The sequence below is a fragment of the Ambystoma mexicanum genome, chromosome 12, assembly GCF_040938575.1.
Source record: "Ambystoma mexicanum isolate Mex_15411 chromosome 12, UKY_AmexF1_1, whole genome shotgun sequence".
Classification (NCBI taxonomy): domain Eukaryota; kingdom Metazoa; phylum Chordata; class Amphibia; order Caudata; family Ambystomatidae; genus Ambystoma; species Ambystoma mexicanum.
In genome coordinates, this window is record NC_090936.1 from 37,277,515 (window position 1) to 37,421,693 (window position 144,179).

Sequence of the window (144,179 nt, forward strand, 5' to 3'; positions counted from 1 at the left end):
TGGACGGATTTTCACCAAATTTTCAAAAGCACACTTTCGGGACCAAGCCGCTCCTGCCGCAAATTTGGTGAAAATCCGTCCAGCGGTTTGGGTTGTAGGCGTGCACAACTTTTTCCCCCATTCAGTCTATGGGAAAAAAATAAATTTTGGGACCCCCCTATAACTTTTCCCGCCCTGGACCAAACCTCACCAAACTTTGCAAAAATCAGAGTGCGCCATATACTTTTTTTTGCAAAGTTTGGTGTGGATTCGTCCATGGGGAGCAAAGTTATAAGCCACCCAAAAAGTGCTCTTCCTTTGGGATTAGCAACTTAACCATAACTACACAGCCACTACCGTGGCTGTGTAATATATATATATATATATATATATATATATATTACATGGCCACAGTAGTGGCCATGTAGTTATGGTTAAGTTGCTGTTTCCATAGGAAGAGCACTTTTTGGGCGGCTTATAACTTTGCTCTCCCTGGACGAATCCTCACCAAACTTTGCAAAAAAAGTATTTGGTTCACTCAGAATTTTTTTTGCAAAGTTTGGTGAGGATTCGTCCAGCGGGGGCAAAGTTATAGGGGGGGTCCCAAAACTTTTTTTTTCCCATAGACATAATGGGAAAAAACATTGCTCACGCCTACAGCCCAAACTGCTGGACAGATTTACACCAAATTTGCGGCAGGAGCGGCGGCTTGGTCCCGAAAGCGTGCTTTGCTTCATTTGGTGTAAATCCATCCAGTAGTTTTAAAAAAAATGACAAAAATATAAGTGAAAAAAATTAGTGATATCTGTGTTCGCTTCGCGGACACACTTCCCTGTTCGCTCCGCGGACAGGACGTTGATTGGGCAAGCAGCTTGCATGATGTCCGCGGACATCTGACGTGCTCTCTCATTGGATGCGGTGAAAGCGTGCAGTGCGTCTGGCTTCAGAGACGCCCGCCATCTTTGTTCCCCGCATGAGAGGCTTTGTATCCCGCCTGCACAGTAAGTCCCCCACCCCCGCTCATGCCCGTGTCTGTCTCCTGTTCCTCCCACCCACCCGCTCATGCCCCGTGTGTCCTTCTTGTCACCCCCACTCATGCTCCGTGTCTTCCCTTTTCCTCCAGCCCCCCGCTCACGCCATCGGCACACGGTGGCCAGCGGAGGGCCGAGGAGCGGGATCTGCCACCTGCACACGAACGCCGTGTGTCTTTCTCCCTCCCGCCCACCCCCCGCTCATGTCCGTGTGTCTTTCTCCCTCCCTCCCGCCCACCCCCCTGCTCAAGCCCAGCTCATGCCCCGCTCGTCTCTCCCAATCATGCCCCGTGTGTCTCTCCCACCCCCGTGTGTCTCTCCCACCCCCCGCTCATGTCCGTGTGTCTCTCTCCTCCCGCCCACCCCCCGCTCATGTCCGTGTGTCTCTCCCCACCCACCCCCCGCTCATGCCCCATGTGTGTGTCTCTCCCACCCACCCCCCGCTCATGCCCCATGTGTCTCTCCCAAACCCCGCTCATGCCCCGTGTGTCTCGCCCACCCCCCGCTCATGCCCCGTGTGTCTCTCCCACCCACCCACCGCTCATGCCCCGTGTGTGTGTGTCTAACCCACCCGCCCACCCCCCGCTCATGCCCCGTGTGTCTCTCCCTCCCGCCGCCCACCCCCCGCTCATGCCCCGTGTGTCTACCACTCCTGCCCCATGTGTCTACCCCTCCCGTCGCCCACCCCCCGTTCATGCCATGTGTCTACCCCTCCCGTCGCCCACCCCCCGCTCATGCCCTGTGTGTCTCTCCAACCCGCCGCCCACCCCCCGCTCATGCCCCGTTTGTCCCTCCCTCCCACTGCCCACCCCCCCGCACATGCCCTGTGTGCCTCTCTCTCCCGCCGCCCACCCCCCGCTCATGCCCCATGTGTCTCTCCCTCCCGCCACCCACCCCGCGCTCATGCCCCGTGTTTCTACCCCTCCCACCGCCCACCCCCTGCTCATGCCCCGTGTGTCTCTCCCTCCCGCCGCCCACCCCCCGCTCATGCCCCGTGTCTCCCTTCTTTCCCCCCCACTCCCCGCTCATGCCCCGTGTCTGCACTGTTGGAATAGGGCAGACACGGGGCATGGGCGGGGGTGGGGTCCCCACCTTGCCCTACCTCCGCTCATGCCCCGTGTCTCTCTTGTTCACCCCCACCCCTGCTCATGCTCCGTGTCTGTCTCCCTCCTTTTCCACCCGCTCATGGCCCGTGTCTCCCCTGTTCACCCCCACCCCCCGCTCATGACCCGTGTCTCCCTTCTTCCCCGCTCATGCCCCGTGTCTCCCTTCTTTCCATCCCCTGCTCATGCCCCGTGTCTCCCTCGTGTTACCCCCCACTCATGCCCCAGGTCTATCTCCTGGTCTTCCCGAACCCCTGCCGATGCCCTGTTGTGTTCTCTTTATACACCCTGTCTTCCCTTTCCCTGGTGTCCATCTTGGTAAAAGATATTCCTTCCTACACCGGGACGCCTGCCTGCGGTGTCCTGGTTTGGGAAGAAAAATCTTTTTTTAGCACCCCTGGTTCCCACTTTGAGAACCTAGGATGCTAGTGGTCTTCCTCCATTGAAAAGGACGTTATGGTTAAGTTGCGCTACTAAAAACCTATGAAATTCAGTAAAAAAAAAATGTGTTAAAGGGACGTTATGGTTCAAAGTAAAACCGAAAAACCCCTGAAATTCGGCTGTTATGGTAAGATGAGCAATCATAACTCGCGCCACCGTGCACTGCTAACACTAACACCCAGGACATCAAAGATGACATCACAAATGTCATTGATGACATCACTGATGACATCACATGTGCATTTACTTTTCATGAAAACTCTGTACAAGGGATTCTTATAATGCTGACCAAAAACTGTCAAGGATCATTGGGATAAATATCATGAGCTAATTAGTGTATTAAGCATTTAGGAGACCCTCTTTTTATTTAAAGAAGGGAAGGCGGCGGACGTATATGAAGACATAAGACTGGCCATTCAGAACCTGCAGAGAGGCTGAAGTCCGCATTGTGCGAAATTGATGAACTTTTACAGTGTTCTTTGGAAAGACATCACAGTAATTGGGTCGAGCAAAACCTTAGGATCAAGGCCATTGCTCTTTCCAAGTATTTCTTTTGGGCATTTTGACGAGCACCGTTAGCTTTAGTTTGATAGGTTGGGCTAGACATGTGTTTTTCTTATTATTAACGTAAACACCATTGAACATGTCACATCTTAGTCTGACTCCTTCATCTGGTTCCCCACAATACCTGAAAGGGGACATTGTTAGTCTCTGTGTTCTATCCGTACAGAGCACAACAGTTCACATGTATGTGTGCATGCATAATATTATGGTTAGTAGTACTCTGTTGTATTAACCAAGGCCTCTAATTTGTTTTGTGCAAGGGAGTGACTATTGTATGTGAATCCTAATTTATTAATACCTTTATCTACATATTAATGTGCAGTTACCAGTGTACACAGTTCTCCAGTGCCAGATCAAAGATTTGAGTCTATAGAATATAGCTTCAATTAAATTACACATTGTACAAATTACAAATTAGATCCAGTTCTGTAGACATGATTCAATGCGTATTGTTATGATTCTCTTCACAGTGTTTCCTGGACTATGTGCACAATGTTGTGTAAAGAAGGATATCGGAGAGCAAACCCTCACCAGACAGGAAGGTTCATAACTTGTCAGAGCAATTTGCCTTATGTATCAAAGACCTATCGTCTGCCAAAGGATATATCTCCCTTCCTCTGGTCTTCCCGTAACTTGTGCCTAAAGGATCTGTTCTCCCCTTGGGCTTTTCGTGATCTGTGTCAAAGGATCTCTTCCCTGGATTTATCGTGATCTGTGTCAAAGGGTCTCTTCCCTGGACTTATCGTGACTTGTGCCAAAGGATCTCTTCCCTGGACTTATCGTGACTTGGGCCAAAGGATCTCTTCCCTGGACTTCTCGTGCCTTTGTGTGGTTCCCCTTTCTGAGCTCTGTAATGTCTCTTAACTAGGCCTGGCTCACTATCCTGCCAGGCCTCTCAGAGTCTCTTTGGGGTGCTGCATTCTGAACTGGTCTCACTGTCCGGTCCCACTTGGACGAGGAGGATGGCTCTGCACTTCCTCCCACCCAGATCCTCTGGGGTCTCCCTGAGCCTTTTCAGTCCCCCTTGTGAGAAACCTTAGGGTGTCTCACTTACTAATCCCCGGAGATATGTCGTCCAGGTGGCCAGGACAGGACACGGCCATCGCTATTGGATTCAGTTCCTGGGGGGTGAACCAGTGGGGGAGGATCATCTGGGTGAGGGGTCCTTGGGGAGTGGAGGGGGGACACTGAAGGTTGAGATGTGGTATTCCCTTCCCTGTAACACTTTTTCCCCATCCTACCCTGTAGGATATTTAGAAGCTCTACCCCCCCTTTCCCCACACAAACACTGTAACAGACAACGGACTAACACCAGAACCGTTTGCCTGACATGTACCAACACACGGGTCAGGCAGAGTCAGGCAATTGACAAAAACCATGCACACCTGGCAGCCCTTTAACTTCCCCACAGAGATAAAAGGCAGAGCACTAAAACGCACGAGGAGACAGCTACACCAAACCGGCAGTAGAAAAGGAGAAGAAAAGCTGTGCAACCTGGTAGGATGACGAAGGGAGAGTTGCCCTTGCCCTTTTCATCTCAGACATGCGAAGCCTCCGAAAGGGAAATTAAAAGACCGGGAGCTACAGCTGGCGTGCAAAGCAGCAGACGTCAATGGTACATGGGGGCCTCTTAATTTGATAACACAGGCGGAGAGGCAAGCTGGCTAACATGGTACTATCCTTGACTCCAGAGAACAAAGAAGCTAACGGGTTCAGCAAAGTCGGTGAGTCGGAGGACACTGATAGTAAACCGAACTTTGTTGAGCCCAAGGTTGCAAATGGCAACATTATGAACACAAGGAATCCAAAAGACAAAGGAACTTGTGTATTTGTTTGAGCTCTATAGAAAACCCAGTTGTGGTCCAGGTGCAGAGGGGTCCGGTGCCACGTGGGCGCTCATTTGAAAGACTATGACCAGGACCTGTTTATAAACTACAAGAACAAGAAGCCCTAGGAAGGGGTGGCGTGAGGCGTCAGAGTGGTCATATAAGGGTTAAGTCATATCCGTTATACATTTCAAAGTCTCTGGCCCATGGCCAGAGGAAAGCTAGGGGAAGGAAAACCAGCTTTCTGAGAAGGTTGTGAACTGTGAAAAGTGTGAACTGAACAGAGGGATGCCGTGAGAAAGCTAGGAGAAGTAAAACCACGCTTTCTGATGAAAATGAGCAATGTATGAACTGTGTTAAAAAAGGCTGTAGTGAACCAGACAGAGTGAGGCCCAAACTGCGAAAAGGATCTGAGCCCGATGGAGGGAGATCCTAAGAGAAAAGGCAAAGAGGATCCGAGCCTGGCGGAATGAGATCCTAGGGGGGAGAGGGTATCGTGCAAGGTGCAAGATCACTGTGAGAACTTTTGTTTATTTGATTATTTTGTATCAAGAGTCATACACCCGTGAACATTGTGTCTGTCAATGGTTGTCCGCAGTGGGGAATTGTTTAAAAGGACATTTAACTCTTACAGGTAACATTTGAAAGGCTGTTGTGAACCCGACGGAGGGAGGCCCATGTTTCAAGAAGAATCCATGCACGGTGGAGTGAGATCCAAGGAGCGAAGAGCAATCGCCCAAGTTATGAGAAGTACCAAAGTAACTTTGTGCTCATCTGTTTTGTTTCTTTGAGTCAGCCAGCCTTCTAAGGCAAGAGACTTTTGCAAGAAGGAGACTTAGCCTCTGAAGGATTTTGAAATCACGAAAATGAACTGTGAACCTCGTGCTGATGAGGCCACGGAGTGTGCTGTACTTTAGAGTCCCTCCTTTTACCATGCTTCAAACTGTCATGAGCACTGGCCCATGAGTACAGACACCATGCCATCAAGTGATGGGGGAAATGGGATCTGGGACTGAAGTACACAGGGGACCCGGCTGGACTCAGTCCCGGCGCCTTTGGCGCCAGCCTCATGTAAAGAGTTAGCAGGAACACTTTATTTTGGTACAGGAGTGCTTCAATCTCAAGAACCTGTCCACATGCTTTTATTCGGAGGCACTTTCCATGAGCATGCCATTGTATGTGGTTCTCCAGGCCCAGGCTGCAAGTGCAGATCCCAGGAGCGTCAGGGTGTGGCAAGCAGAACAGAACTCGTGGTCGTGGCCTCAGGAGAACAGCTATATAGGCTGTTCCATCTCCAACGCCAGCGCTTCGCGTTACTTTGCATCTTCATGCAACGTAACGCTCACCGTTGCTTGGACCCGTTTACTCACCTTCTGGAAACCAGCGTTCACCATCTCATTGCATCTGCATACTCAACTTCTGGAAGCCAGCATTCGCTGTCTCATCGCATCTGCATACTCACCTTCTGGGAACCAGCGCTCACCATCTCATCGCATCAGCATACTCACCTTCAGGAAAACCAGCAACCTTTATTCCGGCGCCGCGCTCATCATCCAATGCTGCGCCCATCATACACGGAGTCGGGCCCTGTAAAGAAGCAGAAAGACAAGGTTAGACAGTTAAAACTCTGCAGCCTGTGTGTCGCGCCACACTGGAACTGCGCGCGCATCCTCAAAAACAACTCACCTGTTGCCGGGCCATCGTGGGCCCGCTCTCTGCTTGCTCCGGCTCCCATCTTCAGCTCCGCAACTGCAGCCGGGCCACTACATCATCTACACGGGGAGAGGGAAAAAGAAAGACATTAAAGAAAGAGCGGACAACAATACCGAACGAAACAAACACACCAAAAGCAGGCTGAAAGCAAAGCAGACTATACAAACAAAGACACTCACCTGGGGAGAAGTAGATTAGTCACAGCTGGACTAGACCACCACACACAGGGACCAGTGAAGGAACTCGGTCCCAGTCAGACAAGCACCCCTGCCAGAAGTAGCAGGACAGAGAGCTCATCAATCAAGATAAGCAGGTGAGCCTTCTTGGGCAGCCCAACCTACGGGAATCACACCCTGGATGGAAGGGGTCTGAAACGGGGCCGGATTACAGATTGGCATATTTATGCCTCCTTTATTTTTACATAGGAGCAGTCTTGAGAAGCACCATCACAGTAACTGTACAAGCGCAGAGGGAGAAGCCAGATAAGGGCGAACTAATCCCTGGGAGGGCTGCAACCATGCCCCAACGCCTCCGCAGAGACCAGGTGAGTGTAACACAAATGTGGGGAAGGGAGACCCAGTCTTAACATCTGACTTTCACTTTGTGAACACTTCTTTCTTTTCTGGTGAACGTTATCCCGCACTCTTTTTTTAAGTTAGTGGTCAGGATTGGCAATCTTTTTTTTTTAGTATGGGCCCTTTTTATTTGACAAGATGCCACTAGGACTGCTTTATAATTTTTTGATGGTCGTAGCTTGCTCCCATCTCAGATTGAGGTTTAGATTAGGGGTTTATCTCACCTATTATAAAGTTCAATATACAGCTTTGGTCAGTGATCACTTGTGTCTGTCTTTACTGTTGCCACCATGAGTTCCTTGTACCTTTGCACTTGGTCCGCGATGTTTCCAGTCCTCGACAACAATGGTACGTTTCTCCTGCTTCACCTGTGCTCTCACAGTCTACCTCCGGTTTTCGGCCTCTCCACCACACTGATTTCTCACTGCATGGCAGGTTTCAACTGGACCACTCCAGTTTCTTGGTTTCTGCCACCGGACGCCGGGTTTCCCAAGAACCAGGTGGGTCATGGCTCTTCTCTGCCTTCTGGTTCCCTGTTTCTTGCTCTAGGCATTCGGATCTGCTGCGCGTCCTCTTCACGTTGCTCAGCTCCCCAGTGTGAAGCTGCTCTGGGGCGGGATGACTTCGAGGAGAGCCATTCATCAGTGTTCATGTCAGAGAGTCTTTGTAGCTTCCAATAGCTAGTATGGTTGTATCGGTTCCACTTAGCGCTGTTCATGACCCTGCCCTTCCTCGGGACAGTGCTCTTCTAGTCATCCATACTCACTCGTCCCTCGCTCTTGCTCGTTGTCAGAGATACAGAGTTACTATGTATAAGGAAATTAGTAGAAGAAAGAGGAGGCCAAGAGGATGGCGGTGTCTGAGCCTCATTTGTATGGTTGGTTGAAATATGTCTGGCAGTATGATGCTGTGCATAAGTCACGCTCGCGTGACGGTCCACACTTCTAACAGAGGGGTGGCCCCACCCATGGGATCCTCCTACTAAGTACCACCTCCAAGGGGAATACTGGGTAGCGTGGCCTCTCCTTCCTGGCCCCATGGGAAGGATCCATCTCCCAGGGAGAAGTGACAACATTCAGGGATTTGTCACATACCCTTCCCCTAATGTCGCTGGCTTCCTCATCTTCTAAGGGAAGTCGGGACAGGAAATTGATATTTCCTTGATCCTCGAAGAAGTCAGTTGCAGTCTTTATTATGGGTTATAAGTGATATTTCTCTTTAATTTATTGACTGTCGTGGTGTTGGCATACTGTATTTGCAGATTTCCTAGGACTATATTTTGTGTGTGTTTGCACCCATCGGGCCGTTACCCTCTTAGCACAACATTGTTGTGCTAAATTGCAAAAAATCTTTGACCAATGTTCAGTGGTTATCATTGGTTGTACTGGTAGCAGTGGCTCGATTTGGACCAATAACAATTTCTCCAAAAACCAGGCCTCCTCTCTAGCTCTGGCCATAAAAAGCGCAAACGCACCCGCATCGCACGGATACGCAACACAATATAAGACGCTACTTGAAAATCAGTCCATGACAATTGGCTTCATGAAAATGAATCCTTGAATTCTAGATCCCAGTGTATTTCTCAACAATGCGCTATTTAATTATCCCTTCCACCCGTGCTTGCGGGACACCGCCGTGCGCGACTTGCCACTTCCGCACAGTACGCGCATTCATACGCCATTTCAATGAGTTGGTTGGAGTTCACCGGGAGTGTGTTGGCCAAGTAAAAGAAGCGATTTATTTATGTTAATCGAGTGCCATTAATAAAAGATCTTGCTGCAAGGGCCAAACCGAAGAAGAAGACCTTGAACAGCGCTTCGTGGCAATGAACACACTGCAGCAGTCAATTAACAATACGCGGAAAACGACAATATGCATAGAAACCTATTAAAACCAACATTTGCACAATTGTGTACTATGAAATATGTAAATCTATTCGGCCTTCAGTTCCATAAGAAAGAAAATGAAGCGATTCTGCTTTTTAATTAATCATATTCGAGGGATCTATAAACTATTAAACATTTTCAAAATCTACATCTGCCTCACAGCTAACAATATTGCAAACAATGTTGTCTCCTTCCCTTAATTGCTTTTTTTTTATTGCAGATTAAATGAAAAAGGAACATCTATTTGCAACTTGAGAAGCAGATGAAGAAGTCAAAGGCTTGAAAAGGGAATGTACAGTCCACAAAGGCACAAAAGCAGTTCACATGGGAAGTGGGTTTCCCAGCTCAGCTGCAGGACTGCTGGGCCAAGTCTATTAAGATGCTGTGCCCCATTGCAGGTGTGGTGCTGAATGGAAAAATAATAGCTACAGGTATGGGTTAATGAAGGCATAGGGTACATATTTACCCCATGTGCTACATTTGGTGTACCCATCAACCTGTAATTGAGTTGTATTTTAAAAATAGGAGGTTTTTAAAATACCATACCTGTTACAAGGCCATAATCTTAAATATTACTAGGTTTATATTCAAGAGCAAGTGATCTGAAAAACACACCATTTATTTAGATTCAAGTTCTATTTCATTCTAAAATAATTGTTATTTTGCTCCTGCTCACTTGACTCCCTGTATTACATCACTTGATTTTTTTAATGCAAAGGTACCTTTTATTGAATAAGAGGCAATATTAAGCCTTTCCGCTCATGTGTGCAGCTTGCTGGATATTGGCCTCCTGATTCAGTTAATGCCCTTGGAATTTGACTATTGGTTTACGTAAAGGGGTGCGTCAAGTAGAATCTATAGGGTTTCCGCACAACAACAATTCCTAAACTTAATGCCAGGGTCACTCCTTAAACCCATTAAGGGAGACTTGGGGTAGATGGTGTTGCACCATCACACGTGACCCTAAGAATGTAAAGGGCAGCACAGGGCTACAGTACACTAGTCCCGTTAATTACTCCAGTTCACTATCACGCTTGGGATCGGGGTTCGAAGGTCAGGAACAAAAGACTGACTTAGTAGAATCCAGCCCTTGAAGGCCACTGCCGCAAGGTTAACTTTTGTTTCCAGCGATCGCTCTTGATCGTTTTGGGGTACCCGCCCCCAGCGGTCGTGCTTTCCCATCCCCCCACACCTCCACTTACCCGCTGCAATCTCGATGCAAGGGTGTTCATGGTTAGCAGGTTGCGAAAATTAAAGCCGATCATACTGCACTCGTGCTCCGGTATGTATATGCAACACACCACAACTACCACACCCTCTCAACCCCCTCCGACCTCATAGGTGGTCATAAAGGAAAACCTCTTCTACAATTCTTCATAGTTCTGTCTGCCTCTGAGACAAGTTTTCCTGTGTGCAATGCCAAGAAGGCTCACTCAAGTGTTTGCACTTGTGTAGTCATGTGTTCGGTCGAGACTACTTACGTGTGAATGTGCCACAAAGAGCAGTGGGAAGCCATCTTGGGAGGTCTTCAAGTCGATGCAGTTAGAAATATTCTTCGGTCCCCTGACAAGTGTGGGGAAGGGTCACCCAAGTGTTTGTAGTTGCGTAGTCATGTGTTGGATCTAGACTACTTAAATGTGAATGAGCTACAAAGAGCAGTGGGAAGCCATCTTGGGAGGTCTTCAAGTCGATGCAGTTAGAAATATTCTTCGGTCCCCTGACAAGTGTGGGGAAGGGTCACCCAAGTGTTTGTAGTCGCGTAGTCATGTGTTGGATCTAGACTACTTAAATGTGAATGAGCTACAAAGAGCAGTGGGAAGCCATCTTGGGAGGTCTTCAAGTCGATGCAGTTAGAAATATTCTTCGGTCCCCTGACAAGTGTGGGGAAGGGTCACCCAAGTGTTTGTAGTTGCGTAGTCATGTGTTGGATCTAGACTACTTAAATGTGAATGAGCTACAAAGAGCAGTGGGAAGCCATCTTGGGAGGTCTTCAAGTCGATTCAGTTAGAAATATTCTTCGTCCCCTGACAAGTGTGGGGAAGAGTCACCCAAGTGTTTGTAGTTGCGTAGTCATGTGTTGGATCTAGACTACTTAAATGTGAATGAGCCACAAAGAGCAGTGGGAAGCCATCTGGGAGGTCTTCAAGTCGATTCAGTTAGAAATATTCTTCGGTCCCCTGACAAGTGTGGGGAAGGGTCACCCAGGTGTTTGTAGTTGCGTAGTCATGTGTTGGATCTAGACTACTTAAATGTGAATGAGCCACAAAGAGCAGTGGGAAGCCATCTTGGGAGGTCTTCAAGTCGATGCAGTTAGAAATATTCTTCGGTCCCCTGACAAGTGTGGGGAAGGGTCACCCAGGTGTTTGTAGTTGCGTAGTCATGTGTTGGATCTAGACTACTTAAATGTGAATGAGCTACAAAGAGCAGTGGGAAGCCATCTTGGGAGGTCTTCAAGTCGATTCAGTTAGAAATATTCTTTGGTCCCCTGACAAGTGTGGGGAAGGGTCACCCAGGTGTTTGTAGTTGCGTAGTCATGTGTTGGATCTAGACTACTTAAATGTGAATGAGCTACAAAGAGCAGTGGGAAGCCATCTTGGGAGGTCTTCAAGTCGATGCAGTTAGAAATATTCTTCGGTCCCCTGACAAGTGTGGGGAAGGGTCACCCAGGTGTTTGTAGTTGCGTAGTCATGTGTTGGATCTAGACTACTTAAATGTGAATGAGCTACAAAGAGCAGTGGGAAGCCATCTTGGGAGGTCTTCAAGTCGATTCAGTTAGAAATATTCTTCGTCCCCTGACAAGTGTGGGGAAGAGTCACCCAAGTGTTTGTAGTTGCGTAGTCATGTGTTGGATCTAGACTACTTAAATGTGAATGAGCTACAAAGAGCAGTGGGAAGCCATCTTGGGAGGTCTTCAAGTCGATGCAGTTAGAAATATTCTTCGGTCCCCTGACAAGTGTGGGGAAGGGTCACCCAAGTGTTTGTAGTTGCGTAGTCATGTGTTGGATCTAGACTACTTAAATGTGAATGAGCTACAAAGAGCAGTGGGAAGCCATCTTGGGAGGTCTTCAAGTCGATGCAGTTAGAAATATTCTTCGGTCCCCTGACAAGTGTGGGGAAGAGTCACCCAAGTGTTTGTAGTTGCGTAGTCATGTGTTGGATCTAGACTACTTAAATGTGAATGAGCTACAAAGAGCAGTGGGAAGCCATCTGGGAGGTCTTCAAGTCGATTCAGTTAGAAATATTCTTCGGTCCCCTGACAAGTGTGGGGAAGGGTCACCCAGGTGTTTGTAGTTGCGTAGTCATGTGTTGGATCTAGACTACTTAAATGTGAATGAGCTACAAAGAGCAGTGGGAAGCCATCTTGGGAGGTCTTTAAGTCGATTCAGTTTGAAATATTGTTCGGTCCCCTAAAAAGTGCGGGGGTCAAGGGGAGCGTAGCAGGATCATCATTCTCAGACTCTGGTAGTAGGAGGTTCTCAGGGGGCCACAGAGAGCCTGCAGTTGGGTTAATAATCAGTTTATTGACTTGATCAACATGTGGATTGAGTGAGTGCATGCACGTGCCGGGGGCAGGGTTGCTTTAGTGCCTCTGTCAAATATCGAGCAAGTTTCGAGTCAGTGGGTGCATGGGGGTGCGATATGATGGGGTGTCTCTTCCAACTGGCACAACTCTTATCGAATACGGGGTAACCATTGGGACTGGCCCCTTGTGAACAACATCTACGGTCAACCCCACAGGTTGCTAATTCTCCATGTAAACTGCAAACAGCGTGTCATCTATTTGTTGCGACTACTGCCCACCAAGAAGGGCTCTTTCTGGCAGCACGCATGCTGCATAGCATTGCGATCCTAAAGGTTAGTACACCTATCACCTAAAAAGGGTCTCCCACCTTAATGATCTGATCAGACATTCAAAGCACTGGTCACTTCACTCATCTACAACCGGCCAAACACAGCTCACATTTCACCACTGTATGTGGACAGTGGGGCTATAGATGTTAACTTTACCACACGTACACACCGGGGGATATAGGCAACCTCAATGACCAGTATTTCAGCAGATGCAATATTCTGGGTACTGCTGCACTCTCTCTTTCTATCATTTTAGATCCCCCTCTTTATGCCCCTTTCTGAATCCAAATCTGGAATTCAGCCTTTGTGCTTAGCTGTGAATCCCCCTGACATTCCCCCAAGTCCTCTCTTTGTATCTCCATTCAGGTTCTGGAATCTGGGTTCCGGGTTCATCTGTAAATCTTCATGACCTTTCCTCCCAGCCCTCTCTCTATCTCACCTTAACCACCCATCTTCAGGTTTAGTAATACTCAATGCAATCTTAACTGTAAATTAATTTGCTAAACCCTCTCTACTCCCTTAAGCCCTCTCCTAGGTATCCCTTCCCAATCAAAACCTTGAATGCAGCCTTGAGGTTTAAATGTGAAGACCGCTGATCTTCCCTCAAGCCCTTATCAAGATCTACAACGTGTCCTTCCACCATAACTGTGTGGTGACTTTGACAATCCCCCCCAAGTCCTCTCTCTAGCTCTCATACAAGATCTGCAATGCGGACTTCACCAATACCTGTGTGGTGACTTATACAATCCCGCTAGTCCTCTATCTAGCTCTCATATAAGATCTGCAATGCTGTGACAATCCCGCTAGTCCTCTCTCTAGCTCCCATACAAGATCTGCAATGGGGACTTCGGCAATACCTGCGTGGTGACTGACAATCCCGCTAGTCCTCTCTCTAGCTCTCATACAAGATCTGCACTGCGGCCTTCGACCATACCTGTGTAGTGACTTTTAAAATCCTGCTAGTCCTCTCTCTAGCTCTCATACAAGAACTGCAATGTGGACTTCGGCAATACCTGCGTGGTGATTTATACAATTCCCCTAGTCCTCTATCTAGCTCTCATATAAGATCTGCAATGCTGTGACAATCCCGCTAGTCCTCTCTCTAGCTCTCATACAAGATCTGCACTGCGGCCTTCGACCATACCTGTGTAGTGACTTTTAAAATCCTGCTAGTCCTCTCTCTAGCTCTCATACAAGAACTGCAATGCGGACTTCGGCAATACCTGCGTGGTGACTGACAATCCCGCTAGTCCTCTCTCTAGCTCTCATACAAGATCTGCACTGCGGCCTTCGACCATACCCGTGTAGTGACTTTTAAAATCCTGCTAGTCCTCTCTCTAGCTCTCATACAAGAACTGCAATGTGGACTTCGGCAATACCTGCGTGGTGACTTATACAATTCCCCTAGTCCTCTATCTAGCTCTCATATAAGATCTGCAATGCTGTGACAATCCCGCTAGTCCTCTCTCTAGCTCTCATACAAGATCTGCAATGCTGTGACAATCCCGCTAGTCCTCTCTCTAGCTCCCATACAAGATCTGCAATGGGGACTTCGGCAATACCTGCGTGGTGACTGACAATCCCGCTAGTCCTCTCTCTAGCTCTCATACAAGATCTGCACTGCGGCCTTCGACCATACCTGTGTAGTGACTTTTAAAATCCTGCTAGTCCTCTCTCTAGCTCTCATACAAGAACTGCAATGTGGACTTCGGCAATACCTGCGTGGTGACTTATACAATTCCCCTAGTCCTCTATCTAGCTCTCATATAAGATCTGCAATGCTGTGACAATCCCGCTAGTCCTCTCTCTAGCTCTCATACAAGATCTGCACTGCGGCCTTCGACCATACCTGTGTAGTGACTTTTAAAATCCTGCTAGTCCTCTCTCTAGCTCTCATACAAGAACTGCAATGCGGACTTCGGCAATACCTGCGTGGTGACTTATACAATTCCGCTAGTCCTCTATCTAGCTCTCATATAAGATCTGCAATGCTGTGACAATCCCGCCAGTCCTCTCTTTAGCTCTCATATAAGATCTGCAATGCTGTGACAATCCCGCTAGTCCTCTCTCTAGCTCTCATACATCCCACCCTTATTCTGTTACTGGAATTTAACCAATAGGCTAAGCTACGAATGATCATGACATGGCCCCCCTGCAGTCCTCTCTGGAACCCCCTCAAATCCAGGCCTTTAGTTTCTGGATTGTAGCCTTCAGGCTTTGCCGTGAACACTCATAAATCTGCACCTTCAGCCTCTCTCTAGCTCCACTGTATCCTTCTTCTCATCAGGTTCTGGGAGAGGCAGAGCTTTGCAACGATTCCAAAAATAAATACATGGACATCTCTGCAAACATCAGTAAGAACCCGCTGGACATTTTGAGTTTGGGATTGGGGCTTTAGCACATTAGACTAGGCGCACAATATGTAAGGTGAAAAGTGCAATATAGTATAACACTGGCTCCTTCCACTGAAACAAGATGGCCTCCAAGGTGTATCGAAGGTGTGCTTTATGACAGGAAGAAACATCCATTCATACAAGGAGGCAGAAAGTCTACCCCCTTCTCTGGCAAACCCCCATTCTTTGACATTCCCTCCTAAAAGATGGAAGAGAAATCCAGGATGATCAGAGTAGGCAGGCACATTACAAACACGTAGGTGCAGGAAAAATGCCGGTAATACCAGCTCCAGCTTTTTTACAGGACCGCCACATTCCAAGTTTGCCAAAAGGGGCTTTAATTCTTCCGGCAAGCCCTACCGGCAAATAAATGCTTCAATCAACAGCACTGGTACTACTGGTGCCAGTGGCTGCGGCAAAACCATTCCATGGAATCCTCTCAGAGTCCATGGAATGGGAGTTCACGGCTGTTGCCGGCACCCATAATACCCCAGAAATACCGGGCAATCGGGTGCTAGTAATGGCAAGGTGGGTTTGCCGCTAACCTGTAATGAGGCCCACAGTGTTCAGATCGACCCCTTATGGTTTGTGTGTGTTTAGGTAAAGCTCACTGCAGGTGACAGGGAAGATAGCTCAGCAAGATAAGTATTCACCTCTGACTGGTCTGAATCCCAGCCGTGACAACCCAGCCCTTCGCGCACAATTAAATTGGGCAACAAGAAAACACATTATTACAGCGCTTAGAAGCAGGAGGAATCTGGCGCGAAGTGCTCCTAACAGTGGGCATAATTGTGTCAGCTTTCTTGCGGTACACTTACCATTCAGTGAATTATTTTCCTGATGTCATGTTCCTGCGTGGTTGGAACGAAGGGGCACCCATCTGTAGATGGGGTGAAAGTCTTTCACATGAGACTGCTTCTGCAAAACGTTGCACTGTTGGTTTTGTTTGTGGTTACCTGGTAAAATTGGGTGCGTTACATTTTCTGTGTGTGATTTTTTTTAAATGGTTGCCTAGTATACAACGTGATTTCATACATTGACCTTGACGTCTATTATATATATATTTTATCTGCTGTGATAGCAGACGAGAGAACACAAAAGGGGTCATTTGGTGTAATTTACGCTTGTTTCAGGGTCTGCAACCTTTGGCTCTCCAGTCTTTTGGGAGTACAACTCCCATCAGCACTTCCCAGCATAGTCTATGGTGAGGGATCATGGGAGCCGTAGTCAAAATTAACATCTGTAGAGCTGGAGATTCTAGACACTAGCTATACGGAATGCTCATACACTAAATGGTGCTTCTCTAGGTGATTGGTGTGGGTGCCTGGTGTTGTTCAGTTTCTGCGAGTGTCTCATTTGTATCTGCTGCACGGCCAACGTCACACAAACCTCTTAATCCAGGCATGACCTTCTTATCCAGTAAGCAATGCTTAGAGCCCCACAAGTTGGACACTACGGCTATCACTTGCTCGCCCATCAAGTCTCACCCCGCAACACGCATGACTACCTCCACAGTCTGCACCGGCCTACCCATTAGGTCCAACCACATTCCCTGCTACCCCAACCCAACTGGCACATCCTGCCTGACCAAGGGGACCTACCGCAAGCACTACTATCAGTATTTGCTGGTCTAAGGAACCAACAATTATTTTCATGACACTGGCCAGGCTCCTTAACCGCTACTTTCACCACCGGTTCCACGAGGCCTCACTCTACTACCGCGTTGCGTTCACCAGACCCATATGTCACCAGTCACCTGCCCATACTGCAGCAACCACTGCCAAAGAAAGGCCTCTTGCAGCGTTGTGTGGGGCCACCCCACGACCCCCAGCTAGTTAAGCTCTGGGCTAGAACTGTTCACCTGATGCCTCCAACCTCGGAGCTCACTCTCCCCTCATTAGGGGACACTAGGCATGCAAGCCTCAGCTCCCGCACCAGTTGCCCCGACATTCCACCCATTAGGGAAGCGCAAAAGGCCTTTAGCCCTACTGCCCCATGGCCCCCAATAAAGCAGGTGGAAACACTTAACTGTGCACTAATGAATGCTGGCTCACTTGGAGCACATGCGATCGACGTCCATGACACTATACTGGACCACAATCATGACGTCATCATCAGCATTACGGAATCTGGGCTCCACAGGGCCTCAGGCCCATTGCTTTCTCTTGCCATCCCTCCCAACTATACCATCTTTAGGGCAGACTGCCCTGGCGCCATAGGAGGAGGTGTTACCCTCTTTACAAAATCCCCCTCCTGGTTAACCCTCTCCTGAAACCAACCACGAAACATATTCTTTTTGGTGACTTCAATCTTGGCTTTAATTAGAGTCACCCCAAAGCTATAGCATTTACACAAGCACTAGGAGACATGAACTTTACCCAACTAATCTCCCCTACTCACACCAAAGGGCACATCGTGGCCTGGATCCTCTCTGCCAATGCCACTATCGACACCGCCTCCATCAGCCCAGTACCATAGTCAGACCGGTTTCCATTGAGGGTTTGTTCCATCAAATCATTTCCATTGAAAGATGTTTCATCGAATTCCCATACATAAAATGCAAAATGCAAAGTGTTTATGCATCAAAACCCTTTCATCGAACAGGGTTTCTAAAACACTTGAAAGTCTATGAAACACGAATAACGTTTTAATGTTACAGGGTGCTGTCCAGTGCTGAAATCTATAAAGTATTTCAGCACTGGCCAGCTTCCTCTAACTTGTGGTGTTTATTGTTTATTGGGCGGTCCACCCCAACCACCAGGGGTCTCCCCCCAGCCCCCACCCCCATTCCTCAACCCATTGAATTACCAAGAAAATTAAACCTTTCCTCAAGCCATTGAATTACCAATCCATACATCTATTACAAAGATATGTTTGAGTTGGCAATCCATCGAAATTCATTCAATTAATATGCTTTTTGATGGAAAAGCATTTCATTGAATCTATTTCTATGGATAATGATTCAATAGAAATTAATTTGATGGAAAGGCTGCATAGCAGTAAGACCACTCCCTCAGAGTTCAATCTCTCACTTACTAAACCCCTCAAAGCTCCCTCGTCCATTCTGTGCACAATAATGGTCCGTAACACCTGCAAAATAACAAGGCACTCCAGCCCACGCTCCTATTATTGCTCCAAACTCGGTCTGTGCCTTACAATACGAATCCACAGGATTTAGCCAACCACTACCTCGACTCCCTCCTCCACACCATGGATCAGCACACGCATCAACACCCAAACTCCCAAACCAAACATCTGGTTTACTGAGGACCTTATCACCTTATGAAGAAACAAAAGAGCGCGCAAACACCGCGAGCAACTGTGATTCTCTCTCCATTGCCACTAACTCTTAAAAGAAAACAGTTGTTATGCTCAAAGCTAACTCCTATAATGACAGAATCTCGAATGTAGCCTCCAACTCAAAAGAACTCGAAACACCCACCCTGACAAGTACACTTATCCGTTTCGGAAAAACTTGGTGCGCCACTATACAAGGTGCTATCATCAAATAAATTGAGATATTAAGGGATAAAAATCAGAATTTTAAAAAAAAGGTATTCTCGCTGCCAAAGCCCCCATACTTGAGGACCCTAGGCCCTCTCCAGTATGCCTGCCACCTCCCTTCCTGCCATTAATGTTCACCGAAGTAACATAAGAGAAGGTTCTGGAAACCAGTCTATTGCTGAAACCTTCCAATTGCAAGGGCATGACACCTGTCCCGCACATATAGTCAAGCTGCCCCAACCGTGACACCGATTATTACTGACTTTGCGAACGCATCTTTCTTGTCCAACAAAGTCCCTATCAGCATAGATACTGCCTGCGTCACACCACTCCTAAAAAAAAAAAACACTTTGGACCCCACTATTCCTACTAACTACCGCCTCATCACAATGGTCCTCTTTCTCGAAATACTGGATTGTCTAGCCTACATGCAAGTCCAACTGTTTCTTGAACAGAACCACCTTCTTTGAACAAGACAATCTGGCTTCTGCCTGAAACATAGTAGCGAAACAGTCCTCGACCTGAAAATCCAAATGGATAAAATCCAGGACTCAGGCAGCCTAACCATCCTCTTCCTTCTAGATTGCTCTGAGAGGCTACTATGTGGATTCAATCTTTCCTCAGCAAGTGTACTATTCAAGTGTTAATTGAGGATGCAGCTGCTGACCCCATCTTGGCCCCATTAGGGGTACCACAAGGCTACGTTCTCTCCCCCACGCTTTACAAAACATACATCAAACCCCTATTCGACATCTGAGACCCCCTGGGGATCATGTACACCTACTTTTCAGAGGACACTGAAATACTCATCCCTATCTCAGGCGACCACTCCCGTGACACTGCCACCATAAAAAAGATGTACAGGCCCATGCAAAACTGGAAGGCCTCCCATAACCTCTGCCCAAATGATGATAAAACTGAGCTCTTCACAGTTGGCTCTCCCTACCGACTCAAAAATGTTGACACTGCCTTTGCTACCTTCTGCATCGATGGTGCCATTATCACAGTCCTAAAGCATGTAATTACTCTGGGTGTCCATCGGGAAGCAGAGCTGATCATGACCATGCACGTCAATACTTTGGCTTCATCCACCGCCTACACATCCAGGCTCATCTCCCTGAGCAGACAATTCCTCGCTCCAAACAACTCCCTCATGCTCGCAAGAGGATTTATCTCCAAATTAGACTACTGCAACGTCATGGGCACCTCAGCAGAAAACTTAGCTAGACCCCCCCCAACTCCTGCAGAAGACAGACTTGGGTTCTGCCTTAGGCCTATGATGCTCTGATCATATTTCAGCAGCCAGATGAGAGGCCCGTTGGCTGCCTATCAAAGCTCGCATTGACTTTAAAACTCTGACTATTTCCCACCGGTGCATCTAAAATGAGGCTACCCTCTACCTAAACAACAGCACTGCCCAGATTTGCCTTGTGCACTCATTAAGATCCAGTACCGGCATCTCACTATGCACCCTGGGCTTCAAAAAATGAGAGCCAGAGGTGTACATTTTTGTGTTACTGCACTAGTTCTCTGCCGCCCTCCATCAGGAATTAGCATTCTTACGCTACCTGCAAAAAGCTTGAAAAACTTGGCTGTTTGATAAATATGACTAAAGCCTGTTTCAAATTTACCTGCCGACTCTCACTCTGTACCAAACGCTGTGATACCCCAGGGTCTGGGTGTTACACAAATGTCATAAGGAAGCTAGAGAGCTAGGATTTTAGAGGCTACCAAGAAAGGCAAGACCTGTTCCAAATGGGTGAGAGTGGAGCTTGGATAATATCTGGAAGTGATGAGGGCTCATCCACAGGGAGATGTGCCAGACCTGCATTTCCAAGTGGCAGAAAGAGATCAGAGGAGGCCAGCTGACTGGGATTTCCCTGGGAACACTTGTGGGTCTGTGTCTTAAAGATTTATTTCAAAGTGAGTATGAAACTCCCCAAATGTAATTGGCCATAGGCCCTATAGAACCATTTCTGTGATATGTACCAGGAGAGGGTGGAATGGAAGATACTTGCCACTAGCGGTAGCTCATTGGTAACAGAATGCTTCAGTGCTTTCTCACTAGATTTAAAGCCAAGTGAAATCTGGCTTATTTTAAAATACATAGCATGTCTCTTTGCACCACACACAGTGGTTGATAGGCTATAACTAACATAATGGGAATAGAATATTGCAGCGTGTTAGCAAAATAAATCCTGCTTTCACTGTACTGCTGTGCCGCGCCGAACAAAATGGCCAGCTGACCTCAGTGCTCCGTAACAAACTCCTTATCAGAATATCCTGTGGATAGACCACGTTGCTGCAGATGCCGAAGACCTGAGAGGGTGTCTGAACCTCCCCTGAAACATTCTGCACAGGTTTGGAGGAAATCCGCCCACCCGCTTCTGAGAGATGCCGTCGCGGAGAGAGGGCATCACGCCCAGCGGCTGGGTGACTTCATGCCAAAACTGGCCTGGGTGCGGAGGCGATGCATTGGGAGGAGTGACACCCGCCACGGAACGGGGACCCCCGGTTGACACTGAGGAGCGCTCCTTGTGGAACGTGACCCAGAGGAGAGCTGCCCCTCTTCTGTGCAGCGCATCTGGACGACCCGCCAACCTTGGGCACAGACATCCGCACATCCGCAGCCTGCACACCCATCCCGACGCCGGGCAGAAGCTGGTGCACAGGACTACTCAACCCGGAATCCAAGCCCAGGTTGTCCCGCTCCCTGTGTCGGAAAAGACCCCGACACACCAGCTGAAGCAACGTGCAACAACCAGCGAGGTACGTGTGCGACAGCAGCAACATTGGGCTGCTCGAGGTAAGACCCACTTCCCTCACTGCTTCAGAGCCGCACTAAATACCCCTACTACAATCTGGGACCTATTGTGCAGACCAGGCCCCCTGCAGATTCACAGTTTACCCGGCCACTCCGCAGACATGGCCTGAGGCGCCAAAAATAAAGATAAAAAGAGGGGCCCCATGGACGCGTTTGCCAACTCCTCCAGCCAGGAACAGGACACAGAATCCGCAGTATCCTCCAGAACCCCCATTCCTGATCCCCCCACACAAGATATGGCCCCATATATGGCAGCTATGGAGAGAGGATTTGCGGCAATCGGCACCTAATTGGACGATATAGGGGAAAACATCCCCTCCATCCGAGCGGATATAAAGAAAGTGAATTCCAGGGTTACAGAGGGAAAAAACAGGTTTTCTACGCTGGAAGACAACTACCATGCAAGGCAAAATCATGGAAAAAAATCAAAAAGACATCAAGGCACTATAGAACAAATGTGAGGACTAAGAATCCAGCTCGAGACGTAAAAACATTAGGGTGGTCGGAGTGGCGGAGCGCAAGTCTAACATCCCAATGGAACACTTTCTTGAGGACATGCTCCATTCCCTATTTCCGGATGCACAGTTCTCCAAACAATTACAGATCGAGAGAGCACACAGAGCACTTACCTACCCCCCAAATCTGGGGCACCACAACAAACAATTATATCAAGGCTACTTAACTACCGAGATTGAGACCTGGTGCACCAGCTGGCACGTGAACAAGGACCCCTCTTCTTTGAATCTAACCGAATTAACATATACCCAGGTTTCTCAACAGAGGTACAGGCTGCCCAACAATCCTTTGACCCAGTGAATAGAACATTTAGAGACCAAAATATAATATACGCTATGATGTTCCCTGCCAGGCTCCGCATCCAACACGCATGCAAGACACAATTCTTTGACTCACCGCTGTGACATATATCGAGAGCCACATCCTAGAGATACCCACCGGGACCTGATCTCCGCACACTCATCTACTGAACCCGACATGTAACCAATGCTCCCACCTCGTGCTGCGAACAATGCAGCAGCGCGCCGTTCCAAATGTACACCAAAATACAGTCCCGGAGAGGAGGCTGGGCCACACTGCCCTCTTTCCCCCTGACTTCTATCGCAAAGTTGCAAATGGTTTTTTGGGATACACCGCCCGTTTGGGGGGATGGTGAGGGTGGGGGGGGCTAGAAACAGGCCGGTTGCCTGGTCAGAACGGGAAGTTACGGAAGTTACACAAAGCCGCAGCGCCGAAATGTTTGTATAGTTAATGACTGTTGGTACAATAACAAGAAAAACCTGGCATTGTTGCAAAGGGAAGAAGACCTTCATAATAAAACAGCAATAATGAACATACCACAGATGTTTAACGCATGGCATCTCAACGAGTAACCAAAATCACTAGACTTCTATCCTGGAACATGAGGGCACTCCTGAACCCAATCAAGACCAGGAAATTAGTAGCATACGCCAATAGACATAGAATAGACATTCACCTACTACAAGAGACCCACACAACGGAATAAATGTCTAACTCACTTGGTCAAGCATGTGGCCCGCAGGTATTTACAACAAATTACTCATCACAATCATGAGGAGTCCTGACTCCGATTCACTGCAGATTAGGTCTCTGAGTACATAATAATAAAATAGACGCAAATGACAGATTTGTAATAATTTGGAGCACACTACAAGGCCAAGAACTAATAATCATAAATACTTACGGCCCCAACATCGACACACTGGAATTCTATCAGCAGATTGTAAATCTAATATCCCCTGCAGAAGAAACAATAGTGATATGGGCGGGGAGACTTCAATACCTTGACCCCGCACTCTATAGGACATCCACGGCTCAGCAGGCAAACTTTAAAGCAGCACTCACCATAAAACAGGCCATGCCTCACTGCCGCTGGCGGATGCCTGGAGGGAAATGCATCGTAACACCAGAGACTACACATTCCATTCATACATCCATCCATGGGTTGGGTTCTAGGATCGACTACTGGCTCTGCTCCATGAGCTGCACCACAGACCTGAAGGAATGCACTATACTACCCAGAACACTCTCGGACCACTCTCTAGTGGTTCTTGAAATCCAGATTGGCACACCCAACCCTGAACACCACTTATGAAGAATGCCCCCTGATCTCCTACGAGACTCATTACACGAACCACTCCGATTGAGGTGCAGGACTTCTTCAACTGCAACCAAGCCTCAGTGGAATCATACCACACAATCTGGGAAGCCTTCAAAGTGTGGCTTAGAGGACACCTGATTTCCAAGGTTTACGGCACACAGAAAGACATACGCTCCCAACTGGTCCTAACCGAAACCCACATCAAAGAGACTGATGGCATACACTAAAGCACCTAAACCCGCAACATTATCCATGCTGAAAGATGCTCTAGCTAAGTTCAAGTCATTGGCAGAACAAGAGGTGTGGTATACGTCTCAACCAATTAGGGCCAGGAAATACGGCGAAGTCAATAAATCCGGCAAGATGTTGTCAAACCTTATCAAGACCGAGCAGGGACATAGACAAATCACCAGCATTATGGGTGACCAAGGCTCGACCTGTGTGGACCACCTGGACGTGAATGAAGTGTTCAGAGACTTCTATAGCATTCTATATTACACAAATAAGGACCAAATACCAACAGAAGAACTACACAAGTATTTGGACTCCTTCTCACTCCCAAGCTCACCCGAGAAGAAAGCAGAAATATAGATCTACCCCTCACCCTAGAAGATATACAACAACCAATCAAAGATCTCAAGGCACCCGTGGACCTCTATAAAATTTACATAGACAAACTCGCCCCACGGTTGTTAGAGGTATGGGATGAAGCCCTGGAAACCAGAACACTCCCACCGACAATGAGAGAAGCCATCATCATGATGCTGCTAAAACCACACAAACCCGCACACTCCCCATCCTCATACAGACCGCTGTCCCTTATCTACGTGGACACCAACAATTTTGCTAAGGCCATAACCAACAAACTGAACCCATACATGACCAAACAGGTTTTATACCAGGCCGTTCTGCCGCCCTGAACCTCAGACACTTATTCGCCATCACATCCCAACTGCAGAAAGCGTTTGACTCCATCTCGTGGAAATTCATTTATGTAATCCTGGGGAAGATGGGATTCGGGCCAGGATTTCTCCGATTTATAAAACTGCTATACCACAATCCTACTCCCAGAGTATGGACCAACAAAACCCTATCAGCCGTCTTTGAACTACACAGAGGCACTAGACAAGGCTGCCCACTCTCTCCATTAATATTCGCACTGACGATAGAGGGAATGGCAGCATATCTACGACACAACCATGCCTGGAAGGGGATCGGTATAATGGGATGCCCACAATTCATCTCCCTCTACGCAGACGATACGATGTTATACATCAGGAACCCAGACATTCACCTAACACCGGTTTTACGAGACATAGTTGAATTTACCAAGTACTCCGGATACAAAATCAACCGAAACAAGTGCGAAATAATCCCTCTGAGCGAGTCCACAAACCAGACCACAGTTATGAAAGACTTACTGTGGTCCCCCACCTCAGCAAGATTGCCACCAGGCAGAAGGACACTGTTTGCCAATAACTATGCCTCGTACCTGGCACAGCTGGAATGCAAACTCATTCTTGGATCAAGCAGCAATTGTCCCTGTATGGTTGTATATCCCTATTGAAAACGTTAGTAGTACCGAAACTACTCTACCTATTTAATGGCACCCCAATCTGGCCGGGCAGGAAATTCTTCGACACACTTCAAAAGCTTGCCACGTGTTTCGTCTGGAGAGGACAGACACATTATGCAAGAACTACGATATGGGAGGACTAGCAGCCCCGGACCTCCAGCTATACTACTACTCAGCACAAGCACACTTTGCAAAATACTGGGCAAACACCACAGAACAATATGCGCACCTGCACACAGAAAAATGTGCAGCATCTCAGCTGAACCTCAAGAGCATGATATTCACCAAGGTACTCAGAGAAAAGTCGCTGGCCGACCCTATGGAATCAACAACGAGAGCGTGGTCACAGATCCTCAAGAGAGTGAGATGCGAAATACCATACTGGCCGGACCTACCCCTATCGCAATACCCAGGTCTGGAACCCACAATGGACCGCACTATACAAACATTATGGGACCCCGAAAAACAAGTCGGAGACCTCTTCCCAGAAGGTTGTTTTCTCACGGCGGGGGAGACCCAAAAAACAACAGGGAAAAGTCTAACCACAACCCTACATTATCAACGGCTGAAGGCTTCCTGCAAGAAAAAATGCCCATCCTTCCCCAGTGCACCACCAACCCAGAAATTCCTATCAGAGATCCTGACAGAAGACAGCTTCGTAGGCAGCGTGCCCACTTTATACAGGATTTCTCAATCTAATACAGCATCCAAGAATGACAAGAAAACTAAGTGGGAAAGACATTTGAACATTCAAATAGATGAACAACATTGGACAAACTACTGCAAATATACAAAAACGATATCCCTATGCGCAAACTTCAGACTCATCCAATTCAAAATCTTGAACCAACTGCATATCACACCCAAGCAAATCTCCAAGTTTGACCCCCCAAACCACAGCCATGCCCCAAATGTTGCACACTTAATGCAACAGCCATCCATATGTATTGGGAATGCCCACCAATTAAGCAATTCTGGAATGAAGTGGCAGACACAATGGACGCCATACTAAACACAAACATTCCGGTCACACCATTGAAATACCTATTGGGAGATATTGGAAAGGCATCCGTCAAAACCCGCAGACTATTCGCAGTGGGTGGAGCTGTAGCTAAACAGAACATACTTAGAAAATGGAAATCAAAGGACCCCCCCACTCACCAAAGCTGACTACGAGACTTAAACAACACACAAGAATGTGAAGAGACATACGTTCGAGGGATTCAATCCAGCTAGAGACCCAAAGACATATGGGCCCCGTCAGGAAATACTTACTGTCGGAGGAAGAAGCGACAAGGACTGGGAGATCCGCAACACACTCTGAACAACCCATTATGTTGTCTCTCCTCCCCCCACTCTTTCCCCCACACCCTATATCTAGTATAATGTGTCTTCATCTATATCTTGTCATGTATGTATGCTGTATTTCCTTATTTGAAACACGTCCTTCCCGCACTGCGAAAATGCCAGTATTAAATAAAGTTTACAAAAAAAAATCTGAATGAGAGGACAATAAAGTAAGAGCAAATAGGATTTTGCCTTTCTCCCTTTCTCTGTGCTGTGTGTGCTGTGTAAAATAGGGAGGATTTCCCATCGTCGAGAGAGTAGCGTTTTTTAAAGGATAGTTAAACAAACTGAATTCTGCAGTTTTTAACAGATATAGTCAAGACCTTCGGCTGCGACTCAGTGGCCATGATTCACAGCCTGACAGGGAATTTATAAATTAAGACCTGTGAAAGCCGTAGATATTTGAAAAGACAGATTGTGATGAGAGGGAGTTTAGCATTTCCACTAATATACTAATATAGCAAAGATGCACTTCCCAATGAACAGTAAAATCTGAGCAATGATCTTGTGTTAAAGTGGGAGGATACCAAAATAAATACACCTAAATCATCCAAATTGATGGGGGATTGCCTCTGTCCTTTCAAGAAGTTAGAATCTGGGGCTGAAACAGAGAGTCAATAAATCATCTTTCTGAGGGCTGGGATGATTGCTCAGGCCAGACAATGGCGAGGAACCCAGGGTATCACATGTAAGGAAACAACACAAAGATGCAATTTTCAAGGGTGTTTATTGAACTTCAAAGGGTTGGATGAACGCCTATTTTACCCTAAATCTGAGGATGGGAGCAAGCTACTACCATCAAAGTAATAATAACGCAGGGCTAGTGGAGTCTCTGTCAAAATCAAAAGGGCCTATACTAGTAAACCTATTGCCAATCTTTACTTCTAAATACAAATGGTTTGAGATAACAATGTGGGCAAAAGAAAAGTGTTCAAGGAAGAATGTGTCAGGATGGTTGATAAGTATGCTTCACTTCCCCACGTTTTCAGCACGGGGCAAGACGCATGAGCGAGCTTCGCCACACTCTGGCTTCTTGGCCAGGAGGTGACAGTTCAAAATATAGGCATCAGGGCCTTCTGACAAAGTCTCTCTCCCAATGACAGTCTCATGTTGCAGAGGACCTGATGCAGCAAACAAAACACAAAAGTTCCTTTCCTTTGTCAGGATTTTCACCTCACAAATTCACAACTGGTCTCCCTCGTTCAGGCTCAGAACACAGGTCCCCCTCGTTCGGGCTCAGACCCCTTTCCACAATGTTCACAATTGATCTCCCTCGTTCGGGCTAGGATCACGGATCCTCCTTGTTCAGGCTCAGATCCCCGGCTTAGGATTTCCTGGGCTTTGCTTCAAATGTCCCACTTCCTGTAGGCTTCTCTTGCCTTTCATTTCTCAGCACAAAGGCAGTTCAGGTACCTCCCCAACCTTCTTGGTTATCGGTTATGAAGTTCATACGAGTGTTTCAACAAGTTCCAATTGGGTCCTTCAGCTTTCCCTCACCTGATTTCAGACCCTCCTACTCCTGGCTATGTTTTGTTTTCACTCTGTTTCACTTAGCAGTTTCCCTCAGGCTTCCCTCAGTCAGGTTTGCGCCTGTCTTGGTTTCAACAGTTAACTTTAGACACCTTCCATAACATCTCCCCTCTTTCTGGGAGTCTCCCTTCACATTTATCAGAGACTTTCGATAAGGCTACTTTATCCTCGCTGGACCACTCTGTTACTTCACAACACTTTATACACTGGATTCTTTCTCTTTCCCCGTCACTGTTTTCCTAGAACTACAGTCGGGAGGGAACCGGGCAGCCTCCAGGCACCAGTGGCAGGAGAACACACACAGTTCATTGTGGGGGGGGAGGTTGGAAGCCTTCACACTCCTACTCCACCTCTTCTGCTTAGCAGACCTTGCCGGGAGCTCCTGCTCTGCTTCACAAACAACCCTCCACCAATCAGTCCTGGGATGAAAAAGATCTGGGGTTCTGCTCTCTGCTCTGTGGTTCCCCACCGTGTCTCGCCTTCTTCTCCTGGCTCGCAGACTGTCAACACTTAGGGATTCCCTGCTGGCCTCAGCCATGCAGCCTCCCTGTACCAGTCCTGGTCTGGTCCACTGCTTTCTCCGAGTGCTTGCCTTCAGGTAGGGATGCTCTCCCAGACTCAGCCTTGCAGCCTCCCTCCTGGTGTCCCAAGAGCAACTGACCCTTCTTGCTCAGCAGGCTTCCTTTATACACCTGGGACATGTTAACAGGCTGCAGGTGTTGGGTCAGGGTTGTGTCTGCCTGACCCTGCCTGACTCCATTAGTGGGACAGCTTACTGTCAGGGTGTGATAGTCTGTTTTCTGTTTCCTTGGTAATCCTCATACTCTTAGTCCCTCTCTTCCTCGTCTTAGTCCTTGGGTATTTGATTAGGGGAATGGGATTATTGGAGTTGTAGTGAACTACAATAGAGGAATAAAGAGGGTGTAGGCTTTTGTCAGAAGAGGAGGTATGAATGTAAGGTCACTGAAAAAAGTCTGCACTGGTGTTTAGAGATTTATTTTGGTCTTCTTTAAAGTAAGGGAAAAGGTTGCGGTAGGACAGGACTTTGATGACAATATCCTGCATACATAGAGGGGATGTCGAGTAGGGGTGTGCTGAAAGGAAAGCGATACTGCGTTTCGCCCGAGGGCATTTTCCCCACAGTCCCCAAGGACCCGCTGCCCAGGCGATCCTCCCTCACTTGTCCGCCCCCAAGGGTTGGGATCCAAGTGCAATGGCCCGTCCCTGGCCACCAGAACAAAGGTTCCCGGGGAATTTCTACCGAGAACACCCTCGGGTTTCTCACACAATGCAGAGCAACACAGATTTGAATCCTGGTCCCGTGCTTCGAGACTGGTCTCCAATGTTAAGCGCGCTACAAAAGATTAATTAATTCATATTTCTGTGTGATTGCACAGTTCACTATAGCCAACCTGAATGTGTGTGATATATAAGTGAGAATAATGGACAAGAATTGTTTTTGGAAACTAGTGACTTCCCGAGCATAAAGTAAGGCGACCAACTTTGATTGTCTTTTATTTAAATAAATGTGCCTCTTAGTTCTAAAAACAGGCCGTTCGTCGTCCCTGAATTTTGGGGGGCAAGACTGAATATTACGGGGTTGATAAATGAGTGATGTCCACTTAGTGATGAATAGTTAGAATAGGCCCAACATATCCCAACAGCCCCAGACGGCCTGGGTCAATGCATGGTGAGGGCTCATGGTCATTGAACCCCAAAACATCTGGAGGGCCACTGGCTGCCGGCCCCTGCCGTAGCTGATGGAGTCTGCTGCTTGCATTTATTTATTTATTATTTATTCTTTAAATGTATAAAGCGCACTAGCAGCCCAGAGGCATCCAGGCTCCCAATGAAAGTGGCGGAACCTGCATGCCGCGCAAGCTGGAAAGATAGCTCAGCGAGTTCAGCCCTCGTTCCCGAGATCGGTGTGCTACCTAGAGATTCATGAGGGCAATTCAGACTTCAGCCTTCTGCGGCTGGCAAGGACAGGCCTAATGTTGATCTCTGTCCCGGGGGACCTTTTTGCGGCTGTGTTTGTGGTTGTGCCTGCAGCAGTGCTGTGCAGTGCAGATTCTGGCCTCCCTCTAGTAGTTAGGGAAACTTGCACTGTGCATGCAAAACGCAGTTTAAGTTAACACGATTTGTGAATGCTTTCATTTGCTCCAGAGACACTTTTCACCAGACGCCCTAGCAAGCTTCACTGCACCCTAGGGTCCTATGCGCGACCCCGTGCATAGGTGAGCCGCACCCTATGGCATACAGTGGCCAGGCATTCAATGCCAAACCCAGACTGTGACCCTGCTCAGATAATGAGCATGTTGTATGTTTGAACATGTATGCTGCTGTTGGAGAGGCTTCAGGCGTCATGGCAACCTGCAGAGTGTTTACGTTGTGTTGTCATAGCATGCATGGACTTTAGATGTCACAATGCCAACACAAACAGATCTACAGAGTGCAACATTCTGAAAGAGTGTTTCCTTTACTCCGGCACTTGTGGAGTTTTGCTGTTATGCATTCCAGCGCCATGTGGCAGCGACACGTCACTTATTGAAACCAGGTGATTATGCTAACCACATTGCATAAATGCATGCAATCATGAAAGGCCCCCTGTCCCCCGAACCCTGCCAGTTAAGTGAACTCGTTGCAGATTGTTGATGTAGGCAATAAGCGAGCGACGTGCGGGCTCTTATGTAATGCGGGCCATGGGATGTCCATTTTATCAGAAGCATCTGTTATTGGCAATGGAACATCTCAAATGGGACTTTGTTCTGATGGAGGGAAGAGGGTTGGCCCTGAATGCAAATGAAGGGAGGGGAAAAACAATGAAGACATGAATATAAACCATGGGTCCAGATTACAGGAGGGTACCACTGGTATTCGTGGACCTCTGCATGCTGCCAACCCTTCCTAGCACCCAGCAGGCATGACCTTGTGCCCATAACTTGCCTTGTCTTGGCAGATCCCAGACAGACCATCTGAAGTGATCAGGCTCCTGCACCTACATAACCTCTTAAACAGGCACATTTGGTTGCCAGGCCTTGTGGGCTTTCTTCAGTGCCACCAGGGGCACCCAGCTCTACCGAGAAGAAACAACATCAGGGGTGTGAGGTGGAGATGAGCACAAGGGACCAGAAAAACACAAGAATCCGTACGCCCCAGAACCCCTTCAAGATTTTCAAAGAAACCCAATTCTTTCTGAGGACACCAGACAGAGGACAGGGGGCGATTCACCCTTGGACCACCTTCCATACGTTTTCGGCACCAAATACATATCCAAAGAAGGCGAGTTCTCCTTTTGCGAATTGGCACTTCTCGGCATGCAGTGTCAAACCTGAGACCTTCAGTCGTTGCAATATGGCTCAGAGCCAAGCATTGTGTTCTTGTGGGGTCTTCCCATAGACTAGGATGTCATCGCTGACATTGGGTGTTCCTGTTCAGTCACGTAGCACTCTCCAGATTTCCACCTGGAATACTTCGCCTGTGGTTCTGTTGTGGGTCAGATCTGACCGGAGGGTTGCTACCACACTCAGAGGCTTCTTGCAGCCATATGAGAACACTTGCACTATTTTGTTCTGGAGTTGGGGTAATGGTTTCAGTTCCTTGATTCTAGTCAGCGGCATTACATTTACTGTCGCTCCGATGTCTATCGCCACCTTTCTGGGGATTCCATTGATTTGAGTTCTCTTGCCTGGTTTCATGGCTGAGATCCTGTAAACTGGCTCAGTCCGTTTCTCTGGCCTGCTTCCTGGTCTTTCGAGGGGGGATGACTTCTTCTGATGCTTCGTCCTCGTCACGGTCACTGAATTGTCGCTGATCCACCGCTACGGCCCTCACTTTCCCTTTGTCTCGCTTTGTAGATGTGTTGGTGCCTGCCCACCCCGTTTTCTTCTGAGGGGGTGGGTTCAGGCAGGCCGCTGCTAAACGGTTTAGTCGTTAGCATTTTCGGCAGGAGGCTCTGAGCACTGGACAGGGCTCCCCTCCCGTGCCTTGGGCCCCCACAACATTTACAGGACTCTTGCCGTCTGTTCGGTTGGCGTGGCCGGGAGTTAGCAGTTCTTCTCCACTCAGGCCTGTATTTCATGGCTGCCATGTTTTCTTCTTCCTTGAAATTGCCGATTGGCAGACTACTGGTGGCTACTTCCATGGCTGTGACTTGCTCATCGGTCCGTTCTCTTTGTCGACCCATTGCCAGGATCCAGTCTAGTGGTAGGTTCTTTTCTGATAGCTGTCTCTCCGCAGCTTCTCCGGGGATATCCCATGGATGATTTGCTGACGCGCTGCAAAGTGCTCATCTGGGAACTCACACGCCAGGGCCATCTCTCTGATGCGGGCGTGAAAATCATCGATTTTCTCCCCAGGTCTTTGCCGGGCCATGCTCAACTGAAAACGCTCGTAGTCCGGCTTCAGTTCTGGTTTGAATCCCCTTCATAGTCAACTGCTTATCATCTGCTAGGTAGGGTGTTGAATGGTCTTAGTGCCAACGTGCCCAGATTTAGCATCAGTAGCGTCCGCCGCTTTTCCGCATCAGTAATCTTCTTGGCTTTGACATGGAGTTCAAACTGCTGGAGCCACAGTTCCCATTGCAACGCACCACCCGTTTCATATGGGTCAAATGGCCTCATGAAGGTGCTGTGGGATGCATCTGCTCCTCGAATGGGCCCTTCTTGTTCTGCGGCCTCTCCTCTTGTGTTCTTGGGGGTACTCCCTCTGGCTGGGCTTGCCTGTGTGCTGTTCATCTTTCCAGCGCCTCTTCACCCCATTTGTCTTACTTTTCTTGGGTGTATTGCGATTGTTCTTCATCTTTCCCCAGGCTCTTACCGGCTTGTGGGTGGAGCAACCTTCAACCGCCTGTCTGCGAAACTCCGAACAGCGGGTATTGCTCGCACAGCACGCCTCATTACACCGCGGCTTGTGCACCAGTTAAAGAGCTTAACTGAGCTACAACTCGTCAGCGTATTGTGCGCATGCCACTCGGAACACCGAAGCGAGCGCAGGTCACGCTCCCCAATGCCAGGATGTTTTCAAGCCCCTGATGTTATGCGAGCTGTGAGGCACAGCGGCCTGTATTACGGGGACAGCACTGCAGCGTGGGGATTGTACCCCACTCGTCGCCAATGTGATGTTCTATCACCAAGGCAAACCTGCAGAGGTGGGGATCAATGGCCTGCCACTCGCTTCTCACAGAGCACACGGACACTCGTGTCTGGTGTTACACTTGCACTGCCCCGTTTCCGGCACGCATGCGTCCTCCCCTTCCTCACATCACGTGGGCCAGGCTCCACCTCCCATCACGTATTGTCCGGAAGGGTACACCAATACATCTAGAAAGGAAATATTGTGCAACTTGTCCTCAGGCCAGGTGTTTGCTGCCAATAAGCAGCCTACAGGGGTGCCTAAGTGAAGTACCATTTGGGTGCAAGACACGAACATACAATCTGACACTGCCCGGCAAAGGAGTGTTAACGTTAAAGGCATTTATATAGCGCACCTTCACCAACTGAGTTGGTCTCCAGGCGCTCTGTGAAAGGGCGTTTCATCGACAGCGGCATCGCAGCTGTTCCCTGGGGAAGGGGCTGCCACATGAGAGAGACGAGATGAGGCAAAGGCGGCGGCGGCGGCGGGGCTGTGGACATATCAGAAGTCATGAAACCCACCTTACTTTTTAGGGTATCGAAGGGGAGGTGGGGAGCATACAGATCTCTTTCCGTGCGTGGCATTCTGGGACCTGTAGTTTTCCAATATTTGAAACGGTAACGAATACAAGTCTCAGAATCCAAAGGCTAAAACATAGGTCTGTGTAGCCTTCTCACGCACGCCCTGCCAGTTGACAGCCCAGTTAATTTAAGCCACCCCACACATACATACATACATGCATGGATTCTAATGCATTTAGCCTGTTCATATATCCGGGAGGAAAATACGAAGTCGGATTCGAACCACTGGCCGAGAATGAGCTGCTCCAAGATGCTGTGTCTGAGGGTTAAGCACAGTTCACTGCACCCTGAACATTTAAGAATGTTCTTTGCCTGGAATGTGCTTTTCCCCGCTGACTGCTATCACGAGAACACGTTCCTACGCGAATACTGAGGAATACATCCCATAACGTTGATGTCTGGAGTCCGCGAACCTTACGCCTTTGAGGGTTTCCTTGCAAAGTTCGCCTGAGTGCTATTCCCCATGGCGCAATGTGCTTTAAGGCGCGTTATCCACGGCCACCGAGCAAAACAAACCGCCCGCTTTACGCGTTCTGGCTTTACAACAATAGAAAGCGGGCCTCTGAACTCAATAATGGACCGCGTGGAAAAAAAAACACAGCTCTGCTGTGTCGTGTTTCCGGAGGCTGCCGCGTGCAATTATTAATGATGACAAAAAAAAGCACGTGGAAGTTGGCGGGGACCCTGGACTGTTTTATTCATGATAAACAAACCGTTTGCTTGGAAAGGCGCCATCTGCCTGGGTGCGCCGTGTTTAGGAATGCAGCCGCCGCATGTGCGTAATTAATCCCGCAGACAATTAGGCATTGTTCCACTCGCAGCTGAGCGCAATTAACATTAAGGAGTGTACACATGTTGGCAATAACACAGATTAGCGGGTACAGAGCTTGTTAAGAAACTTAACCCGGGGCTGTTGGAGCAGGCCTCCCTTAATGGCGCTTTAAATGTTGATGAAGCAATAATCGATTTTGTTTTTATAAATAGGGAATGCGGGGGGCAGAGGGGGGGGATCTGGCTAATTAGCTCCCTCCGTGCACCGGTGTGTGCAGTGAACCCCCTTTGAGTCACGTGCATGTCCCCCACTCGGTGCCTTGGTGGCACTAGAGTGCCTGGCTTGTTTCTACTATGATTTGTAATTTATAACGCGCTTAATACCCAGAGGTGTCTAAGCGCGCACCCGGGGATCGAACCTGTGTTATCCTGTGCCTTCTTGTTTGGAAGGTGATCACGTTGCCCCTGAGCTATCCCCCTGAGTACTTCGTATAGTTGTGTGGTTGCATAATTATTTTGACTTTGCAGACTGTGAAAATAGTCAATTGAGCCTGAAAGGGAGCAACATTGCATGGAATGGAATGCTAGGATGAGTTACCGGTAATCTTCATTACTCCTAGTCCTCACGTTCCTCATCCCAATACTAAGCAGTCCAATGTTTCACCTCCCACAGGAACCCCTTTTCTCTGTTCATGCTGTTCGGCCCTGCCTCACGCCCCTGGGCATAACGGACCTCCTCAACCGGCAACAACAGTTACTCCCAACTGCCTGGAAGGCCCATTCGACGGCACGGGAGGTGAGGCAGGAAAAGTTGCACTGGGATGAGGAGGAATAGGACTAGGAGTAATGGATTTTACCTGTAAGTAATCAGAGCATTACCTCCACGTCCCTCTTCCTCGTCCCGGTACTAAGCAGTGAGGTACACTAACTCCAGAGAGAATGGACCTAGAACAAAACAAGACCACACAAAAAAGTGGCTGCAGGAAATGTTTTTATTATAATTAAGCTTTCGGCTCTAAATTTAGCATACATACCAACGTAACATTCTATTTGAGAGATGCTAGTACGGTCCTGGTTTTGACTTTGCATTTTGGGACTTGTAGTCCTGAAGTTTGCCCGGTATAAACCCAGGAATATGAGTCCCAGAATGCTAAATCAAAACCGGGACTGGCCTATCGTCTTCAGAATGGAATGGGAAATGTTGGCATGTATGAATACATAGTTTGAAACAAAAGAACACATGCAAGCCTTGTTTGGCTTGTAACAAAAGGACACACAAAATGAAAATGAGTACAAAACTGTTGTTACATCACAGTTTGGTAGGTGAGGGTTAGTAGCATGTATTGTGGATTTCAAATACTACAATCAGATTGTGAAGATTGTGAAGATTATCCATGTGTCACAGTTCCTTAGAATTGTAGTATTTGAAATCCACAATACATGCTACTAACCCTCACCTACCAAACTGTGATGTAACAACCGTTTTGTACTCATTTTCATTTTGTGTGTCCTTTGTTACAAGCCAAATGAGGCTTGCATGTGTTCTTTTGTTTCAAACTATGTATTCTTCACTATGAATTCTATATTCTATATGTATGTCTGAATAAACAAACATTTCTCCCACTTTTTGTGACTTTTGATAGCTAGCATTTACAATCTAGTTTCCTGCCTTTTGAAAACCTACCGCAGCCTCAACGGTGTAATAGGGGTAGCTGATGACTCTCTCTTCTCCCTGTAATTAACGCCTTTTTGAGTCGAGCCCCTCTTTAACAAAAAAGAAGGCACCTAGCCCCCACTTTTTCTATATATGAATAAGGCACACTGCTTTGAATGATAAGTGCCAGCTACTATTGTTTTAATTTTCTAGCTTTGTAACATGCCAAAAATTCAACAAGCTGCTTCAAAGTGCCATGGATCAGGACGGGGGGGGGGAGTGAGAGAAGGGGACAAAGGGGGGAGAGGGATAGGGGGAGAAGGAGTACGTGTTGTAGTTAAAGGAAGGACGTATGTTAAACATTCACAATGCAAACTCTGCTCCACTTGGCAACCAAGTTAGGCTCTCCCTAGCCTGATCAGGTATCCTGCGGATTGGTTTGGGTTAGTAATAGCAAGACCAGACAAATTAGCCTCCATGCTACAAAGGGTCAGCTTGAGCACATCTCCAGTCCATCATAAAAACACCCATCACTTCTACTACTGCAAGATTAGCAGCACACAACACTTCTACTATTGCAAGATTAGCATCACTCATCACTTCTACTATTGCAAGATTAGCAGCACTCATCACTTCTACTACTGCAAGATTAGCATCACTCATCACTTCTACTACTGCAAAATCAGCAGCACTCATCACTTCTACTACTGCAATATCGGCAGCAATCATTTCTACTACTGCAAGATCAACAGCACTCACTTCTACTACTGCAAGATCAGCAGCAATCATCATTTCTACTACTGCAAGATCAGCAGCACTCATCACTTCTACTAGTGCAAGATTAGCAGGAATCATCATTTCTACTACTGCAAGATCAGCAGCACTCATCACTTCTACTACTGCAAGATTAGCAGCACTCATCACTTCTACTACTGCAATATTAGCAGCAATCATCATTTCTACTACTGCAAGATCAGCAGCACTCATCACTTCTACTACTGCAAGATCAGCAGCAATCATTCTACTACTGCAAGATCAGCAGCACTCATCACTTCTACTAGTGCAAGATTAGCAGGAATCATCATTTCTACTACTGCAAGATCAGCAGCACTCATCACGTCTACTACTGCAATATTAGCAGCACTCATCACTTCTACTACTTCAAGATTATCAGCACTCATCACTTCTACTACTTCAAGATTAGCAGCACTCATCGCTTCTACTACTGCAATATCAGCAGCAATCATTTCTACTACTGCAAGATCAGCAGCACTCATCACTTCTACTACTGCAAGATCAGCAGCAATCATCATTCTACTACTGCAAGATCAGCAGCACTCATCACTTCTACTAGTGCAAGATTAGCAGGAATCATCATTTCTACTACTGCAAGATCAGCAGCACTCATCATGTCTACTACTGCAATATTAGCAGCACACATCACTTCTACTACTTCAAGATTATCAGCACTCATCACTTCTACTACTTCAAGATTAGCAGCACTCATCACTTCTACTATTGCAAGATCAGCAGCACTCACCACTTCTACTATTGCAAGATTAGCACCACTCATCACTTCTACTACTGCAAGATTAGCAGCACTCATCACTTCTACTACTTCAAGATTATCAGCACTCATCACTTCTACTACTTCAAGATTAGCAGCACTCATCACTTCTACTACTGCAAGATCAGCAGCACTCACCACTTCTACTATTGCAAGATTAGCACCACTCATCACTTCTACTACTGCAAGATTAGCAGCACTCATCACTTCTACTACTGCAAGATTAGCAACACATCACTTCTACTACTGCAAGATTAGCAGCACTCATCAGCAGGACTCATCACTTCTACTACTTCAAGATTAGTAGCACTCATCACTTCTACTACTGCAAAATCAGCAGCACTCATCACTTCTATTGCAAGATTAGCATCACTCATCACTTCTACTACTGCAGGATTAGCAGCACTTATCATTTCTACTACTGCAAGATTAGCAGCACTCATCACTTCTACTACTGCAAGATTAGCAGCACTCATCACTTGACTACTGCAAGATTAGCAGCACTCATCACTTCCACTACTGCAAGATCAGCAGCACTCATCACTTCTACTAGTGCAAGATTAGCAGCACTCACTTCTACTACTGCAAGATCAGCAGCAATCATCATTTCTACTACTGCAAGATCAGCAGCACTCATCACTTCTACTAGTGCAAGATTAGCAGGAATCATCATTTCTACTACTGCAAGATCAGCAGCACTCATCACTTCTGCTACTGCAAGATTAGCAGCACTCATCACTTCTACTACTGCAATATTAGCAGCAATCATCATTTCTACTACTGCAAGATCAGCAGCACTCATCACTTCTACTACTGCAAGATCAGCAGCAATCATCATTCTACTACTGCAAGATCAGCAGCACTCATCACTTCTACTAGTGCAAGATTAGCAGGAATCATCATTTCTACTACTGCAAGATCAGCAGCACTCATCACGTCTACTACTGCAATATTAGCAGCACTCATCACTTCTACTACTTCAAGATTATCAGCACTCATCACTTCTACTACTTCAAGATTATCAGCACTCATCACTTCTACTACTGCAAGATTAGCAGCACTCATCACTTCTACTACTGCAATATTAGCAGCAATCATTCTACTACTCCAAGATCAGCAGCACTCATCACTTCTACTACTTCAAGATTATCAGCACTCATCACTTCTACTACTTCAAGATTAGCAGCACTCATCACTTCTACTATTGCAAGATCAGCAGCACTCACCACTTCTACTATTGCAAGATTAGCACCACTCATCACTTCTACTACTGCAAGATTAGCAGCACTCATCACTTCTACTACTTCAAGATTATCAGCACTCATCACTCCTACTATTGCAAGATCAGCAGCACTCACCACTTCTACTACTGCAATATTAGCAGCAATCATCATTTCTACTACTGCAAGATCAGCAGCACTCATCACTTCTACTACTGCAAGATCAGCAGCAATCATCATTCTACTACTGCAAGATCAGCAGCACTCATCACTTCTACTAGTCCAAGATTAGCAGGAATCATCATTTCTACTACTGCAAGATCAGCAGCACTCATCACGTCTACTACTGCAATATTAGCAGCACTCATCACTTCTACTACTTCAAGATTATCAGCACTCATCACTTCTACTACTTCAAGATTATCAGCACTCATCACTTCTACTACTGCAAGATTAGCAGCACTCATCACTTCTACTACTGCAATATTAGCAGCAATCATCATTTCTACTACTGCAAGATCAGCAGCACTCATCACTTCTACTACTGCAAGATCAGCAGCAATCATCATTCTACTACTGCAAGATCAGCAGCACTCATCACTTCTACTAGTGCAAGATTAGCAGGAATCATCATTTCTACTACTGCAAGATCAGCAGCACTCATCACGTCTACTACTGCAATATTAGCAGCACTCATCACTTCTACTACTTCAAGATTATCAGCACTCATCACTTCTACTACTTCAAGATTATCAGCACTCATCACTTCTACTACTGCAAGATTAGCAGCACTCATCACTTCTACTACTGCAATATTAGCAGCAATCATTCTACTACTCCAAGATCAGCAGCACTCATCACTTCTACTACTTCAAGATTATCAGCACTCATCACTTCTACTACTTCAAGATTAGCAGCACTCATCACTTCTACTATTGCAAGATCAGCAGCACTCACCACTTCTACTATTGCAAGATTAGCACCACTCATCACTTCTACTACTGCAAGATTAGCAGCACTCATCACTTCTACTACTTCAAGATTATCAGCACTCATCACTCCTACTATTGCAAGATCAGCAGCACTCACCACTTCTACTACTGCAATATTAGCAGCAATCATCATTTCTACTACTGCAAGATCAGCAGCACTCATCACTTCTACTACTGCAAGATCAGCAGCAATCATCATTCTACTACTGCAAGATCAGCAGCACTCATCACTTCTACTAGTCCAAGATTAGCAGGAATCATCATTTCTACTACTGCAAGATCAGCAGCACTCATCACGTCTACTACTGCAATATTAGCAGCACTCATCACTTCTACTACTTCAAGATTATCAGCACTCATCACTTCTACTACTTCAAGATTATCAGCACTCATCACTTCTACTACTGCAAGATTAGCAGCACTCATCACTTCTACTACTGCAATATTAGCAGCAATCATTTCTACTACTCCAAGATCAGCAGCACTCATCACGTCTACTACTGCAATATTAGCAGCACTCATCACTTCTACTACTTCAAGATTATTAGCACTCATCACTTCTACTACTTCAAGATTAGCAGCACTCATCACTTCTACTATTGCAAGATCAGCAGCACTCACCACTTCTACTATTGCAAGATTAGCACCACTCATCATTTCTACTACTGCAAGATTAGCAGCACTCATCACTTCTACTACTGCAAGAATAGCAACACATCACTTCTACTACTGCAAGATTAGCAGCACTCATCACTTCTACTACTGCAAAATCAGCAGCACTCATCACTTCTATTGCAAGATTAGCAGCACTCATCACTTCTACTACTGCAGGATTAGCAGCACTCATCATTTCTACTACTGCAAGATTAGCAGCACTCATCACTTCTACTACTGCAAGATTGGCAGCACTCATCACTTCTACTACTGCAAGATTAGCAGCACTCATCAATCCTATTACTTCAGGATTAGCAGCACTCATTTCTACTACTGCAAAATTAGCAGCACTCACCACTTCTACTACTTCAAGATTAGCAGCACTCATCACTTCTACTACTGCAAGATTAGCAACACTCATCAATTCTACTACTGCAAGATTATCAGCACTCATCACTTCCACTACTTCAAGATTAGCATCACTCATTTCTACTACTGCAAGATCAGCAGCAGTCAACACTTCTACTACTGCAAGATTAGCATCACTCATTACTTCTAATACTGCAAGATCAGCAGCACTCATCGCTTCTACTATTGCAAGATTAGCATCACTCATCACTTCTACTACTGCAAGATTAGCAGCACTCATTACTTCTACTATTGCAAGATTAGCATCACTCATAACTTCTACTACTGCAAGATTAGCAACACTCATCACTTCTACTACTTCAAGATTAGCAGCACTCATTTCTACTACTGCAAAATTAGCAGCACTCATCACTTCTACTACTTCAAGATTAGCAGCACTCATCACTTCTACTACTGCAAGATTATCAGCACTCATCACTTCCACTACTTCAAGATTAGCATCACTCATTTCTACTACTGCAAGATCAGCAACAGTCAACACTTCTACTACTGCAAGATTAGCATCACTCATCACTTCTACTACTGCAAGATCAGCAGCACTCATCACTTCTACTATTGCAAGATTAGCATCACTCATCACTTCTACTACTGCAAGATCAGCAGCACTCATCACTTCTACTATTGCAAGATTAGCATCACTCATCACTTCTACTACTGCAAGATTAGCAACACTCATCACTTCTACTACTTCAAGATTAGCAGCACTCATCACTTCTACTACTTCAAGATTAGCAATCTGAAGCTATATTCATGAAAGCTTCTTCCCTAGTTCTGTCACCATAAACTGTGCATTCCTAATTATTCACTCTCCCTTTCACCTACTGGTTTCTATCAACATGCATCAAAAAGCACACAGAAGCTACTCCTTCCCCATCCCTGCACATCTTTCCCCAAAACTTCCTTTTGCATCTAACCCTGTACCCCCTTTACCCTTCCATTACCCTCTTTTCCCATTTCCTTCACAGGTCACGGTCTAGACCAGGGGTCTGCAACCTTTGACTCTCCAGATGTGTAGGACTTCAACCCAATCTGCCTAGCCAGCATAGACAATGCGAGGGATCATGGGAGTTGTGGTCCACGCCACTTCACGAGAGCTGCAGGTTTTACATTCCTAAATGCGGGAATAGGCAGAGCCTACAATAATTCCTTATGGGAATTCCGAATTAACATACTTGCCACTAGGCACCTAAGGGGTTAATGACTTCAACTTCATTAGCACATGGCACAGCAGAAGAGGTCAATCCTTTCTTGATCCAACGCATCCTGGGACCTGCGTTGAACACATCAATTCCTACAGCTTTTTAAGATTTGTGAAAATTATCCATGCATCACATTTCAATAGAATTGTGAAGATTATCCATGCATCACATTTCGTTGGAATTGTGGAGATTAGCCATGCATCACATTAGAGAGAATTGTTAAGATTATCCATGTGTCACAGTTCCTTAGAATTGTGATGATTAGCCATGCGTCACATAGAGAGAATTGTGAAGATTATCCATGTGTCACATTAGAGAGAATTGTGAAGATTATCCATGTGTCACATTTGAGAGAATTGTGAAGATTATCCATGTGTCACAGTTCCTTAGAATTGTGACGATTAGCCATGCGTCACATAGAGAGAATTGTGAAGATTATCCCTGCGTATCACTAGATATAACTTTGAAGATTAGCCTTGCGTCAAATTAGATAAAATTATGAAGATTAGCCATGCGTCACATTACATAGAATTGTGAAGATTATCCATGTGTCCCAGTTCCTTAGAATTGTGACGATTAGCCATGCGTCACATTACATAGAATTGTGAAGATTATCCATGTGTCCCAGTTCCTTAGAATTGTGACGATTAGCCATGCGTCACATTACATAGAATTGTGAAGATTATCCATGTGTCACAGTTCCTTAGAATTGTGATGATTAGCCATGCGTCACATAGAGAGAATTGTGAAGATTATCCATGTGTCACAGTTCCTTAGAATTGTGACGATTAGCCATGCGTCACATTACATAGAATTGTGAAGATTATCCATGTGTCACAGTTCCTTAGAATTGTGATGATTAGCCATGCGTCACATAGAGAGAATTGTGAAGATTATCCATGTTTCACAGTTCCTTAGAATTGTGACGATTAGCCATGCGTCACATAGAGAGAATTGTGAAGATTATCCATGTGTCACATTAGAGAGAATCGTGAAGATTATCCATGTGTCATAGTTCCTTAGAATTGTGACGATTAGCCATGCGTCACATTAGAGAGAATTGTGAAGATTATCCATGTGTCACAGTTCCTTAGAATTGTGATGATTAGCCATGCGTCACATAGAGAGAATTGTGAAGATTATCCATGTGTCCCAGTTCCTTAGAATTGTGACGATTAGCCATGCGTCACATTACATAGAATTGTGAAGATTATCCATGTGTCACAGTTCCTTAGAATTGCGACGATTAGCCATGTGTCACATAGAGAGAATTGTGAAGATTATCCATGTGTCACAGTTCCTTAGAATTGTGACGATTAGCCATGCGTCACATAGAGAGAATTGTGAAGATTATCCATGTGTCACAGTTCCTTAGAATTGTGACGATTAGCCATGCGTCACATAGAGAGAATTGTGAAGATTATCCATGTGTCACAGTTCCTTAGAATTGTGACGATTAGCCATGCGTCACATAGAGAGAATTGTGAAGATTATCCATGTGTCCCAGTTCCTTAGAATTGTGACGATTAGCCATGCGTCACATTACATAGAATTGTGAAGATTATCCATGTGTCACAGTTCCTTAGAATTGTGACGATTAGCCATGCGTCACATAGAGAGAATTGTGAAGATTATCCATGTGTCACAGTTCCTTAGAATTGTGATGATTAGCCATGCGTCACATTACATAGAATTGTGAAGATTATCCATGTGTCACAGTTCCTTAGAATTGCGACGATTAGCCATGTGTCACATAGAGAGAATTGTGAAGATTATCCATGTGTCACAGTTCCTTAGAATTGTGATGATTAGCCATGCGTCACATAGAGAGAATTGTGAAGATTATCCATGTGTCACAGTTCCTTAGAATTGTGATGATTAGCCATGCGTCACATAGAGAGAATTGTGAAGATTATCCATGTGTCACAGTTCCTTAGAATTGTGACGATTAGCCATGCGTCACATTAGATAGAATCGTGAAGATTATCCATGTGTCACATTAGATAGAATCGTGAAGATTATCCTTGCGTATCACTAAATATATCTTTGAAGATTAGCCTTGCGTCAAATTAGATAAAATTATGAAGATTAGCCATGCGTCACATTACATAGAATTGTGAATATTATCCATGCTTATCAATAGATATAACTGTGAAGATTAGCATTGGGTCACATTTATATAGATTTGTGAAGATTAGTGACATGTCACATTAGATAGAATTATGAAGATTAGCCATTTGTCACATTAGATAGAATTATGAAGATTAGCCATTTGTCACATTAGATAGAATTGTGAAGATTATCCATTTGTCACACTAGATTGAATTGTGAAGATTATCCATGCGTATCACTAGATATAACTGTGAAGATTAGTCATGCGTCACATTTAGATAGAATTGTGAAGCTTAGCCATGCCTCACACTTAGATCTGCAAAGGTTAGCCATGCATCAGATTGAGGAAATTGTGAAGATCAGCCTTGCATCACATTTAGATAGAATTGTGAAGATTAGCCATGCGTCGCATTATATAGAATTGCGAAGATTAGTCATGCGTCACATTTAGATAGAATTGTGAAGATTATCCATGCATATCGCTAGATATAACTGTGAAGATTAGCCACGCGTCACATTTAGATAGAATTGTGAAGATTAGTCATGCGTCACATTTAGACAGCATTGTGAAGATTATCCTCCTAGAAGAACTTTGAGAGTACCCAATGTACTAACCCCCCGCTCCTGCTCCCCCCAACACGCCTCCAAAGTAATATTTGCACCCTATGGGCCAGCCAAACTACACACAAACACACACCCAACATAAGTAACACTTTCATACAAGAAACAATCCCAGGTCCTGGACCTTACCCTTACTGATACAACATGCCAGTGCGCACTGCCACAACCTTAAATACCAGCCAATCTAAACATAAAACACAGAAACATGAGTCCAACATTGACATACAACAAACACGGATACAACAAGCCAGTACTCACAATCAACCCAACACATATGGACACCAGTTTATCCTCGTTCTAGACCCATCCTATCACTCTAGCCTCACAAACCCAGCCCGTAAACTTTCTTGCAGAGCCACGTAAGCGCATGGAGACCACCTCTGTGGTGGTAACGGTGCATGGTATAAGTCAATATAACATAACGTAACATGCCTGCAGGACTGAGTCATTTACGTACCAGGAGCACTGCACGCACAGTGGCCTTCTCACACCGCTGCAGCAGCGGGAGGTCGCAAATGATCGTTAGTGGGCTGTCTCGTTTCCAAATTTGAAATGCATCACCACGCACTGGCAGAGCGGGGAGCGCGCTTCTGAGTGAAATGCCAAGCTTCTGAGTAATTAGCGGCTGCTTAAAATAGAAATCTTTGTTTTACTCGCAGGGAAATGGATCTTGTGAAATATTTGCATGAACCTGGCTGACAATGTCATGTCTTTGACTTTTTCGCTGAGCTGGAGAGCATAACCTCTCTGTATATAGTGTCTTATGAAGTTTTCAAGTGTTACATATCTATCTAAGGGGATTTCTCTTCCGCTCGCCTGCAATTAAGCCCGTTAGGCATTCCATGTAGATGGCATCTCTTAGAGGTTGCAGAAAAAAGAAATGAAGCAGAAGATTTTTAGAGCGATAAAGAAGAGAAACATGAATAGAAAAAATCCAGTACTTCTAGGTGAGTTGTTTATGTGGCATACATTTGGACTACAACTCCCTTCAGCTCAAGCCAGCATTCGCTAGTGAGGGATCATGGGAGACGCAGTTCAAACCACCTCTAGAGCCTAAGGCCCTGTAATATCCGGGATAGACCCATCTAGTCCTGTTTTTCTATTTATATATAATAGTTTTTAGGCCTGGATTTCAAATGGGAAAAGCAAAACTACGAGTCCCAGAATGCAAAGGAAAACAGGACTGGATGAGCAGCTCCTGGACGCTGTGTGGCATGCATGGTGTGGGCAGGAATGGACAACCTGGTGTGGCCAAAATCCTGGGGTGCCACTGTAATTTCTTAGCTGGTCAGACTTCTTCAAAAGCTTTTGCAAAATTTCGCCACAGGGCTGCCAAATCATTGAGAAATGAGGCAACATTGTCCAGCACCAAAACAGTTTGTTTTAAGTGGCCCCTGAAAGTGTAGTTTTTCACAACTCCTTTTGTTTACTATCACAGCCTCCAAGAAATCATAACTAACTTTCAAAAAAGAAGAACATCCCAGATACAGGTATCTGGTCTTTCCACCTTACACCTTTCCATCGAATACCTTTCCATTGAAAATTATTAATTTTATTGCCTTTCCATCGAAAAGCATATTCATTGAATACTTTTCAATGGTTAATTTCGATTGGATAGGGTTGGGGTTAGGTTTGGTCAAGGGTTAGATTAAGGGTTAGGTCAGGGTTAGGGTTGGGGCTAGTGTTAGATTAGGGTTTAGGGTTGGGACTAGTGCTAGATTAAGGGTTAGATTAAGGGTTTTGTGCAAGGGTTAGATTTAGGGTTAGATTAAGGGCTAGATTAGGGTTAAGAGAGGGGGGGTGGCATGTGGGTTAGGGAGCGTAGGGGGGAACCCCCCGAATATACAAAAAAAACATTAAAATGTTACAAGGAACTGGGCAGTGGCGAAATTTCAGCACTGGACAGCTCCATGTAACGTTTTAATGTAGAAAATAAACGCATCGAAATGCTATCTTTTACATTTAAAAGTACATATCCTTTTGATGGAAAAGTTTTGATGGATATGTTTTTTTAATATAAAACATAGAATTTCGATGCTTTAATTTTCGATCCATCTTTTTCGATGCATTGTCATTTCGATGCAATGACCATAAACCCTGATACACATTACCCAGACACTCGGAAGCCAGCTGCAGTTTGGCAGTTTACAGGGATTCTATAACCACTCTGCTCCTCCGCCCCTCCCCCCCAGTCCCTACTTTGCTGTAGGTCCAAACGTCACTCCAAGTAAAGAATCAAACTTAAACCACAGGAAGTGAAATATGAGCAGCCAGAAGAAACCGTTCTAGAAAACGACGCTGGTGGTTGAAACATGTATAATCTATGACGAATCCCAAGTATAGCATTTGAAGGACAAATCAGCAAAATTAAATGCTAGACTCTTTATTCCTTGGGCATAGTCAACCTGGCAGATATTGGCCTTCCTTACCTTCCAAAGCAGGTCAATAGCCATCCCTTCCTTGGAAATATCAAGAATCGACCATATAACAGCAAATACTTCAGCAGCATGACTGATTAGCACACTGTGAAACTTGAACACCCCCAGAACACAGCGGCAAGACGTCTTCTCAGACTCAACAGGAAGGAGCGCATTACACCTGCTCTAAGATCACTCCACTCCCGTTCAAGAAATGGATCCATGTCAAGGGGGCAAGGCCAGACAGCGGAGCATGTAGGCGCGTGCTCTCTCGGCTCCTCAGCGGCCTTCAATATCCCGCTAATGTATCCTGGTGGACTCATGTGAATTGCGCAATCCTGCACCTATCGGCTGGCAGAGTTGCCGCCGCACATCCTAGTCACAGTCCGAGGTGAGGAGGGGACAGAATCCGAAGCTCCGTAGCCGGGAATGATCAGGAGAGCCTGGACGATTGGCGCCATTTTCTGAATTCACTTGTCAGTCCCGGCGGGCACATATCCCCTGTGTCGTCAGCCAACAGCCTGCTCCAAACTTTTCACCCACACCACGACTAGACTGTCATGGTGTGGCAGTGAGCCCCGGTAGGGGGTTGTCCGACAGAGCAATGGTGCTGGCTACGCCGTTTGAGGGGACAATGGCGAGGGAGGCGCTCCTGTGTTTCAGTGCCATAATCCTAATCAGATTGAGCCTGGGTCATCCCTTGGGGGCAATTACACCGCTGATGCCCCACGGCGGCGATAGTTGGGCCACTCGAGCCAACCCTCGGCTGTGCTTCGGCTGCGGTGTGTTGGCTGCCTGGTAGTCACGTGGAATGGGGCGGTGACTGAGGCGGAAGCGCTCAGGCTGGAAGAAGTTGGCAGATCCAATTGCCCTGCAGTGGTACACAAGATACGTGAGGTGAGGAGTGGGGACCAGCGGTGCGGGTGCAGCCTGGGGGCACCTGCTGAGAACTGTGTATCCTGATCTCAGTCAAAGCATTTTTACCCACCTTATGAACAGTTTGCACCATTGTGATTGTTCGAATGACGCTGCAGGCTACCTCTATGCTGGTATGATCGACATGGCCCCTTGACACATCCAGGTCCTCCGGCTCCCTTGCTATCTCCCAGTTTGCTAGCACTGATCAGAAAGTGCTGTTGTTGGGGTGTCAGTGGTCTGCTGCATGCACCATCTGGGCCGGGACTGCTTCAGTGCTCCCATGCAATCTTGGTCCTAGTTACTAATATCTCTGGAGTCTTCGCTGCGGGATGGGCATGGCATGGGCAGTTTTGAACATGTTCAAAGACAAATGCAGGAAGCCCTGCTCTTGGAGCAAGATGGAGCAATATGCAGTGAATGCTACTAATGCCCGCAAGACCCAGATGGTTGCCGGTGAGCCGGAGGAGGTCATGATTGCAGAGGAGTCCATCTCTCAGAAAGATGTGATGACTGCCAACGCATGTTCTCGATCATCCATGGAGGGGAACATTGACGTCCTTAGCTCAGAGGTATCCCTATTAAAACACACGATCTACAGAAATTATCTTTGCCTATGGGGGAAGCTGAGCAATGCTTATCGGATTCAGAAGATGCCCTCAAGACCCTGGAACGCCAAATGACAACAATGGTGCAACAGCTCAAAATAATGGAAAAATAGAGTGGATGAAGGTGAGGGCAGGTCTTAGCGCAACAATGTCCACATTTTGGGTCTCATAGAGAAATCGGAAGGTCCCAGAATGGAACCCGTTCTCAAAAAGTGGCTTGTTGACCTAGTGGCACCTACGACGTTCTCTAATTTTTCTCAATTGAGAGGGCCCATCGTATGCCGTTGGGGCGCACTAAACTAGGTGCTGCACCACGCACAGTGATTGCAAAACTACAGGGACCGAGATACACTGCTCCAGATGGCGCATGCAGGTGGGCCGATCACCAACAACGGCTCCAAAATTGCTTTCTTCCCGGATTGTACAAGAGAAGTCCAACGAGCTAGGCAGTCTTTCAATGCACTAAAGAAGTGGCTGCGGAATGCGGACTTCTATTCCCAACCCAATTCAAGGTGTACTATAATGGGACCACTCATCACTAAACAGACCCGCGCAAGTCTGGACGTGGGTTGAGTTGCACTTGGAGAATGGAGTAAATCCCATCAGAAATGGGGCCAACAACCCACCCCAGCCGCGGCACCCAAAACTGCCAGTTTTTCTGGTTAGAAACCAAGATCTGTATTCAGTGGTGCCGGGGCACTCCGGCTTCGATGGGCAAGAGAAGATGACGCCGGATGAGTTGTGGCCTTCGTGCCCATTCCCCAGAAGACCGTGATCTTATTTAACATTGTCCACTATTTTAAGGCCATGGTGACGGTTGGACCAAGAGCTGCAGTGCCACCACCCGCCAGCTATTTTCCTTTTTGGTGTTTTCAGATTGTATGTCTGGGAGACAGGTACTTTGGGTTGGGGTAGTTTGGGAAGTTTTGGTTTATGTTAATTGTGATTGGGACACTACATTTACAAGCAAACCTAATACAGCAGGCACTTTGTTCCCCAACTAACCATTGAACACGCAGACATTAGCCGTTGGCACACATACCTAGGCTTTCATGGCTAATGCTGTAGCAGAATTACTCAAGTTCTGCACATGGAACATCATTGGTTTAGGCTCCGGTATTAAGAGACTACTAATAATGCAGTTTCTTAACAGGTTCTCCCCTAATATAGGTCTCCTCACTGAAATACACATGGCGTCTTTCCGCAGGAATGTAGGTACTCATTCCACTCCTGGGCCCACGCCTCCTTGTCGCGACTGGACTTTCTTTCCTACCATGACAAGCTGCATACAAGGTGGTCTATGTGCAGTTCCTTGCTCGTGCGATCTCGGACCACTCACTCGTGTTGATCGAGGTCCAAAGTAAGAAAACAATGCATGAGCCGGGCTGTCGTTTAAACAGATATTTTCCGGAGTTCCCCTATTTCGTGCAGTGCGTAACGTCCAAAACCACGGAATACTTTAGCATTAAGAGCAGATTGGTGGATGGCCCAGCAACACTGTGGGAAGTATACACAACAGACCTTAGAGGGGAAAGTATCTTGTGGATCACGGCCCGAAAGAAAGCACAACTCCAATGGGTGCAAGATGCTGAATGCAAGGACGCCAGGCGGGAAGCCGAAATACAGTATCTGGGGCTACCTCAAGGCACAGGGAGATACTCTGAAACATCTCTTTGGATAATTCAAGGAAGGCCCATTGGGAGTCGCACAGTCACATCTATGAAGCAGAGTACAAGGCATGGAAAATGCTGGCATGGCTAGAGAGGAGGGATGAGGGTCAACGGCAGGTATGGTAAGTGATAAGGTGTGGTGTTATGATGGTTAGGAAAGATGAAGATACAGCAGAGGCGTTCGCTGATTACTATGCAGAGCTATATCAAGACCCTAGCGGTTCGCACCAGCTGCGAGACACTAATATACTTCCTAATCTGTCCCTACCCGATTGTCAGAGCTCCTGTCCTTGCAGTTGGAGGCCGATATAACGGAGGATAAAATTGCCAATGCTATTACCCAACTTCACTCTAGGATAACGCTGGGCCCTAATGGATTCCAGGTAGAGATTTGGAAGAAATACGCTCAGAAGTGGAGACTGGAGAGATCTGGGCACTTGCCCCTTGGACCTCTGGAGAGATAGTATTGTGGTGGTCTTCCCCAAAATATCCAAACCTCCTGAACTCTGCGGGTCTTATCGACCGATCTCACTGATGAACGGGGAGGCCAAGATACTCGCCAAGGTGCTCGTGAACCGTTTGTTGCCGGTTATTTCATCTCTGATTCACCCGGATCAATGTGGACTGATGCCAGATAAGTCCACCTGGATGAATATTCGACAGTTGTATTTGGCAAGTGAACAGGCCCCTGGCATTCAGGATCCTTAGACGCTTAACTTGTGGATTTTGAAAAAGCATTTGACTCTGTATTGTGGGACAGCAGATGGGAAATTATGGACAAAATGATATTCGGAGATGTCTTAATTACCTGGGTTTGCTTGCCTTATGAGTCGCTGATTGAGGATGTCTGTGTAAATGGGACGACCTCCAAGACCTTCCTGTTAGTACGCAGCATGGATGTCTACAATCCCCCCTATTATTCACAATTGTTATTGAGCCTTTAGCCGTGCAGCTTCAACAGGATCCAACTTGGGCGGACCTCTGTTGGCCATTGTTTTGGGAAGACAAGGTCTCGCTATGCTTGGACAATTTGTTGATATATCTAGGTATCCCAGCCCTCTCTTGCCCGATTGAGACACAGCGACTGCAGGAATATGAAATATTTAGTGGGTTGCTATTAAATTGTAATGCATCTATATTTTTCCCGATTCAGGGCGCTGACCAAGCGATCCCCCCCAGACTGTCCATATCGATTGGAGAAAGAGGGCTTCCAATATTTGGACATTCATATAGACAACGACCATTCACGGTTCCCCGCCCCTAATCTTTACCCTATCAAAGAGCGCTTTCTCTGAGATGTTCAGCATTGGAAGTCTCTTTGTCTGACCCTTTTGGGGAGGGCCGACCTATTAAAAATGCTCATGTCAGCCCAGTATTTGTGTATTTTGCAAAATACCCCCTTAGGATACCCAGACAGGAATTTAACAGGATAGACACAGCTCTTTGGGAACTTCTTGTGGGGTGGTAAACAACCACAGATTGCCCTTACCACAATATACTGGTCGGTCTGTGAGGGTGGAATCGGGCTACCACACAACCGAAAGCTACTATTGGGTGAATCAACTGGCGGTTATTAATGATTTGCTTCATGGGGACCCCCCATATGCCCCACATCTGGTCTGAGAGGCTGTGGATTGATGGCGTTAATCTAGTTCCCATTCTTTATCAGCAGTTACAACAGAACTCCCCAGCTAATGACTCATCACACGATGCAGGTGTGGAGGGAAGCCCAGACATATTGGCTGGGACAGTATGCTGCCCCTGGCGCAGCCACTTTGGGAGAATGCACTGCTGCCAGAAGTGAGCACGCTGCCAATACTTGCGGTGTGGGTTGATGCCAGTATCCGGACACTTATTGGTGTGATTTGGGAGGGGAAATTGTACCATTTGCAGAGCTGCAGCAAACACGTGGATTATCTAATTCAGAATTGTATCACCATCTACAAATATGTCATGCCGCTGTCTTGGAAGGTATGGCATTGGTGGACCTCTGTATCTCAGAGGTAACTTGGTTTCTGAATAGTTGGTAGAAGCGCTAGTTGCAGTCTAGTCTTCTACCAACATGGCCAACGGAGTCGGCGTTTCCATATCCACGCTCCCAGCCTTCCCTTCGGCGCGTTGTATCTATCTTCCTGGTACCAGCTTGGCATCCTGCCGTCTCCCTGTTGCTTACCTTTTGGATCCTTTCTCCGGTATCCTGTTAGCCCCTCTTTCCGAGCGGCTGAATATTGTCCGACTACATTCTTCTATCTGCGTTCCTTTTCCTTTCAGTGTCGGGTTTTACGGCAGTGCTCTCTCTCTTTCTTTACCTTCCTTTCACTGTGGTAAAGCCTCCCTCTCCGACCGCTGCCTTTTCACTCGGCGGAGTCTCGGTTCCCGAGTCGCTCCTCCTTTACTGTGCTTCTGCACACGCTGCAGCCGCTCTGGCATTCACAATCTTCGCTTACCTGTACTTTTGCTTATGTTTTTCTCGCTCTATTGCTTACTTGCATAATTCTAATTAGTCTCCCGAACCGTCCGCTGCTCTTGCAGTTCCTCTCATCAACCTACCCAGCCTCTCGGCATCCTCATAGTGGACGTACAGTTGCATCATTGGAATCACCAAATACTGCAGCAAGTCATCAGTCCACAACAGGGTTTTTTGGTGCTAAGAAGCTTTTTCCCTGTATCCGAGGCAGGCTTTCTGGGGTTCCCTTTGGTCAGGAAGCTATATCCTGCCAAGGTGGCCTCCAGTGGAGCCCGTCCTTACCTGCACGACAAGAGGGTCAAGATCAAGAAGAACCCAGAGGAAAAGAAGACACAGAGGAAAGGGATTTCCGAGACAAGGAGCAGTTCACCTCAAGATACAGGTGAGGAGGGGTCTTGGGAAAGTACACCTTACTTTACCAGTTACGACAAAATATCACATGCACTGCACACACAGATTACAGACCTCCCGCGGATCCCTCAATGTTCCCCACGTGAAAGAAATGTTCTCTTGGAACATATAACCACCAGGGTCACCTGCACCCTGTACCAAGCTTTATCCTCTTTTGCGATGCCACAGTTGTCTAACCTTAATACTAGAAGGGAGGCGGATGTGGGACCTATTGAACCAGAGGAATGAGTGGAGGCCCTGATGTTTCCCAGAGAGGTTGCCATTTCCTCTAGACGTCAACTGGTGCAATTTAAAATCCTGCATGGGGTGTAGTACCCCTGGGTTTCACTGTTTCGTTGGGGTAGCATCGATGACTAAGTGCTTAAGATGTGGGACGGAGGAAGGTGCCTTCTTTCACATTCTTTGGGGGGGCTTGCAAATTTGCCGTTTCTGGATGGCATTCTGTACGAAATGAACATCAATACTCGGCACAGAGATACACTGTGACCACAAGCTATTAGTTTTGGGGATATGGGTTGAGAACTCATATAATCGTTATGAAAAATTGGTTTTGTCACAGCGGTTGGTCTTATCAAATGTAACAATGCAAAGAAATGGGGTGCCCCTCAGCGCCCTCAATACAGACAGTTGTTTTTGTTTGTGGAGCTTTCTGCCTGACTCTCTTATGTCCAAGGGATTTAATACGACGACGAATTGTCGCTCCCGTATCAAAGTGCTGTGTGGGGTTACCAGAGAAGCTTCGAAAGGTCCCTAATGAGCAGGTGAGTCGGTGTTGGAGTTCGCGATCATTAACGCTAAGTAATGGAGTAGTCCAATGCTAGCTAGTAGTGTTCAACCAAGTGACCATTGGGTATATGGCAAGTGCTATTATTAAGTGTCTTCAGCGGTCGGGTAAGTGGGGGGGCTTCTTTAGTATATAGCTGGAAGGGTCTAAATAGCTGAGCAGTGGGCAAATGCAATTCTCGGGATAATTTGAAACTTTGGTTTATTTGGAAGGGTGGGGGGGGGCGGCAGAGGTTGCTATAGGAGTACTTTAATGTTTCATTTTTGAACAGATCTGGTGTGGCAGCCCGGGGATGGGTCTCACCGTGTTAGCTCACGAAAAGGCGATCACCTGAGTAAGTTCGTGAGGGCTCAGCCTGCCAATAAAAGTACTCGGCGAGGTGAAGTTGCTAACTGTTTGCTGGCACCCTACCGTCTGGTCAACGTTTATAAGCTCCTGACCATTGCTTGCATACTATAGCAAGTTTTTCAAATCTTCAATGACACTGGATGTGTGCAGTCTGTTTTTGTATTTGCTCGGTGACTATGTTCTGCGGAGATAGTCACCATATACAGTGTTGCCGTTTAGCCCTTAGAAGTCATTGAGTGCCCTTATTAATGTGACATAGTACTAGTCCATATCGTGCCTGCAAAACTTATTGTCTAAAGTATGTTGTTCGTTCTCATATACGAAAGATATTTATTTATTTGTATTGCGCCGGTAGCTCTCGAGCTTCGGGGCTCAGAGACAAGAACACAAAGACAAATAGTAGGACAATAAGACACGTAGCACGAGACATTAGGGCTGCATAGGTGGGTGGGCAGATTGTAGTATATGTATTACTTGAAGATGTGGGTTTTCAGTTGTTTGCGAAAGCGTTGGTAGTTGGCTTCCTGTTCTGACTTGAGTGTCGTGTAGATCGATGAGACCTCCGTCCCCAAGTGACGTACAGGGGAACTAAAAGAAACCCGCTGTACGACCTTTGAGGCCACAGGTGGGAGATGACTTCCCAGATCCACGGAACCTCTGGAACACCGATACTGCTGTCAAAAAGGAACGAGGTTAAGTACCAGGCAACTACAATACATATTCAGTAAATCAAAGGATCTAAAAGGTCTTACCTATCGGGTGTTAGGAAAACCCAGGAAACCTAGTAGAGGTTCGAGACTCAGATGATGCGGCGGTCCCTGAAATAGTAGGACCGTAAGATAGCGTGGATGTAGGATCAGCCACCTGTAGGAGTGAAGGCGTGACTTGGATCCCCAGAAGGGAAATGGCGTAGGAGTTCAGTGAAGTACCAAGGGATGATCCAAATACAAGTCAGGATGTAGTCCAAAGTCCGGCACCAGGTAAATAGTTCCAAGCAAAGGAACAAAGGGTATCCGAAGGAGTCCGAGGTAGAGTTCCGTGATCAAGGTAACAGTGGAGCAATACGTAACGCCAAACAGAGTCTGAAGACAGCTGAGAAGCAATGAGTGTTCTGTCTCTCAGACCTTTATACTGTGCGTTTCTGGGTCATGTGACGTCTCTGGGTCATGTGACGTCCACCAAGGTCACGTGAGGAACGCCACTCTGGATCACGTGATCGACGTGGAGACGTAACACCGCCCCTTCTGCTATACGTTCTCCAAGGCAATTGCCAATGCAGAAAGGGTTGCAATCGAGCCCGTACACCATAGCTGGTACGGAGTTTCCGGTCCTTTGGGTTCACCGAATCACCTGAGCCTCGAACCGTGGGAGGAGATGTTTGGGAAATGTGAGCAGTGTCCTGGTGTGTAGCGGACTGGTGTGCCGAGGATCGCCTAACACTTCCATCCTTAACTGGCCAGGGAGGGCGTTCCAAAGGCCTGCTGCGGTTATAGGGAAGGATTTACGTTTTATTAGGATTTAGGATTTAGATATATTTAAGATATATTTTGTGAAACCATTTTCTTCAGTTAACCATTTTTTGGGTGATACCGATTTAGGTAGATGGAAGCATTTTAAGTACACTTCTATACTCTTCTGGCCTTTTTACTGAATTCATTCTAAATTTTAATCTGGGATAAGCATTTCAAGTTGCAAGATAACTCAGCATAAACGTGTAAGCAGTTGGGCAGCTAGCAGCTTTTTTGTGTTTGTTGCTTAGAGCAGAGCTCGATGCTCATTGGACTGTGCTCGACTGTTTTTGCCTACCGGAGTGAAGAACAATTTGCCCTATCCGCAGGGTTTCAAAACCCTGTTGCCAGCTTATGGGCGAAGTGTGAGGAAGTGTAAGCAATTTGGCAGGTAAGCGCCTTCCCTTTTGCAATACACAAGGCGGATATACCAACTACGTAGTGCAAATCGTACTAGACATGGTAAAATGTTGGCGAGCTAATAGGACGCTGCTAAAACGTATAGCACGCCAGCCCCTGCATTGAGTGATTATGATTTCAGCAAAATATCAAAAGGGAGCAGGGAGGCTTGGAGATTAACAGCGAGCAGAGTAAGATCACTACTTTTTTGGTACCTGTCCCAAAGCAACATTGTAGTCCACATTAAAAATGATAATTTTGCTTCTCCTCTTCAAGTTGAAACTTCTTTCTTGGGCACCATTGACAATAACTCCGTTTTAAACACTGAAGGGTATTGGCTAACCAGGTGTTGTGGGCAACATGTCTGAAGTTAGATGTTACTTATGATATGCCACACCTAGAAGGAATCGAGAATGATAGCATTGCCACAATTAGATGGAATCGAGAATGATAGCATTGCCACACTTGGACCGAATTGTGAATGATAGCATTGCCACAATTCGATGGAATCGAGAATGATAGCATTGCCACACTTGGACCGAATTGTGAATGATAGCATTGCCACAATTCGATGGAATCGAGAATGATAGCATTGCCACACCTAGAAGGAATTGTGAATGATAGCATTGCCACAATTAGAGTGAATCGAGAATGATAGCATTGCCACACCTAGAAGGAATTGTGAATGATAGCATTGCCACACTTAGACCGAATTGTGAATGATAGCATTGCCACAATTAGAGTGAATCGAGAATGATAGCATTGCCACACCTAGAAGGAATTGTGAATGATAGCATTGCCACAATTAGAGTGAATCGAGAATGATAGCATTGCCACACCTAGAAGGAATTGCGGATGATAGCATCAACCCCACTTAGACCGAATTGTGAATGATAGCATTGCCACACCTAGAGGAATTGTGAATGATAGCATTGCCACACCTAGAAGGAATTGTGAATGATAGCATTGCCACAATTAGAGTGAATCGAGAATGATAGCATTGCCACACCTAGAAGGAATTGCGGATGATAGCATCAACCCCACTTAGACCGAATTGTGAATGATAGCATTGCCACACCTAGAGGAATTGTGAATGATAGCATTGCCACACCTAGAAGGAATTGTGAATGATAGCATTGCCACAATTAGAGTGAATCGAGAATGATAGCATTGCCACACCTAGAAGGAATTGCGGATGATAGCATCAACCCCACTTAGACCGAATTGTGAATGATAGCATTGCCACACCTAGAGGAATTGTGAATGATAGCATTGCCACACCTAGAGGAATTGTGAATGATAGCATTGCCACTACGAGATGGAATCGAGAATGATAGCATGAACCACACTTAGACTGAATTGTAAATGATAGCATGAACCACACTTAGACCGAATTGTAAATGATAGCATTGCCACTCCCAGATCGAATTGCGAATGATAGCATTCCCACATTTAGATGAATTGTGAATGATAGCATGAACCACACTTAGACTGAATTGTAAATAATATCATTAACCACACTTAGACCAAACTGTAAATGATAGCATTGCCACATCTAGATTAGATGGAATTACAAATGATCGCATTGCCACACTTAGATGGAATTGCGGATGATAGCATCAACCCCACTTAGACCGAATTGTGAATGATAGCATTGCCACACCTAGAGGAATTGTGAATGATAGCATTGCCACACCTAGAGGAATTGTGAATGATAGCATTGCCACTACGAGATGGAATCGAGAATGATAGCATGAACCACACTTAGACTGAATTGTAAATGATAGCATGAACCACACTTAGACCGAATTGTAAATGATAGCATTGCCACTCCCAGATCGAATTGCGAATGATAGCATTCCCACATTTAGATGAATTGTGAATGATAGCATGAACCACACTTAGACTGAATTGTAAATAATATCATTAACCACACTTAGACCAAACTGTAAATGATAGCATTGCCACATCTAGATTAGATGGAATTACAAATGATCGCATTGCCACACTTAGATGGAATTGTGAATGATAGCATTGCCACACTTGGATGGAATTGTGAATGATAGCATTGCCGCAATTAGATGGAATTGAGAATGATAGCATGAATCACACCTAGACCAAATTGTAAATGATAGCATTGCCACATCTAGATGGAATTGTGAATGATAGCATTGCCTCACTTAGATGAATTGTGAATGATAGCATTGCCTCACTTAGTTGGAACTGCATATGATACTGTGTGCCTCATCCAGATAAAATTATGATTGGTAGCATTTCCCTCACTTAGTTGGAATTGTAAATGATAGCATGTCCCACACATGGATGGAATTGTGAATGATATTTTATGATTGGTAGCATTTCCCTCACTTAGTTGGAATTGTAAATGATAGCATGTCCCACACATGGATGGAATTGTAAATGATAGCATGTCCCACACATGGATGGAATTGTGAATGATAGCTTATGATTGGTAGCATTTCCCTCACTTAGTTGGAATTGTAAATGATAGCATGTCCCACACATGGATGGAATTGTGAATGATAGCTTATGATTGGTAGCATTTCCCTCACTTAGTTGGAATTGTAAATGATAGCATGTCCCACACATGGATGGAATTGTGAATGATAGCTTATGATTGGTAGCATTTCCCTCACTTAATTGGAATTGTAAATGATAGCATGTCCCACACATGGATGGAATTGTGAATGATAGCTTATGATTGGTAGCATTTCCCTCACTTAGTTGGAATTGTAAATGATAGCATGTCCCACACATGGATGGAATTGTGAATGATAGCTTATGATTGGTAGCATTTCCCTCACTTAGTTGGAATTGTAAATGATAGCATGTCCCACACATGGATGGAATTGTGAATGATAGCTTATGATTGGTAGCATTTCCCTCACTTAATTGGAATTGTAAATGATAGCATGTCCCACACATGGATGGAATTGTGAATGATAGCTTATGATTGGTAGCATTTCCCTCACTTAGTTGGAATTGTAAATGATAGCATGTCCCACACATGGATGGAATTGTGAATGATAGCTTATGATTGGCAGCATTTCCCTCACTTAGTTGGAATTGTAAATGATAGCATGTCCCACACATGGATGGAATTGTGAATGATAGCTTATGATTGGTAGCATTTCCCTCACTTAGTTGGAATTGTAAATGATAGCATGTCCCACACATGGATGGAATTGTGAATGATAGCTTATGATTGGCAGCATTTCCCTCACTTAGTTGGAATTGTGAATGATAGCATGTCCCACACATGGATGGAATTGTGAATGATAGCTTATGATTGGTAGCATTTCCCTCACTTAGTTGGAATTGTAAATGATAGCATGTCCCACACATGGATGGAATTGTGAATGATAGCTTATGATTGGTAGCATTTCCCTCACTTAGTTGGAATTGTAAATGATAGCATGTCCCACACATGGATGGAATTGTGAATGATAGCTTATGATTGGTAGCATTTCCCTCACTTAGTTGGAATTGTAAATGATAGCATGTCCCACACATGGATGGAATTGTGAATGATAGCTTATGATTGGTAGCATTTCCCTCACTTAGTTGGAATTGTAAATGATAGCATGTCCCACACATGGATGGAATTGTGAATGATAGCTTATGATTGGTAGCATTTCCCTCACTTAATTGGAATTGTAAATGATAGCATGTCCCACACATGGATGGAATTGTGAATGATAGCTTATGATTGGTAGCATTTCCCTCACTTAGTTGGAATTGTAAATGATAGCATGTCCCACACATGGATGGAATTGTGAATGATAGCTTATGATTGGTAGCATTTCCCTCACTTAGTTGGAATTGTAAATGATAGCATGTCCCACACATGGATGGAATTGTGAATGATAGCTTATGATTGGTAGCATTTCCCTCACTTAGTTGGAATTGTAAATGATAGCATGTCCCACACATGGATGGAATTGTGAATGATAGCTTATGATTGGTAGCATTTCCCTCACTTAGTTGGAATTGTAAATGATAGCATGTCCCACACATGGATGGAATTGTGAATGATAGCTTATGATTGGTAGCATTTCCCTCACTTAGTTGGAATTGTGAATGATAGCATGTCCCACACATGGATGGAATTGTGAATGATAGCTTATGATTGGTAGCATTTCCCTCACTTAGTTGGAATTGTAAATGATAGCATGTCCCACACATGGATGGAATTGTGAATGATAGCTTATGATTGGCAGCATTTCCCTCACTTAGTTGGAATTGTGAATGATAGCATGTCCCACACATGGATGGAATTGTGAATGATAGCTTATGATTGGTAGCATTTCCCTCACTTAGTTGGAATTGTAAATGATAGCATGTCCCACACATGGATGGAATTGTGAATGATAGCTTATGATTGGTAGCATTTCCCTCACTTAGTTGGAATTGTAAATGATAGCATGTCCCACACATGGATGGAATTGTGAATGATAGCTTATGATTGGTAGCATTTCCCTCACTTAGTTGGAATTGTGAATGATAGCATGTCCCACACATGGATGGAATTGTGAATGATAGCTTATGATTGGTAGCATTTCCCTCACTTAGTTGGAATTGTAAATGATAGCATGTCCCACACATGGATGGAATTGTGAATGATAGCTTATGATTGGCAGCATTTCCCTCACTTAGTTGGAATTGTGAATGATAGCATGTCCCACACATGGATGGAATTGTGAATGATAGCTTATGATTGGTAGCATTTCCCTCACTTAGTTGGAATTGTAAATGATAGCATGTCCCACACATGGATGGAATTGTGAATGATAGCTTATGATTGGTAGCATTTCCCTCACTTAGTTGGAATTGTAAATGATAGCATGTCCCACACATGGATGGAATTGTGAATGATAGCTTATGATTGGTAGCATTTCCCTCACTTAGTTGGAATTGTAAATGATAGCATGTCCCACACATGGATGGAATTGTGAATGATAGCTTATGATTGGTAGCATTTCCCTCACTTAGTTGGAATTGTAAATGATAGCATGTCCCACACATGGATGGAATTGTGAATGATAGCTTATGATTGGTAGCATTTCCCTCACTTAATTGGAATTGTAAATGATAGCATGTCCCACACATGGATGGAATTGTGAATGATAGCTTATGATTGGTAGCATTTCCCTCACTTAGTTGGAATTGTAAATGATAGCATGTCCCACACATGGATGGAATTGTGAATGATAGCTTATGATTGGTAGCATTTCCCTCACTTAGTTGGAATTGTAAATGATAGCATGTCCCACACATGGATGGAATTGTGAATGATAGCTTATGATTGGTAGCATTTCCCTCACTTAGTTGGAATTGTAAATGATAGCATGTCCCACACATGGATGGAATTGTGAATGATAGCTTATGATTGGTAGCATTTCCCTCACTTAGTTGGAATTGTAAATGATAGCATGTCCCACACATGGATGGAATTGTGAATGATAGCTTATGATTGGTAGCATTTCCCTCACTTAGTTGGAATTGTAAATGATAGCATGTCCCACACATGGATGGAATTGTGAATGATAGCTTATGATTGGTAGCATTTCCCTCACTTAGTTGGAATTGTAAATGATAGCATGTCCCACACATGGATGGAATTGTGAATGATAGCTTATGATTGGCAGCATTTCCCTCACTTAGTTGGAATTGTGAATGATAGCATGTCCCACACATGGATGGAATTGTGAATGATAGCTTATGATTGGTAGCATTTCCCTCACTTAGTTGGAATTGTAAATGATAGCATGTCCCACACATGGATGGAATTGTGAATGATAGCTTATGATTGGTAGCATTTCCCTCACTTAGTTGGAATTGTAAATGATAGCATGTCCCACACATGGATGGAATTGTGAATGATAGCTTATGATTGGTAGCATTTCCCTCACTTAGTTGGAATTGTAAATGATAGCATGTCCCACACATGGATGGAATTGTGAATGATAGCTTATGATTGGCAGCATTTCCCTCACTTAGTTGGAATTGTGAATGATAGCATGTCCCACACATGGATGGAATTGTGAATGATAGCTTATGATTGGTAGCATTTCCCTCACTTAGTTGGAATTGTAAATGATAGCATGTCCCACACATGGATGGAATTGTGAATGATAGCTTATGATTGGTAGCATTTCCCTCACTTAGTTGGAATTGTAAATGATAGCATGTCCCACACATGGATGGAATTGTGAATGATAGCTTATGATTGGTAGCATTTCCCTCACTTAATTGGAATTGTAAATGATAGCATGTCCCACACATGGATGGAATTGTGAATGATAGCTTATGATTGGTAGCATTTCCCTCACTTAGTTGGAATTGTAAATGATAGCATGTCCCACACATGGATGGAATTGTGAATGATAGCTTATGATTGGTAGCATTTCCCTCACTTAGTTGGAATTGTAAATGATAGCATGTCCCACACATGGATGGAATTGTGAATGATAGCTTATGATTGGTAGCATTTCCCTCACTTAGTTGGAATTGTAAATGATAGCATGTCCCACACATGGATGGAATTGTGAATGATAGCTTATGATTGGTAGCATTTCCCTCACTTAGTTGGAATTGTAAATGATAGCATGTCCCACACATGGATGGAATTGTGAATGATAGCTTATGATTGGTAGCATTTCCCTCACTTAGTTGGAATTGTGAATGATAGCTTATGATTGGTAGCATATCTCTCACTTAGTTGGAAATGTGAATGATAGCTTATGATTGGCAGCATTTCCCTCACTTAGTTGGAATTGTAAATGATAACATGTGCCTCATCCAGATAGAATTATGATCGTCGCATATCATCTCTTAGTTGGAATCGTGAATGATAGCATATCCTGCACTTAGACTTGTGAATGAAACCATGTCTGGGTGCCTCACACTTATTGTTGAACTTAGAAATTGTGCCTAATGTACACCCCCTGCACGAGATCAAGCACCCTCTCATGCTTGATCGCAGGCACTTACTGATAACCACCTTGTCACACTACTACGCTTAATCTCCTCTATACACCATCATTCACCTAGAAGAACACAGCTGTACTGTGACACATTTGGTCTAGCTGTTCTCCTAATAACATGACACCACGAACTCCACATCATCCTAATAAAACACAGTTAGCTGAGCACTTTACGGCTAACTTAAGCATCTCTTCAGTCCTAATGCAGCCAGAACTCAGTCTGGGTGTCCACCATCCAGACTGAACACATCAAACTGATTTCCTCAGCACCAGACATACGGCTAAGAAGCAGCTATCATGCAACAACCACACCTGCTGCATACATATCCGGTGCACCCACGCACCATACCACACTCTCTCTCTCTCTCTCTCTCTCTCTCTCGCTACTGACTGAACTTCGGTTCCCGAGGGCATTCAACCTACCAGCGCTTTCAGATCATTCCAATGAAACATACGGCGCTATATAAATGCAAAATAACTTAACATAACATAACAATGGGTGATCGACCGCATGGGGAGGTCCAAGGAAGGCGGACAGAATCTGGTAGCAATGGGAGCAGGGAAGCTAGATGTTTTCAGTGGGGGTCGGGGGATGCTGGAGACTGTCTTTCCGATAATGCCGACTGTATAATGCTATGACATCTTTGATTCAATGTGACCAATTATGTTTGTGTTCTTGTTTTGTTTTTAAAATTGTTAGCTGTACTTTTGAAATCTCTTAGTGGCACCCGCCATCTGAGCTATGCGACATTATGTTGGGTCAACAAAGTCCTTCTGGTGGCGACACAACAAATTCTGCATCTCTGGAAAACGAGGAAAAAGCCATGTGTTGAAGAATGGCTAGTGCAGGTGCAGCTTCTTTCACGTTTTGAAAAAATGAAATTTGATACATTACACAGAGAAGAATCTTACAAAGAGCAATGGAGTGTATTCAATGAGTTTTATGCATGAACTTGTACAGAGCAGGTTTTAATTATATTTTAAATTTAAAATTGGGGCATGGTAGCGGGTTAGATGTTTGTCATGTCTTGCGGCTTGTGTATAATATTGTCATGCCTGCGCCATGGGCGCATACATTGGCGATCATTATGGACCTTATTTTCCATTTTCGAGACTTTGGTACTTTTCTATTTCTTTCAACAAACTTCAATAACCACAATGCACTTGGCTATAACCATCTATTCCTGGCTATTCCTATTGATCATCATCGGAACTACAATCCCCAGAAGCCCTAGGGATTTGCTCTGCTTCCACCAGCTCAGGAACAGAGAGGGAGGTGGCCGATTGTCTGCAGGTGTGCTTAGGCAGGTGCTACTAATTTAGCCTGCCTCTGTGCTGGGTTGGGCAGTATAAGAGCTGCTGCCTGCAGGGGATCAGTCTCTTGCATTAAGAGTCCTTCCAGCACCTTTTTGCTTAGAGCTACGTATCTTTGTATGAGGTTCCTCTGCATAGCAGCTGATCACGCTCCGCTGCTACCTTCCGTCCTTGCCTTCCATGATCCAGCCTTGCAGCCGATCACGCTCCGCTGCTACCTTCCGTCCTTGCCTTCCAGGATCCTGCCTTGCAGCCGATCACGCTCCGCTGCTACCTTCCACCATTGCCTTCTAGGCTCCAGCCAAGCAGCAGATCACGCTCCATTGCTACCTTCCGCCATTGCTTTCCAGGCTCCTGCCTTGCAGCCGATCACGCTCTGCAGCTACCTTCCGCCCCTTGCCTTCCAGGCTCCTGCCTTGCAGCCGATCACGCTCTGCTGCTACTTTCCGCCATTGCCTCCCAGGCTCCTGCCTTACAGCAGATCACGCTCCACTGCCTTCAACGTACAGTCTTTGTCTGCTGGGCTTCCAGTCTAACAGCCTTCTACAGTCCTCCTGCACTCTTCTACAGTCAGCAGCCCTACTCCTCCGGGCTCACTCCTTGCTGCCCGGCCCTTCTGGGCTCCTTGGCGTGCAGCCTGCTTCACTCCACTGCCCTAAGCCCTATCCCTCGGGGCTTCCTTCCTTAAAGCCCTGCTCCTTTTGGGCTTGCCCATTGCTTCCCTGCTTGTCTGAGTTTCTACCTTGTACCCTACCGTCCTCTGCTATCCACATCAGTTTACCTTCATTATTTACTTTCAGTTATTACAGTTCCTCTGTTTCCTGACTGCTGCTCCCTTGCTTTCTTCCTCGTTTTCAACCCTCAGTTCTTTCTCCCTATCCAATCCTGTTATACGGCTTTCCCTTCATTTCCTTCTCCTAGTTTGCTATTCAACTTCTTTTTCCCTGGATTTATCTGTTAGTGTCTTCTCTTGTACTGTTTGTAGACCCCTTGTACAGAGCTTGTCTGTTGGTTTCCGTCAGGCAACCTCTGCCCTTTCCCTTGTCTCGTTTCTGCGTTACAGACACCCATAGCTGTTGTTCCAAGCCATAAGCAAACAGCGTGGGCCTCTGTTATAGCAAACTGTGCAGAAGGTTAGAGTTTTCCTAAGGTTCGTGGAATACTCTTTTCCTATATCTGCATACACCCCAAGAGGGAATCCATTCTGTACCTTTTTCCTTACTACACTTGCCTACTCTTCGTTCTCCTTTCTTTCAGCTGTGTGTGTACTTATCTGTCCACTTTACCTTGGCACAACCACCCAAACCCTTCCTGGGTGTCCTGTGCCACTCTTAATAGAGTGCCATCCTTGACAAATATATATATACTTATATTGATTTAATGTCACTACACTGTTTGATAATCAAACTGTAGTCGGTTATATCTTAGTTACCTTGTTATATATATATTTTTTTACCTGTACCTATTTATTCCAAATTGTTGAGTTTCATTGATACTCAGATTATTATTCTATTATGTTTTCTTTTTTGACATGTTGTAATTATAGAAAAATTCAATAAAGTTTGTAAAAAAAAATGGATCAGTTTCAAAGCACTCTGTATCACTAATCCAGCCCGTCGGAGCCAAACTCATACAAGCAAAAGATCATCCGGTACCAACCAAGGAGAGCACAGAAACCCTGCATGACCTACTCCTAGAAACCTTGAAGCTAGGCTAGAAAGAGATACAAGGGATCGGCTCCACCTAACATCGCGGCAACACTCTAGAGCTCCCTTCCCAAGGGTAACTGAGCAATGCAGAATCGTGCGACTTTCAGGACCACCTGGAAGACTTGGCTTTTTACTTCACCAAACTAGTCAGGGCACCATCCTAGAAGGGGGCCACCTGTGCAGGTGGATGCTATAAGCCTCCCCACCGGCTCTTAGCTAAATCCCCCCACTAGCTGCATCAACGGATGCATTCAAATGCACAATACACATACCATCTACCAGGGGTGTTGCTAGGTCTGGAAAAGATCCGGGGCCACGCGACTGGCGGGACTCGCGTGGCTGGGGGCTAGCTTGCATTTTGGTTGCAGCACCTGAGCTTCTATCCGGGGCCACAACCAAAAGACTTGGGGCTTTAGCCGCCTCATCCCCCCGCCCAGCAGTGCCTCTGCCACCTACACCACCCGCCCAGGGCACCTAGAGCTCCCTGCCTTCTGACTTTAAAGAACACAACGCTACTCATCCACAGGCAACTAACATCCCCCGCCCCCCGGCCACCCAGCCAATCAGGGGAGTTGCTAGGTCTGGAAAAGACCCGGGGCTAAGCTGATGTCGGAACTGTTGAGACTGGGGGCTAGCTAGTCTTTTGGCTGTAGCTCCTGAGATTCTATCCGGGGCTATAACCAAAAGATCAGGGGCTATAGCCCCCTTAGCCCCCCCCCCCTAGCAACGCCCCTGCAGCCAATGGTTCCTAGCACCAAAAGGCACAGGAGGTTCCACTCCAGAAACAAACACCTCTGTTCCCGGACAAATGACATCTCTAGAAACAGATCCACGCACGCAAAGCGCAGGGTTCTTCAGAACTGCATGCATCAACACAACAGCATCTCCTCCCTCCAGCCTAACCCCTCCCCTCTGTTTCAGATCCGCCAGAGGGCCTGGAGCTCCCGCTAATGGCTACGCTGCATTTTATGAGTCCTAGCAGCATAAAATGACACGAGGGCCCCAATCTTTGGAAGACTCTTGATGTCAGGAACCAGTGTTCCTTTCAATATCTCTGTTGGTCTCTGTTATCTTTACTCATTTTACTATTTATTTCTTATTTTATTTATTTTTATTTTTTATTGTTGTTTTGATCAGAACAAAAAGTTCAATCTTTCAACAAACACATGTAAGAAAAACGATAAAATGTACAAAACATATGTTACTAAATATAAACATAAGTTTTAAACAATACCTAATATAAATTCATGTAAAAGAAATACACATACAATATGCAATTAAAAGCCAACAATAAGACACAAGGAAGCAGAAGATACTTGGCATGTTAACTTAGGTGTTTGTCCCATCCTTGGATGGCAACTCTCCTACATAGCCGATGTTCGTATACAATGAATAGCTATGCCATGCTAAGCACTTGCATAGTATCTAGTTATTTTTTATATCAAAGGATTCTTTATCCCACTATTGCGTACCTTACACATCTCCTGTTCATATGGAATAATTCATACCACAATATTTCTTCAGTCATACAACCATTATCCATAAAATGACTTTTCCAAATAAAACATTCTCTTTGTCAAAAGCTTAGTACATGCAACTAATAAATGTTCCAACGTTTCAGGAGACTGGTTGCAGAATGGACACTTTATGGATTGTGTCGGTATTTGGCGCCACTTGATCAAGATTTCCTTAGTAGGCCAGATGTTCAGTCCAAATCGCAAATAATCTGACCGTTGTTTTGGGGAAGGTGATCGCTGCAGGTGTGCTTCCACTTGACCATGTGGTTTTAGACAAAAGGGATTTATTTGAAATGTCTGAAGTTAAATACACTTAGCTCGCATCTTAATCCAATCACACCCCCATAGTTCTTGTTTGACTTTATCTGGGTTATGAATTAGCATGTTTTCTGTTATCCCAGCGCCCTGGAGGATCTTGGAGACTAATGTGCGCCAACCTTGTTTCCCTGCATTGTATGCTTAGCAATTATTTTTAACAAACCATTCTTATTCTCCTCAACAATACATTTCCTGTACAATTGACAGAGCTTCCATTTGTACATGGCATACAGAGATACTAACCCCAATTCATGTCGAACTATAGCCATTGATTCGGATTTTGGAAGGTGTAAAGCTCTTTTCCAAAAGGACCCTTCGTAATGTTGCCAATATTCATATGTTTGGCATTTTCTAGTCTCAACACCATATAACATGATTGGAACAAATGTTTGTTTATAGTATGTTACTAACGCAGATATACAGAATTTGCAATATTTGACACTTATTATACTCATTGGAGAAATGGCTGTCTGTTGTTTGATTTGCATGTAGTCTCGTAAGGCTTATCATTGTAACTATTATGAACACACACCCCTAAATATTTGTAGGTCTTAACTGCTAGTAAGGTGGTGCTTTGTAGTTGCCACTGATATTGTTTGTGATTAGCTTTGCTAAACTGCATTGTTTCAGATTTGTTAGTGTTAATACTAATGCAGTTTGCTTTGGCGTAGTTATCCAGAGCTGATAATAGATTTCTAAGGCCACTGGTGTTTTAGCTATGAGGATCATGTCATCAGCGTATACGATTGTTATATATTGGGGTTACTTTGCCCTCTTTTTTGATGAGAGGGGCCTATGTCATGAGTGGTAACAATATAAGGTAAGGGAGGACATGGGCTACCCCACCTGTCTGACACTTGCCCGGTGTGGATCCAGCATACGTTTTTACAAATCACAACATGTGGTCTGTACACAAGAGATTACCCAATTTGCATGTGGCACATTTAGCAAATATTTATTTTCATATGGTTTAAAAATAGCATCACACGGCTAACATCATAACCTTTTTACTGCCGGTAGTTTCCGGGGATACACAATATTTAAGGCATCTTACAAAAACCTCATACATTGATTTTTTGCATTTAGTTTTTTGCACAGAGTGGGTCAAAAATACAATAGAAGACAAACCAATGGTGTCTCATTTTGTCCAAAAACAACACAAACACACAGAACTGCGATGGTGTGTGATCCAAACTATAGATGCAAAAGCCAGAGGGGGTGACAGAGATTTAGAACTGAGAAAATTAGAGCAGAAATGGATACACCGCTTGGATACAGGGAAGAATGGGTTAAATGTGTCCATTGAGTGGAATTTGTTCTTCTGAATATCAATGGTGTTTGTTCTGCAAGTCATTGTATTCCTGTAAGCCATCTGTTTCTCTGATGAAAAAACCATGGCACCTTGACAGCCATACTCAGTGTTATGTCATGTTCATGTTTTTCGGCTTAATGTTTCACTCCATACCTTTTGGCCTGTCAAACCCAGTCAAGTGCTATATGTCCAATGTGTAACAAAATAATGTTTCCCATCATGTTCAACCTGTGATTTACAAAAATATATGTGTAGAGTGTGGTCCCGTCCATTTGGCTCATGTGCAACACACCAAATAGCATTTGAGACAGTAGAGATACTGGACATTCACCAGGTCCTCCCCCCTTTCATCAGACATCCCTAGCAACCAAAGGGATAGGTACTGCCCACCATGGGGGTAGTGATTATTCAAATAGACCAACACACCGCCCTTCACCACAAGCTGCAGCTCCTCCTGTCTAAATAGCTGAGGCCCCGCACGCACCCGTGACCCAGATCCATTACACTCCATTGAGTGACTAGCCCTAGCACAGCGACGCACTGGGCAGGCGCAGCTGCCCTAGACAGTGACACTACACGCGCACGCATGCCCCACTGATGCTTGGCCGCGGAGACACTAGCTACACGTCCGCTTATAGTCAACGCGCTTGCGCGGAATCACGGCAACCGCTCCAGACACTACCAGGCACAGAGACAAGCAGACGCAGGTAAGCTGCTCTTCAGCGATCCCCAGGCCACTCAGCAATAACGATTTATCGGCCCCGAGGAGCACTCACAAATCTTTTAAGTAGCAGTCTGACACGGTGCATAGCGACACGCACCTTTTTCACAAAACTACTCAGCACGGAATAAATGTTCCCTGATGCTAGTTGTAGATCACAATCACGGCCGGCACGGTGTTCTCTGGAAATAACCGACAGTATTATTCCTGAGACTTACAGGATGATCACGAGTAGTTCACCACCGCCCCCACCATTAATGGTCCCGCACGCACGTAATAGAGTAGTGTACATGGGCATTTTGACAACACCATCTGATAATCACTTATCCTCTTCCGCAGCTCCCTAGCGGACGACCAGATCTGATTCATACAGGATCCAATGATTGCAGGTGCACAGAAGGCGCCAGCAGCAAAGAACTTGAAAGTTCTTCAATACGCCTGTGACACTGGTAAGCAATGGCTCAGGCAGGATCAAATACAGCATACTTTGCAGGCACTACAGTCCCTGGAGAGAGATACCCACTTCCTAATTTTACATTTTTTACTTTCTTACCTCTAGATGTTCCACTTCGGGGCACTTCAGTGACAATAGACAGCCCACCTCAACAGTCCTGAAGACGGCACTAGAACACAAGCTACCCACTAAGTGCCAGAAACACCATTTAGTGTCGGCTAGATAGATGTGAGGTCGTGATGACTACATTCTAAGTCACCTGTTGTGTACTAACCTACACTGTGTAAAAAACTAAATGCAAAAAATCAATGTATGAGGTTTATGTAAGATGCCTTAAATATTGTGTATCCCCGGGGGGAGCTTTTGAGCAGCCAAGGAAAATGGCCGCTTAGTCTGTGAGCTCTGTCGTGGCCCACCATAATCCTTCCAACACCGGCGTTAATCCTGACTGCCTGCTACAGCCACTACCACGTTCTTGTTGCTGGCATCACCCGCTACGTGTACCTGCAATTTGGGGCTGAATCGGTGCCTGGGGCCCACACATCTGACATCTGCGTGCGGCCTCCCTGTGGGGCCTCGTCGCGGCCTACCGCGATCGCTCGTGGCTGCAAGCTCCGCCGCCGCCTGGAGGTACGGCGGCACGTGATCCTGCCACACCGCTGTCTGTGGCCACCTATGGTGCTCCCTCGCTGCGGGGACTGGCTTCCTCCTTGGTGCCTGGGGGGACTGTACCCTGAGGCTTTTTGACGTCTAGATCGCTAACTTGCAGCGGGCACCCCGGCGCTGCTGGCTCCTGCCTGCCGTGCGGTGAGGCTACTGAGGGGCCGTGGGCCCGGGTCGTCCGGCGGGCAGACGGTCGCTCCCCCGCGGCAGGGGGGTGCCTGCGACACCATCTGAGAGGCACCTGAGCAAAGACTCCTACCACCTTCCCTCGTCCACGAGGATCTCTCCGCTGGACTGCTGCCGACCGCGGACCTGCACCCATTGGCCTCCAGAGGACACGCGGGGCTAGCCACCCTAAAGGCTGTAAGGTGGGTGCTGGGGGCTGCGCTGTGCCCCTCCTGATGCAGACCCCCACTCCCCTTAGCTACTAGTATCACGTCCTCTGTGCCCTCATCGCCCACGGTGGGGCTGCCTGATTGGGAGCTCGGCTTCCGGCTGACTTTCTTGCCCGCGGAACGTGGCTCCTGCGTCTTACCTTGCCACCTTGCCACCGGTGCCGCGGCCTACTTGGCGGTTGTGGTCGAGCACCCACCTCCTCGCCCCCCGCCACATCTTGCTCCACAAATCATCGTTCCGGGAGCCCCACAGCGAACTGACAAACCTCGGGGTGCCACTGTAAGGGGAGGCGCCCCACTCACCATATTGTGCGACTGATTGCTGGGTCACTCCCTTGGTTGTGTATGGTCCACGGGTTGACCGGCCGTCAGCTTGGCACCCTGGTCTGAGCCTACCCTAGAGAGTCAATACTCACACAGAATACGCTGGGGCCCCTCAGTTCCTTCCATCAGCGAGGCCTGCGCTCCCCACTGACCCGCGCTGTTCTGGACCCACGTATACTCCCGCGACGCCTCAGCCGCCATCCACATCCAACTCTGCCAGGTTGAGCGGGACTCCCCACCACAGCAATGTCCAACAGGGCACGTGGCGCTAACAAGATGGGCGCTATGGACAAGTTTGCCAAGGCGGCGCCTCGGGCGGACCTGGCGTCCTCCTCGGCGGCACAGGAGGATAGCGAGATACTGCCGGACCCACTGCAACCATACCTAACTACCATGATGGAGTCCATGGCAAAAAACTTTGCATCTTTCCATGAAAAGCTGGACGACATCAATGCTAATATAGCCTCCTTACGAGCTCAAAACGACCAGCATGGGACCAGGCTCACTGAGACCGAGCAAAGGATAGGGACCAATGAGGAACACATTCATACTCTTCAAAACACAGTTAAAGAGCTCGTCCGCGACATGAAGCAGGTCAAAGCTAAGAATGATGACCTTGAATCAAGATCACGGCGAAATAACATTCGCATAGTGGGGGTTCCTGAATCTGCCCTGAAGGGACGCATGGAACTCGCGGTCGAGCAACTCATCAAAGATCTTCTTGGCAACCCCGCGCTCTCACCATTCTTTACAGTTGAAAGAGCACATCGCTCTCTGGCACCCCGGCCCAAACCAGGTGATTTTCCCAGGCCAATTATTGTGAAATTACTGAGCTACAAAGACAGGGATCACATACTCCATTTGGCCAGAGAGAGAGGGGAGCTGCGGCTCGAGTCGCAAATCATCAGGATCTTCCCTGACTTTTCTGTGGGAGTCCAGATGGAGAGACGCCGATTTAACGGGGTGAAGAAGATGCTGAAAGATAGAAAAATTGAGTACTCTATGCTTTTCCCTGCCCGACTGAAATTCATTCATCGCAATAAAAGCTATTTCTTTACGGTCCCTGATGAGGCTGTTAAGTTTATCGAAGCACAGATCCCTCTGTTGAATCCTCCAGAGGAACCAATGGATGGCGATTGATGCTCAAACCGCCAGGTTCCTCTGCTGGCCGCTGGTGGACGGGGCGACCAGGAGACAGACCACCTGGCATACGGATGCCCGGCCCGTGGACATCCCATTTGTTGATCTGCCTTAGTCCTCTGGCGCCTTATCTAGTACCTTATCACCTGCGGGAATTGTCTCCCTATATCCCATGTATCTGTTGCCACATCCCGGGCATGCACTCCGGAAACTATGCTGCACTGTAATGCACTGACCTGTGGCAGTTCCAATTTCGTCCTCGCTATGCTGAAAACTATGGTTATCCTTTTCTTGTAACCTCTATTTTACTACTCGAACAATGCTGAAAAAATGTAAATGATGTCTTATCATGCAAAGCTTTAACATTGGTGGGCTAGACGGCAGCAGCAGCCCCCACTGCAGCTGCAATGCCGGTTACGGCAGTGGGTTTGTGTTCAAGCCCCGGTTGGGCTACTTTTCAGGCGCTGCCGAGTTGGGGATGGCACGCAGTTTGTTTTAAGGGTGGTTGTCAATGCACTGCTGGTCATTAATAGGCAGTGAGGGTGGGGGGAGGGACAGTTGGGGTTTGTTTTACACAAAATGGCAGGATGGTTCTGACTGGTACTAAAAGGTGGCAGATCCGTCTCAACACAGCGCTCCTGGTGATACTCGAAATGCGATTCCACATCTGGGATGTTCCTTAACTCTTTAGTATGGCTATTAGAGTGTTGACGTGGAATGTACGGGGGCTGGCCAATTTTACCAAACCTCGTAGGATAACGGCATATGCACAGAGGCATGGGGTCAAAGTTCTCCTATTGCAGGAGACACACGCTAAGAAACTCTTGTCCTCAAACCTTGCACAGACCTGGGGCCCCAACAGATACTATACTCAGTACTCCACTCAGTCCCGGGGAGTCCTCACCCTCATCCACAAATCGGTAGGGTTCACACTTCACACATCCCACATCGATCAAGAAGGCAGATATGCGATTCTACATTGTACCCTAGCTAACGAAGAATTCCTGCTTGTGAATTCGTACGGTCCCAACATTGATTCCCCCGAATTTATAGATACAGTATCTGCCATTCTCATCAAATATGCAGATGTCCCCATTACATGGGTAGGAGACATGAACCTTATACTCGATACGGCCCTGGACAGAACAACCACTGCCCGCAGACCCATATCCCGAGCGGCCAAACGGCTTCTAACCCACATGGGCTCTTTGAATTTACATGATGCTTGGAGAACACTTCACCCCCAGGAGAGAGACTACACCTTTTACTCCACGGTACACGATAGTTCCTCAAGAATAGATCTATTCCTCCTAACGGGCGACCGAATGGGTTGGGTTTCGGATGTTAAGATCCTCGCGCGCACACTCTCCGTCCACTCCCCCGTGCTGCTACAGATCCAACTTGGTAATGCCCCTGGGGCACGCCCTGCCTGGCGTTTCAAATCTGACGCCCTATCAGACATCGTCTTTAGAGCTGAGATACTAGCGGACATAAACTTGTTCTTCGAAAACAACAATGCCTCCGACACGCCTGAGGGGACTCGCTGGGAGGCATTCAAAGTTTACATCAGAGGAATGTGCATATCTAGGGAAGCAGGGGTCCTCAAAGCCATAAGGCAGGCTTTAAATCACTCCAAAACCAAGCTTAAAACTCTAGAACAAGAGTACGCTTCCAATCCAGCACCTGCTACCCTAGCGAAGGTTAGGTCAGAACTGGAACAATTTGAAGCACATGCCCTAAGTGAAGTGAGATACTATGCCCGCCCCGCGGCTGCCCGCAGGTATGGCGAGGGACCTTGGCTAAACTGGTGCGGTCTGAGGGAGGAAGGACCCGGATAGATAGCATTATTGATGAGAAGGGGACGAGACACTGGTCCGACCAGGCCATCCTCGACACTTTCGCCAGCTTTTACACCAACCTATACGGTCCCCAGCCTGAGCACACAGCCCGAGACCTTGACGACCTACTAGAGTCCATCCCTATGACCTTGATCTCTCAAAGCACCAAAGAACTTCTTGATGCCCCGTTTTCACTGGAGGAGATAGTCCAGGTGATCTCGGACCTCCCTAAGGGCAAGGCCCCAGGCCCCGATGGGCTCACATCCGAGTTCTATCAAGAGCATATTGCCATATTAGCGCCCATACTACATGGGGCCTGGACTGAATCACTCTGTTCACATACTTTCCCCCCCTCTTTAAGAGAAGCATTAATCACCGTCCTCCCTAAACCAGGGAAACCTCCAGATGAATGTGGTTCCTATAGGCCCCTGTCCCTCATATATACTGACATGAAGATCTTTGCTAAGGTAATTGCCAATAGTTTCCTTCCATTCATGCCCCACTTGGTCCATGCCGACCAAAGCGGATTCGTCCCTGGCCGCTCTACGGCACTTAACATCTGGCATCTATTTAACGTGTTGTCTAGAATCGATCCGAATGCGGACGCAGTGGCAGTTACATTAGACGCTCAAAAGGCGTTTGCCATGGTTTCATGGCAATATTTATGGGCTGTTTTAGAAAAAATGGGAATAGGGCCAAATATGATCTCCTATATAAAGCTGTTGTACACGGGACCGTCAGCCAGGGTGCTGGTAAACTCCGTCCCCTCCTCCCCCTTCGAATTACACAGGGGTACCCGACAGGGCTGCCCATTCTCCCCCATCCTCTTTGTGCTTGCAATTGAACCCATGGCCGATTATGTCAGGGATCGACATACTCGTAAGGGTGTTCGGTTGCAGGATACACCCGAAATCATCTCATTGTACGCGGATGACGTACTCCTCTACGTCAGACAACCTTCCGCATACTTGGACCCCATCATTCGAGACATAACAAAAATAGGCACATACTCGGGCTTCACCATAAACTACTCTAAATCCGAAATCTTCCCTCTCACCAAAACAACCCAGCAACCGTCCTGCGAATTCCCCCTACGCTGGTCCCCGGGAGGAATCAAGTACCTCGGGTTGCAGGTGTCACTGGCCAAAGTTTCTTTGCTGGCAGACAATTACGGAGCAATGGCACAGCTCATCGAATCCATGTTGCTCAGGTGGTGCAATCTCCCTCTATCCCTTGCGGGCAGACTCTCCCTAATAAAAATGATCGCGGTCCCCAAGCTTCTCTATATATTTGCGAATGTGCCAGTGTGGCCAGGCAAGCAGTATTTCAAGAGGCTGCACACAGCCTTTGCTCAATTTCTCTGGCATTCCGGGGCGGTCCGCAAGAAGTGGCAACATATGACCCTGCCTTATGAAAAAGGGGGCTTTAATGCCCCTGATCTAACATTATATCGGAACGCTGCACAGGCCCAACATGCTACCCATTGGTACACACACCCAAATCTGCCCCCACATGTTAAATTGGAGAAAATGGCCGGGGGACGGCACCCACATCATGACCTTACTACTACACAATAGATTCCATGCGGATGCCCCATTAGACCCAGTGGCTACCACGATCAGGGCGTGGAATAATATCGCCCCCCCCCACTCAAGAGCAGCGTCCATATTATGGCTCCCCTTATGGCAATTTCCCGGCCTCACTCCTACACACGATCCACATCTCTCTCAGCGTTGGGGAAGCCTGGGATATCGGCCCCTGACGGACCTTTATCCTGATGGTTCATTTATTACTGCCCGAACATTGCGCCCCGGCCACGCCAGCTCTGCGCTTGACTTGCTGCATTACTACAGGCTGAGAGCAGCGGTACGGGCAATGTGGCCCTCCTTCCCAGAGGAACCTCCAGACTTACCTGAACTCCAATACATAGCAAACTCCACAGGCTGTAGGGGCATAATATCCTCCCTGTACAAAATACAGATGGGCAAACTAGAGAATATGTCCCCGGAACCACGGGAAGCATGGGCCAGGGAGCTCGAAACGGAGATCATTGATGAAATATGGGGAAAATGTGTGCACACACACACACAAGGTCTCACTTAGCCCCAGGTTCCACTGCATACAATACAAACCTCTCAATAGGCTTTACTACACAATGTACAGAGTTGCAAAATTCACGCTCACCTCGGCACATACATGCCCGAAATGCAAATCGAACGAGGCAGATCATGTTCATATGTTTTGGTCCTGTGCTGCTCTGAACACATTTTGGGTGCAGGTGACGGAGGCGCTCTCGGAGCTAATTGGCTCCCCAGTAGAGATGGACCCATTAGCCTTGCGGTTTGGTATCTGGACTGGAGAAAATGTAAGGAAAATGTCAAAATTCTTGAATGTAAGTGCTATTGTGGCCAAAAGATGTATATTGCAATGCTGGAAGCGCCACCACCCCCCACCCTCAGCATGTGGTTGAGGGCCCTCACGTGGGTACAAACGTGCGAGGAGGAGTACATTGGTTCCTTGCCCATGCCTTCCCGCCCTAGAAATGTGTGGTTGGAATTTTGCAGTTATCTGAATAACAAAGACGAGGTCGAGTGGACCTCCGCCCCCTCACCAGCCCAACCAGGCTCATCCTGATGTACGTCCCATACGTGCTATTCCACAATGTCCACCCCCTCTAAGATGTGCTGTTGTTAATAGCTGGGATGCAATGTGTATAAGTGCTGCGATGTTGTTTGCTTGTTTACATGCTTTCTGTGCTGTACCTGTCTTAACATCCTGCCAATAAACAAAAGTTTAAAAAAATATATATATATATTGTGTATCCCCAGAAACTACCGGCAGGAAAAAGGTTATGATGTTAGCCTTGTGATGCTATTTTTAAACCATATGAAAATAAATATTTGCTAAATGTGCTACATGCAAATTGGGTAATCTCTTGTGTACAGACCACATGTTGTGATTTGTAAAAACATATGCTGGATCCACACCGGGCAAGTGTTAGACAGGTGGGGTAGCCTATGTCCTCCCTTACCTTATATCAGCGTATACGAGCCACTTTATTGCAAAGCCTTGTAACTTCGGAGGATCAGTTATCAAATCTTCAAAACAGTGGCCAATATCGGCTAGAATAAAATGTAAAAAAGCAGACGCTAGCAAACAGCCTTGTTTAAGGCTTCTAGATGTATCAATGGGGTTTGACAGCCATCCATCATTCCTCCATCATTCCTCAATCGCACTTGGATGGATGTATTCACATGTAGAGCTATAATCCACTTCAGTATAAACCATGGACATTTCTGATCACGTCATTTCTTAAACAGTAATTCTCTAGGTACTAAATCAAAAGCTGAACGAAAATCAATAAAAGCAAGGTATAAGGGTTGATTGCTCTCTCTACGTTGTGATATTATAGTGGTTAAAGTTATCAAGTTTATTGCAGTTCCCAGCCCAGGAATAAAGCCTGTTTGATACGGATCACGCAATTTTCTTGTATCTAACCAGATGTTAAATTCATTCAGTACCAGACGAGCAAATAAATTGGCCGGGCAATCCAAAAGATCTATGGGCCTATATGAGGCTGGATCACTTCTCAAACCCTTTTTAAAAATCGGAAGTATTATTGAGGTTTTCCATGAGTCAGGTATAAGGCCTGTTTTCATCACATTTTTAAATAAAATTTCAAAGATTTCATCGCACAGATTTGGATTTTTTTGTTGTTGCATGGAATTGTGAAGCCCATCAGGGCCGGTTGCTCTCGAGTTGCTCAAATGGCCTAAATAATGTTGAATGTCTAGTGAATCAAATTCCATGATGCGATGGTGCGACTCGGCATTAATTTCAATATTAAGACCACTGAAGGGTGTTCGAAAAGCATCACCATTAGTTACACCATGTTTCTTTAGTTATTGGATTAGTTTGTATTGCAGATTGCGGCTGATGAAATGAGCCATTTAATAACGCCCATATGCCTCCCGATGATTTAAGCATGAGCTATTTCAACAAAGACTCACCATTATGTTGATATTGAATGGCACGTCTGCTTCTTTGCCAATTTGTATAGGCAGACTTGAGTTTTTTTATCTGATTAAAACTCATGCCCGCCTTTCTAGCATCCCGTATGTTTTTTCTTAGTTCTTGTTTTTTGTCTTTGACTTCAATATCGAATGCGTGTACGTGCCTATTATTGGTTTGCCAATTCGGCAACTTTTTGGCCTTAAATACATTCATACAGTCAACATAAATAATTTGGCTATTAATATTATTGGATAGAAATGAGGTGTACATCATTTCTCCATATTTAAATAACTTTGCCGCATTCCAAGCCACTCGGGTCTAGCATTGTTGACAATTAATCGAGTCCTTTTTATGCACAGCTGGCCACTCACACATAATTGGTTATGATCACTTTTAGTTGAAATATTAACATTCAATGATCTTACTTTGTCTAGGAACTGCTGATTCACACATATATAGTCCAAAATTGCACTCTGGCCATTTCCATGCCAAGTCATACTAGGTGGATCGTCCCCATGGATTGCGCCATTTAACCTGACGAAATTTCGTTCCTTCAGGGATTTTAGCCATTTGGATTCTTCCATGGTTTTAGTGGATGTTACCTTGGGCATCAGATGCATGTTTAAATCACCCATAATTAGGGTATGCATAATTGTTTGATCTAATATTAAATTCTCAAGGATAAAATATAATTCATTAAAGAAGGCATCTACAGAAAGATGCTTTCTACCCCAGTAAATATTGAAATGGCAATTATATATGCCCCTCGTTGGACCTTTATGGCTTGAAAGCATGGAGTTAAGGTAGTTATATTAACTAACAAACAGTTTTTCCTTTTTAAATTCCATAAGCAAACCCGCCACTGGACGCCCATAAAGTGCTTCTATAGCGGGTATTGTATGAATATAATATCAGTCCCAAATAGGGGTGGTGGAAAGCCAGGTTTCCTGGAATACTTCAATGTCATAATTATAAAGCTCTTCGATTTTGGTATTAAAGAAGTGGCCATGACCTCTTGTATTCCAGGAAATAATATTAATCGTATCACATGACTGAGGATGTTACGAATTAATCTCCTGATTTAGGTTTGCCCACACACCAGCTCCACTAAATTGGGTGGCCTGACCACCTTGGTTTTTATTGACACCATATATGTGAAGACTTGGCTGAACTGGGGTTTTGCCCATAAGTAAATTAAGGGGCTTCTCTTGGGTGACAGCAAATCCTAGGTTGTAAAACTCAGTACGCGCTGCCCATAGAGTATTCCAGACTAGTCCAGATTGTATATAAAGTCTTACTTCACTTGAAACTTCCGATTTTGTAAATTCAACTAGGGTAATGTCAGAAGATCTCAAGTTGGCCATCATGGGGATGTCCATGAAAATATTCAGGACAATTGTACGATTTAAATCGTATCGTGAAAGGGAAGGGGCCTGCATGTTATGATTAAACAGTGATGATGTTTATAAAGGGCCCATCGCTTATCTTTACATTTTTCAGTGCCCTACCTTAATTGATGCACGTCATTCTTACCCAGTTGGTGCGCCCCAGGTTGCAGTTCTCGATTAATGACCCCATAATTAACCCGATCTTGAATTGCACCTGGCCCACTTAAGGCTCGAGTCACCTCAGGGCAAGTATGTTGCATAGATTGTTGGTCTCTGTGCAGAAATATAAGACTGCTGCACTGAACCGCGTTCAGCAGTCTAGTTGTTTTTGATGCCATACAGGATGTCCAATGAACACGTGATGCAGATTCATCAATGCATCTGCAGGAGATGGAGACGTGTGTCGCAACAATGGATGCTCCTGTTTCAGAGCCGCTCTTCTGCGAGTGTTTTTCTTATTGGTTTCCTTGTTCTTCTTTATGGTGGCGCGCCAGCTTGCTGCGTGTCACTGCAGTGACCTCTCGCCGCGTTTTGCCTTGCTTCTTTTCTGGACTTCAGTCCTGTCCCTATCATTTGTTGAAGATATCTGCACATACCTGGCTCACTATGTGATGGGCTCGTTCCATCGCGTCCATGTTCTTTTGCCGACAGTAATTACTTTGTGGTACTTCACCAGAAAGTAATTAGTTCAAATTATTTCATCACTTTTTATTTTTTGAATTTTCTTTTGTATTTATTTTTAATTTGGGGGGGTCCCCCACATGCCCTCCCTGCCTCTTCATTACTGCCCCTTCCTAAAACCCCTCCCCAGCCCCTTTTTATCCCTTACCCCACAATTCCCTAAAGGATGCGATGAAAATACAAAGTAATTACTTTGTGGTAAAGTATCACAAATTAATTACTGTTGCCAAAAGAACGCAATACCTTTCCATTGTATTTATTTATTTATTTATTTATTTATTTATAAAGCTCACAAAAACCCAAGGGCATTGAGGTGCTGTTAGAGGTAGCAGTTACATGTGACCAGCTGGCGATTTCCAGTGTATACAGGATAAATCAACAGTTACATACATAGCGGGGGGGATAATTGTGGGTTACATACAGTCAAAAGTACTGCCCCCCGGGGTAGTTGGTTACCTACATCTTGTGAAGGACTTGAGGGTTCTGCACCTCAGTGGGGTTTTCCACTATCTCTGGTTATACCCTAGGGGAGCTTGTGAGGTCCCGTTGAGAGCTGAGCTGCTGGACTCATAGTGGCTTCCTGGTGTGAAAGACCCTACCCTCTTCACCTCCGGAAAGAATATCAGGAAGCAGGCACGGGTCAAGTACGAAGGTCCGAAGAGTGACACTTAGCCATGACTTGACGCTGCAAGACAACTATTTAAAATTCTTGAAAAATTAATTACTTTCCATTGCAAATGAACATGGCCTACAAAGCCTCTTTCTCTTTGCTCTATTTGGCATCTCTCCTACTTTGGTTCTGCAAGGCCACCCATGCTCCAGCTGGAAAACTGTCTCGGGAAGATAGCTCAGGGGCAACGTGCTCGCCTTGTAATCAAGACGACACGGAGCACCACAGGTTCGATCCCCGGGTCCGCACTTAGAAATCTCTGGCTATCATATCACATCGAGTCAATCCAGGGACAGTCCTATTTTATTTTGTCGCCCATTTTTCTACCCACCCTTGATTTCTATGGTGCTCTGAAGCACCTGCAGGTGACCTGCCACGCGGCGCAAAACACCAATACATAAATATGCGCAAGAACGTCGAAATCTAGTTCACTGGTAAGCAGGAGTGTGCTCCGAAGATGTGGTGCTCTCAACTCACAGGCCGTTCTGTTCTACTTGCAGAGGCGGCAACACATGAAAAACCCCAGAAGTAAGCACCTTTGCTTGCATGGCTTCAATTATATTGAAATCTGCTTGTGTTGGGGGGGCTCTGAACTACAGCTTCGGGTAAGCATTTGGCCGCGTTATTGCTCAAAAAAAATATTTGTCAACAGCCGTATAGCTTCTTGCTGTTCAGCTGCTGCCGAATACTTTGTATTCTTGTTTATTTATTTATTTTATTTATTTGCATTTGTAAAGCACTCAAGCGCATGGGCGCCCTTGGAATTGGGCGCTCATATTATTTGAATGTAATACAACAACTCAGAGACGCAGATGGCAAAAGAGAATGGAATTATACGTTGTCTGAATGGGTCAAGTCACTTGCTCCGTCCATTCTCCCCATCCACAGAGCCCACCATTTTTTACTCACTAGGAGTCGATTATCACTCGCCAATGGCTAGTTGCAGGTGCAAACACTGAGGCCTGTTTTTTGTGTTTGAGAGGAGTGATAAGGATTAGTGAGAGGTTAGCATGGTTTGTTCCAATTGGAAATACTCAACTTAAAAACTTGAATTTGCGACGAGTAGTAGAGCTCCGTAGGGCTGAAGGGGTCCGTTGATGTAGGCAGAGGGACATGCCCTCGTTGAAGAGGGCTCTCAGAGGAACTGCATACTGGGCCATCTCACCAGTTCCACTGCGGCCCGGTCGGCCAGAGCGAGTTTAGAGGAAGAGATGTATGGGACAGTGTCAGCAATCTGATGGGGAAATTGGCGCGAGGGGAGGAGGCTTGGAAATCGACAGACTTCCAACAGGATGGCTGCCTCTTCTAGGTCGATGGGGTAGTGGATGAGTCAGTTACAGGTGGCAGACATTTCCTAACCAATATTGGCCTTTTGGGAGAGCTTGCTTATTGGGAAATCTCTTGACAACGGTACAAGCCGGTCAGCTCTAACAGGTAAGCTTTGAGGGAGGACAGAGAAAGATAGAGAGCAAGGCATATGCTGGGGTTGTGGGGAGGAGGGTTGGAGAGTAAGATGCATAGGAAAGCCCATAGGGCCTTGCATACTCTAGCATGGCGGGAGAGACGTGGGTGGAGTAAGTGGGCGCAGATTGAGAATTGGGCCAACTGAGCGACTTAGCAAGCTCCCTACTAACACTTGTACAGTTTGGGAACATTTCAGTCATATGTTAGGCTTTTTTACCTGTGATTACCCTTTTAACCACCCTACTAGCTTCTCTGGGGTAGTACTTTTTCTTGCTTGGTCTATTGGATGGGGTATTGTTGGGAGATCAAGTCAACTTAGATCACATGTACCCTAAACTTGTTTCCCGCGTGAGCCAACAGAGAGCATTTATACCTATGTGTGCTGGAGAATGGTTCAAAACAATGAGTAAAAACCTCCAAATTGCAAGCTACTAGCCAGGCATAAGAACCCACTCACTCCCTTCAGTTCTACACGTCGACGCGGAATACCATTTCTTATTCGCAAACAGTCAATAGCCAATGGTTAGTGTCAGGTGTGAATGTGGAGGCCTTGCCCAACACACCTTGCAAATCACCAGAGAATTCAATGTGTACGATCCATATTTGTTCATTGCAACCTAGCCCTTTTCATTCATGAAGTCTTTGTCTTTGAGGACCACTGGATTTGCATGTGCAACTTCCTTGCACATAGTTGCTTCATCTTTTGTTGCATATCTGTTATTTTCCGGCTTGAATGCTTTTGTGCCAAAATGACCACAGGAGTACAATGATGAATAGTGGCTAAACCCCCTACTCAGTCCCCACACGTCTACAGAACACCAGTGGTCTCAAACATAAAGGTGAAACAGGCACCAGGAAGAGATGCGCCTCCTTCGCCTTTTGTGGTAACGCGGGACGAGGGCAGGCTGTACTCTCAAGACGAGTGTGAATGTGAAACCGTAGCAACGCAAACAGCAATAGTAAAACAGTCCAAAATAATTGAATTTTCAATCAAGATTCTATAAAAATATATATACATTAATGAAACATCAATATACAATAAAAACAGTAAACACTAACGAAAACCCACCCCTGCAAGGACCATCATTTCAATGCTGTTGAAAAGGACATGTCTTTGTGGAAAAAAGTGCAAAAGGGGACTTAACTAGCCTCTACGGTCCTAACAAATGGACAAGGTGTGGTCTTCCAACAGTTCCTTAATCCCTTCCCCTGAGTTTTACAGGCTTCTTATCATTGTGCGGGCGCGTCGAACCACGTTCGGTTGCAGAGAGTTGCAGTGATCCAGACGGGGAGCAGGCGTTGAGTCGAGTTCGAGGTGAAGCTTGCTGAGGTTCGGTCGAGGAATCGGAGGATGCAGTTCTATGAGGCCACCAGGGTTGGATTGGCATTCGATTAGGGGCTGGCGATGGATATCCTGGTGGTTCGAAGTGCGGTTCAGAAAGTGGCAGTTGCAAGGCGTCTGCAGCGGCAAGCATTTTTGTTCGAGACGGGGTAATCGACATGTTCAGCTGATGCATTGCGGTGGCGGACACGTTTGACGAGCAACATCGGCAGTCCAATGAGGCTTGAAGAAATTCCATAGGCAGCACTGCGAGTCATGTTGTTTGGAATGCATTCAAACACAGTCAATTGTGGTTCCACATAGTAGAAGTGCAGGAGGCCAGCTTCTTTATTTCTTCAGTGACTGTGAGTCCCAATCCAGTGCTTGATCACATTTGCACAATGCAGGGGCGGCTGGCTGACACCAGAAGGGGAACGTCACCTCCAGTGCCGTCCTGGATACCAGTGTAGCTGTCAGACAGACAGATCTTGCTCCAGCAGCAATTCACCGTCAATGTGCCCTGGGACTGGGTAGGGACGCGGGATTGCCTATGCCTTGGAGCACTCCTTCACCTCAATGGCTGAAGGCTTTGTGAAGATCAACTCCCCTGAAAGAGGTTCAAATGAATTATTCTTGCAGTCCTGAAATGAATGAAAGGAAAAGGGGGAGGCCCCTAACTTATATGAAAAGCTATTGGGGATTGGTTAAAAGCCAGCATGCTTTAAGGAGCTCAGTCCTTGTTAAGAAAAGTGACTTGTGCATTATTGCATCATACCCAATGTGCTTTGCTTTGCAGGAAGCGTGGAGACAGGAAGTAAAACCTAATATGAGGAATCCTTCTTCACTTTGGTCTGGTCTTCATGCCCGTCTAAATCAGCCCCCTCCTCTAGACCTGCAGTTCAAAGCCCTTTTGGTATGCAACACCCTCGCGTAAGGCTCTCCCCCTTTTGTCTTGGGTGTGCCATTTGAAGCTTGTTTCCGATGATAGCTCCTTCTGCAGGCTGTCCCGCTGGAGAGAGGTGCTACCTGACCTCGCAAAGGATCAAAGGGAGGCTCAGACTTTTCTGCCCTTTGTCCTGCTGGTGAGCAGGGAGGGAAGTCTGATTATAATTCACACATAATGTTCATGGCTGGCCTCGGCTCACAGTGACACACGTATGATACAGTTCAGATGTTGCTTTAATAATTATATGAAACACCAGCCACCATGCCCCAAAGTCAGGTATGGCTTATGTTCAAAGATTAAACCGCCACTAGGATGGTCATTCTTCATAATTATGTAGTTTTGCAACAGAGGTGCAGACTTTAAATGCAGCCTCTGTGCTGAAGTGACTTTTCTGCCACCCCAGCTAGCACTTGTGACCTCTGAACCTGCTCTGTGCCACCACAGAGCAGGCGCTGAAGATGAGGAGACTTTTGAGGCAGGGCATCGGTGTACCCTATGCTTTTGTCTGGGAGCTTCTGGAGGGTGTTCGGTTCAGCGGACCACCTTTTCCGAAGAAACATTACCTGCATCAGTTTATTAATTTACAAACATAACAAAATAAACGCCAGGGCTTCTACACTCTTGCTAGTTGCCAATTAACCAATCACAGCTTCAATCAAGGATGGTCTGTTGATTAAAATGAAGAGAAATACATCAAGCATGTGAAACAATTTAAAATAGTCCATTGTTATTTTTTCTTTAAAAGTGTGCTTTCGAGTTTGGAACACAATTTAGTAAAGCAATTCTTGGGCCTCATATTCTGCTTTGGATGAATTCGTGATGAACTATTCAGTATGTAGCCGAATCCTGAACATGACACTCTGTACACAGCTATAATGTATACAAGCCCAGCCGTTAAGGGAGGCCCTCGTCACTTGGGACCTGATTCCCAGAAGCAGCTTATAATGGTGCAGTCCCATCGGAAAAGGCTCCATGAATCAGGTCCTGTAGCTGTGAGAGCACCAAGGAGGCAAGTGGTAAGGCCCGCTTGGCTTATAATAACCCAGTACCCCCATTTAGCTAAAGGAGAGTGAACGCTGCTAAACAAGGATTCTTAAGAAAATAAACAGTTGTAAAAAATACGAGTCTGAGGCTGGCAAACCTGGCTCTTCAGTCTTTTAAACAAAATAAAGTTTCCTAATTCTGGGAACGCAGGACAGGCTATACAAACTGTCCCACCAAAGGTACCCCGGCAAATGTAAAATAAACTTCAAAGGGAGACAGAAATATGTTGCTCACTTTAGAACACTTGGATCAGACATTTGCAATAGAAGTTTAAGCATTAAACTGTCTGTCTGACTATTGCTAAAGTGTACAGTGTTTATTTGAAGGTCACTTAGGAACAGGATTCCAACAACACCATTTAAATATGGCGTCATGTCATTACATGGCTGCCAAAACCATTGGTGTGTCTTGGCATCAGTGTAACGGGACAGGTGACCGAGTACGGCTTTTCTTTTCAGGGGGCGCACAAGGGGTAGCCATCTGTAGCAACCTCCCCTTGTTTCTGTTTCTATGGTTCTTCCCAGTTTACTTTTCCTGTTCCCAGGAAATAAACACAATGCCTTTGGCACAAGTGTAAAGAGTTCAAAGGCAATAATACTTTTTTTCACACCTTTAAATATGTGGTGCACTAAGGCGTGTGTGCCTATCACAGCACCTACAGGTGTTATGTATTTTAAATACAGGAGCCCCAACATGTATTGTCAACATGCAAACTGTAAAAATTCACTTAGTATGTCAACTAGCACAGTTTTCTACATCACACTTTAGGCAGAGTAAGGGCCCGCGTGCTAAAATCCTATTCTTTTCTTATAAGGCACTTAATACCAGAGTGAGGAAGACCTCTAAGCGCTGGGACCGGTATTCAAACCTCTGACAAACGTGTTGCCCCTGAGCGATCCTCCCGGCCCAGAGGGTAGTTATAAGGTTGGCAGTGCCACACTGTTGTGAGCAGAGACATTGCATTGGAACACCATACAATCTGTTCTGCTTGCTTGATGCAGGATGCAAAGAAATGTACATGAGGAACAGTATAGTCCACAGAGGACCATAGGATGGTCTACGAGAGTAAACTATATCCCTTTCGGCCAGAGCTGAAATGCTCCTAAGAGCAGAGCTACACAGTTATGCTATGTATAATGCAGGGAGGCATACAGCAGCCATGATCAACATTCATGATGGAGAAAAAACCCATGAGTTCCTGTTTCCTAGGCCACTGGCCGCTCTCCCCGTCTCCCCATCACCCATTTTACATGCATACTGGGTTTTTTCTAGCATTTTCTCTAAACCCACCATAATAATGAGTGTGATTGGTAGGATGCCCCACTGTGTGGATGTACAATGAGGGTGCAATGCATATGTGGTGGGCCGTCGCGTCCTTGGGAGCTGTCAGTCTTGTACCTTCCACCATTGGCTTTTGCCACTTCTTAATTTCCTGTTTCCTGTTCAGTACTCTTGTTTACGGTTGCAGCAGGGTTGCACCTGATGGCGATGACATGCGCAGTGTTTGGGTGTAAACACATTCGACACATGAATTCAAGATCAAGCCGTGCACGCCGCCAAAGGTACAGAAAAGATCATTTACGGAGTATTGTCCCATATGCTTTGAAATCCAATGAAAAACAAATTTGCCAGAATGCCCTCTAAGTAAATCTGTTTAATGTGTTTAGATGCATTAAATGTGTAATCTGTTTGATTCCCTACAGAATGTACTTAAAACAACATTATCCAAACAGTTGCCAGAAGTCTCTGCGTCACGACTGGTGTGATGAAAGGAAAACAACTTGCCTTAATATCACCGTATTCATCTCAAGAATAATAAAAAATGTGAGGACAGAGGGGGGAAAAAAGAAATAATTACCACAGAGTGCAGCTAATACCAGCCCTAATAGCTTTGATTACTCAAAAAATGTAAGCTACAAAATCACTAATGGAAGGAACAAAAGAGTAAAAAAAAACAGGCTTTTAATACGGCGCATCTGATACAGAGGAAGAACGAAAAAGAGCTATAATTACAAAATTATCAAAGAGGAGTTACTGTTGGCTGTAATAGCGGAGACATCCTTAATCCATCACCGCCACCTTCTGAATTGTGCAGCAGCCATTGTACTTAAATACCACTACATAACATTGTGCATGTTGGAGTGTGTGTGTGAGCAAGGCACAGATTTATTTCTCTCTGGATAATTTTTATTGAAAGTTTAGAATGCAGCTAAACATCAATGGCTCATAATAGTATTTTGAACTACAGTCTTGGTAAACAACTAACATAGGCTAGAGTTAAGAAACAGAAACAAAGAAAGAAAGAAAATTAAAGAAAAGTGAGGATTTATAAGCTAAAAGTACTTAAGTGATAACTTGGTGAATTACGTGTAAGCTAAAAGAAGCGTCGCTAATACGCTATCACGCAATACATGTTTAGTTGTGAATACTGCATGTTACAGTGCCTCTAAAGACCACCTGAGGTATTTCCTAGAAACACGGGGGCAATTCACTAAAGGAAAACAGCTCTTGCAACCAAAATGTGGAGCTTACACTTGAGTAAAATCCACCAAAATGTAATACAAGTGCAGGCGGCTTTAACCTGTGCGAATCTGTATTGCGGGAGCCGGTGAGCCAGGTTCACAAAGGCTTGAGTAAATTGCTCTTCCAGATTCCTTTGGGAATCCTGTGCAATTGACTCCTGTGTAAAACACAGATCAGAAGTAGTTGCAAGCCTGTCTTTCCTCTTCGGAATCCACCCTTTTGTGCATGTGGAGCTAAGGCCAACACGACATGATGGCAACGCGTGCCAAGAGGGCTACATGTGCCTTTTCCAGTATAATAATAGTACTTTAGCCCGGTGCGTGCAAGTGTGCGTCACAGTGTCATAGTGTCCCTCAGCAAGTGACAAAACCAGTTTTCAAAGCTCCCCCCCCCCCAGCACAAACCTAGCGGAGAACATCCTTTCCAAAGCATGGGTGAGTCGCCCGCCGCGTAGGCCTCAATTTTGATGGGGTCGACCGCTTCCCATAGGGCTAGGGTGCCAGAAGGAGCACTGGGCCTGCGCTCAGAGGATTTTAGGAAGAACACATTTCAAAGCTGTCGTCACAGGCCCCGGCCGCAATGGAGAAACTGGGGCGTAACCGTGTGAGCCTGACCACACTATTCTTCTCATGCGGCACTCCACCTGGAAATGCGGTCATGTAAAATGCACATATGTGCACAATATTTGCCCGCCAGTCCAGTGGTTGTGTGTAAGCCTGGAATTGCAAATGGAAGCCTGGATTCTGAGTGACCCCTGCAGATGCGGTGACCCACGGTCGACTTGAACTGTGATGACATTCATTTTAACAGTGTTCCTGCAAATATATGTGGGGAAGGATATAGGTGAATAAATAACGTAGTGGGCTTATAGGGGTGGGCTCTGGGGGGACTCCCCTTGCAAACATTTGGGGCAAAATCTACCACAAAAAAAATCATTCAATGAAATCGAATTCGATACAATCTTTTCGGCAATATCACATTCAACCAAAAAGTGTTACAGTGTACAGCAAAGGCTTCTATGTGCTATGTCGCTATTTTCACAACAGCTCAGCTCAGTGGTGTCAGCCATAAAGGTCAAACAAACAGAAAGTCAATCGTCTCTAGTCCCTTCCCATCTATCTTGGTGCCCTTGACCGGGGCTTCTATACTCTTCAGGGCTGTGCCTTAGCAGCGGAAGCTTTGAAACAGTCACAGTGCAGTAGATACCCCACAAAAAAGGGAATAGCCAAGCAAGGCATTTCTATAAATAACAGTCCTGAATAACAACTCAGAGTCACTAACTGCATTAATCACCCGCAACCTGCATGAGAACAGCACACTGTAATCTAGTCATACAGGTAACATGAGAATTACACCGCGTGAAGGGTAGCAAACATAAGCAAATAGGTGACTGAACAAGGGAGACTCGAAACAAACATTCTTACTTGCAGGAGTCTTTGGATAAGGTAGGTAATAGGGACCCATTACCCTTAGGGCTCAAGGTAAGGCGAAGGGGCGTCACGGTACATAGTGTGCTGGGAAAATATAACTAACACACAGGTTATCTACCTTTGCCTGTTTTAGAAAGTGCTTGAAAATACACAGAAGCCTTCTTGGCGTCAGAAGCAGAATATTTGGTCCAGGCATCCAATGAAGTGGGCCAGTTCGAAGAAGCTCAATCGCCAGAGAATGGCTTGTACCAAGCATTTTGACTGGTGGTGTCGGCATCTTGACTGGTGGTGTCGGCATCTTGACTCGTGGTCTCGGCATCTTGACTCGTGGTCTCGGCATCTTGACTCGTGCTGTCGGCATCTTGACTGGTAGTGTCGGCATCTTGACTCATAGTCTCGGCATCTTGACTCGTGGTCTCGGCATCTTGGCTCATGGTCTCAGAATCTTGACTCATGGTCTCAGCATCTTGACTGGTGGTCTCGGCATCTGGACTCGTGGTCTCGGCATCTTGGCTCATGGTCTCAGCATCTTGACTGGTGGTCTCGGCATCTTGGCTCATGGTCTCGGCATCTTGACTCATGGTCTCGGCATCTTGACTCATGGTCTCGGCATCTTGACTCGTGCTGTCGGCATCTTGACTGGTGGTCTCGGCATCTGGACTCATGGTCTCAGCATCTTGGCTCATGGTCTCAGCATCTTGACTGGTGGTCTCGGCATCTTGACTCATGGTCTCAGCATCTTGGCTCATGGTCTCAGCATCTTGACTCATGGTCTCAGCATCTTGACTGGTGGTCTCGGCATCTGGACTCATGGTCTCAGCATCTTGACTCGTGGTCTCGGCATCTTGGCTCGTGGTCTCGGCATCTTGGCTCGTGGTCTCGGCATCTTGACTCGTGCTGTCGGCATCTTGACTGGTAGTGTCGGCATCTTGACTCATAGTCTCGGCATCTTGACTGGTGGTCTCGGCATCTTGACTCATGGTCTCAGCATCTTGGCTCATGGTCTCAGCATCTTGACTCATGGTCTCAGCATCTTGACTGGTGGTCTCGGCATCTTGACTGGTGGTCTCGGCATCTGGACTCATGGTCTCAGCATCTTGACTGGTGGTCTCGGCATCTTGACTCATGGTCTCAGCATCTTGACTGGTGGTCTCGGCATCTTGACTGGTGGTCTCGGCATCTGGACTCATGGTCTCAGCATCTTGGCTCATGGTCTCAGCATCTTGACTGGTGGTCTCGGCATCTTGACTCATGGTCTCGGCATCTTGGCTCATGGTCTCGGCATCTTGACTCATGGTCTCGGCATCTTGACTCATGGTCTCGGCATCTTGACTGGTGGTGTCGGCATCTTGACTCATGGTGTCGGCATCTTGACTCGTGGTCTCGGCATCTTGACTCGTGCTGTCAGCATCTTGACTGGTAGTGTCGGCATCTTGACTTATAGTCTCAGCATCTTGACTGGTGGTCTCGGCATCTTGACTCATGGTCTCAGAATCTTGGCTCATGGTCTCAGCATCTTGACTCATGGTCTCAGCATCTTGACTGGTGGTGTCGGCATCTTGACTCATGGTGTCGGCATCTTGACTCGTGCTGTCGGCATCTTGACTGGTAGTGTCGGCATCTTGACTGGTGGTCTCGGCATCTTGACTGGTGGTCTCGGCATCTTGGCTCATGGTCTCGGCATCTTGGCTCATGGTCTCAGCATCTTGACTCGTGGTCTCAGCATCTTGACTGGTGGTCTCGGCATCTGGACTCATGGTCTCAGCATCTGGCTCATGGTCTCAGCATCTTGACTGGTGGTCTCGGCATCTTGACTCATGGTCTCAGCATCTTGGCTCATGGTCTTGGCATCTTGACTCATGGTCTCGGCATCTTGACTCATGGTCTCGGCATCTTGATTGGTGGTCTCGGCATCTTGACTCATGGTCTCGGCATCTTGACTCATGGTCTCAGCATCTTGACTGGTGGTCTCGGCATCTTGGCTCATGGTCTCAGCATCTTGGCTGGTGGTCTCGGCATCTTGACTCATGGTCTCAGCATCTTGGCTCATGGTCTCAGTATCTTGACTCATGGTCTCGCCATCTTGACTCATATTCTCGGCATCTTGACTCATGGTCTCGGCATCTTGACTTGTGGTCTCGGCCTCTCAGCCTTTGTACACAGATTACTGCCAGGTGCACGATGCATCCGCATAACAACAGATTTTGGGAATGGCTCAACATTCCCAAATCTGTCTCATGGCACAGTGCTGAGAAACACCAATCCTAGGCTAATGCTTGTGGACTTTAAAAGTGTGGAGGTTTCGGTGCAAGTTCCCTCCCAGATTTGGGAACCAATATTGCACTTCGGAAGCGTGGAAAGTTGGCAAACATCCCTACAGGACATTTGCTCATTCAGGATAAGATAGGTTTCCTGGTTTCCGGTTTGGTAACTACAGGAAGACTTCTGGTTCTTCCATCTGGTGTTCCCATCTCATCGAGGCACACAGGTGAAATGGTGCATTACTAAGAATTAAAATAAATAAATAAATAGAGGGCAGGGCCACCCCCCCATCTCACACCTTGGATCAGGGTCCTTTGCACTTATGAATGGGTACTTTGAATTTTAAACAAGACTAACAGGAAAACCAAAGGTGTTGTGGGTGACCTCTGTATTTATAATAAAAATTCGCGTTGGGGATTGGTTTATTTTGAAGCCCTATTCTAGGAACCAATCAAGTCAACTTCTCACGACAGGGCCCGCCTTTTATTACTACAGTTCTTTGAGGACACTGGAACTTGCATGAGAGTAGCGCAAAAGTCGTAGCATAAAATGCAAGATGGAAGGATGTTCGCTTGCTGGGGCACTTGATACCCACCCCCTCTGTAGATCAAAGTGTTTGCCCGTAATGACCTTCCTTCTGCCCACCTGCCCCCTGCCAGCATGCTCCTATTGAGAAGCACATGGTTCAGCCGTGGCCTTGGACCTCAGCCCCTGCACATGTGGGTGTGGTGTTACCCTCTACCTAGAGTACAACAACGGGAAGCCTGGGAAGAGGGGGGGGGGGTTCATTAAGCATAGATCTTTCCTCCGATCAGCCAATGGGCAGTAAGACAAATATATTAGTAAACATTAAGCAGCAATAGGGGAATTGACCCAGAATTACATTCTCTCCACCCCACTAACTTATTACTTTCTGTTGATTTCTATTGACTTTAAGCCAGCCTCATATTTTCAGGATGCTACGATTCTGCCACCAGGCATGAGCGACAACCCAAAAATCCAATGTGAGTTAGGGTATCGTTTTAGAATTTAAAGGTAACCCCCCCCCCCACACACTTTTGATGCTGGGCTAAGTTTATGCCTCGGTAGACTTGATTAATTAATAATATACTCTCTTCAACATAATCATGTTTGAAAAGATCATGTTGGGGAGGTTGGTACAATTAGACAAGTGTGTAGTCGAAAGTCAATATCCCTAGGGTCTTTAAAGGGAGCTGACATGATGTTTTTATTTGCATATTAAGAAACGTAAATAGGAAATTGGCCATAACTTTATTTGTGTTCCTACCACAGAGGAATCCTTTGAAATATAAACATGTGTCTGTAGAGACCTCAGTGATTTCATTTACGCACCGTATTGTTAGATATATTTATGGGCCACGATTGATACAGGGAGTTCAGCCCCCCTCCCCCCTCATATACTGGTGACGTAGTTCAGTCTAGCCCTGTCTGTGATTCATAAAGAACCAGGTTGGTCCCTCACCCTTCAGCACTAGGTAAGCCAAGAACCAGGCCGGTATAGAAAGAATATATATTTATGAATGAATAGGAAAATTCATATTGGTACAAATTCGCAGATCACGCCACCTCACTCCATGGCCCAAACGCTTTCATACCCCTTTCCTTTTCACACAAATAGAAAACACTAGTTGGTTCAGGATAACACAGATCACAGAATCTTTAACCCTACAACACGTAGAGTCCAAATACTTTGCAGGAGGTTACTTTTAATAACATGTAGCACCTTGAAACATGACTGGATCATACACTCACAATACCCTTTACATGAAGCTTAATTTAAATAACATGCAATAGGTCTCTATTTGCAAAGGCAATTTCACACACACCCCATTCTGTCTTTTTAATCTCCCTGCGCCCTTGGAAATGCTTTGCAGTATTATTTAACTTAATCACACATAAAAGGAATTTTGACAGGTGCTGGGCTCTTAGCAAAGGTAGCAGTCAATAGCACGACAAACCTTTCAGAACAAACACTTTTTATTTATATTTGGAAACATTCCTTCCTTCACCACTATGCAATGCACAATCTCCCTTCTCCTTGGAGCACTTTCTTCACTTATACTTATCTTTGGGAAGACACTGTTCTGTCCCAGCACACACACACCCAGATTCAGTTGATCATGTGGGACCCCGCTACTTTAAGGCAGGGGTCAGGAGAATGGGAAACAGTAGGGGCTTTCGTTTTTAATGCACCCCTCCTTGTCAGGAGTTTTTGGGGTTGACAAAAAGAAATAGGAGCACACAATTAATTTAATAGGCTATACTTTCTTATCCACACTGGAAGCAATGTTGTTAATGTTTAATGTCAAGAAAATCACCCTGTGTAATTTGGCTATGTGACAATTAATTAAATTATGGTCTAATAAAATACTAAGGATTTATGTTAACCAGTCCACTCAATCAATAAAAGTACATTAAAGCTCAGGTCATCTTTGTGGCACAGGACAGGGACCATCAGAATGCAACATCGGTCATGGATATTCTCCAGGCTCAATCACTCTATTGTGCCTCTCATTGGACATGGATCCCAGCCTCTGTTCCCTCTCCTGGTTTCCTCAGCAATCTTATCAGCAGTTCCATCCCAGGTAATTTCTGGCAGTCTCCTCATTTCCATTATGTGGCCCCCTTGTGAATCTTTCACCACTCACACAAACATTTCTAAATGATGACATTCCAGTTCAATGGTCGTTACTTTTGATTGGGCAACTATTTTCCACCCCCTTATTCAATTATAAACCTGCTTTCTTTGATTGGTCCCTTCAGTTACCAAGCCCACATTTTGGGGAGGGATAGGGCCACCCAGCCCGGATAGCATTTTCATAGTTTCAAATATGCAGTGAAAAACGTTCACATCTTTTAATTCATAAATAAGGATCCGCTAATATAGATTTTTGCCTTTATCTGATCATGCTGGATTTAATGAAAGGAGTCCTGTAACTCCAAGAGGTTGCAGGTTTGTATGACAGTGTTCCATGATTTAATGAGTTGTGGAGCTAGAAAAACATTTTAGTTTGTAGGTTCGGTTCCCAAGCTCACATTCTGCGAAGAGCTAAATCATTGGATGGAGCTTACCTTAAGCTTTGTTATGTCACTTGAACCATTATTGTGTGATTTATGGTTCCTGAGAAAAGGAACAACATATGATTAAGCTAAACCTATGGCAATCTCTAAACATATATGCATATTTTGACTCCAATTGCACATTAAGTTTTGTTTCCCCTACTAACAAGGGATGTGAATTATCTGCTTTTTTGGTTGGGTTTGCCTGCAATTAATCCATTAACATTGTTTCTCCCGGGGCAAATTGGGTCATCTGTTGCTTATCTTTGAGCACATGCCCCAACCTACCATACATTCCTCCTTGGTCACTGCTGTGGCTTCAAAAAAATGGTTTAGATGGATAGAAGATATGGAGAAAGTCATTGTGTGAGTGTTATGAACGGAAACTGAAGCCATTTCTCCTGAACAGAAACTGATGCTTTTAAATGTTCCAGTTTCTTTTATACACGAGGCCCTTTATCTGTTGCATTGTCATTACATGTGAATAACATGCATATGAATTATGGCATTGTGTCATCACAGTTCATCTTTACGTCATAATATACATTTGAATGGTTCAGGCCAGGGAGTTTCACTGGTAAACAGTTCCTTCCCTTCGAGGCTGCAGAATGCCCATATTTTCTCCATGGCATCTTTCTTTTGGGAAAAGTGCACTTCAGAGCATCAGTCACTCGAATCAAGTGTGTTTCTGGAGACTCCACGGAGTATAAACCACTTACACCACATTTGAATGCACACAGTGCTTTATGAATGTAGGGCTGATGAGCAAACTTGACTTCATTCACAGGAGTGACAGACTTAAAAATAAAACCTGGGGATACCCCCCTAGAAGATGGAAATCCATCACACTAACTATTATCATTACTCTTCAGCTTGAATGTGTCCATCTAAACACTCACTTTGCCTGTACATAAATCTTCTGTGTGAAATATAGAGAGATATTTAAAACATATATCTGAGTTTGGCAGTCATGTGTTCTTTGTGGGAGCATATTCGCCTGTATCTTGAACCGCAATAGTGCATTCCTAAAAGCTTGACCTCGGTGGGTTGACCACAACTACTAATAGTTGCCCAGTGAAGAGCTCATGTAGCCCTATTGATCAGTTTCGGAGACATGACCAAGATCCCACCTCGACGCCGAGGGAGAAATGCTGACAGTAGCCGTCGCTCTTTAATTACTGGCTGCTTTGAGCCCTTCTGGCCTGGACTCTTGTCACTGTCTGCTGATGTCACCTTTGCCTTCAGGGCACATGTGTATTATGGATATAGCTACTTGTGTCATTTGGTGAACTCACCACTCCGTTGGATTACACGTTGCTGGCTTCGACACATCCCTTTCTGTACGGTGGGTGCTAAGTGCATCTCTGTTAGATTGTGTACGAACGGTTCTTCTTGCTGTGGTCATCATTTGTGATTTGGAAAATGAGTTTTTAACCTTCCATGGCACAGTTGCTTGTGTCTATTGTGTTCATGTATGTCTCGCATTAACGTGTAGGCCACACTGTGGGTGTTGTGTAGAATGATGTGTGTGTGGTTCTGCTGTGCATATGTGGCAAGGCTTCGATTTTGTTTTATGTCTACGATTATAGTATGCAGAGATGTGTTTTGGTGGTTAAATAAACCCCATTCATTTACAAATGTTTCTACTAATATCGATTGTTTTTATGAAACAGTGCTGTTACTCATCAGTTTCTGTTAACTTATTCTTTGGCGACTGTTGTTCCCCACGGACATGGTTAGGTTAACAACATTCTTGTTCAGTAGGAGCCAAAATGCACCCAACGTCTTCAAGACACTGAGCCAATGCTGGAAGTTGACATTTATGTTGCATGTGCTGTAATAAATATGAGTACCCTAAGGAGGAAAATGGCAGAGAATCATAGGCTAAACTCTGGGCTATATTTCCTGATAGAGCCTGGGATCTCGGCCAAGACACATACCTCACTAGAAACAGCGCCTGGGCATGTCATTACAATGTGGTGCCCCCAACTCCTCTCCCCGGTTCCCCTTGGGGGGAGGGGGGGTGCCAAATTAAATAGTGCACCACTGGAAAACTAGCAACGGCGCTGTATTTAATTAAGTGATTATCTCCCTGCTCTGCGCTGGAGCAGGGAGTTCATCACTTCAACAGAGCTGCAGCTGTCAAACCAGCAAGGGCCTGCAGGCTGGCCCTTGCTGGTTTGCAGCCGCGCCCTATTGTGATAAAATGCACCCCGCTCTCGTGCTGGCGTCAGCACGAGAACGGGGCACATTCTCGGTTAGATAAGGCACCTGCTGCACCTTCACCCTCCGTGCAAGACTCTGCCCGAGCTGGCGTGTTGCAGAGCTAATAGCGCCCCTGCCATAAGGACGGCCCTGCTAGAAACCTTCACCTAGTATTCTACTGCTGCACCACAGCCTATGCTCCACACACTGGTGCACTCCCTAAGGTCGCCACCCGCACACCCCTTTCCTCTACACCACACGTTCTGCCATTTCCATGCACAGGGTTATGTCGATGATGTGCTTGCCGGCCAGATCCTGTTCCCTGCCAAGACGCGATGACTTACCTTGGCCGACCCATGGCAGCTTTGGATATAGCTCTACACCCCTCCCACTTTGGACTACGCCGGGTGGAAACTACCCGATGCCCGCGTTACCAGTCCTCACTGAGGTATTAATTGGGCTTTCCGGGTCATTACCACCACCTGGTGTAGCACACGTGATCAGTCCCTGAAACCTTAGTAAAGATATGTTTCTTAGTCTGTTTGAAGACCCTCAAACTTTAATAACTGCGATTGGATCAGGTTGTGTGTTTACAGGCACTTCCGTTGTGGTCTAATCCAGCTAAAACCAAAGCCCAACCACATCCCTCATCTTTGGCAAACACTAAAATGGCGCCTAGGACAGAAGTCGAAAAAGGAACATTGCTGCAACTGGAGGACTGCAGTTCCCTGTTCCAAAACCTCTCCTTATCTGCAGAGGCGTCGCTAGAGGGATACTGGGGGGCTATAGCCCCGGATAGAAGCTTAGGGGCAACAACCAAAAGGCTAGCTATCCCCGAGTCCCGACAGTCCCGACATTAGCGTAGCCCCGGATCTTTTCCAGACCTAGCAACACCCCTGCTCATCTGCCTGGCAAGGCAAAACCAATGAAGATGAGCTCGGAAGATCAGCTCGACGCCTCCTGCGTCCCGCTAGCCAGAAATCAGAGATATAGTGCCATCCCCGACATATCAAAAACTGACAGTCACATATTGGCGACGTTCCGCTGTCCACTCCCATGGACCTGTTCCATTAATAAACCTGACACACAAAATGCCTTTGTGTCACTGAAGTGTCAGCGACTGCAAATACCGTTTTGATCAACTCCTCAACTTCTGGAGGAAATATTCCCTCTTTCATGGAGACAAGATCTGTGGACTGACTGCCAGCTTTCAAATGACCAGCTCTTGAAGTTTAATTTTAGGTTGGGAATAAATATTGTATGCATGCATAATAATTGCAATGCTGCCGGGAGAAATAATGACAGGGATTCTGTTTTATCTCGGCTACCCATCCCACGCGGGCTGCGGCAATGGCGTTCAGTGCTGCCGGTCCATTCTCCACATTAATTCCCCGGTTGGGGTAAGCGCTCATCGGGTGACGGAACAGGACCTCATTGCCAGATGTCGGGGTGCATCTTTTCCTGTCATCGAAGGAAAAAAGGGAATGTTGAGGTTTGACGAATAAACCCTATCTCAATATTTTTCAACAAATACTATTATCGCTGCTGTTACCAACAGCCTTTCCTCAGAGCTTTTCCTATTTTCATATTCCAGAAAATGTTTTTCTTATGACTCTCCGTCACTCGTGACACTGGATCATGCACACACAGTGGGACAATGTCAAGGCAAAAGCTCAACAGATTCTCTCCATCTTCCACCGCACTTATCTTTCTGTGTCTGGATAATCATTCTCTTCACAGTCTCGCCTCTCAATGGAAACTCAGTAGGAAGCAACAGAGCGCTGTACAAGTAGTCCCGGGTTACCTTGCGATCGGTGGAAGGGGAGGTCACAGGTTATAGTAGCTTGGATATCCCATATTACAGAGGTGGTATATGCCTCGCCAGCAACAGCAGCAGCAGGTCCTACGTAACCCCCGAGGTATGCCCTGGAGAGCAGGGTCTTGGCTCCTTCCTGAAGTGTAGGAGTGTAGGAGGTGTTCCAGTGGGCCAGGGCGTAGCAAAAGAACGCCTGTTTCCTGGCTTTCGCTCTCCGTGCCCATCTTCCACCGCACTTACCTTTCTGTGCCTGGATAATCATTCTCGTCACAGTTTCGCCTCTCAATGGAAACTCAGTAGGAAGCAACAGAGCGCTGTACAAGTAGTCCCGGGTTACCTTGCGATCGGTGGAAGGGGAGGTCACAGGTTATAGTAGCTTGGATATCCCATACTACAGAGGTGGTATATGCCTCGCCAGCAACAGCAGCAGCAGGTCCTACGCAACCCCCGAGGTATTCCCTGGAGAGCAGGGTATTGGTTCCTTCCTGAAGTGTAGGAGTGTAGGGGGTGTTCCAGTGGGCCAGGGCGTAGCAAAAGAACGCCTGTTTCCTGGCTTTCGCTCTCCGTGCCCATCTTCCATCACACTTACCTTTCTGTGCCTGGATAATCATTCTCGTCACAGTCTCGCCTCTCAATGGAAACTCAGTAGGAAGCAACAGAGCGCTGTACAAGTAGTCCCGGGTTACCTTGCGATCGGTGGAAGGGGAGGTCACAGGTTATAGTAGCTTGGATATCCCATATTACAGAGGTGGTATATGCCTCGCCAGCAACAGCAGCAGCAGGTCCTACGTAACCCCCGAGGTATGCCCTGGAGAGCAGGGTCTTGGCTCCTTCCTGAAGTGTAGGAGTGTAGGAGGTGTTCCAGTGGGCCAGGGCGTAGCAAGAGAACGCCTGTTTCCTGGCTTTCGCTCTCCGTGTCCATCTTCCATCACACTTACCTTTCTGTGCCTGGATAATCATTCTCGTCACAGTCTCGCCTCTCAATGGAAACTCAGTAGGAAGCAACAGAGCGCTGTACAAGTAGTCCCGGGTTACCTTGCGATCGGTGGAAGGGGAGGTCACAGGTTATAGTAGCTTGGATATCCCATACTACAGGGGTGGTATATGCCTCGCCAGCAACAGCAGCAGCAGGTCCTACGCAACCCCCGAGGTGTTCCCTGGAGAGCAGGGTCTTGGTTCCTTCCTGAAGTGTAGGAGTGTAGGAGGTGTTCCAGTGGGCCAGGGCGTAGCAAAAGAACGCCTGTTTCCTGGCTTTCGCTCTCCGTGCCCATCTTCCATCACACTTACCTTTCTGTGCCTGGATAATCATTCTCTTCACAGTCTCGCCTCTCAATGGAAACTCAGTAGGAAGCAACAGAGCGCTGTACAAGTAGTCCCGGGTTACCTTGCGATCGGTGGAAGGGGAGGTCACAGGTTATAGTAGCTTGGATATCCCATACTACAGGGGTGGTATATGCCTCGCCAGCAACAGCAGCAGCAGGTCCTACGCAACCCCCGAGGTATTCCCTGGAGAGCAGGGTCTTGGTTCCTTCCTGAAGTGTAGGAGTGTAGGAGGTGTTCCAGTGGGCCAGGGCGTAGCAAGAGAACACCTGTTTCCTGGCTTTCGCTCTCCGTGCCCATCTTCCATCACACTTATTTTCCTTGTTCTAGATAATTATTCCCTTTGCAGTCTCACCACTCCCTCTTCTGCACTCTCACCCTGTTTGCCTCTCCTTCCTCGTCTCACTCTCATTTTTTCATTTCCCTGCATTTGACCTCCACTCTGACACACTGGGACAACTGCACCTTCTCTCTGCTATTCTCACCCCTGTCTCTCTCTCTTCTATTCTGCCCCTCCTCTCTACAACTCTTCTTTCTCCTCTGGCCGCCTTCTACCTCTCTCTTACACACTCATCTAAATTCCCTCACTCTTAAACCTATCGCTTTAATCCCCCCTGTCTCACACCCTACTTTCTCCTGTGCTCTCCCTCTTTCACGCCCTCATGTATCCCTTCACCCAATCTCTCCCATTCTCCCATATTTCACCCTCATTTTTCCCACACCCTACCCTCCCAACACAAGTGTTTTAAATGTTTAGTTTGCCATTAGGTGGCACTTAATCGCCATCTATAAGGTGAAACTATTTCATTGGGCCACAGCTAGAAGTGCGATGACATGTAAGGGGGCACACACAGTTTATTGGTGGTGTTATTTGCCCACCCACTGACTGCCCCTGGCCATGCTAATCCCTTTGGCCGTTCCTACCCACTACCTGACCCTCCCCACCCAAAACAAGTCCTCCTGGGATCTCTTTGACCTAGCTCTATCAAGCAGTGACATCAAACCTTGGCCTACCAGTATTATTTAAGCAGCCTGCTCAGTGTTAATGACTTAAATGTGCTACTGCTCTGATATAAATGTGTTAACCAAGTGTGGCTTCAGACGCATGATTTGTATCTATTCCTTGGTCTTGGGTGTCTTGTTAAAAACAGGCAATGGCAAAGTTAACAGTTTTTCATGTGCGGCGATCATATGCCCTAGTAATTACCCAATTTTCAGGCTATTACCATCTTATGTCCAGATATTACCATGATGGCAGTGCCTGGCAAATGCCTACTGTGACTGTGCAATAGACCCGGCTGTTGACTTTCCCAATGCTTGTATAATTTATTTTTTAACACCCTAGTACTCTTTACCACATACTCTGCTTGGGCTACCTTTTCTCTAACATTACACAAGAGCGCAGCTTGCCTGGACTTTCTTTGCACTTTCACCTTTGCCTACATTGCACAAGTGACTTTATTTCTTTTGACTTATTTTGCATGTCTGCTCTCCGACTTCATTTGCAAAACCAGCGTTAAGTTTTGTGCTGTGCTTTGCACATGCACGTCTGCTGCTCTGCACCTGGGACCAACACCCCTGCAGATTCTAAACTCCTCCCTTCTCATGTGCTGTACAAGGGGACCCAGCTGTCCTTCCCTTGCTTTGAATACATGGCTCTCTTCTTTCTCTAAAATCTTGGCAATAATACTCAGTGACGTCGCTTAGTCCAGGTATGATATGATAGGTTATTTATAACGCGCTTAAATACCCAGAGGTTTCTAAGCGCAGACCCGGGGATCGAACCTGTGTTGCTGTGTGTCGTCTTGCTTCCAAGGCGAGCACGTTGCCCCTTGAGCTATCCTCCCAAGACAGGCATCTGCACATTTGGCTATTCAGGTATCTTTTCCTATGACACCCACTAGCTCTAAGCGGCATAGTCAATTGTCAAGGATCCAGGGAGTTAAAGTACAAAACATCTGGAGAGCTAAAGGTTGCAGACCCCTGGCTTCACCGATCTGGCCATCTGAATTCCCAGCTATCCGAGCCAGTCTACCTATTAGAATTGCCCTTGTGGCAGCCCAATGTCTACCATCTGCATCTCTATTCTGCCGTGGGACCTTGAAACCTCTACCTTCTGCATTGCTAACAACTCGTCAAAAACACAAGCTTACCTGCTGCAACTATGTGGATGACACTCAAGTCATCTACAAAATCGCCATCAGTGAGGACATAGACCAAACCCTCATCAATTTCGTCTCAAACATCAATTCAGGGATAAGACAACCACTCAACCCAGAAGAAAATGAAATCATGAACATGCCCAACAACCTTTCCCTCCAACCGCCCAAACCATGGCCTACAGAAATATGAACCAGACCAGAAGCCTCAGCATTATCCAACCACCCATACCATGGCCTACAGAAATATTAACCAGACCAGAAGCCTCAGCAGTGTCCAACTTCCCATACCATGGCCTACAGAAATATGAACCAGACCAGAAGCCTCAGCATTATCCAACCACCCATACCATGGCCTACAGAAATATTAACCAGACCAGAAGCCTCAGCAGTGTCCAACTTCCCATACCATGGCCTACAGAAATATGAACCAGACCAGAAGCCTCAGCATTATCCAACTACCCATACCATGGCCTACAGAAATATTAACCAGACCAGAAGCCTCAGCAGTGTCCAACTTCCCATACCATGGCCTACAGAAATATGAACCAGACCAGAAGCCTCAGCATTATCCAACCACCCATACCATGGCCTACAGAAATATTAACCAGACCAGAAGCCTCAGCAGTGTCCAACTTCCCATACCATGGCCAACAAAAATATGAACCAGACCAGAAGCTTCAGAAGTATCCGGCCACCCATACCATGGCTTATAAAAATGGTAGCCAGACCACGAGCCTCAGTAGTATCCAACCGCCCATACCATGGCCTCTGGAAATGTCAATCAGACCAGAAGCCTCAGCAGTATCAAACAGCTCCTAGCATGGACTACAGAAAAGGTGAACCATACCACAAGCCTCAGCAGTATCCAACCGCCCATACCAGGCTTATGTAAATGGGAACCAGACTAGAAGACTCAGCAGTATCCAACCACCCATACCAGGCCTATGGAAATGTCAACCGGACCAGAAGCCTCAGCAGTATCCAACCACCCATACCATGGCCTATGGACATGTGAACCGGACCAGAAGCCTCAGCAGTATCCAACCACCCATACCATGGCCTATGGACATGTGAACCGGACTAGAAACCTCAGCAGTATCCAACCACCCATACCATGGCCTATGGAAATGTGAACCGGACCAGAAGCCTCAGCAGTATCCAACCACCCAAACCATGGCCTATGGACATGTGAACCGGACCAGAAGCCTCAGGAGTATCCAACCACCCATACCATGGCCTATGGACATGTGAACCGGACCAGAAGCCTCAGCAGTATCCAACCACCCATACCATGGGCTCCAGAAATGTCAATCAGACCAGAAGCCTCAGCAGTGTCCAACTTCCAATACCATGGTCCACAGAAATGGGAGCCAGACTAGAAGCCTCAGCAGTATCCAATCACCCATACCATGGCCGATGGAAATAGGAAGCAGGCCAGAATCCTTCAAAGTGGTTAAAAGTCTAGTAATCCTAATGGACATTGAGCTTATACTGAAACCTCAATTTAACTCAGTAGCAAAGAAATGCGTCTTCCTCCTACTATACATTAGATGGATATTTCCACACAGAACACTTGCCATGTCCAGACTACACTATCCAAACAGCACCAACCTTGAGATGCCGGACTGTCTGCCTAAAAAAGTACAACGAATCCAGAACGCAGCAGTAAGACCGATTCCAAGACGCAGCAAGAGAGAACACATCACGGCAACACTAACCTCACTCCAATGGCTGCCAGTCAAGAACAGCATCTGGTTCAAAACACTCTGCATCGTACACTGAGTGATTGACAGCCCCTTACAGACCAAACGAAATCATGCGGTGCCGCAATGACACACACGCCTTCTTGAGCCCAAACATTATTTATTATTCAAATATGGTGGACCAGCATTTCCAAGCATCTCAATGAACATCTGATTCCTCCTCCTCAAAGGGATACTCACAATAGAGGATCACCCAACCTTCAGGAAAGCAGGAAAAACATGTCTGTTTGATTTGCCGAGCTAACTCGCAATCCATGGGCCATTGTCAAAGAGAGACCAAACATAGCTGGCCACGGCACACTCTCTGATGCCACGAGGATTACACTTTTCCCCCACTAACCCATATTACAACGTCCATACTCTTGCAAAAATACCACATGCACACCAACGATGCCGCACACAATACATGTCACACCCGCCTGCACCGCACTGACACCAAACAGCAGAAATCCACACCTCCTTCAATCACTCACATAATCTCAACACAGCAAATGGACCCCTATGACACAGGCACATACGGCCTCCCACATGGACGCAAACGCCTGCACGCAGTCCAGCGTAGACCACCAGAAGCAAAGCCACACACTGGCGGGTTTCTCCAAACTGAAACTACTGCCACCATTTCAAATGCACGTGTGCGTCTCTTCCACTAATAAACCAACCCCCCTCTTATTTTTCCCTCCTTGGGCCGACTCCCCAGTGGTCACCTGATGCTCCTTCCTGTCGTTATCCCTGGAGGAGCCCACAGTGGCCGCTGACCGGGGTCCACCAAACCTCTTCACTAGGAGTAAGGTATGGTAATGCCTAGCCCAGATGGAGCTGTACTCTCCTTGCACTGTTGAGTAATCCAAGACCCTTACAAATCAGTAATAATGTTCCTTGGGCATGAGAGAGTCCCAACATTTCATTTTATTTTCGTATAGTGGCAAACTGCAGTAGGCTGCTTCAGGGTGCTTTGCTTATTTCATTTAGTGGTTTTATAAAGGGACAGTTTGCAGTGGGTGCTTGATAAAGCTCTATTTATTTTTTATTTTCTAGCCTTATTAAGCGCCAGTTTGCATTGGCCTTTTCAGGGTGCTTTGTTTGCTTTATTTTTGATGCCATTTTCTTTTGTCGTTTTATCCCGAGCCGGATAGCAGTGGGGTGCTTCAATGCGCTCACTGGGGTACGGAGGGAAAACAGGAAAACCAGGTGTACCAATCAAATTATCTAGGAAAGGCTTCCCGGGTAAAACTGATCAACAGCCATGGTGTGAAAACATTAACCGGGGAGCACTGATTCTAATTGCCTGGCCTTGAGTCTACATTATTAGCACTGAATGTAAAAATACAAATCTGTCGTGTGACATAAAAGGTATTGATATGTATGACTATTTATGTACCTAATATTGCAGGGGAGCACTCAAATGCTTGAAATCCTCCAAAGAGAGGGATATGGGCAGAGATTTTAATGACCTATAATTTACAGTCGGACGGAAGAGTGGTGATGCCGCACTCAAAAGGCGGCGAGCATTTCACAGCCTCCCGGATAATTAAAGAGCGCAGAATGACTGATTTCTGGAGAGAAATCTTCCCAGAACTTAAAATATGTTTTTTTTTTATCTTTCAGAAGCCGGCGGCTAGCTCAAACGCAACATGCTTGCCCAGGGATCAGGAAGATGCCGTGTGACCTGGGTTTCATATCCCAGTCAGCCGACTCAGCCCTTTATCCTCTGAGTGCCATGCGCCAGTGTCAATTATTACAACGCTTAGAAGGAAGAGAAATCCAGCAAAATTCCAATATATTATACATGTGTATATACAAGGGTAGATAGCTCAACAAGTAAAGCGTTGGTCTGTGACCTGAGAAAACCTGCATAAGTTTAACTCCCTAACCGGACTACTTAGCCGTTTTTCATTCTGAGGTGGATAAATCCAGTAGCATTGAAAGAAATTGTGAATTTATAGAGCTTAGGAGCTGGGTGAGTCTGAAACGAAGCGCTATATCAACACACTAGTATATCGTATGTAAAATGAGCACCTCTGAAACTGGCTTTTCAGCTAATTTTACATGTGCTCATAAATGTTTTTTTTTTACCGTTAGTACTATATGATGATGATGTATTTATTTGGTGTAGAACAATTTTGTGCAAAGTATGAATTATTTGTTTTTAAAAAGGCAGATGTAGAAGACGTGTAAATTGTTGGACATGCACTTTCCTGATCAGATCACCCGTTAGATTATAAACGTTTCCATTCATTGCCGGCGATCTCCAATTTTTAATAGACGATGTTTCTGAGGATTTCTTTGTCAGCGTATATCAAGAGCCTTCATGCGTCTAATAGTCATTTGTTCGGGAAATGTATCTTGCATCTAGGAAAGCTTGGCATATTATTTTATTGCCTAATTTAATTTGAAAAATGCGTTTCAGTTGTTTTGTCTTTTGTGATAATTTGCCAGATTATCTGTCACCCAATTTTATCTGGAAATGTATTTTTCTTTTGTTTATTTACTTTTCTTAGTTGGTCTCCATGTCTTATTAAACTTTGGGGAAAAAGGGTTATTTTGAGGAAGGCTATTTCGGCAGAGAACAAAGCCCTTTCAATTGATCAATGTAATCACCTGGTCCTACCAAGTCTTCTGTGAGCTGTTTGATGAATAAACACTGCATTTGAAATGTGTTGCTCGTCTGGTGACAGTTGTTGTCGACAAACTTGGAATTGCAGAAACATTGCATTATCCGGGGGCGATCTTGTCAATTTCCTTGCTTCACAGCGATGGGTTGAGGGACTCCAAATCGACTGAAAAATCGGTGAATATATCTTTCGTAATTACAGATCGACGGCACGATGCAAACATTTGGAAATCTGCAGGTGGTATTTCAAATTTGTGGAGAATTTTGAAAGTCTCTGCTCCTAAGAAATCTGCATTGTCTGCTGAGAAAGTTCTGCCCATAAAAATGTGTGGTGTCCAATGTTTGTTATTTTTCCGGGATCTTGTGTCATCGGTAGAGTTTATTTTATGTCCGGTTAGAATATGCTAATTTACCTGATTTCGATTAGTGAGTATTTTCCCTGACTTTATTTCATCTAGAAATGTTTTTGATTTCGGTCTATTTTTGTATTTACCTGCATATTTAACTGTAAGAAAATAAGAAGTTTAAGCTTTGTTTCATAGGCTAGTGTGATTACAATTATTCTGTTGTTTCTAGTAGCACTGATTTTCGATTTGTTTTTCATCATCAGAAGAATTGTGGTTGTTTTCTGCAACCTGATTCTATTTAACCAATGGTTTATACATGGGGCGGTTTGTTATTACTTGCTTTCAACTGGCAAGCATTTTCTTCAGTGGCAACCCTTATGCTTAAATCTGCCTCTGTCTTGGAGTCAGTCCTTTTTGCTGTGTGCAAAGGTTTTATGACAACGATTGCCCCATGGGTGGCCAAGACCATCAATTCTTCCTGCCAGCAAGGGCTTATTCCTCTCGCATCTTAAACATGCACTGGTGATCCCTCTCCTAAACAAAACCTTCACTGGACTCTTCCTGCCCTGCTAATTTCCATGCAGTTTCTTTATTGCCTTTCTTTACGAAGTCATTGGAGTCTCTGATTTCCCCTCTTCTTACTTCCTTTCTTGAATCTCCTTGTTTCATTGATCCTTTCCGGTCTGGTTTCGGCCGGGCCAGGGGGATAGCGAGCTTGCTGGTCTCTGTTGTGGATGACCTTGCGTGTCTCTCTGATCAGGCTGGAGGGGGAGCTCTGATATTATTGGACATAGCGGCTGCTTTGGACACTGTCGGCCACTCCATCCTGCTTGCCCGTCGTGCCGGGGCGGTGATAAGTGGACAGGTATTATCTTGGATTCAAGCTTTTCTGGGTGATCGTGCACAAACGCTTTCTCCCCCCCTATCGTTCTGTTTCTGCCCGTCTGTCTTATTGGGTCCCCCAGGGATCGGCCTTATCCCCCGCCCTGTTCAATGTACACATCCAGCCTCTGGTTGAGCTCCTCCACTCTCGCGGCCTCCGATGCTACTCCTATGCGGATGACACCCATGTTATCCTGCGGCTTGATCTAGACCAACCTGATCCGGCGTCTCAGCTACGGAGGTGCTTCCAGGACACGTGGGATGTTCAATGGGCTCCAACTGGTTTAAATTGAACAGGGACAGGACTGAGGTTCTGATGGGGGGGGGGGGCTCCCCTTCTGCTTCTTCTCTCTGGACTCCTCCTTTTGGACCCTCCTCCCTTGGGTCTTTCCCAATTCCGGTTCCTGTGGTGAAAGATTTGGGAGTAAGAACTCTCCTCCCTATCCTTGGAGGCTCAGGTGGCTGCTGTGTGCCAGTCTGGGCACTATAAGCTTGGAGTTCTACGTAGGGTACTGGGCTTTCTCCCAGAAAAGTTTCATGCTCCAGTGGTTGCTGCACTGGTGCTTAGTGTACTAGATTAGTGTAATTCTTTGTATTTGGCACAGCCAAGCCACTCTATTTAGTTCAACGCCTCCAAGTCTGGCAAAATGCGGCAGCCAGACTGGTGGTTCATCCTCCTTATCGTAGGTCTAGTTCTCCCACCTTACGGCAGCTGCACTGGCTCCCCGTTGCCCAGAGGGTTCCGGTTAAATCCATGTGCATTGTGCACCAGGGCTTTTATGGCCTAGGGGCTGAGTATTTGCAGTGTCTTGCACTATTTTAGTTCCTCGGGTGTGGCTCTGTCGGGTTGGTGGACGTGCTTTCTCCATTGCAAGATGATGTGATATGATAGGTTATTTATAATGCTTAATACCCAGAGGTTTCTAAGAGCGGACCCGGGGATTGAACCTGTGTTGCTCCCCATCGTCTCGCTTCCAAGGCGAGCACGTTGCCCCTGAGCTATCCTTCCGAGATGTCTCCACTCCCATTTAGTCTTCGGGCAACATCTGACCATTTATCTTTTCGAGGGTCTTTGAAGACCTTTCTTTTTGCCTTATGTATTCAGTGGGGCCCTGGCTTTCTTTGACGGTACATTTGCTTAGTGCCAAGATATCCTTGGGCAGTTGTGTGCTTCATAAGTTCATTTAAGTGTTCTGATTTTATGTGCACAATATTTTTGCAAGCCCATTTCGTTCACGTAGACCATGTTGCCACCATGTCCTGCCTGCCTGCAGCAAGCTTGTTTTTTCCCCCCTCAGAGACGCCATCTTGGGGGGAAAAGAATGATTTTATTTACGTGGCCATCTGGCTGCCCTCAGTAAAAGTTAGTTGTGGAAGCATGTAGTATGAACTAGCCAGTGTTTCCTGTAACCGGATTTGTTTTTTTGGGGGCGAGGGGGTAACATACTTGCTATAGTGTAGTGCATATTCTCTCTCCACTGAGGCCCATTTAGTATTTTGCACCTGCTCCAACAGTTACCCACTTTTCAATGTGGTTCTAAAAATCACAGTCGTTTTTGTAGTGCCATTTTAGGGACAAAGAGTGAAATCTGATTGGGCAGTGCAATCACGTGACCATGTTGACTGTTTGGGCATGCCTGGCTCTGTACGGGTCCCCAGGTAACCTTAAACGCCACTGCACGAGACAAGGGCAAGCTATTTCTCTTGATATGATAATGATGTGTTCTTTATATAGCACCTTTATCCAAAGCGCTTTACAGAGCACATATTTACATACAATATCACCCAACCGAAATTGGTACTCATTTATTGACCTCGGAAGGATGAAAGGCTGAGTTGGCCTTGCCGGGATTCGAACCTGTGACCTGCAGATCACTCTCAGATTGCAGCGGCGAGCGCTCAACCCGCTGAGCTATCTTACCTGCTTAAGCCCTCAGGCTTTTAGTCCAGTGGGCCAGCTTCAAGTTGCATTCGCATATCACGCATTCCTTTAAATTGCCCAGAACCTGGCAATTCCTCGTTAAACTGATGCTCTGTGTTTTGGAATATTCGGAGAGGACGGCACCTCCCGGAGGGGTGCAGAGCTCTGTAAAATCTACATCTACAACGAGGCACCACCAGACGCCCGACTCCCCCCCCCCCCCACACACACACACACGCACCACCTCCTGCCATTGTGTACTCTCCATTACGGCCACCTGAGCATTTACAACGCCGCTCCTTGTTTAGAAAGGGATTCAGTGCTCTTTAGAACACTATGGAACCCCTCCACCCCCTAGAACAAACACTGCTGTGCTTCCTTCTTGATCCTCTACCCCCTCGCCCACTACCTGCACCCCCCCCCGAATTCACTGCATCCTCCATCACCCATCTAAACTTTGTCCCCCAACTTGTGGTTGCTATCCCTCCTGTCCCCACCGCACCCCTCGCCGCACAAGTCCATGTGCATCCTCTCCTCCTTCTCGAATGCTGGTAAACGCACATAACTGCTGAACACTGAAGTTCTCTACATGTCATAAGATTGCAGCCCAATTCCCGCTTCTCACTATTTCGGGATGAATTGAGTTCTGGAGGCACCACTCCCTTAACTGTGCGACTAATCTGCACAGTGTTGTTGATCTTGCGCCCCTGGCTTGTTCACATACAGCAGGGATGTCCAACTCCAGGCCTGGAGGGCTGGAAACCTGACGGGTCTTCAGGATATCCCTCATTAATATTCATGAGCAGAAATGTGCACACATTCAGATTCATGGCATGCAAATTTATCTCATGAATATTAATGAGGGGTATCCTGAAAATCCAAGATGGATCCGCCCTTCGAGGTCTGGAGTTGGTCAACCCTGAACTTCGCCGTCAGGTTGTCCCTGTATATCAATTCCCGGCAAGCATTCAGCTGCTGCGGGAACGCCTTTACTGGCAGAAATATGGCCTTCAGGTATAGAACGTGTATGGGATTGTTATTCTCCTCCGCATTCCACGGATCGTGCTTATCCCACTGATCCATCAGCCTGCCATGCTTGCATCTGTGCAAAGACTCCTTGTTGGTGGTGCAGTAGTAAAGGGAGACTATTCCCGTCCCGCATCCACCATTTTAGGTCTGAGTGGAGTGAGTTTGGCACTTGAATCTCCTCCAGTTGAGCAGGAGTGCTGTGCAGCCAATTTGCCACCGAGTGAAGTTGTGTTTCCTCATGTGTAACCTTGCGTGGGGAACCACCAGCAAGCAGGAAGACCTTGTGATCGGAATTCTACCGCCGGCAGCAGTTTTCCAGGAATTCTCTGCACAGCGGGTGTATACGGATGTGAGGGGTAGACTCTACCTTGAGAGTAGTCTCAACACAGGCCTATATATTGCAGTCTTTGAGCGTCGGCGCAGTTATCTCTTTGCGTCTTCCGGGCACCTCCAAGCAAGGTCTGGACCGCAACTGCCGAACGAACAATGGCTCCTTACCCAAGCTCGATAACGCCTAATTTATTCCTACGGTCAAAATTGCCGACATGCCGCTAACTGCCATTGATAGAGCGGCTCTGCAAAACGTCACACCTTTGATTGACGTGAGCATGCCATCGGTCTCAAATGCTGGTACCACGCACGCTGCTGCCAATTTGGCTAATACTGCTAGATTGCACACGATGCCCAATGTGATTACGGCACCTTGTCTTGCCAATGCTGCTAAAACGCTTTGAAGCACAACTTACTTGATGTATAAGCGCCTTACTAAGGCACAATAAATAAATACATAAATAACGTACTTGTTCCCTATTCTGTTAGTGTACATTCCCCCAATTCTGCTCAATTGCTCATGAGGCCCAATGTTGAGGCTGCACCCTTCCATGCCTTTACTGATGGCATACTTATTCCCAGCGTTGACAGTACACCGTCGACTAATGTTGGCAATGCATCCCGCCATGCCTGCGCTACCAGTATGGCGGCGACTTCCAATGCTACCAACGCACCCTGCAAAGCCACCTCTTGCATTCTAGGTATGATGCCCATGGACCCTTAGTGTAGACCTCGCCCGCTGCCTCAGCAATTCCATCAGCTCTCCGCCGAGATCCAACAGCAAGTCTGCCGCCATCTTGCCTAAAACCACTAACAAGACAGCAAAGCCCAGGACCATGAAGCCTAGGTAGACCCCGGCATATGCTGGTGCACCCCCCCTGCACTCCCACACCAGTGCGAAAAATGCTCCCTCTTATGGGAGACAGCACAGCAGAGCACCCCTGCCCGCTACCTCAGTGAGCTCTCCCAAACCAGCTCATGGTAACACCACAGACTCTGCAGGCCGGAACCCGGCCTCCACCAAGACCAGCACCCCTGAGACAGCCCAGACCTCCACACTCCAACCCCCCTCCCCAAGCCTCTGCCTAAGCCGGCCCTGGCAACCACAGACACCTGGCCTTGCCAGCCTGCATCCATGATCTTCGAAAATAGCCTTGGTGCTGAATTCCGTCCAAGGGGCAACGTTTTGTATTGGTAATGTGTGTGTATCGAAAACAGCCATTTCCTGTCCCTCCCGCACGTTCACCGCACACATCCAGTCCCCCTCCGTGAAGGACGCCATGTCCTGTCCCGGCGTGACCATTTCGAACTTCTTCACTAGCAGGTGGCCATTGAAGCTGGGTAGGTCGAGAATAATTCTCCGGCCTCTTCGTCCTTCTCGGGAAGGACGAATAATATGGAGTAGTATCCCCCGGACTGACTCTGCAGATGGATAACCTCTATGGTGTCCAGTGCTATTCATTTTCCCATCAGTATGGAGGAAAGGGGACGGGACGTAAGAGAACGAAAATATTACTCACCGTAGGGACCACTGGACTCTTAGTCCAAACTCCCCATCCTCCATCCCGGCTAACGAGTCAGACTAAAACGGGAGTGCCTTTCATGTCGCCTCCGCCTACCTACGAGGTAAGTGGCAAGGGATGCATCCATTGTGGGATGTAGGGATTACTAGACACCTGGGAGACACGCGACATATGTGTGGGGGTGGGGAGGGGTGGGCGGATGACCAACGTCACCATATAAACTATCTGGAATTAAAAGCTGTTTTCCATGGAATTAAGGCTTTTCTGCCAGAATAAGCTACGCGGCAGGTATGAATATACACAGACACCACATAGACCTACTATTTATAAGATGTTGGTTAATTTATTTGGTATCCAGTGATTTCGTTGCTGAAAACAAATGTCGTTGGGGAAACAATATTTCTTTGAAGCTTCGATCCAGCAGCTTCCCCCCATATTCTAGAACTGGAGTTGGTTTATATAATTTCACCAATCCTAAAATATGTTGGGCAGGGTGTTTAGTGGCTGAAAGAAAATACAGTTTACCCAACAATGTTTGTTTTCAGTGACAAAATCACATACAAGCATTTATTTAAGATACCACTATTTGCTAAGTGATGGTTTGGGGTGTTGAGCTTTCATGATAAGTGTTGCAACACGATACTGGATTTGAATTGTGATTTTACAATGGATCAATTTCTGGTGTTTATTCAGCAGATAACTCTTCGCTGGTATTTGCACACAATAAAATGCTTAGGTTTGGTATTTTGAATGAGGCATTGATCTGCTAACATAATTACCCTCATGGACTCATGTGTAACTGAGGTAGGGTTGACACCATCTTGAGACAGGTGCTCATCCAACTGGGTTGGATGATGGATTATCCGTTAAAACAGATTATGGCCTTAGTTGTCATACGTTTGAACAAACAGCTGAGCATGCTGAACTGGGCTGGGAGGGCGAGAGCATTTGTTGTTTGTAAAAGGTTATTTTGAGGTTTTGGAAAAGTAAAGACTAGTTGTGGAGGACTGGTTAGTAGATGTGAGTACTCTTAGCTAATTTAAGAAGCTCACAGGAAAGATAAGAGGGAGCCAGCACAATCTTGGCAAAATCTCTTCTGCATTTCTTAAATAGCACATCTGGGGCAAGTGGGATATGGGGACTTGATTTTCCATTTGACCCCTTTCTCCAATACTGCCCATCTCCCCCCACCATCTTTATTTACAAAGTTTCCCTCTCATCGCCCTCCTACCCTTACCCACATTTCAAGTACTGCTAAAAAAAACAGGGTTTAACATCATATTTAAATACATTTTGGAGATATTGTTTCTGTATTCTCATTTGGGACTTGACCAAAGAGTTCCAAAAAAAGCAATGCTTCCACATGACAGGTGTGTGCGGGTTAGGTGGGTAATTGTGAACCTGCCCGTTGATGCACCTCTTTAAGATGTCGCCTTAGGATCTTGCGCTTGCCTCTCCTTCCCCAGCATATGGTGCCCCGAGGTATGCATGCAATGCATGAGACTTTTATGGGTTGGGTCTATTTGACCTAAAACATTTGACCTAATCACATTTGATCTAATTTATTTGACCTTTTTTCGGTCTAAAATGTGGAGGGAGACCCCCTGCAAACCTCCCCCCTCCCCCTCAACCTAATCTATAACCTTAACCACCCCATATATATATTAAATTAAATTTGACCGAAAAACAGGTCAAAGAAATTCTAGCAAATGTTTTCGGTCAAATGTTTTTAGGTCAATTAAGCTAATACCAGTTTTACACCATGGCGATAGCAATAGAGCGGCGTACATGGGGGACACACCCAGGGGTACAGGAGTAGAGCGGCGCAATTAGTGATTGGCGAGATGTTCTAGGAAGAGTAGGGTCTTCAGGAGCTTCTTGAAATGTGGGTTGTGAAGGCATCATGAAGCAGACACAGACAACAGGTTCAAGTTGGGTCCAAAAACTTGTATTAACTAAAAATGCAGGGGTGGAATAAGGCTTACTTGCCCTATGCTAAGGTGGGATTTCCCCACCTAAAGAAAACTAAAGATAGTCATTGACAGGAAGTCCTGTCTGCGTCCAAAACCTATACTTGCCCTCACGTCGAACTGTATACAATGTGTACGAATGTCGGCATCAAAAATGAGCAGTTCAAAATAAAGGTTCAGAGCTTCTTCGAGCCTGCAGCCTGTAATCAGCGTTCCCCTCCCTAAAATAGTTCAAGGTCAAAAATAGTTAATAAAGCACAGGGGTTCCCTTCTCGAAGAGTTCAAATAGTTCATAAGGCACAGGGGTTCCCTCCCCAAGAGTTCAAATAGTTCATGAGGCACAGGGGTTCCCTCCCCCAAGAGTTCAAATAGTTCATGAGGCACAGGGGTTCCCTTCCCCAAGGTACAGGAGTTCCCTTCCGTAAGGCACAGGAGTTCCCTTCCCCAAGAGTTCAAATAGTTCAGAAGGCACAGGGGTTCCCTTCCCCAAGAGTTCAACATCGTCCAGCTTTTCACGAGTTTACATATCATATGGAGCAGTTTCTTGACTTCAAAATCACATAAAAGCTTCTGGCAGTATAAGAACTGGCTTCTTTGTTGCTTTTCCATTCAGGGGGGGAACTGGGTCTCGGTGCAGTTATCAGACCACAGAGACCACCCTTTACAGGTCACGCAACCAATACCCATTACTTGCTGCTTTTCTATCAATACTGAGCCACTGCTTCCATTTGACAGTGATGTTTGATACATTAACGTATGTCATACCCGCCTGATATTGTACTATGGCTTGGTTTGCCACCATGCACTTATTACGCTTTCTTGTATTATCCTGGCTCTTGCCAATGCTCGTTTTCTTCTCATAACATACAGTTCCTTGTATTCTCTTGGCTGTGGCCATTGCTTGTTTGTTCATATAATTCAATTCTTTGTCTCAGGCAGATTCACAATCTTTCTTTCACTCCGCTCGACATTCAAAACTTGCTTTCACTCTGTCTGATATTCAAAACTGCTTAAACTTGTTTTCACTCACATCAATATTCATAAAATGTCTTGCTTTCTTTCAAATCCATGTTCATTACTCACTTTGCATGTGCGCCTGCCAGCCCAGTGTTCCCCCTTCTTGGTACACTCACTGGTCGGAGCTTACGGCTTTCATGCGAGGATCTCTGCCACCACGGGTTCTCTACTTCCCAGGCGGTACCTCGCTTAGTCTCCCAGCGGCTCTCTGTGGCTCCGCTCATCCAGCGATGCTCCTCCTGCAGCTTGGGATTCACCCGACCGCTTCGGTCGGTCACGCCAGTCTCACTCTCGCGGTCCGCCACCGGCTTCCAGCATCTCTCAGCTTTGCTTCCCGCTGCATAAACTCTGCAACTTCCAAAGGGTCTCGACCGCACTGCGTGCTACACCGTTTGTCCGAAGAGGTCTGCTTTCACCCAACAGTCTGTAGCCCTGCTTCCACAGCCGACACCATTTCTACTCTTATTACAGCTTTTAAAGTTTCTGCTTCCATGATTGGTCCAAAAAGGACTAGACAGCTCACTGTTGAAATGGCAGTCCTGCCTTACTCTTGATGGCCTCTTCCTCGTCTCAGTACACAACGGATGCCTGTGTGTGTTAACAAAATGAGGATGTATCTCTCTCGTTGGTCTCCTCCTCGTCCCAGTACCGAACTGTGGTTTCTTGGGGAATGTTTTAAGGGAAGAACAGGGAAAGGACTGACAGTAGCCTATAAAGGCTTGGCAGATAGAGGGTTTGTTAGGGACAGGAAATGGGAGATACCATGTCTCACCCAACGACGTCTCCTCCCCACTCCCCAAGTCTCCTCCATGCATGATCAGGATCCAAGAGTGATGGCCATTCCCTGGCCACCCGAGAGGAGATTGCAGGGGGAAAAGAAGTGAGGACGCCCTCAGGTTCCTAACAAGGTCCACAGGGCCTGTCTTATCTGCATTGGTCATTTTTTCTGGAGACAGAGTGCTTAGCAGGAAAAGATCTGTGCACTGTTTCCCCCCTTGCCATTTTTTGCCTCCAGCCTGGTGATGCTGTGGCTTGTGGTGGGGCACCGGCCTCCAGAGATGGCGAGCAGTGTTTTGGTTGCACTGCTTTGTAGGTGATGAAGGCAGTCTTGAAAAGGATGCGGGGTAGCCAGCGCTGCTCCCCGAGTAGTAGTCTGGCTCTACTGCTCTTTCCGGCACTTTTCCCTTTCTACCTCCTCCTTCACACCTCCTTTTTTACTTGCAACGCCTTTGGCCTCTATTCCATGTCGTGGGTCCCAAAAGAACAAATCATTCCATGTGTGTCAGGGGAGGGGGGTAGAGGGTTACCCTGGCTGCCCCACATTTAGCCTTCTCCTCCCCACATGGGCATAGTCCTCTGTCCCATTTCTTTGTTTTTTGGAATGGGACACACCCGTTGTCACCTTTATTAACTTCAAACACCCTCTTTTGCAGCTTCTCTGCCCCCTACAAGCTACATCTTTGACCCACTGCGCCGCCAAGGAGGTCTATGCTCCATAGTAGCCAACATGACCCATTACAATCTGTAGGTGCTTATCCAGTCCTGTTTTTTTCTGTGCAACCTGGGAATTGTAGTTGCACTTTTCCCATTATAAAATTCGGACTACACTCCCCAGAATGCAAAGGAAAAACCATCACTGGATAGACGTCTACAGATTGGAATGGGTCTTGTTGGCAGCTATGAATTACTCTAGTGGTAAAAAGGGCTGCTCCTTCCCTGCCATGCCAGGGTGACCCTCCCCGGCCAGGTGGCTATAGCACTTTAACCGTTCCCTAGCCTGCAATTCTTGCCTTACAAGTTTTCTATATGTGAAGTAATGGAAGTAGCAAAGAGAAACATGATATAACAGTTTCTAGCTCAAAGCAAAGTCACTTCTGTAGGTGAACAAGACATATGTCAGTTTCGAATTGCAACACCGACTCAGCAAACACATGACATTTCTTTGAGGCGAGATCTTGAGGAGGGTTATAAGGGCTAAGCAAACGGCTCTGAAGGCAGATATTTCAAGGGAGAAGTCATGGAAAACCTAAGAGAGTGGTTGAATAGTATTTACAAGACTTCGTTACAAAATCGTTAGGCAATCTAGATGTAGATGAGGACATGCATATAAAAGCTTTTAGAATGTGTGACGGTTGTGAGGGGTACTCATGTTGGTACTCATTCCCCGTCTGCACTGCTGTTGGTGTGATACTGTCTCTGGTGTTGCTCACACCACGCCTCTTTCCAGCTGCCTCACTCTGACTCCGTATGGGATACACAGCAGCTGCAAGCGTGTAATCTTTTCAAGGACCCCCAGAGTTTGTTTGTTTGTTTATTTATTTATAGCACACACCAGACCCGAAGGAATCAGGGTACTTTACGAATGCTCACCTTATGGTGCATTTATAAATGTGGCTTAAGATGGATGCCTTGTTAGTGGTCTTAGGCCTTCTTCAGTCCCTTCCATTGTAAGTGCATGGCTCATTGCACGACGAGCTGGCCCGGTGCTGTCCCTTTCCAATGACCCACAATGACTGGAGTGTGAATTGTCCCGGGCGAGGCTGCAAACACCTTCAGTTCTCCTCACTTCACCTGCAGTGTGTGGACCTGCCACAAACACATGTCTTTGCTGTGTGGCTGTGCAGTGCCCTGGTCCTACCCTCAGTCGGATCTCTGCTGACTAACTCTTCTCAGAGGTCCACTGACATAACTCTAAGTTTGGAGGTCTCTATCCTTTCCTGGTGTTCCCCCAAAGGTTTTTCCACTTTTCACCATGATATGAAGGCAAGGGAAGCACCCAGGTGGTGGCAATAGTTTTCTTTTTAATTTCACCATGATATGAAGGCAAGGGAAGCACCCAGGTGGTGGCAATAGTTTTCTTTTTAATGTGCGTGGGGAGTGTTCAGGGCTTCGTCTGCTTAAAGTATATATTCTGCATGCATGGCTCCTAGCACCTACATATCTAGCATCCCTTCCACCACTGAAGGACATGTTCTTCCACTGGAATTCTTCGGCACGGTATCTTATATTGTGGATAGTCTGTACGGTGGATCCAGAGGTTGGGACCTACAGGCTCATCAGCCAAGTTGTTGGCTTCCAACTGCAAGGCTGTTGACGTTTGCGTAGCCAAGTTGATACAGCCCCATTTGGTAACTCGGGAAGGAGGAGAAGAACTTGATTGGATCACACAACATACTGATGTACCCAGGTCTGTGCCCTAAATTATCAAATGAAACTTGCCCAGAAGGAAGCAGAGTTGTTTTGAGAAAAAAGTAACCAGAGAAAAATATTTGGAAGGCCACACAAAGGCATAAGGACCTTTTCCTGTTCCACCCCAGCCTACTCAAACAACCAGTTGCAATCCAGACCACTCCAATGTTCCTGTAGTTCGGGAGGAACTCAAAACCCTGCTATCCAGGGAATACCTAGGAGGTCACTTAGGACTGATCAGTCTGGGAGGTCCAAGCTAGTATGGCTTGTAGCACGCCCCTTCCACTGGCTTCTGTTAACACACTTTACTTTGTTGCTAGGTTCATGCGCTAGGAACTCAAATACAAACCTAATTCTGATATCCCTCAATTTTCTGTTGGTTTGTTGTTAAGTGTCCAGTGTGTTGCCGTCCATTACGTTGCATGGCAGGAGGTGGAACTGTAGTAGCGGGAGGATAGCTCAGGGGCAACGTGTTCCCCTTGGAAGCATGACGACGCGGAGCAACACAGGTTCAATCCCCGGGTATGCGCTTAGAAAACTCTGGGTACTAAGCGCGTTATAAATAACCTATAATCATATCATACTATAGCTGAAATAGGCCTGCGCCATAAAGACGGATAAGTGAGGTGTAGTGGCTGGGTGAAAGGATGAAGAAGGTTTTTTCTTTGTGGCATCAGTGGGCGGATCTTCAAGGAGGTCTGGAGTGTGCTTGGTCTATTATTACTATTAAAGCATTTATTGAGTGCTGAGTGTGATGGATCCCACAGAGTCATCACAGAGAACCAGCCTAAAGTCTCCTCCCAGGTGGCCAGGGACAGGCAGCCGCTACCTGATGCTAACCCGGGGGGTTGTATTAAGAGGGAGGATCACATGGGAGGAGAAAGCAATCAAGGGAATGTGCGGACTCCGTCAGGAGAGACGCGGCATTGCTCCTATTTTGAGGATGCGGTCCCCATTTTGCCTGAATGTTTTTGGAATCTTGTCGGAGTCAAATCTCCCCTCCCAAACTTTCCCAAGATACTAAGAAGAAGAACTCTCTTTGTAAATATGGAATTAATACATTACATATGAAACAGAAGAAGTCAATATTACCACATGTATTAGTAATAATAATTCATGGTGTTCAGGTTACAGACCTGAGAAAAAAAAATGGAAATGTCCTTTAAAATCTTCTCTTAAACATGTGCCTGCTAAATCCCCTAAAAAATTAAGCTTAAAGGAAGTTAAAACACCTATGAACATTAAGGACTTCATGTCCCATGATGCTCCTACTACTTAGACGAGGAAGAGGGATCAACAGTTTCAAAAGCATGAGGTGCAGTCTAGTTGTCCTAATGATCCACACCTGAGCGGGAGCTTTAAACATTTAAAGGCCTGTCAGGTGCGGGCCAAGAGTAAACAACAGGGGACCTGCACAGGAGCCTGTAGCAGAAGCAGCAGATGCCACAGAATGAAGCAGGGACCAAGGCCACTGCTGTAGTGACAGCAAAAAGTTATGCTGAGAACCTGGAGGAGGTTGCAATCCTTAAATGCACATCATGTGCAGTGGGAAGTGATATTAGTGCCAGTGACCCTGACGGACAGAAAAGCTCCCTTCGTGCGACAGCCTGCTGTGGCGTGTAGATTTCGCCGGTGAACGTTACGGGTTGTTCAGGGTCCAGGGACAGATAGCGAGAGCTGTCATATGCTGCCATGAGCTGTCAAACTCTTCAGAAGTCCCAGTGAACGAAGGAACAGTGTCAGCGTATCAGAAGGGGACGCCAGAAAAAACTGGTGAGCTTGCTTACTGGAGGTAACCCCGGGGTGCTCAGAGGGAGACCGCTGAACACTTTTCAATACCGAACCGTTGAATGTAAGCAAATTGTGCACAACTCCGTGATGTGAGGGGAGAAGGAGGGAGAGGAGTCGAAGATGACCCCAAGATTTCTTGCCTCCAAAGAGTGTGAGGGGAGGGGACCCAAGTTGGGCACCCAGAGAGTGGGAGGGAAACAGGAAGCAGGTGTTCCAATGAGAAGGATCTCAGTCTTATTGGCATTAAGGCTGAGATCATTAGCAGAGCACCATACGAGAATAGGAATCAGGCAGTCAGGTATGAGAGGGGAAGAAGAGGAAAGGAGGGGAGCTGTGTGTCATCAGCAGAACACTGGAAGCGAGGAGAGAAGGTAGAGATCAGATGGGCAAGAGGGGCAAGGTAGATGTTGAAGAGCCACAATGATAGGACAAAGCCCAGAGGAACGCCGCAGGTAGAGTGTCAGGTGGAGGAGACGAAAGGGACATGGTACACTTGGGAAGGTCGGTTAGAGAGGGAGAAGGTCAGACAGGCCAGTGCTCGATCCATGGTGCCTAGTGTGTCACAGAGACGATTTATAAGGATGGATTGATTGACTGTGTCAAAAGCAGAGGAAGGATCAAGAAGGATGAGAACAGAGGGAGAGTTGGAATCCAGATTTGAGAGCAGATATTCACAGGTGTTCCTGAGAGCAGTTTCGATGTCTCTGGATGCTCTGAAACTGGACTGGTGGTCGTGGAGATAACCAGAAGATGTGGTGGGGTGGGTCAATTGGGGGATGATCAACTTCTCCAGGAGTTTGCCCAGGAAAGGGGTGATGGAGATAAGGTGATAGTGGGGTAGGAAGGGTCGAGAGGGTTACACAAGGGAATTCTTGAGGGACTGTGGGAAAGAGCCAGTGGCAAAAGAATGGTTACAGAGGTCAGCCAAGGCAGGGGCAAGAGAGGAGATGTTGTCCTTGATAGTTCTGGAAGTGCAGGGAGCACCTGTTCGGATGAACCTTTCATACAGCGGACTACTTTAGAGACCTCATCCGGTGCAATGGGAGAGAAGTAGGAGAGTATGGGGAGAATGAGAGGGGGGCCAGGGGAGGCACGAGAGGAGGGGTCGTGTGGAGAGGAGAGTGAGGACAGGATGTCCTGAGTTTTGGTGTAGAAGTGGGAGGGCAGTGCATGGGGCCTGGGAGGGAAGAGGAGAAGGAGACTGCAGTAGGATTGGCAAGTTGAAAAGTGCAACCGTGTTATTGGTGTGCCCAGAGATGCCTTAACTAGTCTAATCTATGCAAACTCTCCACATGTGCCACCGACTGTTCTAGTGAACCAGAACATGCAGAAACATACAACTACCAGATCATTCACAAGTGGGAATCATCATTCTGGGCAGGTGTCTCATTGCACCCTCAATTTGTTAGTCAGAAGATTGGGCTTACTCGGTTCGTATTGGGCAGGCGTGGTTCCGGCAGACAACCACTCAAGCTGCTGTGGACCATGCCCTGCTATGAATCAGTGTTCCTGAAAGAAGTAGTCTCCGGACCCCATCCTCCTGGATGTCGGACAGCTTCTGGTGAAGAGCTTGTTGTAACTGGTTCTGCCATCTGAACGAGGTAGGGATTGGTACTCCACCCAGTTTACGGTGCTGAAGGACAGAAGCTTGCGCACCCTGTTTGGATCTGCGGCTGCTGAACTTTCTCTTACACAAGGACAAATTAAAGATCGTTACTCTAGCCCAGATCCTGCAAGCCCTCAATCTGCAGGACTGGTTTGTTTCCCTGGATCCTCAGTATGCCGACTTCCCTGACGCGATTCATCTGAAGCACAGGAAGTACCTGAGGTTCATAGTGAGCCAACAGCATTATCAGTTCAAAGTCCTTCTGTTTGGTCTTTCATTGGTGCCCAGGGTTTTTACCAACCTGCTGGCAGTGGTAGAGGCTTGCCTCAGAGAGAACTCATCCAAGTCTTTCCCTACCTGAACAACTGCCTCGTCCGAGCTTGCTCTTCAGAGCTAGTGTTGGGGCATCTACTCCGCACATGCACTCTGTTGCAGAGTTTGTGCTTTTCCCTGAACTTCAAAAAGTCTCCGGCTCTGCCGTCCCAGTCTCTCTGATTCATTGGGGCAGACTTGGCCACTCGCCTGGGCAGGTCTTTCCCACCCGAGGATCGAGTGGTGAACATTTTTCAGATGGTCAATGTCTTCCAATCACAGAAACAAGTCCGTGACTCAGCTTTCCTGTGCTTTCTGGGCCTCATGGCCTCCTGCACCCTTGTGGCGCCAGAGGCGAGACTGCTCATGAGATCGCTTCAGTGGCTTCTCCATTGCCAACGGCCGCATTTCCAGGTCCACATGCCGTACCTTCTTCAGGTCTTAAACCAGTTGGCCCAGGATCTCATGTGGTGGGCCGTGTGGGAAAACTTGCTGAGAGGTGTGTTGTTTCGTCAACCTTGGCCGCAGGTGACGGTGATCACGGATGCATCTGCAACTGTCTGTAGCTCTCACCTGTCAGACCTGACATTGAGCCGTGGCTGGTGAGGAGGACGCTGCGGACACTGAGATGACATTTCCACTAGTTATTTATTAAATAATAAAAGGAAGGCCTATCTTTCCCTATTGCTATACAGATGTTCCATGCCTATATAAACTAGGGTGCTCATCAGTCCTCAGAAAGTCTCAAATGAATCCGTCTGCCGTCCAAAACTAGTTTGAGAGGACTCTACCGCTATTGTAACCAACTGTACTGAGATTAGCAGGGTGCTGCCTCTGGATTATGTTATGGCAATGTCGCTCCTCTTCGTGACTCCTTGTTAGTAGGCTATTCTGGCCGCTTTCTGCGTCAGTTCCTGGCACACTTTCATAATGTCTGTGGGTCTTCCTCTCTCTTTAGGGATACTTTTCTAGTGCCCCCGCTTTTGGTCTCCTGCTCCTTGTCAGGTTCAGGTTGCTATAACTTTTTGAGTTCATATAGTTTCTGCCTTGGCTCTTAGGATCACGCCTTTCCTCGGGCCGTTCACTCGGAGTATCCTTTCCCTTAAGTGGTTCCCTTAACAATTCTTGGTATTCGTATAAGTCTCCCTCTGATATTCTCCAATCTTTACTACCTGGGTTATGGGGTATTTTCCCTTCTTCCCTGGATATTTGTGCCCCTGTTATAGTGATCTCTTTCGAGTTTATATGTGGTCCTCTTGCTCACAAGATCCTGAAACCCGTCCCTGACCTTCCAATTCCAAATCCAAGCTTTCGAATATTCACCAGCAGGCGGCGCCGGCTGTTATTGCAGCAGCCCCATTCTCACAGTACCAGGCGGCGCTGGCCGTTATCACGGCGGCTTGGACCTCACACACTTCAAAACCGCTACTAGACCTTGGTTCTCTCAAGCACCACTAGCTGGACACAGGCCATCATCACGTTTTCACACCATGAAACGTCACACGATTGATTAGTCGCTGCACCCGTCATCTATAAGGAAAATAAGCAAATCACAATTAAGTTGTGGAGATAGAACAGCATTACGGCACTCGGATAGCTTGTGATGTCTGGTAAGGCATTGTTCTGGGAGGAATTGTGTGCCATTGCCATGTCTTGCGCCAGAAGGGCGGGTGGAAGTTTCTCATTCATTGCCCCTGAACGCAATCGAGAACTAGCCCTGAATTGCACTGAAAGGACATCAGGGGGGGTGGCCGGGTATCGCACTTGGATGAACTATAGAGGTGGTCTCTCATGGTGAAGGTAACAATAGTGATGGTTTACTCCGCGCACACTATCTGTCAAGGTTCGCCATGCTCGCCACCTGGAAGAGCTTTAAAGTATAGCCCATGCTGTACTAGTCACAATTTGTGAAGTAGAGCCTGTCGTTAACCATTTTGTCGCAGCCGCAAGAATCGACAGACGATGACACTACCTGATCGAGTACACATTCAATACAACGAATCTCCACCCGAGTTTCTAGGTTCATGTAAACACACCACCCTGATGGACACTGGTCTCAGGCATGGCTACCCGCACACATCAGAATACAGCAACGGCTATGATAAATTCGGTCTCACTGGTCACAAAATGTATTTATTTATTTATGGAGCATTTGTTAGGTGCCTATACAACAGAATGGTGTTTCAAGGCACCACATGGCAAAGTGGGGAGGAACGAGGGAGAAGTAACAGTGGCAAAAACAGTAAATATACAATTGTGGTCCTACCAGGACTTATGACATTTGGACGTGGAAGTGCAGTGAAGAGAAGTGCAGGAGATGGGGATCGGGGAAGAGGGAGCAAGGAATGAACAAGTGCTGGTGGGGGCCCGGGAAGCAAGAGCCAAGGGCAGCCAAAGGTGGGCCTCAAGCTAAGTACTAGGGTCGACGAATCCACGGTGGGATGCTTAGTGGCCAGGCAGAGCCTACAGGAGGCAGGGCCCAGGGTGATGGGGTGCTGTTATCGACTGGGTGGAAGACCTGGTAGCCTGGGTGATTCATGAGGACCAGGCCACCAGTCTCAATATCGGTGGGGTGATTAGCAAGGAAGGGAAAGAGGAAAAGAGGTCGAGAAAAGTAGAGTTTTGAGAAGTTTCCGGAACTAAAGGAGGTCTGGCTCAAGTCTGAGAGGGGCACGGAGGCTGTTCCAGAGGGAGGCACCTGCCGAAGAGAGAGACCTGCCCCCCACTCTCTGCTTGGAGAAGCATTTGACAAGCAGAGAGTTGGAGTTAGAGGAGCGGGGGGCTCTAGCAGGGGAGTTTTTTTGTGAGGTAAAGTTATCTTGGGAGGATATCTTAAGGGCAACTCGCTTGCCCGATACAGAGCAACACAGGTTCGATCCCCGGGTCCGCACTTAGAAACGTCTGGGTATTAAGTGCATTATAAATAACTAATTATAATTACAAAACTTAGAGATGCCGATAATTGTTCCGTCTACTTTCACCAGCCTACACCCCAACACCTCTGACATCAGTATGCAACGAAGACTGGGCAATGCTGCATCGGCATCCCACAAGCGAGGCAGGGTAACTGCTGTTACTATCGGCAGCTGGGAGAGGGGCAGCCCCAACCTCCCCGTGCCTGCTTCTCTCCTCCCCCCAGCTACGGAGACACGCAGTCTCGGCAGCACAAAGCCACGGAAGGGTAGGGTGCAAACAGTCATCTCGCCCTTCCTCCAAACAGCAAGGTGCTAAGCGCCATAAGGAAAACAACCGTCAGGCAGGGCCCAGGTTCAAAAGATCTGCCCCCACCAGGGGGTCAGACAGCCGGCTATCCGGCCGGGGGCTGCGACAACAGCAGCCCCCACCACATACACAACAAAGACCCAGGGCCTCCCTGGGTCCTATAAATGAGAGCAGCATGCTCAGAGTAAACACAATCTGTTTGTGGATCCTGAACGGGGAACCAAGCAAACAGGAGGTTCACTATTTACTCAGTGTCTTCCAAATCTTCTTGCTTCTTTACCACAGACCCCGCCCACCCTACAAAAAGGAGAGAAGAGCAAAAAGAAGTACAAGGCACTGTACGGTGCCCATAACAAGTCGTGGGGCACAAGAAGGCGGCACGGGTCCGAGGGGGTAACCTCAGGACCCGGTGCCCAAAAGTATGATACCATCATGATATGTGATATTGTTATTGCCATAACTCACATCTGTACAATAAAATCCTACGGCCTTTTATTGCCAACACCTGATACAAGTTGTGAGCATATCATTATGGGAGAGGGTTTGCGGTTCGACCATTACTAATGCATGCATATGGGTTCAGCAGTTACTACAACGCACTCAGGCCAGCTGGACACACTGAGTCTCCAGCACTCACTCATCTCCTGACCCCTCTCAGCACCCATCCACATGCCCGACCTCGTGGGTTGCTTTCTACCGGAGCCTGGCTAGCCCTGCTGGGTGGCCAAATGCACACACGCATTCTAATCCTACTGCGTTATCTGCGACACTCTGGACTTCAGTCCACCAAGGGCGTTCCCACCACTAGCGCATTGAGACTATAATAATGACAAAAGGCGCTAGAGACATGACAACTACAATCCAATACGTCAAGTCAATCAAAGGGCTGATGGGTGGTGTGTCTGTAATGCCCCCTTTGTATAGGGAGGTGTGGAAGTCGCATTTATTTTTCTTTTGTGGGCAAGGAAGTGAGGGATCGCAATATATAATGCATCCTCTATCATAATTCTGAATTTCAGGCAGCTGTTCTTTTTTAATTTAATAAAGCACACACTGCCAGTGTGCTTAATAATCACGCTCTCTTTTGTGGCTAAAAGTGACAAGAAGATTGTTTCAAAGAAATTAGGTTATCAAGATTGATTAAGTGGCTTGCAAAGCAATATTAATTTGGCTATTCCAGGGTTGAGAGCTCCAATCACACAGCTACTGGTTGATTACAGACTCACATCTACTGGGCAAGTGCCGCATTTCATATATATCCGTCAAACCGCCTTGTTTTTTTTAAAAAAAAATGTCCAATTGTCAAAATGAGCGAGGTGGATTTCAAGAATAATTAGGCTATTTTGTGGCCTTCATTTGTTAAGGTTGCAGAATCGTTTTTCTATGACGGTGGTGGCAAACTAACTGCATGGAAACGGTCTCTCCAGCACACAGGCTATAACAGATATTCCTGGAGCCCCTCCTCCCTCCCCGCACCATTCGATGGGTCCCCCAAAATGTGCCATGGCCGGTTTATGACTCCGAATGGTGGTACAATCTGGGGCCGCTGAGCAAATTTTACTGAGGGCTCCCCCTTCATTTTCTGTTGCGCCACTGCGCAACAGTGCGCGCCGCTGCCACGCATAGAGAGAAATTTTTCACAGCAAAGCCTTAGAAAAGAACTATTATTTAGGGGGGCTCCTTTTCAAATCTTGCTCATGCCCCTTTTGTAGATACTCGGCGGGGGGAAATATTTATGAACTTTTATAAATTCGAGTTGTTAAAAAAAAATAAAAAGAAAGATTTAAAATGTTATGTGGTAGAATGGATCTGCATTGTAAAAACTCTGACGCCGTGAATTTCTACTGTTTGGGAGCGCGGCCTTAAACTCCTATTCAGCGAGCAGCCAATTATTGCGGACTCTGAAAAAAAAATCCGCGGACTACCGCGCACATTTCGCTCGTGGTAAGGGTTAAAAACCCCACCATAACAATGAGTATCCTTATTACTCAGTCAAAGTAACCGGATCACCATATAACCTTTGAGAAATGTTCTCCCTTGTGCTATTAAAACATCCGGCTGCCCTCAGATGACAACAATTTCTCTGCCTTTGGAAAGCGCTCCCCTCCCCTGCGGAGTTCACAAGCGCGCGCTTGACTAATAGCAACTTATATAAAACTATGCACTGTAAATTCTGACACTGGCGTTTGAATCGCTTTTCAAACACTTGTCTTTGCTCGGCATAATAGATGTCAGCGCTTCAAAAGTATTTGAAGCGGGGGGCTCCTCGCCTCTGAAGGGCCCCCGGCTTATGCCTAATGCATCTCCGAGGCCACGCGTCACTGATGTTCCTGTGCTGTTTGACATCAAAGTGAGGCGAGAACCACCTGCTGGGCGCGCGCGCATAGCGCACAACATTGTCAAGTCACGTGAGCTGGACAAAAGGCCTTCTTTTTCCAGATGAGGCCGGCAGAGTCACGTGGCTACCTGGACAGCTGTGGTCCTTGTTAAACCAAAAGTACAATGGCACTAATCCATGCACCTGTTATGCGAGCTTCCGAAAACTTTGTCAAGTTCAGATCAAATCTTTTGGGTTTTTTTTCTGGCACCCACTGCAAAGAAGCTCTTTCCACAAGGAAACCTGTTTTTCTGTCTGAAACGTAATTGTGGTAACATTGTAATTATTTATAACGCGCTTAATACCCAGAGCTTTCTGGGCGCGGACCCGGGAATCGAACCTGTGTTGCTCTGCAACGTCTTGTTTCCAAGGCGAGCCCGGATCTGTGTTGCTCTGCATCTTCTTGTTTCCAAGGCAAGCCGTTGCCGTTGAGGTATCCTCCGGGCAGGGTTAATTTTGCCGCCAGGTACAAATAAAAACACTTTGAAAAAAATAGACAATGTGCGCAAAAAACAAAATGTCGCGCGATGAGCGAATGCGCCGTCTACATTTCTAAAGTGTAATTGCACACTTGGCATCAGCTTCCAACCCATAAAGTGGACGCACTTTATAATCTATGCTGGCGGTGTACAGAAAGAATGCCTTAAATTAATTTAATGACTGCCAAAGTTAGTAGTAGGGCGATATTTTAGAGCACCATGCATATTAAAGCACTATATAACACATTTAGCGTGTAAATAATTGAACGCATGTTAAGTGGGAGAGTGCGCAATGTTCAAGGTGTGCATCTTTTCTTCCTGCTTCAGTTCAAATGCATATCAATGCCATTTTCCTGTGTACACAACATGGCTTGTGTTGTCCCCAATTCCCCACCAAACAACTATACTTTTCAGAGCATTCACCCGTCCACAGAGGAAAGCAAATGGTGCTGCACAGAAATGTCCTCCAATGCACATCAAGGAGTGATAGCTACAGAGCAACTCACGCATAGCTACACTGCAATTAATGTGAGATGCCCTGATTTACCTGTTTCTTACTCTATTGGGGAAGTCAGGCCAAACATTCCAAGCATAAAATGGCCGCCGAGTTCAAAGCACCAGACACCTTATATCCTGACTAGTGTGAAAGCCTGTGTACACGGGCCAAAGGGCGCAACGTAAGACATTTCCAGAGTGTTAATATACAGTAGGACCACTATTTATCCTTAGGCAGCCTCTCTCTTGTGGTGACTACAGGCGAAGCGGGCAGTCTATACTGTGCATGACTGCAACGGACAAGCATACATCTGGCCTTTTATTATATAGCCTGACAGGTTCAGCAGAGAGGCAACGTAGCTTTATTTATTTTGATAGCTTCACTGGTCCTGTGCTTTGACTGGAGTCGCAAGTGCAGAATAGGCCACTTTGGCTAACTAAATGCACGTGCCACAGCGCCACCTAGGATCCACGGAAGGTCACCTCTAGATCACAGCCACAGAAAAATCAATGGCTAGAATGCACATGATCTGAAAATCTTGCTTTTCTACTCCCAGTGTCTTTCAGAGCAAATGCTGTGTTATAAATACCTTTATCAGCCCAGGACCAACAGAGAGCCCTCAAAGATGAAACAGCCACATATGTGTTTCACCCTCATTTGGGAGGGTCAGTGCAGTGCTCATGAGGAGCTTGTGATTGGACCAATGGGGCAGGTTTACCAACATCATCAAAATGATGACGCCTTTAAAGAATACAAGAAATAAAACCCCTATGACAAATAGTCTTAGAATAGAATAGGTCTTTCCATTAAGAAGCCACACGTCACTGCACCAACTAGTAGCTATCCCAATAGCCTCCCATTCAGAGCCAAAGAGCAAGGCACGATGGGAATGCAAATTAGCTGAACAGCTCTCATCTTTTCTCCAAATTACATCAATGCCATTGTTTTATAGGGCAGCTGCCATTTTATAGAGTAGGCCTTTCAGCCCAAGACCATCAGCCAGCCCTCAAGAATGCAACAACCACGTAAGTGTTTCATCGTCAATGAGGGTCACGAGTATGTGCAGTTGGCATCATTGGAGCATGTCTAACAAACACCATCAGTAGTATGGTGGTTTAAAAACAAAGCAAGAAAAATAATGTCCTGTAATCCAACAGTAGAGTAGGAGATTTCAGTTGGAGATTTCATCGGCCATCTTGCCACCGATCAATATTTTGGAGATCTCGTATGTGTGAATAGTAAGAGTGATATCAATGCCAAATTGAGAAACGGCACAGATGAGGCATTAAAGCAAAAGATTGTTTCATCCCTCCTAGGGTCTGCGACCTTTAACAACCCCCTACAGCCCTAGCCAGCATGGCCAATGTTGAGCGATCATAGGATTCATAGTCCAAAACACCAGGAGAGACACTGGATGCAGAACTCATGGAAAGTCATCTCCCATCCATTCATTGAGTATAAACTAGACGCACATTTTCCAGAGAAATAAAATTGCCACTGTGGCGGAGCAGTCAAATACCCTGGAGAAATTTGGGATGGTTCCTAAATATCTTGATAACCACATTTTAAAATTACTGGAGGTGTGTCCTGTTTCTACAACCTCCTCTATTATAAAATATCTGACAGTAACTCAAAGGGACTGGTGTAATGAAACGCAAACTTTACAACTCAACAAAGACCCTGACTTGGACTTCAACCCATCACTTGGTCATGCAATTATTCAACAAATTAGCTTTGGATCATGGGTTCAATGTCAGTAGAGTTAAGCCAGTGTAAATGAAACGTTTATTCCACGGCGTACCTTGGACTATTTGCTCCGCGGAACTCAATTGCAATTCCACTACAACGCACTGAGACGTATCTTGGCACTTGCCATTGCAAAAAGGGATCAGTGTTTCCCTAGGGTCAAGCTCAATACGCGAGTTAAGCAAACACAAACAGATTAAACAAACATAAAAAAATGAAACAAATAAATCACTGCGTTTGGAAGCTATTAGATTTTTACGAACATATTTTGTTCTTTAACAATCTCAAAAAAAGTTGCACCAAACAGTTGCAGGCATTTCTTGAAAAGAGTACAGTTGTGGAAGTTTGGCATTCAAGTGTTTGTTCTGGGTCCATTATTGATGCTGCCCTTTCCGGTATAAAGTGCCTTCTCTTCGATGATTTGATCAGGGGGGGGATCTGAAATTGTGAGCATTATTGAAGGTTTAGCTTCTGTTAGAATTCATGTTGCAGTTTTTCTTGTCAGAGAAAGCTAAGTAGGTATTATTTAGAATCCCTAATTTGGCCATTCTAAATTTGCAAGAAGCCTCTGTTCTTAAACGGCAATAAAGCAATGTCAACACAACCCATGATAATATAACTGGCGGCCTCAAAGGTTTGGAGCCATCCTTGTTAACTTGGAAGGAAAGACCGCTGAGGAGGACAGCAATCTGATTATCAAACTGAATCGTTTACTTATTGAGAATATCAAACAAATACCATTTTTATAGACCAGGCCCCGGTATGGATGAATACAAACTTGAAATATAATATAAGGGAGACTTTCATCACAGAAACTTGCAATAACCTTAAGAAAATCCAGTTATTTGTTTTCACAGAGCAATTCTTAAAATGTGTATTGCAATTCTCCCATCCTCAATATGACCATGTTTGTTCCGGGATTAACATACTTGGTTGGCATTTAATGTGATTGTTTTGCTTTAGTAACAATGTCCCCATAAGTTTTAAAAGTCATCTGCAATAGCCTTTTGTTTCATCCAAAAGCACTGAAAGATCTCTGTTCTTCAATGGAGTAATTTAGGCCTTGCGGGTTCATGGTCCTTTCTCTTTATCCATTACCAGTTATCGTCCCTTTCTCTTGCCCCCCCCCCTTATAAAGTGGAGATTGGGTCCACAGCAGACATCTAATTCTCAGCCTCTAATCGCTGTCTTGGGGGCTCTCGTATCATAACAAGGAAACGACTAATGTAATATTGCTCGGTTTCTATCACAAGTGATATTATCACTTACCATCTCCAATTGTCCTGCATCCCCTGGTTTACTGAATTCTCATGCAATATTTAGATCAATTGATCCTCTATTAAATTTGATGCCTTGTCACTACATACAATGTGCGGGGATGTCAGCATCAAATAAAAGTTCAGAGCTCCACCCAGGCTCTTGGTTTACAAAGGGTTTCCCTTTCCAGGATTCAAATAGTTCACAATGCAAAAAGGGGTTTCCTCCACACGCTCTCAAGTATTTCAACAGTTCCAACACCACACAATTCCTTGGGATGCTTCCCAGCTCTTCTGGCTTGGTTACCTTTCACCAACTTTATAGGGTTCAATTCCTTGGCATGCTTCCCAGCTCTTCTGGTTTGGTTACCTTTCACCAATGTCATGGAGTTCAATTCCTTGGGATGCTTCCCAGCTCTTCTGGCTTGGTTACCTTTCACCAACTTCATAGAGTTCAATTCCTTGATTTCAAATCACACACAATTTCCTTTAGCACCAATCACAAGTATCTTTGTGGTGCTTTAAGTGGCTTTTCCATAAATGGATGTACAAGAAATAGGCGCCGTTGTTGGACCACACAGTCCACCCATCACAGGTCACGCAACCGACACACCTTATTTTCTCCTTCATTTTTACATTGCCACTGTGTCATCTGTACAGGGGTGCCTGGTTTATTTTCATTACACATCCTCTTGATGCTTTAACATTGCTAGCTTGGGCACAATTCACTTGTTGCACTTTCACACACACACTCTCATACCAATGCTAGTTCTCTCAAGCTGCACCATTCATTTATATCCTTATGGCTCTTGCCAATGCTTATTCTCTCAAGCTTAACAGTTCCTTTATACCTTCATAGCTCTTGCCAATGCTTGTTCTCTTAAGCTACACAGTTCCTTTATATCTTCATAGCTCTTGCCAATGCTAGTTCTCTCAAGCTACACAGTTCCTTTATATCTTCATGGCTCTTGCCAATGCTTGTTCGCTTAAGCTACACAGTTCCTTTATATCTTCATGGCTTTTGCCAATGCTTGTTGTCATGCGCAGAAGTAAGGTCAGGCACACCGCTTTACATAACACTCATAACACTCATACCCCCGGGGACTCCCTGACACATAACACAGCTAGACTCCCAAAGTCACAGTCAGCCCTTCACATGGTCACGCTACCTGTGGTGCGAGGGAAGCGTCACCAACTCCAAGGCTCTGTCAGAGGGCGATATTATTTGTTCCCTCGTTTCCAGTGGCAACTGCCATGGAGATTGCGAGTGGGCTGGAGCAGGAGCAGTCGGCAGCAACCACTTCCACTTTCACGACACTGTTTGGCGTTTTCGATTCACGTTTTGGATTAATTTGGAAACAGACCTCAAGCCTACATATTACGGACTGGATATTCCTGCTCTTTGGATTTGTGGTTTTTGTTTCTGCTCGGATTTACAGACTTTTGGATTTTTGGCTAACGTTTAACGGATAGTTTGGATTACCCTTCTCTGCTTTGTCAAGTGTTCTACTGGTCTTCAAGGTTCCTTGAACTGCTACGGTGTCTCAAGCACGAGTACCACAGTGTTACGAATACATCCAAGAATCATCAGGTGTGTAGCCAGCGCTGAGTTTGGCGCCTGGCTTTAAGGATTGCTGACGCTTCCCTGCACCACAGCCTCAGAGTTCCTGGCATCTTTCCATCACCCTTGGGTAAGCCCTTTTTCAATAACAGTTATATGGTTGGCAGTACTGTGATTGTTTGTGCTAATACCTGAATTCATTCCACAGCTCTGGGGTCCTCAGTGGTGTCTGATCCTGCGAAACAACAACCAACTGTGGCCTCAAGGCTCGCATAGGGAGTAGTTTTCTTTCTCTCTGTGTGGAACTTGGGGACAGAGGCCCATATATTCTTCACGACGTGTCAAGTCACAACACTTGTTCTCTTAAACTACACAGTTCCTTTATTTCATGTGATTCCACCAAACTACTTTCATTCATACCCTATTCAATCGTACTTGCTTTCATTCAGATCGGAATTCTTTAACTTTCTTTTAAGTCTTATATGCTTGCCTGCCTCCCGGTGTCCCCCGTCCTAGTCTGACTCACCGGTCTGTGCTTACGGCATTCCAGCGAGGCTTCTGGCTGCCACAAGCTCACTCTCTCTCTCCCTCTTGTGCATCACCTCGCTTCATCTCCACAGCAGTTCTCTGTGGCTTCGCTCCCACCACTGATGTGTCTCTCTTGCAGCTCAACCCTCACTCAGCAGCTTCGCTTGGTAATTCCGTATTCTGCCACAGGCCTCCAGCTTCCTTTAGCCTTGCTTCCCGCTGCATACACTCTGCATCGTTCTGGGTTCCTCGAGCACTCAGTCTGCCACAACGTCTTCCTGGAGAGGTGTGCTCTCGTCCAGAAGTCCGTAGAGCTGTTTCCACCGCTAAGTACATTCTCACCGTTCTTGCTGCTTTTAAAATTCCCGCCAGGTTGATTGGTCCGAAAAGGACTAGACCACTCACTGCTGGCTTGGAGGTTCTGCATTGCTCTTGCTTGCCTCCTCCTCATCCCAGTACATATGCATGGCTCTGGCTTGTCTCATCCTCGTCTCAGTACCTGACTGGTGTTTATTAGGAGATGATCTTCTGGAAAAATAGGGAAGGGACTGGCAATAGCCTACAAAGGCTTGAAGGTGTCAGCCTCATTACAAAAGGGAAATGGGGATACTGTGTCTCACCTAAGGGTGCCTCATCCCCACTCCCCAAGTCTCCTCACCCAGGTAATCCTCCCTCGCACATTGACCCCCAGGGTCAGGATTCGATAGCGACGGCCTTTCCCTGGCCACCTGGGAGAAGGATATGTTGGCATAAGAAGTGAGGACGCCCTCAGATTCCTCACAGCTTGCCCAGTTTTTGTGTGGCAACGCCATTGGAACAGTCGTTGCCACCTCCCCCTCACTTCTACCTGCTCTGCCTACATAAAGTGTGTGTTTTATAAGGAAATACTTGGGATTTACAGATATTAGACTTCAGAGTTCGCTCTCATGTCTCGTTCTGCATGGCGGGTATTCACTGCCTAGCATGAGTGAAGTTGCATGTTTGCAACTGTGGCTCAGTTGCAGGTCTCTCAGTTGCTGTGTCTTCTCCAGGCTTCAGGTCTTCAGGCCTGTTGATAACAACATGTTAGGGAGATTATAGTCCAGGAATAATCCACTTTCCTTCTTCTTTCTAGTTCTTCCAGCAGAGAGTTTTCATCCGATTCTTATGCTATGTTTACATTTTTTCAAAATGGTGCTTCCACATACATTCGTCCACCCCGAGAATTGTACATACATGTTTCCAAATCAGCCCTGGCGTGCTTTAATGGGAATTTCCAGCCTCCAATGCTCTTGCGCCCCTCACAGACCAGTGCGTGACCCCTTTTTCCTGGCGCATGGTTTCTTCCCTTTTAAGTCACAGTGCTTCCAGGGGGGCATGCAGTATTTACTACAGTGAGTACAGTGAGTGCACCTTGTGCCTAGGTGCATAAGGCATCATTACTAAAGTCCTATCTGGAAATAGTTTGCATGTTTTCACCCTGGCCTTTTCCCTGGTTGACACCTAATAATGTATATAGGTGTCCGTGTTTATATGATATTCGGTCATAGCGGCAGCAGCAACACTACCACACGTCTTGATGATTGCACTGAGCTCCATAGCAATACGTTGGACTACTTGCACTATTTTAGATCGCTTTACATTTTACCTTAAAGCAGTGTCCACGGTACTCTCCAGCCCGTTTGGATAGCTTTTTCCTCCATATTTGTTTATAACCTGCAAGAGCCATACTTTCCTAAAGGACACACATGTGCATGGCTCTTCTTAAGAGTCAAATGTAATCCCACTCCCTATTGGTTGTTCATCCGAGAACATTTGAATATCGTTCAGCATTTCAGCCAATGATTACTTTGGTTATTTTGCTGTCAGCGGTTTTTCATGGCATCGCTTTATCTTGTTTGACCCTGTGAGGGTTTGATTTTAATGTACAGATCCCTGAAAGAGACTCCAAAACCAATATATACAAGAGAAGCTATTTTGGCCATCTCCGTTCCTCTGTTTATTGCATATACCTCTGACCCTAAATCTTCACCTTTGAATGAACCCTTTGGCCTTACAACAGCCTTATATTGCTATCAATCTTTGTCCAGGCACTAATCTGTCAAATGTTCAAAGCAATAATTCTTCCTTTTCTAATCAAATGATATTTCAGTGGCCACCAATACCACCTTTGGATCATGGCCCTCCAACATTAACTGCATGTTTGAAACTCACTGCTGTTATTTTCACCTGGACTGTGATATAGACATTACTCCATCAGATGAGAAGATCATGTTTGCAGTATTTTTGGCTTGGTATTAGGAATGTTATTTCCCTAATAAATGTTTTCCATATTTACATTTTGCACCAGCCTTTTTGAAAACTTTGGCCAGTATGCTACTGGGTGAAGGGTTTCATGCATATTAGAGCCATTAACCTTGCAACAGAGTGTTTTGGTTCTGCCTATAAAGTTGAGCGAGGGACTTAGTATCGGAGAGGGGACTGGGTGTATTAAGGTGACAGCTTTCTCTGAGAACAATCGTCCCCAATTCCATAGGGGGTTTGCCTCCCCCATGCGATCGTCCCCATGCAATCCTCCCTCGGTGCACCACTTCTAGGGGGACTATTGTACTGTGGACGCACCACCCTGGCCCCTTGCAAAAGGGCTCCCCCTAGGGGAGAAGGGGCGACATACTCAGATTTGGTACACTGTCCAATTCCAGATAAAGAAGATTTCAAAGAAATGATATTTCTATTGATTCAAAGAAAATGATATTGTGAATGCGGGTCATCTACATATAGTGAGGGACATTGACAATATTTTTATTAGTGGTCCAAGAGAAATAAGCCTTCCTTAAAACACAAAGCAAAACAATGTACTATGTGTGGAAAGGATATGCTAGAAAGGATAGGGTTGTCCACCTTTTCAAGAGAGGGAAAATCAGTTTGCAAGAAAGAATCGAGAATAAAGAATTTCATACGGGCATAAATAATATTAAGATCCAGTGGTTTTCTATTCCATATAACCTCTGAGGACATGCAATGTCATGATATGTGTTTTCTTTTCCAATACACTTCTCATAATGGGATCGTAGACAACCTATTGACACCCATCACTATATTTAATATAAAACTCCATGAAAAATTGACAAGATTAATTAGGATGGAGTTTTAGATCTGTACATCTAATGGCCAACCCTGCACCCATGATGCTCGGTTAACTAATAAATGTGGCTTAGAGGGCATGCATACAGGGCAAGTGCTTCTCATATCGAATGGATGCCTTCGTTGGCCACCGTCGATATTGCTTTCAATTGCGAGTGATTGCAGCAGTCAATTTATAAAATTAATAAGACCGATTCAAGTATTCAATTGTCGACATTTTCAAAGCCAAGTATGACCATAAATGAATAAAAGCTGCAGGAGTTCAACATACAACATATTGAATTTGATTTCTGATTGACAGAAGAGATCTCTATAGCTTGGGAAACCCATTTTCACAACAAAGAACATTGATTAAAATGACAGGGATGATTGGATTCCATAGCAGGGATTCTAAAATGCAAGGCTATTTTGCTAAGTCCTACGAGGCCTGGCACCCACACTTGTTCAGTGATATTATAGAGTGTTCCAGTATGTCTTAATTCCACCCCATCTCCACATTGGTTGCAACAAGTTTTGCTTGTTGCTTGGGGTTCCGTTCCCCACTCTAGACATCCTTGAGGCGCTGTTTAAGACATACTTGGAACACACTTAAATTGAGGACACTACAGCATGAAATAAATGAACATCCTTTTGGAGTAACAAGGTCATCCAATAGGAGACTGACACATTTGAGAAAAAACAATGGAAGTAAACGGAATCCCAAGAGGAGCGACTTCTTGTGACAGTAAACCACGGAGAAGACTGTTATCCAAGAACCTCATTGAGAGTTGAGAATCTCAAATTTCATGCTTGTACCCATTAGAGCAATATCTGTAAATTGCATTCAGACGTAGTGTAATATATGTAACATTTGCAATTTGCCTTGAGAAAGCCCAGTGGGCGAAACTTTTTGGTCCTAGCGTTGGCATACTTTTGACATAGGTGGCAAATATAAGGCACATTAGACTGATTTGTCTGAATATCAAGTCACCATTTTACTAAGACACCAGAGCTCTTGTGTCTCTAAATGAAACTTACTCAGTCTGCTAACTACAGTAAGCCTGGAGAGTAAATACTTGATTTGTATTTTCGTTATGTCTGTGAGATGCACTCATAATGAGGTAGCCTGTTTTGACACCCTAAAATCTCTAACCTGATTAAAAATGAAACAATCAACCAGGATATCATCTAAAAAAAATGTTTAATTTTTTTATTTGTTATAGTTGAAATCAATCAACCTTTCAAATATAAATACAAAATACATAGAATTTAAAAACAATGAACATTTCAACTTAAAGAAATACAACAATCAAATCAGTTCTGTGACAACAAAGAACATCACAATTACATATTACATACAAAAAAACCCAAAGAAAATTAAGTAAACAACAAACTCAAATCATTACTGAGTATAAAACCACCACTTACAATTTCACTTACTTATAAAGACCCTAGGCTCCAGATTTATACTTAAAAGGAAATTTATAGTGGCAATTTGTAGTGGCTGATACCTTGAGCCCAAGATGAGAAACCACGATAAGTTTTGGGTTGCGAACTGTAAATAGTTACAATGCCGCGCAAAATGTATTTCGCGCAAAGGGCAGAGAACTGTGCATTCTGTTATAAGATGCTTCATGGTTTCACAGATATTTGGAAATGTACAAAAGCGACAAAAATGTCCCATGCCGGACAACAAATTCCTTTTATAGAGCAACTCTCTAGTGCCCCATAAATTAAAGCGTAACCTTAGAATATGGTGGCAGTAATTCGGGGATGGACAGCGAGCTAAATAGGATGGCAACGTTTGCATTTTCTTGTGTGGAAATCGATTAGCGTCAGTATACTGATACACAAGACAACCCTGTCGACTATCAATCCAGTCTATATGATATATTTTAGATTTAGCTCTGTCTGGATTTTGTATCAGGAGATCTATGGATACCTCGGCTTTGATTAGTACAGTGTGAACAGACATTAACCATGCTTTGATAAAGTTGTGTTTGCTTGAAAAGATGTAAGCAGATAAATATTTTAAGAGGATTTGCGAAGTGGTGGATACAAGGCATTTCCTAAAAACGGCGCATTTGCGCCAGTTGAAAAGGGCCTGTAATGAAATCAGTCCAAGCTCGTACCTTAGCCAGGTCACTGGGATGCAATTTGGCAGATGCAGAATACGACGCCAATATTTTGCCTCCCATTTTGCTAACTGATTAGATGGAATGTCTTGAAAGGTTTCCAAACCGTACAGTAGTGCAGGAACTGTTTTTACGGTCCAGAAATGGCATGCAGGTAGAACTGAAAATTTACCGTATTTGTACATTAAGATATTCGCTTGAGATATGAATGAAGATAATCTTGATTCCAGACGTGCTAGATGTCCTGTGGGAAATTGCACATTCTCAAACATGATACCCAAGTAGTTATAAAAAGGCACCCTGTTAATCGGTAGATTGTTCATGGACCAAATATAGGAAAGCGGGCAGTGCCTTTTTGGACATACAGCTACAATTTGGGTTTTAGTGAGATTCACTTTTAGTTCGTTATTCACAGTGTAGGTGTAAAAGGCATCTAGTAGTTGTTGAAGCCCTACTTGTGTCTTTGAAATCAAGACTAAATCATCGTATAGAGGAGGGACTGGATTAGGTGACCATTCAATTTGGATGAATCTGAAACTATTTTGGGAAAATCAGATCTTAACATCCTGAACAAAATAATTGAAAATGGCTGACGCTAGGAAACAGCCTTGTTTGAGACCTCGTGAAGTGGGAATTTGTTGAGATAACATGCCATCTAAGGTTAAACGGACTTGGATTGAGGTGTCAGAATGGAAATCATGTATAATATCTACCAATGTTGCAGGACAATGATCTCTATGTAATTTTGCCAACAGGAGCACCCGACTGACAGAGTCGAATGCTGCGTTGAGGTCAATGAAGGCAAAAAATGCTGATTGTTTTTGCTGAAAACATTACAGTTTGATAGCGTTTAGGGAAAATAAATTTATGGACGTTCCCATGCCTGCCACAAAACCCGTTTGATGGGGATCGCGCAGATGAGTATATCATCTAAAATTGAGGAGTAGGTCCCTCTTGTGAACGTAGACTTGGGCACAGCGTCGTCCACCCAGTTCCACCAGGAAAATATCAGCCATCAAGTCAACCAGGAGCCTACCCTCCAGAGTAGAGTGTCGAAAACTGCACTTCTTCCCAGAACCCGACGCAGAGTTTCCATAAAGCGTGCTTCATTATGTCTCATGTGCATGGGACCACGTTTCATGTTCAAATCCCCCATAATGAGTAGGCCACAAGCCGCCCCTCATCCAAGACCTGGATTAAGAAGTCTCTCAGTTTCCTCAGCATAATAGCATTGCGTTTTGGCAGTGCATAAATGTTTACCACAAATCTCTTAGAAACCAGCTTCATGTTAGCCTCAAGGAGGAGTATAACCATCAATCACAAACTGGAGTAGAAGCTGCTTATTCGTAACTCATTCAGCATCCGGACGAAGGTGGTTGGACCTCTGTGAGGTATCAAGAGAGAGACAGACGCAGTTGATACAGTTTCAAAACCTTCATTCAATGAATCAGGATGGGTGAACTGCCTATCTGACCCTATCGCTATGGCGGGATTGCCCAGCCTAAATAAACTAAGATCTTCAAAGTCAGTGTGTCCAATCAAAAAGGGTCTGCGTCCAAACCTATGCTTACCCTCAGGAACTAAGAGGGGATGGTGCAACTGAAGAAGTGAAACAACCAAGTTCGGAGCACTGGCTAGCTCCCTTTCCCAAGTCAGGATACAGTTCATATAGTAGGATCTTGCAAAGCTCGAACCCTCTGGGGTATGGTCTCTGCTTATAATCCACACAAGGACTACTGGCAAAGGTTCCATTAAAAATAAAGTTACATAAGAAGTTCAGGCTCCCTTCCCCAAACTTCAGGTAGCAATTCATGAGCTAACCAGTTATCAAACGATCACAAAGTTCACAAGAAACAGTCTTGTTGTATTCATTCAAGGCCCATGGCTTCTTTCCCCGTGCCCAATATAGTTTTTGCTCACAAAACAAAATTCAAAGGGTATTCTTACGTTACAACTCTTTCGATGGAGCCTCCTCTTGTTTGTGGCACAGCATGGTCCACGCACAACAGGTTGCGCAACCATTCACCCCAGCGCGATCCTCAGCCTCTTCTTTCACTTTGACAACAAATCTCAGCATAGAAACTGATGCTCATTCCTACAAAGGAGCACTCATCAACACAATATCTCTAGTCGCCCATGCCCTTGACATAGCAGATCTTATCACTGAAGCAAAATTAGACTTCATTGCTTTAACCGAAACATGGCTACACAATGCTGCAGGACCATCTCTTATGCTGGCTATCCCAGACGGCTATACTATATCTAGGCAGGACCATGTGGGCACCACCGGCGGCAGCGGTATCGCCATCATATCCAAAGAAAAGTTAGCCTTACGATCAGCTACCACCCAAACTCTGCAATCGTGTGAATCCCTCACCGCCAAACTCCCCATAAATAACGCCCAATCCACTTAGTCTATAGACCTCTTGGCCCTCTTGGGACCTTCGAAGAGGATCTGCATAGCATATTAACCAATAATGCCAAAACCACATCACAAATGCTTTTACTAGGCGATTTTAAGCTCGGTCTTAAAGACCCTACAGACTCACATGCACTAACAATAGCTAATACTATCCCAAAAAGTTAACTCTCCCTCCCACTTGAAGGGAAGAACTTTAGACTGGGTTGCCGATGCTAACTGTTCTGCGGTCATCTCGTCCATCTCTCCTCTACCTTGGACTGACCACTCTCTGATCTCCTTTAATATATTGACCTCCAGACTACCCACTATAGCCGTGACACTAGCACCATCTTGCCTAACAAGAAATAAGAAAAATATAACAGTGGAAAAGATTATTCCAGCCATCCTCCCAACTCTTAATGCACTGCCAGACAATCTAGACCCTAACACACTGGTTCGTGAATATAAATAAATCATGTTGGAGACCTTGGACAAAATAGCTCCACTAAAACTCTGCACTAGTAAGCCCAAACCGCATCTAAACAAATGGTTTACACCTGAACTTAAGGCCCTCCGCTTAAAAAAGAGAAAATGTTAATCCGCTTGGAAATCATGCCCACCCATTGAAAAGATGGATAAAAAAGCTAATCTCACCATCATCTCACGACAGTATAAAAATAAAATCTGCCTAGCTAAACGGAATTCCTACAATGACCGCATTGCCAATTCCAACTCATGCATGAAGGAACTCTTCTCCATACTGAAGGAACTTGAGTCTCCCATTGACACACTTGATACCTGCTCT